Source organism: Rana temporaria, chromosome 3 (assembly GCF_905171775.1).
Source record: "Rana temporaria chromosome 3, aRanTem1.1, whole genome shotgun sequence".
In the NCBI taxonomy this organism is placed as follows: Eukaryota; Metazoa; Chordata; class Amphibia; order Anura; family Ranidae; genus Rana; species Rana temporaria.
Window position 1 is genome coordinate 201,147,856 of NC_053491.1, and position 144,179 is coordinate 201,292,034.

Sequence of the window (144,179 nt, forward strand, 5' to 3'; positions counted from 1 at the left end):
TAACATGATTTTAGGTTTTGTTTACTCCAGGAGTGTATAATGAGTTCTAAAAATTCTAGAAAAATGCTTAAATAAATGTACTACAATTTAAACACGTTTTATTTTAGTCGACTAAAATGGATTTTAGTCCACTAAATATGAATAAACTTAAAACAATTGCAGATGACTAAAATGCGACTAAAACTAAAATGGCAATTTAGTCATAAGATTAAAATATGACCAAAACGAAATCGAAATGTACTGCCAAAATTCACACTGCAAAAAAAATAAAAAATGAATTCAATTCAAATAAGGCTTGATCAATGCTACGTCTTCACGCCTTGGATGGCTAGTTGCTGACTGCTGGGATATATTTAAGTAAGGCTGTTATGTTCTTTCACAGCATTTCTGGTGAGTAATATTGGTGCCTTCAACAAAGGATGATGCAAAGAGGAAAAAACTTAACTCTGGATCACTACAAATCTGATTTGCTTCACTTCCTCACTATAAAGCTGGCAATGCATTATACAATTTTCTTATTCCATTTTCTTTAGATTTACCTTCATCTATGTAGTGCAAGGTCCTGCCTGATTGCATACAAATTGAAAGTGTTTAGGTCTGATCTCATATTATATGGTTTTGGTAAATCTAAAGGACAATTGTACAAGAAAATTGTATAATATAATAGAATTAAGACCCTTTCTAGCCTTCGTAGATAACCAAGTTTATGATTCATGTATTCAGTCTGCACAGCACTTTCCTAGCTGAAGATATAATATGATGCAACATTACACTTTTAGCGTTTGTTAAACGCAATATTAGAAAATACATTTGAAAAAGTTGGTTTAAAAACATCATGGTCAAACACTGTAGGCTTTTTCTGTTAATCAGAATTTCATATATTACAAACAATGTACAAATAAAATATTTACAAAAAAAAAAAGCTGTAAACAAAACAATTAATTTAGGCATCCTATACACAACACACTATTAAATTTCAGCTGACTCTGCAGGGTAGCAAAATACTGAAGATCTGTTTGTCTCATAAGCTTCGGTGTAACAGGAAATGGCAGTTTCTATTTGTGAGATCCATTGCTTCTGTAAAATATATAGAATATGGTAATATTAGACATGGAATTTATCCAGACTTGTTCTGTTTTGTTAAGAGTTGTGGATATGCAGTTTCTAGTTCAACTTTAGCTCTGGCCCATCCCCCCTCCCACTAGGGCTGGGGAAAAAATCGATTTGAATCTTAAATCGAGTTGCACGTTCAAATCGATTCAGATTTTCAGGAAATGGATTTTTTCGATTCTTTTTTTTTTTTGATGGACATGGCGCGGTTCCTGAGGAGCTGCGGGCAGGAGTTTTTAGGAGAGCCTGCAAGGCCGGACGCCGATGCCGTAGCCTTGCCTAAATACTCCTGCCTGCAGCTCCCCAGGGCCGGCACTGACACCACGCCGGTCCTGAGGAGCTTCGGGCCGGAGTTTTTTGGCTTCGGCCACGGTTTCAGCCTAGTCCACGAGGCCAAACGCCACGGGATCGGCGCGGTGTCCAAAAAAATAAAAAATAGATTTGAATTGTGAATAGAGTTTTTTTTTTTTTTATTCGCTCTACCTCCCACACTACCTATTAACCTGGCACTGTGATGTCTGCCCCTTACTTACCAGTAGTAAGGCATGGGAGGTGATAGGGCAACACTTGGCTTTACTAGTAATCATATTCAGCAAGTTTAAAAGGTACATCTAGAAGCCTGTATTTATTCAGGTAACCAGCTTTGTAGATTTCATGATGTGTCAGGCTAATTTCAAAAGCAAATGTATAAACACATATCTTAAAGTGGTTGTGAAGGCAGAAGGTTTTTTTATCTTAAAACATTCTATGCATCAAGATAAAAAGCCTTCTGTGTGCAGCAGCCCCCCTAATACTTACCTGAGCCCATCTCGATCCATCGATGTTGCACGAGAGTCTCTGCTATCTGGGACTCTCCCTCCTCATTGGCTGAGACAGCGGCGAAGCACCATTGGCTCTTGCTGCCGTCAATCAAGGTCAGTGAGCCAATAAGAGAGAGGGGGTGGGGCAGAGCCAGGCAGCGGCTCCGTGTCTGAATGGACACACTGAGCTGTGACTCGGCTCAGGTGCCCCCATAACAAGCTGCTTGCTGTGGGGGCACTCAACAGGAGGGAGGGGCCAGGAGAGCCTAAGAGGGACCTGAGAAGAAGAGGGCCGGGGTTGCTCTGTGCAAAACCACTACACAAAAGCAGGCAAGTATAACAGGTTTGTTATTTAAACCATGTCAAAAAACGTTGTAGTGGGATCGTGGCAGCCTGCCTGCTCCACCTGATGGAGAGACCCATCCAGAAATACAAGTTTTTTTTTACTATACACTTAGTGAATGTGGCCAAGGCTTATATTCTGGTTCTCTGGAAGCAAACACAACCTCCAACTAGGTCACTGTGGTATTTCAAAGTTAATGATCTTCTTCATATGGAAGACTGAACAGCTACTCTTTACAACACTGTGAACGTGGTTAGAGAAAAGTGGAGTCCCTGGAGATACTTTACCTACACTGATAATTATCTTTGGGAAAGGTCCCAATCTGACCCTAAACTATCTTAGGCATTTGGCTGAGTGCATATGTTCCTGTTGAAACCGATCTGGAGACACCCCTGGAGAGTAAACCTCTCTCCCCCCCCTTTTTTTTTTTTTACGCCACCAACAACCTTTCTCCCCTTTTCTCTTTTCTTTCCCACTTCCCACAATCCCTGTTCATCCTTACCCAATTCGTAACAGAGTAATTTTCCTAACTGGTTCTGGCTGCTGCTTTTTTATACCCAGCAACTGTTCTTATGGTCTTTTGGGGAATTTCTCCCGGAAGGCCAGCTCAGGCAGCCAAATACACATCAACCTTTGTTTTACGTTAAAATGTATAATTTCTTAAACAACTACATTTGTCAGCCTCAAGAAGTTACGTTTCTTGGTTCTATGTAATGCAATTCTTATGCTCATACATGTACATATGTTGAGAGAGTAGAAATATGATGCATTTCCTAACACTCTGATCTGGACTTCATTGTAGATGTTACAAGTCATTCTCTGTAAGAAGCTTTTCTATTGATAACATTTAAAAATAAAACCACTTTCTAGGCATAATGCTCCATAGAATTTCTAAATTATATTTACCGTATAAACTTGAGTATAAGCAGACCCGAATATAAGCCGAGGCACCTAATTTTACCACAAAAAAAATGGGAAAACTTATTGATTGAGTATAAGCCTAGGGTGTCCATCTGCATGCCTCACTGTGCCCATGCCTCACTGTGTCCATGACTAGACTTACGTTTAACATGGGAATATATAGAAGGGGTGCCCGACTTTAAAAAATAGGTGCTTCCCGGCCATAGGTCCCCTGGACAAAAAACTTTGCACGCTTGTAGAGGAAGATTGGGGCGATTTGTGTGTTAAGTACCGGTACCGGGTCCCGAAAGTCTGGGAGATCAGGTGCAAAAAGGTGACTCAAGTATAAGCCGAGGGGGGCATTTTCAGCACCAAAAAATGTGCTGAAAAACTTGGCTTGTACTCGAGTATATACTTCCTGCCCCAGCCAATTCTGACACTTTTCACATACATGTAAAAATCTGCATTTTTTGTTCACCCAATTACCCCAAATATATCTTCTGAAAGCAAAGGCACTTGAGAAAAAAAAATGTTGGTTGCAATTATTTGTACCACAAGATAATTGCACAGCGGTTTTTCCTACGCAATTTCTTTTTTTTGGGGAAACACAAAAACTTTAAACTCTTCCCATCCAATGTATGTACAATATATATATATTCTTTGATGGGAGTGGTGGTATCAATTATTGTTGTGTCAATGACCGACATATTTTTTTTTTTTTTAAGGCCAGCAACTCCCTACAAGGTAGAATTGTTTTTTTTTTTTTTGGTTTTGTTTTTTTAGTCCAAGAGATCTGGCAATCACATAGTAACCAGATGTGTTTGGGTCCTGATTAGATTAACACACAGGAGCCTTTAGACGTACTGGATGTTTTGATTAGTGTTTTTTTTTTGTAACAGTATCACTATCCATTATGGTACATCACACTACAAAATAGGAGAGCTTGACAAACCTTTTCAGATTCTGTTTGCGCTTGCATAATGAAGGCAGCGATAGACTGCTGATAACGATTCTCATGCTGGATTAGGAAAGCATTCCTCATTCCGTATACTATTGAAGACAGAAAGAGTCAGTAAATGAAGCCAATATAAACCAGTTTACAGCTATATGTTCTTTAAGTATGGGTATTCTTCAGCATGACAGCAAAAAAAAAACGTTTTTCACGCCAAAACACTTTTATCCTTTAAGATACCGTGCACATTCATACTTGTGTACCTGTAACGTGGAAGGCATCAATACTTTTTATGCTTAGCCTGTCTAGTGGAATAGGCTGGTCTAAGACTTTGCAGTAACCGCCTTCTTTCACTATGCTCTGCAGCTCTGGGTGTAAAGACGGGTACAGTGTACAAGCCTCTATATTTGATGTTTTCTGCAAAAAATAAAAGGAGACAAGACAATTAAAGTAAAAAAAAACACCCTTCTCACTGCCTATCCTTGCGATAGGCCCCACAACTGCAACATTAAAGCAGAACTGCATCCAAATAATGTTTTGAATAGAGTAAGGAAGGACTAGAACCAGATTTATTTGCTGTCTGGGTCCCAATTGAAATTTCCTATACATTTTGCCCTGGTGACCACAAAAGAACTGGGGGGAAATCCTCCAAATAGGGCAGAGGGGTCAATAAACACCTGATAGAGAATCTAAACATTTCCCATTGGCTGGAATTCCACGTTAACAAAACCAAAGACAAGTGTCAATAATTTTCTTGATTCCATGCTCACAATTCTAATCCATCTAGAAAACAATGATCTTGTCTGATTACTCTGAGCACTCTCACTTTGCATGAAAATGCATTTAAATGTAGATATTACAATCATTACTATGTGGTTAGTTTACTATGCTGCAGCCTAATGGGATTTTAAAATATAGGACATGCTTCATTTTGAGCATGCTTTAATGTTAAGCAAGTCCACTGTGAACAGTAAAACAAACATGCATGTATCGTGCAATTGTGTGCATTTTCTTTAACACATCTGCACCAAAGAAAAGCTGTGCTCTAAAGGTTTCCCTCGTAGGAAGTATGGCCGGTCCTAGACGGTGCAAATTTCTTTTACTGCAGCCACGGGACGAAAATACTAATACATTTACTGTTTTTCTATGTCAAAAAACTGATACTCATGCACTGGAAGTCTCAGGCCCCACCCTCCTTACCCCTATGGCTTAATATTGTTAACCAAGCTATACCTAGTGTATGTATGTTATGTCCTGAGTGGGGACCTTCTTTTTTTGGTCCCTCTTACACCATCTGGTATTTTAATGCATGAATAATCCCATATGAACCATATGTCCCGCATGAACCATCACGGATCATGGTAAAGGGCTGCTGACAGCGGCCGTTTACCATGTGATCGCTCTGTATGGGTTTGGCCCTCGACTGTGGATACGGCTACTATACACATATCCGCTTGCCCCGACTGAGAATCAACTCTTAGGTCACTGAGCCCTTTCTGATTACTAGAGGCACCAGGCAGGGTTGTCCCTTATCATCCCTCCTGTTTGCTTTGGCTATGGAGCCCCTTGTAATAAGGATCCGTAGCTCTCCGATTATTAACCACTTCCCTACCCGCCCATAGTCAAATGACGTCCACAGATGGGATCTCCCATCCTGGGTGGATATCATATGATGTCGTGGGCTTCCTGGCCGTCTAGGGGGCGCGTTTGGCATCGCTCGGAACCCGATGTTCGCCGGGTGCCCGGGATTACAGCAGGACCGTGGATCTGTGTGTTTAAACACACAGATCCACATCTTGTCAAAGGTGAGGAGACCGATGTGTGTTCCCAGTAAGGAGGAACACAGATTGATCTTCTCCCCTTGTGAGTCCCCTCCCCCTACAGTTAGAATCACTCCCTAGGGAACATATTTAACCCCTTCAGTGCCCCCTAGTGTTAACCCCTTACCTGCCAGTCACATTTACACAGTAATCAGTGCAGTTTTATAGCACTAATCGCTGTATAAATGTGAATGGTCCCAAAAATGTGTCAAAAGTGTCCGATATTGTCTGTCGCAATGTCACGGTCACAATAAAAATCGCACATCACCGCCATTACTAGTAAAAAAAAAAAAAATGCAATAAATCTATCCCCTATTTTGGAGATGCTATAACTTTTGCGCAAACCAATCAATATACGCTTATTGCATTTTTTTTTTTACCAAAAAAAAGTAGAAGAATACACATCGGCCAAAACTGAGGAAAAAAATGATATTTATTAAATCAAAAAGTAAAAAATTGTGTTTTTTTTCAAAATTGTCGCTCTTCTTTTGTTTATAGAGCAAAAAATAAAAACTGCAGAGGTGATCAAATACCACCAAACAAAAGCTCTGTTTGTGGGGAAAAAAAGAACATCAATTTTGTTTGGGAGCCACGTCACACGTCCGCGCAATTGTCATTCATAGTGCGACAGCGCTGAAAACTTAAAATTGGTCTGGGCAGGAAGGGGGTGAAAATGCCCTGTATTTAAGTGGGTAAGGGTCTTCCTATAAATTACATTGAAGACCGTTTATCTCTCTATGCTGTCGATACTCTAGTCCATGGGTGCTCAACCTGTGGCTCTCCAGCTGTTGCAAAACTACAATTCCCATAATGCCTCAGCCTTTGGGAGACATGCTTGTACCTGTCAGCAGCTTGCAATGCCTCATGGGAATTGTAGTTCCGCAACAGCTGGAGAGCCACAGGTTGAGCACCCATGCTCTAGTCTATCTAGCAGACCCTCATACATCTCTTGATAATCCCTTGTCTGAAGTTAACACGTTTGATGACTTTTCCGGGTGAACTGGGATAAATCTATATTTCCACTAGATCAAACTGTACTGCTGACTCACTTGTACTCTAAACTACAAGTCGCTACCTCTTTTAGATATCTAGGGATTATAGTTCGGTTACCACTATCCTTGTATATTGCCAATAATCTACGCCCCCTACTGCTACAACTACAGACACAGACCAAACAGTGGAAATATCTGCCCCTGGATCTCATGGGGAGAGCCAATGCCCTTAAAATGATTTACTTACCTAAACTACTGTATGTTATGGCTACTTCACCTTGCAAAATTCCCAAATCCATTTGTAAAAGCATTGACTCCATCTGTTTTGCGTTCCTTTGGAATGGGCAGTCCCCTAGGGTTGTGCTAGAAACTCTCCGCCTCCCCTCACATATGGCAGGTTTGGCATTCCCTAAATTCTACCTTTACTACCTAGCATCCCAGATGGTTAACATTCATGATTGGCTCCACCCTAACTCTGATAATGCCTGCACCACTACTGAGGTAGCCATAGTTTCCTCATTTGAGACACTCCACATTTTCTATAGGGGATGCACATCACCTGGACCAGGCATGTCGATAATCCAAACCTCCCTCTCCCTATTCCGAACAGTAGTTGTGAAAATGTCCACCAATCAATGGCAGACCTCCCCCAACTGTCCCTTGTCAGATGGACATTAAAGGGAGTGAAATTCCTATGTTATCTATATATACCCCCCCAGGGTTTTAAATCATTTTCTCAACTACAGACAGACTTTGACATCCCATCAATATACCTATTTTACTATTTCCAACACAGACTTGCTATACACACTCAGTTTGGTTCTCTGCTCATTCCTATCAAGACACCTGACCTGGAAAAACTTCTGAGAGACCCGGACCAGACGAAAATTATATCCACGTATTACTCCACTCTCATGACAGGCATTAACCCTAGGTTTCGGAGGGCTCAAGAGAGGTGGGCCTCTCTATCACAGAAGAGGATTGGTCTGAGTTCTGTGATACGTTCAAAACCTCTGTTATCTCGAGGGACAGGGTGATTCAACTAATACATTTTTATCATTCACACCTCACCCCTGCTAGACTGTATAAAATGGGACTATCCCCCTCTGCTGACTGCTTCTGCGGACAAACTGCTGATGGACTCGTCCACTGGTACATGACTTCTGGGTTGACATATGCTCTTTCATATCTTCTGCATTGGATTTGCCAAATATATTGCACCCAAAAAATGGTCTGCTGAGCATATTTGGTGACCTCGCTAATCAGCCTCAGTCTAAGAGACTACTTTGCATCCTCTATTTCTATGCAAGGAAGTCCCTCCCACTGACGTGGAAAGGGTCAGAAACCCCACGCGGAATATGTGGCTGAAACTTGTCAATGATTACCTGCCTCTATATAAACTCACCTTTGACATCCATACGAGGACTGAAGCATTCCACAAAACATAGGGCAGATGGCTGGCTAGCCCACTGACCCTCTCCCCTGTACTACCATGACAGGGGTTCACCTTGTGAGTGTTGTATTAAAAAGGAACTTCTGTTATGCCCAGGATGTTTAAAAACCATATCGCTTACTCCTCTGTTGATGTTTATATCCACTGGTAGATGTAATATCTAGTTTAGTATTGCACACTGCCCAGATTTTCATGATCTGCTAGATTAGGAGAATCCTGTTATCTGTGTTGTAGTTTTTGTTTAATGTCTGTATGTCATAAAACTGCAATAAAAAAATCATAAAAAAAAATAAAAAATAAAAAAAATGTTGAACATGAAAGGGAAACCCAAAACACCTCTTGCAATTGAAGGAATTTTGCATGGAAAATTGGTCACAAATTTACTGAGTCAATGTCAGACATTGGTGAACAGTTAGGCAAAATGCCTTCAAGAAGTAATTTCTGCTTTAGGGGCCAATATCACCTTCTAAAGTGTGTACCTACTTTTTCCACATATATCATTACATCTACTGATATTTTTGTTGAATAAACTGCAAATGCAATTTTTACTTCTGTTTATTCTAAGTACCGTATTTATCGGCGTATAACACGCACTTTTTTTCCCTTAAAATCAGGAAAAAAAATCGTGTGTGCGTGTTATACGCCGATCTGTGCTGTCTGAGTGAGCCAGCGCCGCTGAATTACATAGAGCCATGATCTCCTTCCTGTGTATCCGGCACTCCGTCACGCACAACCAAGCCTCCTGGCCCCGCATTGGACCACTGTACTGTCTATCATATGAGCAGGGGCAGGAGGCGTGGCTGTGAGTGACGGAGCGTCGGGTACACAGGAAGGAGATCACGGCTCTATGTAATTCAGTGGCGCTTGCTCCCCCTCTTCCCTCGGAAACAGCAGGGATGATCTGATAAAAGGTAAGACTGCAGATGGGCACTGAACAGGCAGGGCATTTTGATAAACGTATAGGCTGCAGATGGGCACTAATCAGGCTGCAGTGAGGAGCAATGTTGCAGATGGGCACAGATCAGGCTGCACTAAAGCTACAGATGGACACAGATCTGGCTGCATTGAGACTGCAGATGGGCCCAGATCCGGCTGCATTGATGCTCAGATACCATCATTTTGCTTCAAAGTGGTTTATTAAAAAAAAAAAAAAAAAATTTCCTGAAACTTCCCTCTTAAATTGGGGTGCGTGTTATACGCCGGCGTGTGTTATACGCCGGCGTGTGTTATACGCCGATAAATACGGTATATTGTTTTCTGTAGGCACTGTTTAAATGAAGATCTAATGTTTGCCTGTTCAAAAATGTAAAAGTTAAGAATTTCCATGGCGTGCACTTACCTTTTCAAAACATATGTATGTAATGTGAAAAAGTATGTAAACAGCATAGATTTTAGAATACTGAATCTATACAAAAGAAATGTAATTACCCTTTTGTTGCGCTTAAGTTTTGTTATCAGCAGCAAGTCATCAAAGAGGAGCAGGTATACATCGAGAAGACGTGTGCTTTCTAAAAAGAATAGAATCATATGCAGTGAGATGTATATTTTAATACTGTATCAGTTATGTATAAGGCACTCCAACTGGACATTGTAATTCACAAAAGGCTACATTCACACTAGGCTTCCTCATTTGGTTTATTTAAACACAGGAGAAATGAGCTGGGAAGTATAAATAGACTTTAAGTCCCAGATCAAGATCGTCTGCGTTTAATCGTACTTGTGTTTACATGCATTTAGACACTTTCAGAGTACCTATTCTAATCAGCCCCTGGGCGCACAGAATTTATTTTTCTCTAAACACAGCTCAACCGAATACACCTGAATGCAAGTAAACGCACAGTGCGATTCTTATCAATTAAGTTTAACTTTACTTTTAAGGTCGGCCATACACTGAGCAAATTTCTTTTGTGCAACCTCAGGTTACAAGAAAGCAATTTGCTCGATTTCCCCAACACCACAGACAGTGTTGATGCAGGAATCCCTCCTGCCTGGGCCATTGTCTTCTCCCGGCGGGGGAAGAGAAGACAGTGATTATCGCTAGCAGCTATAGCTGCCGCTTGCGATGATCTCAGAAGAATCCAGCAGGCTGGTTTTACCCAAGTTGTTAGATCGTTGAACTTGGTACATTCAGCCTGCCCATTAACGGTTCGAATCTTGGCCGGTTCCTGCTGAACTAGCTGAGATTTGAACCCTGTATGGCTGGCCTAAGTGTTGTTTTGAACATGCTTAGCATATATACACTAATGCTGATCTTGAGATAATAGTAAAGGTTCATTTCAATACAAATCTAAATAAGCGTATATGGGAAAGACATTAAGAATTACCCTCATTCCCCTTCAGGATTTGGCTCCAAGAAATGAGAAAAGTATATTTTCCATAAATAGATACTCCTACAAATCTGGCTATACATGGTTAAAATATGAGCCAGTTCAGCAGATTCAAGCCATGAATGGGAAGATTGAATATACCCCGACAATCGCTCAGCAGTGGGGATTTCCATGTCAGCATTGTCTGTGTTGATGAAGGAATCGTGAAAATTTGCATCATGTATGGCCTTGCCTTAGCTCAGCAATAGAAAAAATAACAACCGGAGTGCATGTAAAACCTCCACTGCTGGGAACATATGATATACAGTGCATCCGGAAAGCATTCTCAGCATTTCACTTTTTCCACATTTTGTTGTGTTGCAGCCTTATTCCAAAATTAATTAGATTCATTATTTTGTTCTACAAACAATACCCCATAATGACAATGTGAAAGAAGTTTTTTTGAAATCTTTGCAAATTTATAAAAAAAAAAAAAAAACATGTACATAAGTATTCACAGCCTTTTCTCAAAATTTAACTCGGGTGCATCCTGTTTCCACTGATCATCCTTAAGGCTGGGTTCACACTACTACACTACTTTCATCCTACTTTGCTCTGTGTTCAATGTTTCCCTATGAGAGCGTCTTGTAGCGTCCTACACAAGTCGGTCCGACTTTGAAAATGCTCCCTGTACTACTTTTGGTCCTACATTGATCCTACTTCAGGCCCATTGAATATCATTGAAGTCGGACCAAAGTAGTATCCTGTTCATGAAAGTAGGATGGATGTGGGACCAATGTAGGATAAATGTAGGACCAATGTAGCAGAGCAAAGTAGGATGAAAGTAGTGTAGTAGTGTGAACCCAGCCTTAGATGTTTCTACAACTTGATTGGAGTCCACCAATGGTAAATTCAGTTGATTGGACATGATTTGCAAAGGCACACACCTGTCTATATAAGGTCCTGCAGTTAACAGTGTATGTCAGAGCACAAACCAAGCCAGGAAGTCCAAGGAATTGTCTGTAGACCTCCGAGGCAGGATTGTATCAAGGCACAGATCTGGGGAAGGGTACAGAAATATTTCTGCAGCATTGAAGGTCTCAATGATCACAGTGGCCTCCATCATCCATTAATGGAAAAAGTTTGGAACCACCAGGACTCTTCCTAGAGCGGGCTACCCAAACTGAGTGATCAGGGGAAAAGTGCCTTAGTCTAAAAACCCGATGGTCTCTCTGACAGAGCTACAGAGTTTCTCTGTGGAGAGAGGAGAACCTTCCAGAAGAACAACCATCTCTACAGCACTCTACCAATCAGGCCTGTATGGTATAGTGGCCAGACAAAAGCCACTTCTTAGTAAAAGGCACATGACAGCCCATCTGGAGTTTGAACTCTTTGGCCTGAATGGCAAGCGTCATATCTGGAGGAAGCCAGGCACTGCTCATCATCTGGCCAATACCATCCTTAAAGTGAAGCATGATGGTGGCAGCATCACGCTGTGGGGATGTTTTACAGCGGCAAGAACTGGGAGACTAGTCAGGATTGGGGGAAAGATGAATGCAGCAATGTAGAGAGACATCTTTGATGAAAACCTGCTCCAGAGCGCTCTGGACATCAGACTGGGTTGAAGGGTTCATCTTCCAACAAGGCAACGACCCTAAGCACACAGCCAAGATAACAAAGGAGTGGCTACGAGACAACTCTATGAATGTCCTTGAGTGGCCCAGCCAGAGCCCAGACTTGGACATCTCTGGAGAGATCTGAAAATGTCTGTGCATCAATGCTCCCCATCCAACCTGATGGAGCCTGAGAGGTCCTGCATGGAAGAATGGCAGAAACTGCCCAAAAATAGGCGTGCCAAGCTTGTAGCATCATACTCAAAAAGACTTGAGGCTGTAATTGGTGCCAAAAGGTGCTTCAACAAAGTATTGAGATAAAGCTGTGAATACTTATGTACATGGGATTTTTTAATTTATTTTTAATATATTTGCAAAGATTTTAAACAAACTTATTTCACGTTGTCATTATGGGGTATTGTTTGTAGAATTTTGAGGAAAATAATGAATTTAATCTATTTTAGAATAAAGCTGTAACATAACAAAATGTGGGAAAAGGGAAGCGCTGTGAATACTTTCTGGATGCACTGTAAGGAAACGGAGGTATGCCTGGAGATAACCAATTCCTTCTTTGAGGTGCAAAGAAATACCAGAAGCCCTGCACAACACAGTGGCAGTTGAAGGCCCCCAGCATGTCTCAGCAATCAATACCTAGCATTTAAGGCAAGGTGTATACTTGTGAGCCAGACACTGTATAAATGTCCCAAAAGTGCATAGCATGAATATATTGGGAATGCTGGTGACAATCACTGCCAAAGTAATACAAATACTTGTGTCCCATTGCAGAGATCTCCCTACACTTCCTATCCGACAGCCAAACAGGAAGTGAGAGGAAATCTAAATAAATTACAGGAATATTTTGGGGGACCCCCAGGTCACCATAACTAGTGTCCCTATTGGAAGTTTCCTCCTCTCTAAAAGTGTTACCTGTAGTTATACTTTAAGTCTACAGGACAGGAAGTGAAAAGAAATCCTCAAAGTCTAACTAAAGGCAACATTTTTATTTATTTTTGGAGTGGAGAGGCATTAGAATGTATGTTTGTATTGCTCTGTGTCCCTGTTAGGGAGATTCTCCCTCTCTATTTTCCTGCTTATCATCATCATTGAAAGTAAAAGAAATCCCACATTTTGGGTTGTGCCCAGGAAAGTAATAGAGGGATAATCTTCCAATGGGGACACTGGTTCTGGTGCCCCAAGGGAGTCCCTAAATGTTCAGGGGTTTCCTCTTACTTCTTGTTTGGCTATGGGACAGGAAGTGAAGGGAAATCTCTGCAATGGGACATGGATGGCAAAAAGAAAAAAAACTGACAGGGGTTTATAACCCTTGCATACGCTATCCAAAATAAAAACAAAAAGGTTTTGCCTATAGTTCTACTTTAATGAAGCACAGATAGCAAAACAAAAAACTACACCGGTTTTACTCTCCCCTACGCTTTTTAAAATTAAAAATGATAAAGTCTTGACTTTAGATATACTTAAAGTGGTCGTTAAAGCGGAGGTCCGCCTAAAAAAAAAAAAAAATAGTATTAAAAGTCAGCAGCTACAAATACTTCAGCTGCTGACTTTTAATATTAGGACACTTACCTGTCCAGAGTGCCCGCAATGTCGGCACCCAAAGCCGATCTGTCGCTCGGCTCTCGGCTGCTCGCGCCGCCATCCTCGGTAAGGAGTTTCGGTAAGGAGTTTCACAACTCGCATTCGGCTCTCTATAAGCATTTTCTCCAATCCAATCCAATCCGGCTTCACTTCCTGGTTCCCTACTGCGCATTCTTGAGTCACGCAGCGCGTCCTCACTGTTCCCTGCTGTCTTCTGGGACCTGTGTGTCTCCAAAAAGAAGACAGCGGGGGAGGACAGAATAGGCGGTGGAAGTGGTGTAGGTCCAAAAAGTGGAAGTTCCATTTTTGGGTGGAACTCTACTTTAAGCCACTATGTGAGGTTTATACCATCCCCTCTGTTAGAGAAGAACATGTGTCCTAGTGTCTTTGCTTTATATTAAAAAAAAAGCAGATTTCTACCTGATTTCCCAGTGCTCACATGACTCTTTGGCTCTCTCCTCTTCCCCATCTGACAGCTCCAGCAGGATGGGCCGAGAACTCACGCCAAAGTCAGCCGTAAGGAGAGAGCCGAGGAGTCACATGAGTGTCGGGAGACGCTCTGATATAAGGTAGAAATCTGCATGGTATAAACATCACATAGTTTTGTAGCAGCGGGGAAGAGATCAGATCAGCACTAGTGAGAGCTGACAGGCAGGAAGGGGAGGAGAAAGGAGGACAGAGGGAGACAGAGAAGAGTTGCGGATAGCAGTGTATGATGGAGGCACGTAAACTGACCACAGTATCAGGGCTCAGCAGTCATAACCCTTGGTCAGCTTACAGGGGGGGGGGGGCAGAACCAGGAAGGATCAGCCAGGTATTTCAGGCGATAGAGAGGGCCAAATTACACAGCACAAGCTCTGTGCTGTATAAAATGCTTTAAGGGAACAGGATCTTTTTTTGTTTTGTTTGTAGGTAACAAACTCCTTAGATTTTTGCATAGGGAACAAACAACCATTTTATGGCTCTTTACTCAAACCTGGAGGACAGGTTTTTAAATTATGTTCATTTACACACCTGTAAGGGTAAGCCTTCCTTCATAAAGAAGCTGTCTGTTTGGTGAAGATAACATCGTCTCCACATTTGACTCTTTGAAATAATTTTTAAGACCCTAAAAAGAAAAAAAAAAGCAATGAAACCAGTTTTACAGATTTTAGATCAACTGAAATATTCACAGTAAAAGAAGACTCACACATATTAGATGACTGGGTTATATATAAAACATTATTTTTTTCATAATGATACAAAAAAAATCAAGCTCCTTTTCCTGACCAATACCAGACCTACAGTACCTGGGGAATTAAATAAGTTCACTTTTTTCCTTATTTCTTTCTCCAAAAAAGTGAACTTATTTCATTCCCCAGGTACTGTAGGTCTGGTATTGGTCAGGAAAAGGAGCTTGCATTTTTTTGTATCATTATGAAAAAAAATGTTCCTAAATTCCAGTTTTTCTATGTACCAATATAGCATTAATGTACTTCTTTTGCAAAAATAAAACAGCTTTCCTTTTATTCTACACATGCTTACCTCACTGTCTTTATGGCTTTTTCAAAACAATGCTTAATTACTTCTGCCTTACTTCCTAGACAGACTTTGGGTCATGACACAGGAAGGAGTTGACAAGCTGATTTCATTAGCACACATCCTGCATTAACTACCCTTAGCTGGTCAACAGCACAGCTCAGACTGGAAAAAGGAAGCAGCGGGAGGAACAAAGCAATTGTGCTTTATTGTAAGGAAGAAGCTTATTGGAGGAGAGCAGAGTGACAGCCAGCTCACCAGTCTGCCTGTGAGTGTGCTGAGCTGCAGCAAAGAAAAATAAAGTCTTCTCCCCTGCCTTGCAGTGCAGTGCTGTGTGGCAGAGTTGTGTAAATCTCAGGATTGGATGAAATACAAATAAATACTTTAGCATGTCAAACAGTTCCCAAGTCTGTATATCATCTATGTATTTGGCCATTTGCCTGGAGTTTGACTTAAATATGACTATTTAGTGTTTAACACATAAACATCTATAAAATACCTCAGGAATAAAAAATCTTTTATCTCTCTCCCACAAGCAGGGCCACACAATCACTTCCTGGAGTTGCTTGAATTTCTGTGTCTTGTCCAGCAATTTCACTTTTCCTTCAAGATCTCCTATAATACAAAAGGTACATCGCTGTATTACCTTACACAAAGCAGTCTTTCCAAACTCTATGCCATACCAGTATTTCATAAGTGATATAGGCAAACCTTCATCAATCTTGAAATGGCCACAGCAGAAGGTGTGTATGGCTAGCAAGAAGTCTGCGGGGACTTTAAAAGGCCCATTAGACCCCTTTCACACTGAGGGCGTTTTGCAGGCGCTAGTGTTAAAAATAGCGCCTGCAATCTGCAAAGCCAGAGGGCTTTCACACTGGAGCGGTGCGCTGGCAAAGTGTCAGAAAAAGTCCTGCCAGCAGCTTCTTTGGAGCGCATTAGCGCTCCTGCCCATTGAAATCAATGGGCAGTACTGCCTTACAGCCGGCAATACGCCGCTGTAGCGGCGCATTGCCGGCGGTATTAACCCTTTCTCAGCTGCTAGCAGGGGTTAAAAGCGTTAAAAGCGCCCCGCTAGCGGCCGAAATGCACCGCAAACCCGAGGGTAAAATAGCGGTGTTTTACCATCAGTTGTTCAAATAGCAATTTTTGACCAGTTCAGATGCATGATTAATCTAAAGTGAAACTCTAGCCAAGGTGTTTGGATTTTGGTTGTGTGTCAAAGAGGAAAACTTCTGATATTCATTTATGTCCATTTCCCTGCTGCTGAGATTTTTCTTCTATTCCTGTATGGGTGACAGGCACAAGGGGGGTGGGGTGGAGGACACTGCAACATGAACATTTTAAAGTGTTATTAAAGTCAGATTTTTTTTAAAAATTAAAATAACAAATATGTTATACTCACTTGCTCAGTGCAGTAGTTTTGCACAGAGCGGCCCCGATCCTCCTCATCTTGAGTCCCCAGCGGCGTTCTTGGCTCCTCCTCTTCTTTATGTGTCCCTATAGCAAGCCATTAATACACGGTGCCTGCTCGCTCTTAACCAGTATGTCTATGGAGCCGTGCTCACCTGTAGGTACTAGGAATATCTTCTAAACATGCACTGTTTAGGAGATATTCACTGTTTCTCCAGCCGGTAACATCACCGACACATGTGCTCTGAGGGGACGGCATAACCATGCTCTGTGCCGTGAGCTCATCGCGGCTCTGCCAAATAGCCGGAGCCTGCAAACCCGGAAGACCGGGTGAAGATGAAAACCCCATCAGTGGTGACAGCATGCCACTGGAGGGCTTCGTTTTAAGGTAGGTCTCTCAAAATGTGCTAGTATGCGATGCATACCAGCACATTATGCGCTTAACGTGCATATTTTTTAAATATTCATGAGTTTTACAACTTTAAGTTCCACTTCAACAAAGCTACTGACTACCGCTGTACAAGGTAAATAATTAGTAAAACGATATTCAATTAACCTTTAGTTCTGTGTTCTACAGAAAGTTCAGGCAGAATGTCTGTTATAACCAGGCCTGATAAGAGACATGAATCATACCACAGAACAGGGTTGCTTGGCAGACTCAAACACTGCTTTGTTTTTGATCCTATGGTAAGAACTCCACTCCTGGAGATGGCATTGTTCATAAATGAAGGTGTGGATTATAGTCTAGATCTTTTCTACTAGAGGCTATTACACAATGGGGCATAAAACGATCCAGTACAGATTTAACCCTAAAGCCCAGGCAGAATGTCGAGAGACAGTTGCCGATAAAAAAAAAAAAAAAACGGTTGACATTCTGCTCTTGTGTGTGTCAGTCTGTCCGACAGCATCCGACCGAATTCCCGATTAGCGCTCTCAGCCAATGGCAGAGCGCGCTGATCAGAATATTCTGTCTGGGAGGCTGTCCTCCTGTCAGAACACAACAGCTCAGCGGGAGAGATCACTAAACTAACCTTGCATGGTTAGTACAGTGCTTCCAACAGGAACTGGCAGTGTGTGCCCAGCTTAACTCATATATGCAGATCTTATATTCAGTATTTTAACTACATCTTATCTCTTTGCTCTTGTTATCAGGATATACTGTATGTTCATTGTTTTTCTTTTAAATATGTTTGGGGCTGTTTCACATTACTTACTGATTGAGCTTTCCACCTTTTCCTTCATTGAATAGATCGATACTTTTTCTTCTGCATCACCACTTCTTTTCCATATATTCTTAAGGAGCAGGGGATATCGGGTCAGCCGATGTAGTGGAGCCACCAGCAAATCAGTGAGATGAAGTCGTTTACACTGCTCCTGTTGCTCACACCACTGTAAAAGCCATTATCACCATTAGATGTAGATAGAATTTAGATTTTCTAGCAGTTTTCAGTACAGAGAGTGATCCCCCTAACCCAAGACCCTTTACATTGATCAGATTAATCAAATTGTACAGTATATGGTGAGCTTTACAGACTTCCAAGGGCACACTTCTCCTGTTTTCAATTCTATAGCTCTCATCCACATGGGTCATTATGTGATTGCTCAGCTCCTGCACACTCTGCCAAATGAGTGATCAATGCAAGAAGAAGGTACAAAACAATACGTCAGCAGAGGAAGATCCTGGCTGTTTATTCAGTGAGAATGGTGTTCACTGATTCTATGTACAGACGTGGGCAGACACAATCTCCTGGAGTGGGAGGGCAGGTGCGGGGTGTGTGTTAATGAGGTCAGCTGCTGAACTCCTGCCTATGTGTTAAAATTTTTCCCATCCCAAGTGATGGATACCAGGATGTAATGGTGGACCACACTGAAGGCTGAGGTAAATTCTGGCCTAGAAGACAGGGAAAGTGTTTTCTTTTTCTCAACAGAGGTACATTAAATGGTACAGTGGAACTTCAGAATGCGAGTAATGCGCCCTTTCCGAGTGTTTACGAGGTTCTCCGGCGCCCCCCGCCTCTGGCCGCATGCAGGATTGCATGCCATTGAAGTCAATACAGAATATATTATTCTCGTTTCCAATTACTTCAATGGGGAAACTCACATTGATATGCAAGTATTTTGGATTATGAGCATTCTCCTGGAAAGGATTTATTATCGTAATCCAAGGTTCCACTGTATATTGGTACATAGGGAAGCTGGAATTTTAGAAAAAAAAGGAAAAAATAAATAAGTGAACTTGCCATTTAAAGCGGGAGTTCACCCATTTCTAAAAAAAATGTTTTTCTTCCCCTAGATTCCTGCTCGTTCGGTCTAGGGGAATCGGCTATTTGTATTAAAATATGATCAGTACTTACCCGTTTTCGAGCTGCATCTTCTTCCGTCGCTTCCGGGTATGGGTCTTCGGGAGCGGGCGTTCCTTCTTGATTGACATTCTTCCGAGAGGCTTCCGACGGTCGCATCCATCGCGTCACTCGTAGCCGAAAGAAGCCGAACGTCGGTGCGGCTCTATACTGCGCCTGCGCACCGACGTTCGGCTTCTTTCGGAAAATCGTGACGCGATGGATGCGACCGTCGGAAGCCTCTCGGAAGACTGTCACTCAAGAAGGAACGCCCATTCCCGAAGCCCATACCCGGAAGCGACGGAAGAAGATGCAGCTCGAAAACGGGTAAGTACTGCACATATTTTAATACAAATAGCCGATTCCCCTAGAGAAAACGAGCAGGAAGCTAAGGGGAAAAAGTGCCCTCTAAGGGTGAACCCCCGCTTTAACTTGTGATTAGATTTCCTCTTAGCAAACGGTTTAGCAACCATACCATCTGTCACTATGGGAACCATCTACAAAATTGTATAAGCTCACCCGTTTTTTAGGAAACAGTACACACAGAGAGGAATTGTATACTTAGTGAAAATGAACAATACTTTATCTTTAAGATCAGATGGTAATCACTAAGAGCACTTTCCGACTACCAGCACCTGGGCGTCGGCGGTAAAGCGCCACTAGTTTTAGCATTGCTTTACCATAGTTTTTGCGGTGCTTTTCGAGTGGCAGTCGGGTGCTTTTAACCCCCGCTAGTGGCTGAATAAAAGGTTAAAAGACGCTTTGGCGGCACTGCCCACTGATTTCAATGGACAGGGGAGCTTTAGGAGCAGTCAAAGAAGCTGCTTGAAGGACTCTTTTTGACGTCCTGCCAGTGCAGCGCCCCTGTGTGAAAGCACTCAGGCTTTCACACTGGGATTGCAGATGAGGCTTTTTTCCGGCGCTATTTTTACCGCTAAAGTGCCTGAAAAATGCCTCCCGTGTGAAAGGGGTCTTGTGTAAACTGGAGCAAAGCAACAGCTGGATTTTATCTTTCACTTTTTAAGAACAATTATAAATGTCAGTCACCCTAATCATTGCTAGGCAGCATGCTACATATTAAAAAAGTGGGTCACATAACCAATATAGAGAACAGTATGAGCATTTTTAGGCCATTTCATTCAATTGTCTGCATTTCATTGTAATTTCCTCCTCAGCCTTAGAACTGCTAAAAGGAGTAACAAAACCTGTTCATAATTATGGAAATGTTGTATCGGGGTAAGCATAGAAATGTCTAGTAGGTACATTATGTGCAATGGAAAGAAATACTTTACTTTTATATATGCTGCAAAATCTTCCCTTTGCTTCAGGGTCTCCAGATAGATGACAGCAGATGTGTAATTGAGGCAGTAGATCTGATGACTTAAGCAGAGATTATCCTTGAAGTACTGCAACATCAAATGAAAAATCTAGCTTTAGTCAAAATCACCAACGTATCTGACATATTGCAAGCTGTACTTTATGTATACACATCATACACTCCTGACATGATTCCTAAATCACAAGACAAAAAAAAGAAGACAATAAATACATCACTGTAATAGTAGCAATGCATTTGTTTTATTAACCGCTTCCGGACCGTCCACTGCATTTACTGCGGCAGGGCGGCCTGGCTGCGCAAAACAACATACCTGTACAATGTCTCTCCTTCTGGGTCTGGGTAATTGGACACAGCGGGAGCCAATCAGTGGGTTCGGCGGACACAACCACAAAAATCCATTGTGGTTGTGTATAGAGCCAAAATAATTGTGCCGATGTCCCAATATTTATGGACCTGATTGTACTGTATTTAATTTGCGTTACATCATATTTTAAGCAAGAATAACTAACTAGTTTTCGGGATTTTCAAGGTGACTTCATATCCAACCTCAGGAATGAGGTTGCAAAAATGAGGTATGGGTGCTGTAGTCAGAGCCTAGATGGCAAAATGCGCTGGGATACAGAACTAGTACCTCATTTTTTAAATGCACCTCGAAGGATGGCCATGGCTTGGATTCTTCTTGTTTAATAATATGTATTATGACCTGTTGAGAGGAGGGTGAGCATGGTGCCGGTTATAGACACTGCAGTTTTGTTACCAATCTTTATTATTAGGACCATATTACATTTTAACAAATATGATATTGAATAAAAATCATGAATTTTAATTGACTGTGTGAATTTCTTCCTGAGGTTTTGATATGAAAGCACCTTGAAAATCCCGCATACCATTTATTCTTGCTCAGATTTACTTTTTGAAAATGGTTATACCCAGTTTCAAATTGGTATACACCATATTTTGCAAGGCCTCTTTTTATAGCACACATGTACTGGTATGCTGCATCATCTCTATGTACTCCTATGTCTTCGTTATTATACAGGATTTATATAGCGCCAACAGTTTTTGCAGACCTTTACAAAATGAAGGCAGACAGTGCAGTTACAATACAGGAGGAATCAGAGGGCCCTGCTCATTAGCGCTTACAATGTAAAAGGGAGGGTCAAGTGATAAAAAACGTAATAAGTGTAGGGGAAGAGCTGATGGAGAAAATAAAAGTACACTTGTTAGGTAGAGGCAGGATAGGCTTCTCTAAAGAAAGGGGTTTTCAAAAAGGAAGCAAGGAGATGGGTCTTAGGGTATAAGGATTGGTCCAGCGAGGGCTTTTTAAGTATGGGGGTGACCAGTACCTGTTTTAGTGGGTCAAAGAAGATGCCAGTAGAAAGGGAGAGAATAAAGATGCAAGTTAGAGCCTGTAGGATAGAGCAAGAGGGTGGCTGTAGTATTTGTATTTGTGAGGATACAGGTGGTTTGGTCCAGGAACAGGTAGTTTGGTGTGCAATAGAATTTTTTTTTATCAAACTCCTCTATAGTAGCAGGGTTAACTGAGAGATGTAAGTATTGAGTGTGGTATGAGACCGACCTTTGTTAGCAAATCTGCCAGTGATAATGGGAAAGGAGTCGGTAATTCCAGTTCCTTGCTTTCGATCATATTATAAAGGCTGGTGGCAAAATTCAGGCTCTCCTAGGGAATAAAAAAAAATATATATATAAATATACCTCAATTAGGAGTGTTCAGTAAATGTACAAAGTAAAGATTCCCAGCATCTAACTTTAGTAACTGAAATCTTTTTTTGGATGTGGGATTCTGCACATTGCATATCATGCTTTCACTTTACAACACTTTCCTTATAAACATACACTAACAGGCAAATTAACTTTAATGGCGTCTTAAGCCTCGTACACACGGCCGAGGAACTCGACGTGCCAAACACATCGAGTTCCTCGGCCAGTTCAGCCCTGAAGCCGCCGAGGAGCTCGGCGGGACGAGAGCTCCCATAGAACAACGAGGAAATAGAGAACATGTTCTCTATTTCCTCGCCGAGCTCCTCGTCGGCTTCCTCGGCCGAAAGTGTACACACGGCCAGTTTCCTCGGCAGAATACAGCCAGAAACTCGGTCGGAAGCTGAATTCTGCCGAGGAAACTGGTCGTGTGTACGGGGCCTCAGTCCGTAGGGTAATGATTAAGCACATTTCTGTTGTCTGAAAATCGTCTACCTTGACCAATGCTGTTGTCCTCTGGTGTAATTTTGGATATTTTGATATTGCAATAAACTTTACTTGGAGCTCACATGAGGTGCAGTCGTTCCCTATTTTGACAGGTTCAATATTGAGTTGGCCCACTCTTTGCAGCTATAAAAGCTTCAACTCTTCTGGGAAGGCTGTCCACAAAGTTTAGGAGTGTGTCTATGGGAATGTTTGACCATTATTCCAATAGCGCATTCATGAGGTCAGGCACTGATGTGGATAAGAAGGCTTTGCTCGCAGTCTCTGCTCTAATTCATCCTAATGGCAGGTCAGACAAGTTCCTCCACCCCAAACTCGCTCATCCATGTCTTTATGGACCTTGTTTGTGTACTGGTGAGCAGTTATGTTGGAACAGGAAGGGGCCATCTCCAAACTGTTCCCACAAAGTTGGGAGCATGAAATTGTCAAAAATGTCTTGGTATGCTAACGCCTTAAATGTTCCCTTCACAGGAACTAAGGGGCCAAGCCCAAAGCCTGTAAAAAAAAAAAAAAAAACACAGCCCCCCTTCACCAAATGATTTGGACTAGTGCAAAAGCAATGTCCATAAAAACATGGATGAGCCACTTTGGGGTAGAGGAACATGACTGGCCTGCACACAGTCCTGACCTTAACCCGATAGAACACCTTAGGGAAGAATAAAAGCGGTAACTGCGAGCCAGGCCTTCTTGGGCACATTAGTGCCTGACCTCACAAATGTGCTTCTGGAAGAATGGTTAAACATTCCCATAGACACACCCCTAAACCTTGTGGACAGCCTTTCCAAAGGAGTTGAAGCTGTTATAGCTGCAAAGGGTGGGCCATCTCAATATTGAACCCTACGGACTAAGACTGGGAGGCCATTAAAGTTCATGTGTGTGTAAAGTCAGGCTTCCCAAAACTTTTGGTAATATAGTGTATGTAAGTTTTGACCTTTTAACACAAGAATGCAAATTACATTTTTAAGATTTGCCGAACCAAGTATAATCTACTTTTTAATTACAATTAAAAAAATTACAAGATTAGAAGAAATCTCTAAGTTTGAATTGTGTTTATAACATCTAAGGAAGGCTGCACAGGGATGATGTCACTTTAATAAAGTTTATTTTTCCAGACTGGACTAGACCAGACCAGCATTGCTGATGTATTTCAACCCTAATAGACTTAATCATAAACATCTACGATTAAGTCCAATATCAATAAAACATGTCAGAGAGGACTACCAGTACGTCAGTTTGATCGAATAAACATTAATAGAGCAATGCCACCAGTGTGCAGCCTTTTCTTTGATAACTGTGGATTTATGTGTGGGATAGGCTTTAAAGGCCAAGCATCTGGCTCACAGCAGACTAGAGAAGCATGCTTGGGTTTAAAGCAGCACAGCTCTTTGGGACCCTGAATTTTGCACTGCATAATAGCACATCATGATTGACTTACCCTTAAAAGGTATCCCTGTAGCAGCATGCGGTCGCCACCGACAGGGCATCCATCTTCACCTGGTCTTCCTTCCAGGTTTGTAGGCTTTGGCCGTTTGACCGGCTGAGCCACTATGATGTCCCGCGTGGGAGTGGATTGACAGCACATTCAGTGTGCCCTCACTTCAGAGCACAGTGCGCAGGCTCCAAGAACATCACCGGCTAAGGAAATTGTGAATATCACCTAAGCGGTACATGTTTAGGAGATATTCTTTGTACCTAGAGGTAAGCTTTATTAGAAGCTTACCTCTAGGTACAAGTGACCGAGTGGTAGTAAACTATTGTCTTAATATAGTAAACACACAACACAGAATGAAGCAGACTAGCGCAGTTTTGGTTCAGGTTGGGTTCAGTTTAAGTTGAATTTTAAAAGATTAGCCCGTACACATGTATTGTCAGATTTTAGAGAACCGGTCCTTCAACAACATTACCAGACGTCAGCTGTGTAGAGGACAAAAGACATTCTGGACAATCAAGGAACAACTACATGCACCAATCCAGTCATCTCAGGATCAGATTTGGGCAGAGGAGTAGGTTTTCCCTACATATAATCCCATGCAGTTAGATCTAAAGCAACCTAATAAAAACAAAATTACTACCTGTCAACCAATCCTAATTATACAAAGAGCATGCCGGTAAGGTGTCTTACCATCTCAGCAGCAGCAGTTTTCTATATGTAAATAAATGATATTTATTAAGGAAACATGGCAGGAAACATATTTACCTGGTTCAAATCCTCCAGATTAGCAAACAACCTAACCGGATCCACATCCAACAGAAGATCATTGTTCTGTAAGTGCTTTAGTGCATGAGAAAATATCTATAGTATAAAAAAAGAAAAAGCATAAGTGCAGTGTTGTCATAAATGATATACAATATTTGTCTTTAGCCGATAATAGAAGATGAATACAATAATACCTGAAAATATTTAAGCATGAAATAGTCCATTGCATAGGTCTCAGACCAATGAAACCTGAGTTCCAATTCATATTGCTTGTTGTGCATGTATAAAGCTGGCCATACACTAGTAGATTTTTGTATGAACACTCATACGAAAATTCTCAATACATTTGCTAACTTGAAGAACGTTGTTTGAAGAACTTCAAATTTTCTTTTACTATTCGATTTTGGAGTGAATGGACTTTCCCAAATGAAAACCACATTCATTTTAAGAAATTTGTTAGTTAAAAGAAAAAAAATATTCCATCTCGCTCTTTCAAATTTCTTTGTCAATATATGAACATTGATTTTACCCCACTAATGGTTAAAGTGGACTGTTGGCTGAGTGTTCAACTGGCCATAGCCAAGATAGTGTTGAAATCAGTTGAACTGGGCAACCATCATCTATCAGTATCATCATTCAGTTGGGGAAACATTATAGCAGATTTCAAAGGGATTCTAATAGTATGTCATCACCAACATAACAAAAAGAAAGATCGCTGTCTGAATACTCAGGGATGATCAAAAACAAACCCTCTCTAGCCAAAATCAACAACAAGGAAAGCTGCCCATTTCCAGACCAGTCTGTTATTGAAGAACTACTAATTAAGTCATTTAATTATTAGTATACAGTACAACAGCAATTTAGCTCTGTATTGTACTAATAGCTCTGCAGTTTCTTATTTCTTTTTGGCAAGATGTGGCTGAGTGGAGGGAGGAGCAGGACACCAAAGTGTGAATGACAGACACCCTATTGTGGGTTTTATGTTGGCCTGCCAGTAGATCCAAGATCTTTCTCAGATGCAAATCTAATGCAGCGTACACACAGTCGTTTTTCGGCATGAAAAAAAATTTCATTGTTTTCATCATGAAAAAAAATGTCTTTTTTCATCATGAAAAAAAATTTCATTTTTTTCATCATGAAAAAAAAACGAAGTTTTTCTAACTTCATCATTAAAAACGATGTTGCCCACACACCATTGTTTTGGACAAAATGATGAACAAAGCGCGGTGACGTAAAACATGTACGACGGCACTCTGAAGGGGAAGTTCTATTCGCCTTTGGGCTGCTTTTAGCTGATTCCTTGTTAGCAAAAGACGATTCGCGCTTTTTTGTCTGTTACAGCGTGATGAATGTGCTTTCTCCATTATGAATGGTAGTTTTACCAGAACGAGTGCTCCCATCTCATAACTTGCTTCTGGGCATGCGCGGGTTTAAAAACGTTGTTTTTGCCCACACACGATCATTTTTTACATCACGAAAAACGACATTTTTAAAAAGCGACATTTTTTTTGTCGTTTTTCAGAAGATGAAAAACGATCATTTTAAATGACGTTTTTAAAAACGTCGGTTTTTTTTTCATGCCGAAAAATGATCGCATGTACGCGGCATAATATTCTCAGCCTTGTGAATTCAGACAGTATTTTCCTTTCTACTGTAGTTCAGAGTAAAATAGCAGTCATTTGAAATGACAGATAATATATTGATTGCATGGCTTCATGAGTTCCAAACTTCCAGAGTTCAAATGGAGCTGAATGGCCAGAAATGCAAATATGATTGCTATGTATTTGAAGCTCCTGGACATTTGCTTCTGTTGTCCTCCCCACACTTCCAGAATTTTTATCATAGGTGTATTTTAAATGATGGAGACAGAATATCAACCAAAAAGCCAGAATGTTAGTTTACTTGCTGAACTGCAACTCAATTTATAAGTATTTGATTCTCAAGAAAAACATGGCTTGGTACTTGGTGGAGAACCCCTTGTTGGCAAGCAGAGAGGTCAAAGGTTTCTTGTATTTAGTGTCCAGGTTTTCACACATCTCAGGAGGGATTTTGGTTCACTCTTCTTTACAAATGTTCTCTAAATCCTTAAGGTTTCTTGGCTGTCTCTTGGCAACTCAAAGTTTCAGCTCCCTCCTTTAATAAAGGCCACACCATGAGCTTAATGAGATTCTTCTTGAGACAATCCTTTGTTGTACGTTTTGGGTCATTGTCAAGCTGGAAGACCCATCCACAACCTATCTTCAATGTTCTGGCTGAGGCAAGAAGGTTCTCATCCAAGATTTTACAATACATGGCCCCATCCATTGGCCACTCAATGCGGCAAAGTCAGCCTATGCCTTTAGTAGGGAAACAGCCCAAAAGCATAATGTTTCCACCTGCGTGCTTGACTGTATGGATGGTGTTCTTAGAGTAGTAGCATTTTTCTTCCTCCAAATGCGGCGAGTCCAGTTAATTGCTAAAGGAGCTCAATTTTGGTCTCCTCTGACCACGGCACATTCTCCCAATCCTTCTCTGAATAATTTAGATGTTCATTGGCAAGCTTCAGATGGGTCTGTACATGTGCCTTCTTGAGGAGGGAGACCTTGTGGGCGTTGCAGGATTTCAATCCATGGTGGCGTATTGTGTTACCAATGGTTTGTTTGGCAACTGTGGTCACAACTGTCTTGAGATTATTCTCAAGCTCCTCCTGTGTAGTTCTGGGCTTATCCCTCACTTTTCTCATGATCATCCTAACCCCATGTGGCAAAATCGTGCATGGAGCTCCAGACTGAGGGCGAGTGATGGTTATTTTGTATTTCTTCCATTTGTGAATAATCACTCCAACATTCATCTCCTTCTCACCAAGCTTCTAGCTCATTCCAGCCTTGTGCAGGTCTACAATCTTGTTCCTAACGTCCTTTGAAAGCTATTTGATATTGCCCATGATAGTGAGGTTTAAATGGAAGAAAGATTCTGTGGACAGGCTCATTTTTTACACATAACGGGTTGTTGTTAGGAGTACCTTCTTAAATTGACAGAACTAATCTGTGTACCACATGAGCATATCCTGTCTCTATCATTTAAAATATATCTATGACAAAAAATTATAGACCCTTAATTTCTTTGTAAATGGGCAATCTTACAAAATCTGCAGGAGATCAAATATTTTTTTCCCCCACTGTACATGGCTATACGATACAGCAGAGAATGTTTATAGGTGTGCTGGGATCATATGGAAGATAAATTGTTCAATATAGATCTGACACCATTTAATAGTTATAAGCACAGTCTAGAACACATTCCCAAACCCTATACACTTGAAAAACTACTTTAAAAATTCAAATATTAAAAGCACATTCAATTAAGAAAAAAATGTGTAACTAAACTCACCATTTTCAGAACTAGTAAATGCTCCAAAAAATAAGTGCATTCAGAAGTAAAAAGCTCCCATACAGACTGTTGTCTTTTCCTTTTTACTGCACTAGGAATCCCCTTAGGTTCAATACGATGCATGTTTCTGAATTCTTCCCAAGTTTTATCCTGTATTTGGAAGAAAGGCATAATAAACTATCTACGTTGATCTAACGAATAAATTGAAAATGTTTTACAAATTATTGACATCTGAACAAGGATACACTAAAATTAGTTAGATGTGAAAACTACCAAACAGAATTATTCTGTCAGGATTTAAATCTAGCCATGGCTCTAGATATGCACACAAATAACATGTATGTTGCTTACAATCATACATGAACTTAAAGTGTATTTGTGGTCAAAATGTAAAATCATATATTCATTTCCACGTTGCATTTTAATTATTACTAGCCTACTCCTAATAATTTGACATTTATAAACTTACTTTGTGATGTTCTCTACACATTTACTTACCTGAATTCTGTGACACCTATTTACTATACAACTACTGCTAGGTCACAGAAATCCCAGAAACTGCTTTCTGAACTACAGAGGTTCTGAAAAGAGCAATTGCAGGAGGCAGAGACAGTACAGGAATTACTGTTTGCAGGCAGCAGGTATCATGTGATTTGTAATCCTTAGGAATTGGAATATGAATTGAAAGTAAACAGCAGAAGAGAAGCTTAAAAAAACATGAGGGGAGTCCAGAAAGTTGTGGAAAGAAATGACCAGCTGACAAGCAGAAATCACAACATGAAAGATTTTTCAAGTAAACTTGGATAGAGGAGGAAAAGTTTAGAGCTTCTGTTTGTGGCCTTTTGGGAGATTCTCCTTCACTGCCCATTCATGTGATTGTTAGATAAACATAAAGTGAAGGAAAATCTGCATACAAACCACATGAAACCTCTAGCCAAAACAAAAAAACATTTTTTGTCTGGAGTTGGACTTTAACCACTTAAGGACTGCCTCCTGCACATTTTCGTCGGCAAAATGGCACGGCTGGGCACAGGCACGTACCTGTACGTCCCCTTTAAGTGCCCAGCGCGCCCGCGACCCGGTCCGAAGCTCCGTGACCGCGGGACCCGCAGACCCGATCGCCGCCGGTGTCCCGCGATCGGTCACAGGAGCTAAAGAACGAGGAGAGGTGTGTGTGTGTAAACACACCTTCCCCGTTCTTCACAGTGGCAATGTCACTGATCGTCTGTTCCCCGATATAGGGAAAGGCGATCAGTGACGTCACACGTCCAGCCCCACCCCCCTACAGTTAGAGACACATACGAGGTCACACATAACCACTACAGCGCCCCCTAGTGGTTAACTCCTAAACTGCAATTGTCATTTTCACAGTAAACAATGCATTTTTATGGCATTTTTTGCTGTGAAAATGACACTGGTCCCAAAAATGTGTCAACATTGTCCGATGTGTCCGCCATAATGTCGCAGTCATGAAAAAAAATCGCTGATCGCTGCCATTAGTAGTAAAAAAAAAACATTAATAAAAATGCCATAAAACTATCCCCTATTTTGTAAAAGCTATACATTTTGGGCAAACCAATCGTTAAATGCTTATTACGATTTTTTTTACCAGAAATAGGTAGAATAATATGTATCAGCCTAAACTGAGAAAAAAACAAATTTATATCTTTTTTGGGGGTATTTATTATAGCAAAAAGTAAAAAATTTTGATTTGTTTTCAAAATTGTCGCTCTATTTTTGTTTATAGCGCAAAAAATAAAAACCGCAGAGGTGATCAAATACCACCAAAAGAAAGATCTATTTGTGTGGGAAAAAAGGACGCCAATTTTGTTTGGGAGCCACATCGCACGACCGTGAAATTGTCAGTTAAAGCGAAGCAGTGCCGAATCGCAAAAACTGGCCAGGTCCTTTACCTGCATAATGGTCCGGGTCTTAAGTGGTTAATAAAACTCTGAATTTCCAAATATATTTGACATTTAAATATTACAGTATATTATTAGCCACTTAGGCTTTGCAACAATACCTTGACATTGTAAAAATTGTATTCACTGAAATCTGGTATCTTGAAAGAAGACAGGCAGTTTTCCAAATCTGAAATCTGTTTCTGTTTCCCCTTGATAAACTGAATAGAAAATAAGCAACAGGCATGACATTTTTACAGTACAATTACCTGCTGACATACAGTATAGTTTATTTTAATCTAGTTGATAACCAACTATGAATTAACAAATCAACCAACCAGATTTGAGCCTAATGCTGCTTTGACACGGATGCGGTGTGGTTTGACCATACTGCAGGAGCAGCACAGTGTACCGGCGAGTTAGCTGCGTTTTCCCATAGAGTTCTATTAGGTCCTACGTTTTTGAAAGCTCACCAAAACCGTCGGACCTAAAAGAACTCTATAGGAAAAAGCAGACAACCTGCACCAAACCCATGGGTACACATCTCTAAGATAACTGTAAATAATTCCTGGCTGTTGGACCCCCTGTACGACCCTGAAAAAAAACAAAAAAAGGCAAAAAAATAAAAAAGCCCCATAAAGGCTAGCAGTGTCGATCCACGAAGGTACGCGCGGCCGTCGCATTCTCTTACGTCGTCGCTAGTCGGCTTTTCCCAGCGTATAGTTAAAGCTGCTATTTCGTGGCGTATAGATAGACTTGCCATGTTAAAGTATGGCCGTCGTTCCTGCGTCAAATTTTGAATTATTTTTTTTTGCGTAAGTCGTCCGTGAATAGGAAAGGACGTAACTCACGTCTACGTTCAAAAAATGACGTCGGTGCGACGTAATTTCGCGCAAAGCACGGCGGGAATTTTTGAAACGGAGCATGCGCATTTCAATCGGCGCGGAGACGCGCTTCATTTAAATGAATCACGCCCCTTACCCGCCCAATTTGAAATACGCACCGAGAAATACACTACGCCGCCGTAACTTACGGCGCAAAATCTTCCTGGATTCGAAATTCCGCCAGGTAAGATACGACGGCGTATCGTATCTCTGATACGCTGCGCCAGGGCAATTCTTTGTGAATCTGGCCCAAGGACTGCAAATATGCACAGACTGGTCTATGCGGATATCACCCCGTATGCCCTTTAATCCTGGCAGTGCTTGAAACTGGAAGCCCAAAAATTCCCTAAACTTAAGAAAAAAACAGCCCATTGATTTTTGAACGAATAAACTTTCATGGTAGAGGGTAGTAGGATTTTTACTTTAAATATCATGCAAGCATGCATGCCCATTTATCTCCAAGTAGCAATAAAGACCATTGTTAAAACAAAAACATAAAAATAAAATGAAATACTCACTGATGTTTTCTTAGAGAAAGGCCATTTTGGTTTCTTAGCATCTACATAAAAATATTGTTATTAATGCCTTAATTTTCACCATTGACAGTACTCGTTTTATACTTAATAAAAATAGTAATACTGCGCCATTTATTATAAATTGTGAATCAGCTGGAATGCACAAAAAACACATAGTGAGATATTGTGAATCAATGGTACTATATATACACAGGACACCAATAAACGGAAAATTATAAAAAAATATGTTGAAAAAGTTTGCTAAATATATACGTATATATATATATATATATATATATATATATATATATATTAATATATATATATATATATATATATATATATATATAGAGAGAGAGAGATAGAGAGATAGATAGATAGATAGATAGATAGATAGATAGATAGATAGATAGATAGATAGATAGATAGATAGATAGATAGATAGATAGATAGATAGATAGATAGAAGTCCACATGCAATCCAAGGTTATTATGCAGATTCTTCTGGGCTAACCGTAAATTATTTCACTCCGGGATCCATGGCTCACAATAATATTACAAGTGTGTGATTTGAAAAAAAGATTAACACAGCCACCTCTAGTAATGTGGAACTATAGAACACACACACAACTTTTTTTGTCTGTTAAAAATAATTACAAAAACAGAAACTTCTTATCCCCAATTAGAAAAAGATGACTCTCATAGACCTCCATGTGTGTGTTTACTGTTTACTGAACCAATAGGCCAGTCTCGACAGACATAAGACAAGCTAAACATTAACAATAAAGCAAACTTGTAAAATCATTACCAAGTCAAAAGAAGCGTATCAAGAAAAAATATTCCATGTGGACATGTGACAAGCTCTGTCAAATAGAAAAGTGCTTACAATCGTTGTGATATGTGAGTGCTGTTCTGTGATGCAATACACTGTTAGCACAGGTTGTATGATGATAAGCCCAGGGATGCGTCAATGACAGCCTAGGTTTACAGGAAAAATTTGTCTGACTCTGTATCTTTCAACCAGGTGTGGTGGCAACCAGTGGCAGAGGAGATCACAGTATTTTTCAAATCTAGAGGGCAAAATCATGCTGGGGTTGAGCTTTAATGAGTATGTATAGTTTTACTTTTTATTTTGGATAGAGCAGGAAATAATTAGAACCCCTGGTCATGTTATTGCCATCTGTGTCCCCAGTAAATTCACCCTCTGAAACTATCTACTGATTACCGTCACAGAGATAGAAAGTGATGGGAAATCCAAAAGTTTACAGTTTTCCTAGAATCTGAACTAAGGGGAAATCTTCCTATTGAGACATTTGTTCCATTGATAACTGCTTTTCTCTATCTCCCTGTTCCTGAGACAAGACCAGAAGCCAAGGGAAATCTCCCTAACATGACATAAAACAAAAAAAAAAAAAAATCACCCTATCGAGAAAAAAAAAAAAAAAGGAGTTTTGGCTATACATAGGGTTTAGGTGAAAACTTGGGGGGGGGGGGGGGGAGGTGGGGTTACAATAACTGGTGCACATAGAATCTCTCCACAAATTCAAACTTCTATCCTACAAGGGGCCCAAGGATATCTTCTGTGCCCTATAAAAAGCTTGATTGGGCCCATTGCCTCTAAAACTTGTAGGTACTGGCTGACAATCATCAATTGTGTATGTTAATATGCTTGTAGGATAACAAAATTAAGTGCATAAAACTTTTATGGGATTTAATTGCATCTTATACAGTATGGCTAGATGGGACTATACCCCAGCCAAACTCCACTCAAAGGCAGACTATTTTAGCAAGCTTATTTGGCACTTTGCAAACTTACCTGCATTAGGCAACCATGAAGCATTGTACATATAATCAGAGGCACCATCTGATACCAGAAGATCTCCTGGAAACACCTCCAGACCAGGTATGCTTAGCACTACTGAACTGCGTCGCCTTTCACCCCGTCTTTAAAACAAAATAATATTATAGTGGTTACAGTTAAAGTGCAAGTCATTTGAGATCCTTTAGGGCAGTGTTTCCCAACTCCAGTCCTCAAGGCACACCAACAGGTCATGTTTTCAGGATTTCCCTCAGATGAAACGGCTGTGGTAATTACTAAGGCAGTGAAACTGATCAAATCACCTGTGCAAAATAATGGAAAGCCTGAAAACATGACCTAAATAAACAAAAAGCCGCGCCAAGTAAGTATGAATGAAAAAACCTCTCCTTTTAGAAAGAGAGGTTAACAGAAAGTCCAAAAAAGAGTCCTTATATTGATAAGCATAAGCTCCCAATATAACATCCAACAAATGTAATTCCTTAGAGGTTGCTCGTGTTATAATACTGGATCTTTCAATCACCCGGTGACATATCATACAAATCGTGAGATCCCTCCACCGAGAATAATGAGCCTCTTACCAGATGGCAAGTAATCAGAGCAATTGGCTATAGCCCAGCCACGGCCTTTGGATTTCCCAGAAGTCACAGGACAGGACCAATAGCGACACGACCTTGGCTAAATCGATTATCCTTGGGGGAAATATCAGCTTACCACGATTGTTTATCGAATGTAGCTGATTGCACGTCCTAAGCTGGGTGAGGAGATGTCTAGTGCCAGAGATATCCCCTTCCCCTTTATGTTTTATTGGGTTTTTTTCTGCTTTGATCGAATCCGTAGATTTTGATCGGCGGACAATTGGGTAACTAACGAATTAAAGTTGCTAAGTTTTTAATACGATTGGCCCCTTTTTTCTTATTGTTGCTAATTTTTCCAGAGGCGTTGCGCCGCGCTTCCTGGTTTGGGCAAACACCCATATTGCAAATGGCGTTTTCTGCATCCACTGAGCTGCTTTTCATATTGAGTGGCAGGTATATAAAGGTGTCTCACTGCCGAAAGCCCCACCCCCATTGAGAACGTCCCCTTGTGACGAAAACGCGTTTGGGAGGCTACGCCAGTGACGTCACCACGCTCGGGAGGAGGGCTCCTGCATGCCGGCCGGCATTTATATTTTAAACACACGCTGTTTTTATTACCGATTGCTGTAAGTACAATACTTTTTTAATAAAATCTGTTACCCAGCGGTATTACGCTATATGCGTCCTTTCTTTTACATACTCCCTGTATTGGAGCGATCGATTTAGCCAAGGTCGTGTCGCTATTGGTCCTGTCCTGTGACTTCTGGGAAATCCAAAGGCCGTGGCTGGGCTATAGCCAATTGCTCTGATTACTTGCCATCTGGTAAGAGGCTCATTATTCTCGGTGGAGGGATCTCACGATTTGTATGATATGTCACCGGGTGATTGAAAGATCCAGTATTATAACACGAGCAACCTCTAAGGAATTACATTTGTTGGATGTTATATTGGGAGCTTATGCTTATCAATATAAGGACTCTTTTTTGGACTTTCTGTTAACCTCTCTTTCTAAAAGGAGAGGTTTTTTCATTCATACTTACTTGGCGCGGCTTTTTGTTTATTTATGTTGATTGTGTATTTCGCACGATAGCTGCTGCCTTGAAATCATTGTGTTGTAGCGCAGTTTTTGTGTTTTTTCTGAAAACATGACCTGTTGGTGTGCCTTGAGGACAGGAGTTGGGAAACACTGCTTTAGGGTACATGCTATAGTCATTACTGTTTACTAATTTCCATCATTTCCAGCTTCTTTAGTTTATACATCTATATACTTTTATAACAGATTGGTTTTTGGACTATCTGCCTTATGTTTATTCTCATATTACACATAATAAGTATATACAAATCTCTATTAATATATTGGACCATAGGCTTTCATCAAGGTCTGGTCACAGTGCTGGGGCGGTTTACAAACCAAATTTGTGAAAGTTCAAAGGTCCCCGCAGACGCTTATTTTAGCTAATACTCTGACTGACAAGTGTTAATTAACTTTAACAAAAGTAGTTGTGGGCCTTTCTCTGATTATTTGCCCAACTGCTTTGATGAAAGATGATTACTACTTATCTTTATTAAAATTCCAGTATAATTGAAAAAAGTAGAATGTCTCCATAACTAGAAAATGTTGTAATGGTGGCTTTTACATTTCTGGCAAGAATTCAGTGGGACTTGTCATGCAATCTCCTTCTGCATCACAGTAATAGACAAACACAATATTTCTAATCTAATAATATACAAACAGTAGTCTCTTATGTCTTTATTAAAGCAGAGGCCCACCCTAAAAATAAATTTCACATTATTAGCTTCCTTTTAATGTAAAAAAAAAAATCATTTTGCAAAAAAAATGTTTTTACTTGCCTCAAAGGCCCTGTTACTAGGCAGACTTCTTAATCTGCCTACTTCCTATTCTACGGTGGCCCTACTCCTTTTCAAGACTCGCCTGGCCTCCTGGGAAAGGAGTGTCATCATTTCCCAGGAGTCTGTGGGCATTACTGTGTATCGGCGTAACAAGCGCCGTTTAACAGCGCATGCGTGAGATCGAGAGGTGCATGCTGCTTTACCCAGCATGCACCTCTCTCAGGAAAAGCAGGAAGAGAAATCAACTGGGCTTCACATGCTCACAGCTAAGATGGAAACGGCCACAAGATCGTTGACAAGATATTCTGTAAGTTTTTTATTTGATAACTGAACAAAATCGGGAAGTATTGATATCTTTTACAGCATATATATTATACTAATTTTGAGATTGTAAAAAAATAAATAAAAATTATGGACGGAACACCACTTTAAATGGAATTAAAATGGTTTGGGTAAATCTATTTTATTTTAAAGCTTATACTTTAAGTAGATTTTCATATCTTGTGTTTAGTCTTTGTAGAAAATCTTTATTTTACAAATGGGTGCTTTCTAAATAGAGACCACAAAAAAAGCTGCATTTAAACTCTTTGAACTATGCGGGACCCCTTGGTAAAAGGTTCACACTTATACGGGATCGGGAATAAGTGTAAATTGCAGCTGCAGACAAACAAATAAGAAAGGTTGCTCTTTAGCAGACGCTCTGGGGTGCCAGTAATTCTTATCGGCACCCCCATGCATCTGAAAACACAGCATGCTTTCAGGTTTGGCAAACCATGTGGTGCAAAAGCACCGTGAGGTTTCCACGCCAATGTGATTTTAGAAAGGTGCAGGGACCTTTTTCCTGCAGGTACAGAAGCCCATTAAAGGTAATAAACTGCTGTGATCGTGCAAACGTGGCACACAAGAATTACATATATGTGAAAATAGCAAACCAGGCAAAACAACATGTTTTTTCTTCCATAAACAGTCTTTATGTAGTTCATGGTACAAGTCCTTAAAGTGGACCTTCAGTCATTTTTTCAACTTTTTATCTATTAAATCTTCTGCCCTTGTTGTTTTAACTTTGGATAGTAAAACGTTTTTTTTTTCTGCCAGTAAATACCTTATACAGCCCAAATTCCTCTTTCCTGTCTTGTCATTAGCCTAGGCTTGACATCATGCACATCTCTCTCTCTAACCCTCATGAGAGTTTGCCAGGCAGGGAGGGGGGGGATGAGTCATAAGAGAGCAAATGAGAGCTGCAGGCGTGCCTCTGTGTCTGTGTAAATCCAGAAAGTGAACAGGCGGCAGCTTCAGCTGCCCACAGTTAACATTTATGCAGCCAAACTCAGGGGAGGGAGATTTCCTGCAGCATATTTGGCAAGTACAGAATCACAGTATATATAAAATAATATGCAAAGTGGTTGGAGGGAAGCTTCAAAATGGCAAAGATGTTTTTATTACAAATTATGTGAGCAGACTGCAGTTCCTCTTAAAAATGAACAGGTGCTTTTCACATGCAAGGCAAAGCAAATGTTTAACTCAAAGTAAAACTGTAGGTTCACTGTCCTTTTACATCATGCGTATGACTTGTACATTATGGTGAACTCAACTTTTGGTTTGCTCTTTTCCAGTACCAACAGTTTAGAGCTGCCCCTTGCCAATCTTTATGCCTCCACTTTCAGGTTTTCATTGTTCTTCCTTGGCCATTGATGATGTAATTTTTCTGACACTTGGCTGAGAGTGTAAAGTGCACTGCACATGTGCAGCAGGCAGCGTACAGTACGGAAAAAAAAATCTAGGAGCAGGACGTTTTTGGCAGAAGAGACGAAAATAAATAGTTTTTTTTTTTAATAAGTAAAGTAATGCAACAATTGCCGCCCTACCCAGCTTTGCATAGTTTCCATTCCTACACAGCTCTAGTCAGTGGGCAGCAGCAAAAAGTACACAGTACTTCTGAGTACTACTGAGTCCCTGTTCCTCAGTAACAAGGCTGGTGCTTGATTGCTCTAGCACCCAGCACTGTCACATGGTGGCTGGGAGTAAAGCTGTGTACAAACGTATCAAAATTAGGCGGTTTCAGCAGGAATAAGACGATCATTGCTTCATGAATAATCATGTAACCTTAAAGGTAATAATGCAGCATTCTGCACATGCCACTGCGCGCCAATGACAAATGTAGAAAACAATCTGGAGTTGAGCACATTTATGAACTGTTAGGTGAAATTTTATTTGTGTTTACAAGACTTCATGTGTTCATGTGTAAAGCAGTCATATGTGATGGAAGAGTCACATAGATGAGGCCGATTCAGATCATTGCTGTAGCAAGCTTGTGAAAGTTTAAAGTTTTTGTATTCACGAATACGCTCAGAATGACAAGTGTTTATTAAACTTTAACACAGGAAGTTGCCGACCTCTCTCTTATTATTTTGCCCATTTTCTTTCATAAAAAGGAAGAGTACTACTTATTTTTTTTTTATCTTGAATTTATCTGTACAGTATTTAATGTTTTCAACAATAAAGTGGAGAAGTTTGACCTAAAGCCCTGTACACATGTGCCAAATGTCAGGCGGCATCCACCGGTTCAATAGAAATCATCTGAGATTCGTCCCGTATGTACTGCAGCTGGTTCAACAAGGGCAAATAAAAAAAAAGGGGGGGGGGGGGGGGTCTGCCGACCGACTCCCGATCAGCGCTCACAGACAATTTTTTTTCGTTCAGCTCGCTGGGTTGAATATAGAAGTGTGTATGAGGCTTTAAACATCGAACTTAGAAGTCAAAACAATACAATGGACAAGGGTTTGCGGACTAGTAAATAATGAACATGATGTGTATTGTATTGCATTATTATTTTAAATGATATGTATAATGAAATACACATGAATATTGGATATAGGAAATCAGGTGGATACGGATATACAGTTTTTTCTGGGTTAATTCTCTTTTAGATATAATGTACAAGTTAAAGAGATTAGCTTGACGTTAATTATTAACAGTGTATATTGATGGCCATACACAAAACAATGAACAGATGAACAATGACAAAATCAATAGTTTAAACAGTCTTTATCTTGAAAGGGCTGTTTGACACAATCCAATAAAAAATTGATTTGGTCAAATTCAACCACATGTATTCGTCACTACTATGTGGGATCACTATCATACCCTTCACACCCTTTTCCTGCACACTCTGGGTGCTGTCATTCCTACCACACTGCTTCTTTTACATATACATCCCACGGTATACCCTTCCTTTCTCCTATCCTTCACATATTGGCCACCATCATACAATCCAACACTTCTCTCACGCGCATACTGCCTGCTGTCATACCTTTTGCACATACTGTACCTTCCCATACCCAGCATCCTACCTCACATACTTCCTTCTTTCATACCCTCTGTACTTTTTTCTGCCCATATTGCTCATCTCATACCCTCCGTATTCCTCTCCTGCTCACACTGCTCCATTTCCTACCCTTCGGCAACCTACTTCTGCATATGCAGGCCACCATCGTACCCTTCGGCACTTCTGTCCTGCACATACTCCCTGCTGTAAACCACTCCATCCTCCTCTCCTGCACATACTGCCCCTTCTTATACCCTCCGGCAATCCCCTTCTGCACATATGGGCTGCCATCATACCCTCCAGGACTCCTCACCTACACATACTGCCCCCCCCTTCCCTTTATACTCTGGGCACTCCTTTCCTGGACATACCACTCCCTCTCAAACTCCAGCAATCCTATCCTGCACATAGTGCCCCCTTTTATATCCCTTTGCACTTCTCTCCTACACACATTGGATGCTTTGCTACTCTCTGCAATCCTCAACTTTACGGAATTTTAACTTTATTAAAACTGTTTTGCAGGATAGATTATAAAACTACTACTTCTTTTAGCTCAGTCCCTCTACCACATTTTATTGTTTTTGTTTCCCAGCAGCACTTGGCATCTAATGTGGGCATTTAAAGCAGGAGTTCACCCAAAAATCTACTTTCTGCAGTTAGATCCAGCATACTGCTGACATCTGCAGTATGCTGGTCTTTTTTTATTTTATTTTGGTACTTATCGTTATAGCAGTTTTTTTTCTATGGCTCCGAGCGGGGATTACTTCCTGGTATAGGCGTTCCCGAAGACAAGCAAGTTGATTGACAGCCTTCGATAGCGCGCCACGGCTTCCGAAAATCCACACGAGTGACACTCGGCAATTTACGGCGCCTGCGCAGTCAGCTCTACATGGCAGGCGCAGGCGCCGTAAACAGCCAAGTGTCACCTCGGCTGTTTTCGGAAGCCATGACGCGCTATCGAAGGCCGTCAATCAACTTGCTTGCTTTCGGGAACGCCCATTCCCCGAAGGATTCCCCGCTCGGAGCCATAGAAGAAATACCGCTATAACCATAAGTACCAAAATAAAATAAAAAAGACCAGCATACTGCAGATGTCAGCAGTATGCTGGATCTAACTGCAGAAAGTTGATTTTTGGGTGAACTCCCGCTTTAAGGCAGATCAGTGTGGAATGTGTTCATTCAACAGACACACCTCACTGATCAGGATGTTACCTCTCACAGCTTTACATGTTTCAGATAAAATCTTGGTCATAATGCATCACATTTACTGCACAGCTTTCTTTACTTACATGCATTGCAGTATTAGCCATTCTACATTGTTGGAAAATAGCAATTATACAGCAGGATGTAATTAGCTAATGTAATATATTGTTAGTTATGACATGACAGTAACCACCCCAACAAAAAAAATAATTGGGGAGAGAATGGTTGTGGTAAGTGGTTGGGCATGATATGATGGTACAAAATACAATCTAAACTGGCTCTGTAACAGAATCAAACATGTTACCAAAGGCACAAACACCAATATGAACTTTATTGACTTGAAAAGTTATGTACATCATAATCTGGATATATCCATGCTCCATTTACATTTATCTCAGAGCAGAACCTGTACTGCAAGTAAGGTCCATTGAAGCCTGGGTGAAACTCCTGTGGAGTGTAGAAGAACCAAATATGGGTTACCAGAGGGTTTGGCTGAGCAGAAAGCCATTCATTTCTCTTAGAGGGGGTGTGTGTGCGCTTTTATACCTGGAAAAAGATTAATGTGTTCTTAGACATGAAATAAATATTTGCAAAATCTGCTTCTTTGTGTTTGGATAGAGTGGGAATTGGAAACTGTGCAACCTATGCAGACATCCCCTAGCTGATCTCTGCTTGGTTGGATTTTAATCAGATAATTGCTATTTTACCAAGAAAAGGTCAGGCTGGATTCCTACTCGGTGTCTAAACAACCAATACAAGCATGCATGTTTATTCTGCGATTATAGTAAGGAACAAATATTAATGAATAACTTCATCTCAAGTCTAATAAGACCCTATGCACACAGGGCATTTGCCCAGCTCTCCTAAACGCCTTTCCTCCTGGCAGCAGCGTTTGGGCAGAACACTTGACAACTGGAAATAGTTTTGGGTGCCTCAAGCACTTAGGTGTTAATTGAATTGGCCAGAATAATCATTTATTCTAACTATTGAAATTAAATAGTGCTTAATGCACCTAGCGTTAACACAGGTTTAGATGTGTTAATACGCGTCAAGCAATTGTTCTGCCAAAACACAGCTGCTCCTGAACACGCTGGCAGCTGGGGTGCCGCTAAACGCCCATGTGTGCATGGACACATACACTATATTGTTAAAAGTATTGGGACGCCTGCCTTTACACGCAAATGTACTTTACTGGCATCCCAGTCTTAGTCCATTGGGTTCAATATTGAGTTGGCCCACCCTTTGCAGCTATAACAGCTTCAACTCTTCTGGGAAGGCTGTCCACAAGGTTTAGGAGTGTGTCTATGGGAATGTTTGACCATTCTTCCAGAAGAACATTTGTGAGGTCAGGCACTGATGTTAGACAAGAAGGCCTGGCTCGCAGTCTCAATTCCAATTCATCCCAAAGGTGTTCTATTGGGTTGAGGTCAGGACTCCGTGCAGGCCAGTCAAGATCTTCCACCCGCCACTCTAATTCATCCCAAAGGCTGGTCCAAATCATTTGGTGGAGGGGGAATTAGGGTGTGGGATTGTTTTTCAGGAGTTTGGCTTGGCCCCTTAGTTCCTGTCAGCATACCAAGACATTTTGGACAATTTCATGCTCCCAACTTTGTGGGAACATTTTGTGGCTGGCCCCTTCCCAATACATGACTGCTCACCAGTGCACAAAGCAAGTTTTATAAAGACATGGATGAGAGAGTTTGGGGTGGAGGAACTTGACTGGCCTGCACGGAGCCCTGACCTCACCCCAATAGAACACCTTTGGGATTAATTAGAGCAGAGACTGAGAGAGCCAGGCCTTCTTGTCCACATCAGTGCCTGACCTCACAAATGAGCTTCTGGAAGAATGGTCAAACATTCCCATAGACACACTCCTAAACCTTGTGGACAGCCTTCCCAGAAAAGTTGAAGCTGTTAGTGCTCATTTACACTTGCTTTGGCTTCAACACACTTTAAAGCGCCTACTGCTCCAACATGCTTTTATTATGTGTTTTTGGTGCTTCAGCGGAGTGTCTGAGATGCTCTTTAGAAGCTTTTTTGAAGCTTGACAGATGCCCTGCATGTGTGTGGATATCTCATACCTGCAATTTCTCCAAAGCGAAATTAAAGCCTCTCAAAAGCTGCAGGTGCTTCAAGCAAGCTTTGTCATAGAGTTCTATGGAGGCTTTGAAGATGATTTAAAGCACTACTAAAGCTTGTCTGAAGCAATGTTTTGAAGTAAGTGTAAACTAGCCCTTAGGGCCAATTTAGAAATCTATGGCAAAGCTCGCTTGAAGCACCTGCAGCTTTTGAGCAGCTTTAATTCAACTTTAGCTTCCCTTTGTTTTGGATAAATTGTAGGCATGAGATATCTACACACACACACACAGGGGGCATCTGCCATAAACACATTTACAGATCCAAATAGGAGTTTTTTGGGATTTTAAAGGTGCAAATTTACAACAGGATTTATAGAAAAATAATATTCATTGTAACATTTTAAAAGTACACATCCAAAGATGAATATATGATCATACAGTACATTTAACAGGTGCAGGCTGATTAAGTCACTAGATGTTTCGCCACCAATAGTGGCTTCTTCAGGAGAATTTATTATCAGGCACTGTATACGCTGGAAATAGAGAAAGATTATTTTAAGAAAAAAAAACTATTTGGATCTGTAAATGCTCTAATCAGGGGATTTGGTGCTGGATAAATATCAGATGAGCAATAATTCTTCTCCACATCATAAAAGCATGTTTAAGCGGTAGGCGCTTTAACTGCTTGCCGACCAGCTGCCGCAGTTATACGGCGGCAGGTCGGCTCTGCTGGGCGAGATCACGTAGGTATACGTCATCTCGGCGTTCAGACAATAGGGGCGCGCTCGCTCCCCGCTCGCCCCTGATGCCGACTAGCGTGCCTGGCGGGGGGGCGATCACCACCGGGCACCCGCGATCGCTCGTTACAGAGCGAGAACCGGGAGCTGTGTGTGTAAACACACAGCTCCCGGTCCTGTCAGGGGGAGAAATGACGGATCGTCTGTTCATACAATGTATGAACAGCGATCAGTCATTTCCCCTAGTCAGTCCCACCCCCCTTCAGTTAGAACACACCCAGGGAACATACTTAACCCCTTCCTCGCCCCCTAGTGTTGACCCCTTCCCTGCCAGTGGCATTTTTATAGTAATCAATGCATTTTTATAGCACTGATCGCTATAAAAATGCCAATGGTCCCAAAATTGTGTCCGAAGTGTCCGCCATAATGTTGCAGTACCGATAAAATCGCTGATCACCGCCATTACTAGTAAAAAAAAATATTAATAAAAATGCCATAAAACTATCCCCTATTTTGTAAACGCTATAACTTTTGCGCAAACCAATCAATAAACGCTTAGTGCGTTTTTTTTTTTTTTTTTATGAAAAATATGTAGAAGAATACGTATCGGCCTAAACTGAGGAAAAATTTTTTTTATTATATATATTTTTGGGGGATACTTATTACAGCAAAAAGTAAAAAATATTTTTTTTTTCAAAATTGTCGCTCTATTTTTGTTTATAGCGCAAAAACTAAAAACCGCAGAGGTGATCAAATACCACCAAAAGAAAGCTCTATTTGTGGGGAAAAAAAGACGCCAATTTTGTTTGGGAGCCACGTTGCACGACAGTTAAAGCGATGCAATTGTCAGTTAAAGCGATGCAGTGCCAAATCGCAAAAAGTGGCCCGGTCATTGACCAGCAATATGGTTCGGGGCTTAAGTGGTTAATGTGTGTTGAAGCTGAAGCAAGTGTAAAATGAGCCCTAATAGTTGCACAGGGTGGGCCAACTCAATATTGAACCCAACAAACTAAGACTGAAATGCCATTAAATTTCATGCGAGTGTAAAGGCAGTTTGACAATATAGTGTAGGCTAACAGGGAGAGACGTTTAGAGGCAGAAAAAAAATGACAGATGCCCTTAAAAGCAGTGTTTTTAACGTTCAGTGTGCATGAGGCCCAATACATGTTGCAGATACATCAGGGGAGAAGGGGAAATCTCTAAATCTAGCATTTTATATGCTGTCTATACATTGCAATATTTATTTTTGTCAGGTTTATTCACTTCTAATGAAAGTCTTCAATTTCCCCAAAGTACATAGTATAACAAATAATTTCATGCAAGATAGGCAAATTTAAACTGAATGGGACTCTCATTGCCAATGCGTGCAGGCAATTATAGAAAACCAGATGTCTTCCCAAAGACAATGGGCAGGGAAACAGACCAGTAGACCCCAAGCTGCTTCTTATATAGTGCACCTGACAGCCTAAGTTCATGTAATGCCGCGTACACACCATCACTTTATGTGATGAAAAAAAAACAACGTTTTAAATCATGAAATAAAACTACGTTTTTGAAACTTCATTTTCAAAAACGACGTTGCCTACACACCATAGTTTTTTCAAAATGCTCTAGCAAAGCGCGGTTACGTTCAGCACTCTTTTCCATTGAAGCTCGCTTCATAACTTGCTTCTGAGCATGCGCAGGTTTAAAAACTTCCTTTTTCCCACACACTATCATTTTAATTGACACAAAAAACGACGTTTTGAAAAACGACACAAAAAATTGAAGCATGCTTCAATTTTTTTTTGTCTTTTTTCACAAGACATAAAACAACGTTTTCCCCCACACACGGTCATTTTAATTGACGTTTTTCAAAACGACATTTTTTTTCATCACATAAAGTGATGATGTGTACGCGGCATTAGTGTTGTAACACCATTACAATCTTTCCTTAGGAGCCCCATATGAGAACATTAATTATGTAAATTTCAAATGCCAGGTCACACATGAGTAGCAGGTGGAAACATTTAATTCTGGCATACCTCATTTAATTCTGGCACACCTCATCTTGCATCACAATCTTGAAAAAGCCACCATTGACACCTGAGCATTTTGTAGCCTGAAGCTCCTAAATGTTAAACATCCAAAATACCTATGTACAGTATTTCAATGGTGTTCACATATGAGCACTGTACAATATGTGAGCTACTTTTGAGGCAGAACTGGGCTTTCTGTCCCCATAAATTTGAATAGGAACACCTGAAAACATGTAAATCAAGCTTTTTCCTACACGTTTTTCAGGCCCTTTTAGTCGGTAAGAAGCGGTCTCCTCTTCTCAGTACTTTCCATATGCTAAAACGAAAACACCTGAGCTTGAATACATGTGTAAAATGTTTAAATGACTCTTCTAAAACACTTGTGTATGTGTGCAAAACTCTCAAAAAATTCTGATTTCAGTGTCTTCTGTTGTGAATTTCAGAGACATATTTCTCCACAATGCCTAAAGCTACAGAGCTGAATACGGTCTTGTGCAAAAGGTAATTTTAATGCTTGTTCAGAATATGTAAATTATGTAATGTTCAAAGCCTGAGCAAAACTTACTGGGCCAGATTCTCTAAGATCCTGCGGCGGCGTCGCGTAAGCTATTTACACTACGCCGCCCCAACTTACAGGAGCAAGTGCTGTATTCCCCAAACACTTGCTCCGTAGTTTGCGGCGGCGTAGTGTAGAAGGCCCTGCGTATCCCCGCGTAATTCAAAGGGGCAGCTTGTATTTAAATTAAGCGCGCCCCCGTGCCGATCGAACTGCGCATGCGCCGGGCTTAAAATAGCCCAGTGCGCATGCTCCAGTTCTCGACGGAAAACGTCAATGACGCCGACGTGTGCGTCATTGACGTAAAGTCGTACTCAAGAACGACTTAGGAAAACGACGTACCCGACGGGAAAAGATGACGCGGACCCGACGCCATACTTAACATGGCATACGGCGGACTGGCGTAAGGTTACCCCTCATATAGCAGGGGTAACCTTACGCTTACGCAAATGACGGCTACGCGACGCAAATTCGTTTGGGAATCGGCGTATCAGGCTCATTTGCATAAACAAATGAGACCTGAACGTAAACGCCACCTAGCGGCCGGCGGCGAATTACATTTAAGATCCGACAGTGTAAGTCACTTACACCTGTCGGATCTTGGCCGTATGTATGCGAAAATTATTCTAGGAATCACTCGCATAGATACCCGGGCCAAAAAACAGAGATACGACGGTGTTTCCTGAGTTACACCGTCGTAATTCTGCTGAGAATCTGGCCCACTCACTTGGAACTTTACCCGGAAACCACAATCATTGGCCAGCTCATTTTTAAAGCACCTGTTGCACACATTACCAGTGGTCGTGATGAAGGATGCTCCTTGGTATGCTCTTGCTTGACTCAGCTTGTATTTTTTTTTGTGGATTACTATGTATGACCTGGCTTGCTCTGACCCTGCTCTCTCTCTTCACTGTGATTCTGTACCATTTTGAACGGATCTACTTATGTGTGACCTGGCGCATCTAGGACTACACTTCTGCCTGAAAATCCTGCGTTATAAAAACTCCCTGTTACCGTACTTCTTGGTCTGCTCTGACCTGCTCCATCTATGCACCAGTCCTTGCTGCCCAGCTGACATCTGTAGTGGCGGGACAATAAATATCAGGAGTGCGTCATGTTCGGAGTTCAGGGATGTGCTATGTAGAGAGTGCAGAGTTCAGAGGTGCACTACATACAAAGTGCAGAGTTCCGGGGTGAGCAGAGTATAGAGAACAGGGTTGAAAAGTGAACTACAGAGTAAATGGTTAAGGGGTGTGCTATGCACAGCGTACAGGGTACAGGTCTCTTTCACATGCTGTCCACATTTCACTTCCACCCCCTCCTCAGCTTCAACCTCTGCATCACTCTCTCCCATCCCACACTGAAATTGCACCTGCATCTACCTTGTACCTGCCACGAGTGCAGGGCAGGCAGGGATCTGTGAGAGCCCCAATAAAAAAAGGTATTACTTGTAAACACAGAAGGCTTGTTTGTTTTTAGAAGTGACAGTGGCGAGTGGGGAGCGGATGGCAAAAGCTGAAAGTGCTATAACAAAATTCTGCCACGTGCCGACTGAAAAAAAGCCCTGGGTGCAAGGGCCACATGAAATGGCCTGGTGGGCCAAATTTGGCCCTAGGGCCTTGTGTTTTACACATGTGCCTTAGCGAGTTAAATTGAAGGTTCACAAGTTTACTTTAAGTTATAAGCTTTTGTTAGTCATGCTTGTTCCCTTTTCTCTTTAATGAAAACAACACTACACCTATTGTGTATTTGACTTACAATGCAGGAGCTTTTCTTGATATGAATAAATATGTACTAGCATAGTACAAGACAAGCATATACCTGCTTAGAACAAACCGAAGTTTGTTTTCTAGCAAGACTACATTAACACAACTAACACAAGCCTTTGTTATGAAAAAAAGCCTAACCCTCTTTTGATAAATATTAAATACAAACTGGGACAACTGGAAAACTATGATGTATTGCTTTTGGCAACTGGTCAATAAAGGAAACTGAGTATAAGAAAAACACATGGTTTAGTTTGACACAATCTCAAACAGGAGTTAAATATATTGACACATATGTGTGCTGCATCTGATTGGTGGCCATACAGTTTTTTTCCAGGTGACTGGTGAATAATGTTGAACACATGTATTCCCCACATGTGCATGTTTATGTACTTTGCACAGAATTTAGAGAAACTCCTAACTTAAAACCTAAATTTAGAGAAACAAGAGTGAGTGGTTTCCTGATATTTAAAGACATGACAGACATGGGGAAAAGGCCACATTAAGTTCCTAAACAGCTTTAGCATTTACATGCACGTATAGACAAAAAAAAGGATTCTACCTTCAGGTGATTAAACACTGGCAAAGCTTTAGGGATAGAAACCCCTTGGGCGCCTCCCCTATAAAGTGCCTAAATTGTGAATGGTAAAATGTGCGTTCAAAAAATGTGTCTAAAAACAGTGTGCCATCCTGCAATTTGTGCAATTAATGGATGATGAAAGGATGTGCATAAAATGTGAATTAAATAAATAAATAAATTAGATATAAATAATAATTGGGTACAAAGTGCTCAAGTATTAATACATATGCTGAATGTCCATAATCAATAGGTGAATTGCTGTGCTCTCTGTGTCACAATTCAAAAGTGCTTATGCCAAGTGAACTTCTGTTCCAATGTTCCACTCAGTGACCACCTCAAACAGTGCTCTTATGTGGCCCGCACTCACCAGATACTTCACCGCCTCCTGGGGTTTAAAGCGTTTACAGTGTGTGCGGCTGTGCAACACTCTGGCAGTTAGCCGTCCTACTATAATCCTGGAGGTGCTTCCAATGATTACCCCATATGCAGGAGAGAAAATGTCCCAATGTAGTTTGATACTGTATGTACAAATTGTTTTTATTAAGTAAAAAAGGGTACACACATTTGGGCAATAAAAACGAGCATTTCATGCAAAACGGAAGTGTTGTGACGTTCTGTCAAAACGCTCGACCGGTTTCGTGGACCTGAGGTCCTATCGCTCCAGAGGACGTCAGGTCGACGAAACCGGTCAATCGCTTTGACAGAACGTCACAACACTTCCGTTTTGCATGGAATTTATTTATTTAATTAATTAACATTTTATGCACATCTTTTCATCATCCATTCATTGCACAAATTGCAGGATGGCACACTGTTTTTAGACACAAAAGGGCATAATTTTTTGAATGCACATTTTACTATTCACTATTTAGGCACTCTAAAGGTAGCGCCACTCCTACCCTATTCAATCTATTACTCCATCCAGGTGGAGGCAACCCCACTTGAACTTAATACTACCTTGTCATTGTGCAGGGTGAGGGACTGCTCCTTACAAGAGAGAGCTGCAAACTCAGAGACACATCTGACAGATGGCATAGCTACCAAAAAGATCACTTTGCAGGAAAGGTCATCTAAGGGGATATCCTCAATATGTTTAAAGAGTGGTTTCTGCAGGGCACAGAGAACCAAATTAAGAATCCAAGGAAGCATAATGTGTTGCAAGGGAGACTGGATACACATTGAATAAAAGTTTTAAACAAGGGAGAGCAAATTGAGGCTTTTGAAAAAGAATGGACAAGGGCAAAGAAACCTGTCCTTTCAGAGTGCTTAAAGGAGTTGTAAAGGAAAAAAATGTTTTGCCTAAAATTTATGTCTGCAAGGTAGACAGACAGAATAGTGTAATGATTCTGTTAAAAAACGAGTAAATACCTATTAAATTCCTTCATCTATATCACCTCCGGCATTCTAGTTTCTGTTCTCTCATTCACTTCCTGGTTTGTGGCGCTCGTTCGTGTAAGAACTACATTTCCCAGTATGCATTGCGGCACGCCCAGTAATTCACACCTCCTTGAAGCCTCTAACACGTAGACAGCGTCCTGCCACACAGATGTAGTTCCCAGGAGGGGGGGGGAGCACGTCACTGACCACTGCAGTAAAGCCTCCCTTCACGGTGGTGAGTAACAATCAGACAAGCAGGAAGTGAACAGAACAGAGAAGAAATAGAGCAACTTCTGAGCAAAAACGAACAATGAGGAAGTGAAAAGAGGAATGTCTGCAGGTAAAGGATGCTTATTATGATTTTTTTTTTTCCCCCTTTACAACCCCTTTAAAGTAAAGTTCTGGTCAAGACCTGACTGCAGGAAAGCCAGAATGCGAGACACAGAGTAATATCTTCCCAGAAGGAGTACACAGTAACCTGGGTGTACAGTAAAACATCCTGTAGCAAAGTCTTTGTGGCGAAGGGGTGGGAGAAAACGTGTGGCACCCTATAAAGGACTCTAGGGGAAAGTGGCGGTAAAGTTTGGGACCAGTGGTGTGATGTAACACCTGGTCATCCACATGAGGCTAAGCGCTGAGTGTCAGAGTTTTAGTACCAAGTTTGAAAAGTTTACATTACAAAGTGAATACATGCTAAACATAGCACCAGTTTTTACAGTAACAGTCTGAGATATAGGGATTATCTGTCTTAAAGTGGAGGTTCACCCAAAAACTTTTTTTTTAACATTAGATTGAGGCTCGTTTTGTCAAGGGGAATCGGGTGTTTTTTTTTACAATCAAAGCAGTACTTACCATTTTAGAGATACATCTTCTCCGCCGCTTCCGGGTATGGGCTGCAGGACTGGGCATTCCTATTTGATTGACAGGCTTCCAACGGTCGCATACATCGCGGGACGATTTTCCGAAAGTAGCCGAACGTCGGTGCGCAGGCGCTGTATAGAGCCGCACCGACGTTCGGCTTCTTTCGGCTACTTGTGACGCGATGTATGCGACCTTCGGAAGCCTGTCAATCAAATAGGAATGCCCAGTCCCGAAGACCATACCCGGAAGCGGCGGAGAAGATCTATCTCTAAAACGGTAAGTACTGCTTCGATTTAAAAAAAAACACCCGATTCCCCTTGACAAAACGAGCCTCAATCTAATGTTAAAAAAAAAATTTCGGGTGAACTCCCGCTTTAAATGCTAAACTATAAATAGAGCTCAGGCTTTGACCATCTTGGTGGGCATACCCCTGAATGGGTCTTTGGGGTCTAGGCTGCATGCATAATTCCCTACCTAGACCTTTGCTGCATTATCTTTTAGGCCTCGTACAGACGAGCGGACCTGTCCGATGAAAACGGTCCGCGGACCGTTTTCATCGGACATGTCCGCTGGGATCATTTGGTCTGAAGGCTGTACACACCATCAGACCAAATTTCCTGCGGACAGACGACGCGGTTACGATGCAGTGACGTGGCGGCGACGTGCGCGAACCCGGAAGTTCAATGCTTCCACGCATGCTTCGAATTACTTCGACGTCATGCGCGGGTTCTCGGGCCAGCGGACATGTCCGATGAGTAATACGGACCATCGGACATGTCCGGCGGACATGGTTCCAGCGGACATGTTTCTTAGCATGCTAAGAAACATTTGTCCGCTGGAAACCTGTCCGGTCGTCCGGAAAATTGTCCGGTCGGCCCTACACACGACCGAACATGTCCGTGGAAACTGGTCCGCCGGACCAGTTTCAACGGAAATGTTCGGTCATGTGTACGAGGCCTTAAAGGAAAGTAAATTGGTTAAATACGGTAACTTTTTCCCAAATATAATATAAGAAAGGAATAACTGCATCCAGCCCCACGAATATTAAAGTGATACTAAACGCAGTAATATGAAAATAGTTTCTCTGCCCCCCCCGCCACAGTGCCCACAGCTTATAAAATCTTCTTTTTACATTAAAATACTGCCACTATATACATTTTTGGCTGATCTGTATACAGTGGTTACGTGATAAACTGCAGTTTGTCCAGAGCTGTGTTCAGGTAGGAGGAGATTTCCACTATATCCTGTATACACGCCCACATGTGTGATGCCAATATCATGTGGCCTGGCTATCTCTGAGAACAAGGGAATGTTCTCTCCAGCATAAAAGACACAACTGAGAATGTGCAGGTTGCCTACCCTGCCTGTGTTAGCTGGCCTACCCCAGATAGACAGTGCAGGAGGGAAGGGTCTATGCATACATGATCAAAGAGCCTTTTTACACAATGCAGAGGATTAACCCCTTAAGTTCCACAGTGAATATAACAAGCATGCTATTCTGCATATACAGACTTATTTTACTGTTGTGGGTTTAGTAACAGAGATCTAAAAAATAGTTTGCGGTAAGTTAACGTGGAAGAAAGGTGACCATACCAGAGCAGATTAAAAACAGGCAGCTACACACATCTTTTTTAGAGGTTCGATAGGATAAGCAGTAGTAGGAAAGAGAGAAACATTTTAAGGATCGTTATTAGGGTTGCACCGATACCACTTTTTTAAGACAGAGTACCCATACTTTTTTTTTTTTTTTTTAAGTACCCGCCGATACCGATAACCAATACTTTTTTTTTCATGTCATGTGACAGTGGAATGTGTCAGTGTGATTGATTATTTATTTTTATTTATTTTAATTACAGTTTACAAATGTTTTTTCTGTTATTTTTTTTACAATGTTTTATTTTTTGGGGGGTGGACGGTGGCAGTTTTTTTTTTTAATTTTACCTTTTAAATATTTATTACAATCTTCATTTTTTTAATCATCAGACCTGTTTCAGAGCTTTTGCAAGATATCAGGGGGTCTAAACAGACCTCTGACATCTCCCCTTTAAGACAGAGAAAGAGACTGAGGACACAGATTCACCAGTCCCTTTCTCAGCAGTCTCAGCTGCACTGAAGATGAATGGACAGGCTCCTTCCTCTGCTCTTCATCCTGACAGATCGGGGACGGGACCGGAGGCACACGGAGGGGGCTCGGAGGACAGAGGATGTGGCGGTGGACCAAAGGAGCATGGAGGACACAGAGGGGGACTAGAGGATCACAGAGGGGGACCGGAAAAGCACAGCGAGGGGTACCGATGGAGAATAGAGAGGAGGACATGAAGAAGAACACAGGGGACAGTCAGGGGGGATCGGTGTGGCGGTGGGGGGGAGTTACAAGCACCAATCTCCCTGTATAGATTTCATATATATACAGGGAGATCAGTGCTTTCAACTCCCCCCCCACTGATCACCCCTGACTGCACAGGTATCAGGTCAAGCATAGGAGCATTTGCACGAGTACAAGTACTTGTGCAAATGCTCAGTATCGGTATAACCCTAATCGTTAGACTTGGGCTTTTCTCCTATGCTTGATGAACAGGTCCGTTACTCATGCTTTAGGAAAGTAATGAATATGGGTATCTGCAATATAAGCAAGGGGAGTTGTTGCAGTGAGAGAGGAATTAGAATTTGCACAATGGTGAAAGTAATCAGCAATCTCTCATTATCACCTATAGAATATATTATATTAGTTTCATTTTCTTCAAGCGTACCAAACCCCTTAAAAAAAAAAAAAAAAAATTGAAAAGCAAATGTTGGAGATAAAGTTCTCCACCTCTGTTCTTGTGAAATGATTTAAAAAAAGTTAATCAAAAACGTACCAGAAAATACGATTCTGGAAGATTCATCATGTTAATAAATTCACAATGCAGCAAGTCGGGGCGAGTAATTTAATTCCCTGAAACTACTGTAACTTCTGCCAGAGAACCATCTATCTCTACGCTGTTCATTTTGTGAGTGTGGACCATCACTGGATTCCTGCCCTGTTCCTCCTGAAACAACAGGCCAGTGCTAAAATGCATATTGCAGGGACTGCACTCTCATCTACTTCCTTGCTAAAAGTGTACCAATTTACATACCTGGTGAACCAGAACAGTATCTCTGTAAAATGGTGGGTTTTCTCATATGCTTTTTATTAAGAGGAAAATGTGCAGATGCCAACCCACCAGACTGGGCAGATGCCAGTGGAGTGGATTTTAAGGTTTTCGTATCTGTGAAAAAAAAATCCTGCACTATGCACATCATCATTGCTTTTTTCTGTACTGTAAACTGCACTGAACATATTAAAGCGGTAGTAAAGCCGCTGAACTTGTTTTTTTTTTTTAACTCTGTAAACCAAAAGGCATAATGAGCTAGTATGCACCGCATACTAGCTCATTATGAAATACCTTAGAACGAGGCATCAGCAACTTACCTGGTCCACGCCGAGGGAGATGACATCTTGCCTCGCCGTGTCTTCCGGGGTATCATGGCTCCAGCACTCGGAGTGGCTGGAGCCGTGATATCGTCACGCATGCGCGGGAGACTTCTTTCCGGCAAGGTCCAGCGGCTGCCGGCCCTTAAGCCGAAAATCCCCTGTGCGCATGCGCCGCTGCATTCAGCGGCTCATTGCGAGGGGAATATCTCCTGAACCCTAAAGGTTTAGGAGATATTTTTTTTTACCTACAGGTAAGCCTTATTATAGGCTTACCTGTAGGTAAAAGTAAAACAAAAACAACTATACAACCACTTTAAGAGTTTCAAATACATTCAATGCAATGTTTTCCACTTTCTGATTCAAAGGTAGTGTATCAAATTAGAACCCAAACTTTTCTTAGAAATGGTTAGCAGATCTGTCCTCCTTACCGTGACTGGTGGAATTCCTTCATCTGCAAGAGAAGAAAAAGGTGAACTGCTTACTTTTCTTGTCATACTTGAGATTAGCTTATGCTATATATATAGTACAATGGCATACACATTATACATAGATACACACACAAAACATTAAGCTTTAAAGATTAAGGCTTACCTGTAGGTCCAAGAAATATCTCCTTAACCTACACGGTTAAGGAGATATTTCCAAAAAAGGCAGCACCGATGTCTTAGGCGCATGTGCCGTAGACTGGGCGTGCCGCTACTAACGGCATCAGGCCGTTAGTGGCGGCTCCCGCACATGCGTCGGAGTGACGGCATCGCTGCTCCGGTCAGTATCATGGCGGCGACGGAGGACATGTCCGAGGACCGCTGCGGGAGCTTCGTTCTCAGGTAAGTAATTCATAATGAGCTAGTATGCTATGCACTTGAAGAAAGATGGGCTGAATGGTCGAGTCGCCAGATGAAAGCCACTACTTCACAAATGCCACAATGTATCCAGATTACAATACACCAAACAGCACAGAGACAAGCCTCAAACCTTCTGGCACAAATCATTTGGAGTGATGAGACCAAAATTTTGCTTTTTGACCACAACCATAAATTCTACATTTGGAGAGGAGTCAACAAGGCCTATGACGAATGGTACGGAGGTGGTTCGCTGATGTCTTGGGGATGTGTGAGCTACAAAGGCACAGGAAATTTGGTCAAAATTGATGGCAAGATGAATGCAGTATGTTATCAAAAAATACTGGAGGAACATTTGCATTCATCAGCCAGGAAGCTGCGCATGGGACGTACTTGGACATTCCAGCATGACAATGATCCAAAACACAAAGCCAAGTCGACCTTTCTTGGCTACAGCAGAATAAAATAAAGGTTCTGGAGTGGCCATCTCAGTCTCCTGACCTCAATATCATTGAGCCACTCTGGGGAGATCTAAAAAGCACGGATGCAAGACATCCCAAGAATTTACGGGAACTGGAAGCTTTTTGCCAAGAGAAATGGGCAGCTTTACCATCTGAGAAGATCAAGAGCCTCATCCACAAATGCCACAAAAGATTTCAAGCTGTCATTGATGTTAAAGGTACACGGTATTAATAATTGGGGTATGTAAACTTTTGATCAGGGTCATTTGGGTTGTTTCTTTTGTCATTATGATCTAAAAAGAGTAAACATAGTCGATAATAGATGGCTTCTGCCAAACACTAACCATGTGTGAAAGAAAAGTTTTTGTGTTATCATTCCTATTCTCTGAAAAAAGGTCAAGAAATCAAATTCTGCCAGGGTACGTAAACTTATAAGCACAACTGTATAATACACATATATATATATATATATATATATACATATATACATATATATATATATATATATACATATATATATATATATATATATATATATATATATATATATATATATATATATATATATAAATAATTTTGAATAGTAACTCAATTCAAAACTGTGGCAGACACAATTAGCCCACGCATCTGCCATAGGTTCAAAAGTTACAAAAGGGACAACAAAAAACTAGATGGTCAATGGTAACAAGTTAAAGCGGAGGTTTACCCAAACTAACAACATTCTTTTAAAAAGTCTCCTTGCACAACGCACATACTGAATTGCCATAACATTTAAAAAAAAATTAAATAAATACCGTAGTATAGCCATGTAAACTACGACTTCCGGGATTCCCCTCCCGCGAAAGTAGGCATATCTTATCCTTTCCCTGGCGCCGCAATGCATTGTGGGACCTGTCTGCTATGTTTTTCTAGGAGCACAATGTGAATCTCGTGAGATTTCACACACGAAGTGACGCGTGACGTCGGTCACGTGACGACGGCGTCTCTAATTGTGCCATTTTATAAACTGGCATGCCTGTAAATATTGCCATTAAGTACCAGAACACTGTAAACAGTGCGCAGGCGCGAGAATGAGCAGTGAATGCTGAGAGATCAGCATTCACCGCTTCCAGGAAGTGATTGCTTGTGGGCTTCACAATGCTCACAAGCAAAATGCAAAGTCCCTCGGACAGATTTTATAAATCCTTCTTTGCAGAGAAAATGTAAAGCGGATATGTGCAGCGACCAAAGTAGTGAGTATACCTTTGCAATGTTATACCCCAGTGAATGCTGAAAAAAAACCCTGCTTATACTGAACTAAGAAAAAGTAAATAAAAGCTAAAATAAAATAATGGTGCAAGCACAGAAATAAGGATGGTAAACAGGATCATCAATACTCATCTGGAACCTCACATCACCCACAAACAATTAATTAAGAATGCAATGGAGTGGCTGTCAAGGAGTTATCCAACCAGCAGGACCAAACTTTTTAAAACGTATTATTAGGACAACTTCTATTACGGCAAGTATCCTTAGGCCCCTTTAACACTGGGGCGGTTTGCAGGCGCTATTGCGCTAAAAACAGCGCCTGCAAACCAACCCTAAACAGCGGATGCTGTTTCTCCAGTGTGAAAGCCCTCAGGCTTTCACACTGGAGTGGTGCGCTAGCAGGACCGCTCCAAAAGTCTGCTACATTGTAGCAAAGTGTCATTTATTCAGTGTTGTCACATGAAAAGGTATAATAAAATATTTACAAAAATGTGAGGGGTGTACTCACTTTTGTGAGATACTGTATGTTAGAGGTGATTTATTCTTCCATAGCAAATACACTTTTGCACACTGGTAGGTACCGATTAGTAGGGCTGGGAAAATTAAAGATTAATTCCTTGATTAATCTTTAATTTTTTTGATTGATCAAAATTCTTGACGTCACTCGACAGCCTGGACAGTGAGACTTTCCCTGCTGGATGCGAGCAAACTGCACCCATTGGATTAAGGTACCTTTGCATCTGTGGAGCAGGAGGATGCATCAGGCTCCATCAGGGGAAGGGGGCAAAAATAACCATTGTTTTCCTGTCCTAAGCAGTTTTGTGCAGACAATTCTTTGTATCGGCAACATCCGTTTCGTGCGAAAGACTGTTCAGTTCTTCAGGGTATATTGTCAATAAAATGCGATCATGTCTGCTTCCAGAAAATGTAAGCACTCTGGTATGTCTGCGTGACTGGCTAAAGTGATGCCTACTTGCCTACATAAAGTGACTGACAGGCAATATACTAGATACGTTTTATAATTAAAGCTAAACTAACTTTCAACACGAACATTTTAATCAGTAACAGCCCTACTTATTAGTATTCCATGTTTCTCTTCTCCCTCAGTTTCTCTCCGTCAGTCAGCTAATGTAACCCCAGTGCCGATGGAGAGGGGCAGGGGAAGGTCACACAAGGATGCTGTGTAGGTGACCAACATCCTCTTTACCAACTGATGACATCATTGGTTGTTAGGATGCCGGCAGCTTAAAGGTTTTAATGATGCATGATGAAAACCCGTGGCTTAGTGTAACTAAAAGGCAGGCTGGATCCACTCACTGGCTTGTATGCAATTTTTGTTGCATTTTGCCAGGGCAGCCCTGAAGAAACCTCTAGGCACCCGGGTTGAAAAAGGCTGGTTTAGATACACTTTAAACTGTATGTGTATATCAGTGCCAATAATGAATTTCCCATTAGGGGTAAAAGCCCCAAATTACTAGCTATCCAAATTATTTCAGGCTAGATGAGCATCATTTTGTTGCCTGTCCTAAAACAAGGAAATAAACCTTTTCAGTCTGAAGGAAATTACAGATATATGTATGGGTGGTGGCTTGTTTCCAATACTGGTAATAGCTGTATTATAAACCAGTAATTACCACACAGTTTGCTTTCATGTGTCATTAAATGTCAGTAAACGCATTAAGCGCAGATAAATAAGTGTATCATATTCATAGCTGGTAGAATTTCATTAGAAGTCTGCGTTTCCATTCTTCTTGTGTAACATAATATTTGATTGCTTTGATGCCAGTGTGACTTTGTTTAACAATGAACCTAATATGAATTGAACATAGTGCCAGGAATTACTAGATTTAAGGACCTCTACTGTATAACCACAAGCTGACTCATTAAACACTCATGACAGTTAATGAGAGAATGATACAGTGCCAGCATTTCCAAGCGCTTGTTGCTATGAATATTGACAGTTGGAAATGCGATTTCATTCTTCTTTCAGCCCGCAAACATGACCCAGTTCAGCAGGGACACAATGTTCTGCTCCTGTGTTCCCATTCATTTCCCAAATGGAATTAGGATAGGCTGAATGTAATAACGGCTGTTTGTTAAGACCCTCGCTGACACTGTTGGACGCTGTAACTAAGCAAAGATCTAATGAGCACACATAGTTGAAATTCCGATTTCACCTGCTCCTACACACAGCTAGTCTACATTAAAATCTGAACATTAGGCAGCTATGAAAAACTCTATTCATTCCATGTATGATGTTTAAATGGACCCTTTCACCACCTTGTAGTCCCTAATGAAAAACTTACAAAACCTTTGCCCGTTGCAGTGATGAGCCCTGGATCAGCAATGATAGCTGTAATGCAACAACAAATTTGACACTGCTGAGAGTGTTGGCATGAGAGCCATTCCAATTCAGTTATATCGGCTGATCTGGAACACATCGCTTCAGCAGGCAGGGTATTCCAAATACTCTTAATGAGGGTTTTCTGCCAGTCTTTAGTTCAAGACACTGGTGCTCAGCTTGCAGTCCTTTGGTACTTGCAGTGCAGCCCTTTAAAGACCCCAGCAGCCAGTACTGGAAGTATTCATTTGTATAAAAGGCTATATTGGCAATAATCCCTAGTAGTATCATATAGCATGCCCCCAGTCTCTCATTATCCCCTGTGGTGTGTCTTACAACCACCCCTGTTTCAGGTCTCCAATCTTCTCCTCTCGTATGTCTGGAATATCTGACAGTATTCCGTCATATACTGTAATTTTTATATATAAGTAAGTAATGTATAATGTGCAGCCCCTTTGGAGCTGTCCGGGCCATAGTTGAGACCCCTACGCCTTGCAAATTGATGACCACTGATATAAGGAATAGCAGGTGGTGACAGGATCCCGATGTACTAGTATAAGTACCACCCTCTCCATAATCCCCGTTTACAGCAGCACTCGCGCTGAGAGGGAGGCTTAGCACTCTTAGGCCAGTCATAGATGGTTTGAATCTCAGCCTGTTCAGCAGGGACCGGCCAAGATTTGAACCGTGTATGGGCAGGCTGATCGTGCCCAAGTTGATATATCGATTAACCTGGGTACAACCAGCCTGTCAGATTTGACATGCAATTATTGCTAGTAGCTATTATAGCTGCTAGCAGTAATCACTGAGTTGTTCCAGCTGTAATGCCCCTCCCCCCCACCGGGAGAACATAATGGCTCAGCAAGAGGGATTCCTCCTATAAATACCGACTTTGTTGATTGGGGGGAGGGGGGGGGGGGGAAATCAAACAATCTTCTACCCTGTAACCCATGGTTATAGTAAAAAAACGCTCCATTCGTGGCTGGCTTTATTCGAATAGACCTGTATCTCTTGCTTAATATTCCCAGTCTATGTGAACATACTTAGACCTCATTCACACAGGATGTACTATCCATATACCCACGGCCATGTTACCTGCATGGGAATGCACAGGTGTACAGCCACTGTATCCCAATACAACATTTGTGCGGGTGCGTATTCCTGAACCCACCGTGTGTGCATATACACTATATTGGCAAAAGTATTGTGAAGCCTGCCTTTACACACACATAAACTTTAATGGCATCCCAGTCTTAGTCCGCAGGGTTCAATATTGAGTTGGCTAATCCTTTGCAGCTATAACAGCTTCAACTCTTCTGGGAAGGCTGTCTACAAGGTTTAGGAGTGTCTATGGGAATGTTTGACCATTCTTCCAGAAGCACATTTCTGAGGTCAGGCACTGATGTTGGACAAGAAGGCCTGGCTCGCAGTCTCCACTCTAATTCATCCCAAAGGTGTTCTAATGGGTTGAGGTCAGGACTCTGTGCAGACCAGTCAAGCTCCTCCACCCCAAACCCGCTCACCCATATCTTTATGGACCTTGCTTTGTGCACTGGTGCGCAATCATGTTGGAACAGCAAGGGACCACAAAGTTCCCACAAAGTTGGAGCATGAAATTGTCCAAAATGTCTTGGTACGCTGAACCCTTAAGAGTTCCCTTCACTGGAACTAAGGGGCCCAGACCAAACCCTGAAAATCAACCCCACACCATAATCCCACTCCACCAATTGATTTGGACCAGTACACAAAGCAAGGTCCATAAAGACATGGATGAGCGAGTTTGGGGTGGTGGAACTTGACTGCCTGCACCCGACAGAACACCTTTGGGATGAATTAGAGTGGAGCCTACGAGCCAGGCCTTCTCATCCAACATCAATGCCTGACCTGACAAATGAGCTTCTGGAAGAATGAATCAAAACAGACACACTCCTAAACCTTGTGGACAGCCTTCCCAGAAGAGTTGAAGCTGTTATAGCTGCAAAGGATTGGCCAACTAAATATTGAACCTTACGGACTAAGACTGGGATGCCATTAAGGTTTATGTGCGAGTAAAGGCAGGCGTCCCAAGACTCTTGGCAATATAGTGCACGTTCTTTGTCAAAAATTATTTTGTTTGTAGAACAGGGTTTGACAAATTTGCTTGGAATCTAGGAGCCAGCTAAAAAAGTTAGAAGCCAGAAAACGCACCCCGTCCCTCCAAGCTCGCGTGCAGAAGCGAACACATAGCGTCCGCGAGTAGCGCCCGCATATGTAAATGGTATTCAAACCACACATGTGAGGTATCGCCGCGATCGTTAGAGCGAGAGCAATAATTCTAGCTATAGACCTCCTCTGTAACTCAAAACATGCAACCTGTAGAATTTTTTAAACGTCGCCTTTGGAGATTTTAAAGGGTAAAAGTTTGTCGACATTCCACGAGCGGACGCAATTTTGAAGCATGACATGTTGGGTATCAATTTACTCGGCGTAACATTATCTTTCACAATATAAAAAAAAAAATTGGGATAACTTTACTGTTGTTTTATTTTTTAATTAAAAAAAGTGTATTTTTCCCCCAAAAAAGTGCGCTTGTAAGACCGCTGCGCAAATACGGTGTGACAAAGTATTGGAACGATCGCCATTTTATTCTCTAGGGTGTTAGAATAAAAAAAATATATAATGTTTGGGGGTTCTAATTAGAGGGAAGGAGATGGCAGTGAAAACAGTGAAAAAACACTTTAAGAACTGCTGTTTTACTTGTAATGCCAACGGCCACCACCAGATGGGGCCAGGTCACAGAAGGAAGCTTTAGCCTTCACAAGGCTGCAAAGCCGCGGCCTCAATTACCGGCCGTCGTGGGCCCACCGCGATCGTGCGGTGGGGGAGGTGGGAGCGCACGGAGACACACGGGCCCGCGACGGCCGGTAATTGAGGCCGCGGCTTTGTGGCCTTGTAGGCCGCAAAGCCACAGCCTCAATTACCGGCGGGCGCCTGGTCACAATTTCTTGTCGCAATTGCGACCGGGTGCCTGGATTTTGTCGAGCCCTGTTGTAGAATATTTGCAAACTAGTCGAAAGAAAATACATCTATCAGAAATCTATTTAATGCCATATTTCTGTTTAAAGTAGAACTATGGGCAAAACTTTTTATTTTGGATAGAGTAAGGGAGAGCTTTAACCCCTGTCAGATTTTTGTTGCCATCTCTATCCCATTGCAGAGATTTCCCTTTACTTCCTATCTCATAGCCAAACAGGAAGTGAGAGGAAACCCTTGCAAATTAAGGAAATTTCTTGGGGATCCCCAGGTCACCAGAACTAGTGTCCCCATTGGAAAATTTCCCCTCTACTACTTTTCTGGAGACAACTTTTACTTTCAATGATAATGGTAAACAGAAAGAGGGAGAAGCTCCCTAACAGGGGTACAGACAGCAATAAAAACCTGACAGGTGTTCCAATTCCTATACACCATAGGTGTCAAACACAAGGCCCGCGGGCCAAATCCGGCCCTCCAGGCCATTTTTATGTGGCCCTCGCACCTCCAGCCCTCCTCTGGTCCTCCTCCAGACCCTTACTTTCTGCTTTTAAGCAATGCATCCAGCTTCTTCCCAGCAGCAGCATAAGGTAAGGGGGGTGCACTGTGATGTAAGGGAGAGTGGGGGACTCAACTTCTGATGGTGGGGTGGCTCTTGACATCTAATGTGAGGGGAGGGGATGCGCTGGACATCTAATCTTACAGATACAACCGGCCCTTTTTAGGGCAATCATAATGCTGATGCGGCCCACAATGAAATTGAGTTTCACATCCCTGCTCTACACTCTGTCTAAAACAAAACAAACAAAAAAAAGATTTTCCTTTAGTTATACATTAAATCTTTAAAATAATAAACATAGCTTACCTCTGAACAGCTGTGTAGCCCTTCAGTATCCTCTTTTGTTTCAGATGCTCCATTGTAGCCTGGATTTGGTGACTTTTCATCATCGGTATAATCAGACTGGAGACCAGGTTTGCCCAAGGGATCATTGGTGTGGTTTAAACGTTGAGATACACAAGAGCCATTGTCCTGAGAAGAAAACACTGGCGTACTTTTACAGCCAGATTCTGCTATAGAAGCTGCATTTTTCTCCAAGTGCTCTGATGAACTTACCGAGACAGATTCCTCTTTGTGAGTTGGAAACTTGGAGGCATCAAAATAGTCTTGCAAAGACATGAAGTTTCCAACAGTGTGCTTCCTCAGCCTCCTCAGAGTGGGCGAGGTGGATATCCTCGCAGGTGCTTGTCTGTCAAATTGGAATGGCGTACTGTAGCTTACATCAGTCTCTTTTGAAGGCAACGTAATAATAAGTGAAGGAATAAGATGACCCTTCTTGCAAATGTTTTTTTCGGGGGCTTTGTCTTCTAGAATGAACTTGGAATCCATTAAAGTGGATTCACCGTCTTCATTTTTCATATTCATTTCATCCATTGTAATATTTGAATTGGTAGGTGGGCAGAGACTGAAGTTAAATACGTCATTGTGATCTTCTATGGAATAGTCCATAATTGAAATGTACGCCTCTTCATCCATGGCTGGGAAAAACACCTAAACGGGTTCCAGCATATTTCAGGCACACATCCTGTTCCTAAAGGAGGAAGGAGAACAACGTTACGAATACATCATATATTGCAAAGAGGAAACTACATCCTAGCTGCTCACACCACTGGCAGTGAGGACACTGAATCATTATGCCATTGTTATATTACTCACTGATGATACACACTAATAACATGTATATTCCTGAAAATATGGTTTGATGTTTTTGGAACGTGAGCATAAACACTTAAAACAATGATTAAGCTATGATCTTCAAGAGGAATCTCATTACATACAGTAAGAACAGCTGTTTCTACACTGACAAATGCATTTTCTTATGACTGTGATTTACGGCTTGAAAACATTACAGAATGGTTGCTTTTATTCCAGAGGTGACACTTCTTTTCCCCATCTGTTATGAGGACCAGCTGGATGATTTATGACAGCAAGCATGCCAGCATAGCAAATCGAAGTTTTCCTGGACCTTCCTTTTTCTCTACTAGATTTATTAATCACTGGCACCTTCCATGGTATATGCCTCATTACTCACTAATGGAAATGATACCTTTACGGCCTATAGAGTGCAAAACAAAACATCCACATAGCTCATTTGTTCCATAGAATATCGGAGCAATTGTTTCTGTGCACGCAGTATTCATCAAATGCATACATCTCAAGTAAGGATAGACCTGTGAAATGGTCACTGTAGGTTCACTTTTATGCTAAGACCTAAAAATATATATATATATCTATCTAGTGAGGATGGGACCCTGTGCTGGGTGAAATGGCTGCTTTATGCCAAATTCTGTAGAGAAACACACGTTAATGGGTCAGCTGTGTTTTGGGCATTAAGTCTGACCTGAACAGCATTCAGGGCCCCACCCTACAGACAGGAGGTCTGTTCCTGGGAGCCAGGTGAGCTCCCATATCTCTGAGAGAGGCTGCATGGGTTGCAGCTAGAAGCTGTGTGCTTCAAGAGGATAAAACGCTGTGTGCGGACAAGTCGCTGTGTGCGAATCAAACGCTGTGTGCGAAACAGACGCTGTGTGCGACTGATGATTTTTTGCAAGATACAGGAATGATGAAACCCCCCTGCGAGGGCTGCTTTTGTATCTGTGAACTTTGATGTTTTTAAATAAAAGTGGGCTACCAGGCCCTTAAAAACTCAGTATTGGACTGGCGTACTCACTGAAAAACGCACCTACCATTGGAGTCTGATCCCCCAATCTTACAATATATATATATATATATATATATATATATATATACACACACACACATATACATACACACACACACACACACACACACACACTTTTTTTTCTTTTTAGATAGAGTGGGGAAAGATTTGAAACCCCAAGCAGCAATGGGAATTCCAAAATGTTACAGTTGTTTCCTGAGCAGGACTTATGGGGAAATACTGCATACGTACTGCAGTCAGGTGGCCCTCACAGACAAAGCGACGCACCCGTGCATCGGCACCTACTTCCGAGTTATAGACATGTGCGTCCCTCGACCGGTGCCCACTGTCAGCAAGTCCTGGCCAAGGATGTATGGCCAGCTGTGTCTGATCACACTCCAGAGCTCTGTGTGCTGTATCACTGTATTAATGTCACTCGGTCAGTGGCAGTTAGTTCCTCCCCCAGAGTCTGATTTCCTGCCGCACTATCGCAGTCCTATTATAAAAGTCGCTGATCATTGCCATTAGTAGTATAAAATAAATTAAGTATATATACCGTAGTTTGTAGGTGCTATAACTTTCACGCAAACCAATCAATATACACTTATTGGGATTTTTTTTTTCATCGACATGTAGCAGAATACATTTTGACAAAAATTTCAGAAAATCTTGATTTTTGTCTTTGAATATGTTTTGTAGCAGAAAGTAAAATATATTGTTTGTTTGTTTTTTTCTCAAAATTGTTGGTATTTTTTCGTTTATAGCCCAAAAAAAAAAACAACCCAGGAGGTGATCAAATACCACCAAAAGAAAACTCTATTTGTGTGAGAAAAATGATATCAATTTTGTTTTGGTACATGGTACATGGTTACATGACCGAGCAATTACCAGTTAAAACAGCGCAATGCTAAATAGCAAGAAATGGTTCACACTCTTGCAAACACAGACATCGCATGAGATTTTCACCAACATTGCGGTGCCAATCACATGCAATGTCTGTGCAATGCTGATGGCTGAACTCACATTGGATTCGCACAAAAAAGGTGCAGGGACTTTTTTTGCCATACTGGAATCGGATCGCATGTTCACACCCATGAGATCTGATTCTTGTCCAAATCCACAATTCGCACTGCGATTTGTGAACCGATCTGGGGGTGTCATTAACATTGCAGGAGAGATGTGATGCAATAACCGACACTGGAATCGTGCTGGTTCCCGCATCGCTATAGTGTGAACCCAGGCGAAGGGGGAAAAACCTTCCGGAGCTGGTTAAACTATAAGCAACCCCTCATCAAAATTTATCTGAAAGGCATTATAAAATTAAAACCATAAAAAAAATATATATATATATTAACCTTGAAAACCCCCGCACTGTGCATGGCATTGCTCCGATTCACTGCATGTTTATTGGTGCAAGGCCCTTCTAAATCTCCGAAAAATTACATATTTCCAAGCAAGAGCTATTTTGTTTACTTGGGTTGTAAAAAAGCCAATAACTGCAAAAAGAATCTACGAACACCAACAATGTGAGGGCACTACACTTCAAGAACCACTGTCCATACAGGGGGTTGTGGGCTGTGTCAGAAAAAGGTTTGTCCCTTTGGCACCCCACACTGTAAACTAACAAATTGATGTGCTTAAAACTGTGGGGGATATTTACTAAAACTGGCGCAGCTGTGCATAGTAAACAATCCGCTTCTAGTTTTTTTTGTCAAAGCTTAAGGTGGTTCTAAAGGCAGAAGTGTTTTTATCCTTATGCATCAAGATAAAAAAAAAACTTCTGTGTGCAGCAGCCCCCCTCATATTTACCCGAGCCCCATCTCAATCCAGCGATGTTGCACAAGAGCCTTGGCTGCCTGAGACTCTCAGTCCTGATTGGCTGAGACACAGCAGCGGGCGCCATTGGCTCCCTCTGCTGTCAAAGGCAGAGAGCCAATGAGGAGAGAGAGGGGATGGGGCAGAGTCGTGGCTTTGTGTCTGAATGGACACACACAGCAGGGGCTCGGCTCAGGTGCCCCCATAGCAAGCTGCTTGCTGTGGGGGCAAGAGGGAGGGGCCAGGAGCGCCAGCGAGGGACCCGAGAAAAGGAGGATCTGGGCTGCTCTGTTAAAAACCACTACACAGAGCAGGTAAGTAAAACATGTTTGTTATTTTTAAACCAAAAAAAACAAGGACTTAAATATCACTTTAATTGAACAAGCTGAAGTTAGAAGTGGATTGGTTACTATGCACAGCTGCACCAGATTCTGTTTTCGCCAGTTTTAGCAAACCTCCCACTGCGTGTCAGCACATCAGCTTGTCATAAAGCAGGAGCATGCATTCCAAGAGCAGCAACCCTGCTGCTGTCTAAGCTGGTCATACAATGCTGAAACTTCAGCCAATTCTTGAGAATCAGCTGAAATTCAAGTCATAGATGATCCGGCGGGGAGAGTTCCTCCATCCACCTTGCTTATACGGACGGAGGAATCAGATTTTTTTTTTGGCCATACTTCTCTTCTGAGTTAAAGAAGTGCACTATTTCTTATGCAGAGTCAGGCCAGGCTCTGGAAGGATCCTGACTTTAAAAAACAAATGGGCACTGATCAAATTAAAGCAGTACTTCTCCCGTCAAGTTAATGTCAATGTCCTAGTATGCATGACATACTAGAACAATATGAAAGCTTTACCTTAAGGCCGGGTTCACACCTATGTGAATTGAGTGCGGCTTAAACCGCATCCAATACGCAGAACATTTCTAAATACATTGTTTTTAATAAGGCTGGTTCACATATGTGCGATGCATTGGCACTGCGCACTGCCGAAAAAACCTGTGCGTATTTAAGGCCTTGCGGTGCGGCTCAGGTGCGAATTCAGGCCCATTATCTTCTATGAGTGCGCAGCTGATTCGCTGATTTCTCTCATTCAGCTTAATACACTTCCCCCCTCCCCCTCCCCTCTCCCAGGTCTCCAAATTCGCAGCTAATCTGCAGCTAAAACGCAGGGGATCTGCTGAACAGTTCTCTTATCTCTCTGCAGAGATAAGAGAGCTGAAATTTGCACCGCACTAGTGTGAATCCGGCCTAAATTAAGGCTCTCCAGCAGTATGCTGTCACCACTGACAGGGCTATCATCTTCACCTGGTCTTCCCTTTGGGTTTGTGGACTCCAGCCGCTTGAATGGCTGAGCCACGATGACGTCACTCCTACACATGCACACAGGAGTCACAGCCGCAGCCCAAAGCTCTGAAAATTTGGCATGAGTACACCATCCCTGCAGTGCACATGCACAGGTGGTGTCAATGGCTGCAGAACCAGTGAATATCTCCTAAATGGTGCACATTTAGGAGCTATTTCTTGTACCTATATGAAAGCTTTATTATAAGCTTACCTGTAGGTCCAAGTGTCCAAGCAGTGTTTACAATCGCTTTAAAGCGGTTGTATGCCCTGGAAGAAGAAAAAAAAAACTGTAAGGCAGAGGCATATTGAGCATACTAGCTCATTATGAAATACCTTAGAATGAAGTGCCCACAACACCTTCTGGTCACCGCTGAGGGAGCCAACATGTTCCTTTGTCATTTCTTCCACGTTCGTGGCCTTTGTGCTGCGAGTTACCATAGCTGCATGGGAGTCCCCGTTCGAGCAAGGAGCTCTGAATTTCTGGCAGCATCCACCGTCAGCAGCTGCACTCAGGGTGAATATCTCCTAAACCGTACACGTTTAGGAGATATTCATTTTATCTACAGGTAAGCCTTATTATTAATATCCTCCTAATCCTATTATAGGCTTACCTGTAGGTAAACATGTGTAGGTGGGGTATACAACCACTTTAAAGCTGATCCCTATGGATTAACAACAAATAAACTATTTATTTCACTAACATATGCAGTAGCTGTCAGAGCTGTATGAAGTGTATGTAGCCTTAGCTATATACAGTATACAGCACAGTGTTCCTTCAGCAGTATGGGAACTTCCCACCCAACTCTTGTAACAAAGTAGAGTCCAGCAGAGCACTGCTCAGCCTTTCACTGGAGGCCTTGCATTCTATGAATGCATACAAAACTTCCTCTGATTCGCTGAGGTAGAGAGGTGGGCAAATGACGTCAAGATCTCCAAATCAGAGAAAGCATTGTTTTTCACAGAATACAGATCTCCTTATGAATGGCTGAGCAGCACTCAGCCTGACTCGAATATTGTTCCAGGAGCGGAACAGAAGTTCCCATACCTCTGCTGGAACACAGGGCTGTATATTGTATATAGCTGAGGCTACATACAGTGCACACAGCTGCTGCAACTGTTAGTGAAAAACCTGCTTGGCCACTAAAACTTGGAGTTTAACTTTAAGTGATTGTAATTTGGGCAGGATCAAACAAAGCATCAACAGTGCGTCACCATTAAGGAAAATGTTCTAAAATATGATTGAAAACTCTAATTCAATCTCAAAATTAAATTAAAAGAAGATGCAAATTGGATGCATATGGCTATGCATAACAGTAAAGTTTGTTTTCTGCTAATGTTCATTCTTAGCCTAGTATGGTTTCCTGAAATAAAGGAAATCAAATTAAACATTGCGTACTATCCCAGTTAACAAATAAGCAATTGTACTGAGCAAATGGTGTTTTATGTATGTGCTAGAGCTGAAGTCGTGTTCGACACGTAGCTATATTTCTGGGCCGCAAGTTACTTCCGAACTCCTGCGAGGCACAAACAGCCAGATGCCATCATCGTGAACTGGTCCAAACTTATTAATTTTGACTAAACAAGCTCTTGCCAAATCCTGGAAATCCCTGACTCAAATTTCTACAAAGTCAAAAGCCATATCAAGAAGACCCTAGGGAGAGTCAGAGGAGCTGGACCAGCACAGAGTGTATTTAAACACTCCCAGAAGAGGAGAGGGTTATGCCATGAAAAGGGTAGCTGGGCCACAGAACAGACTCTTCCTGAATGGTCAAATTTTTCAGCAAGTTCAAAAGCATATTGCAAATGAAAAAATAAATAATAGAAAATAAAAACATGGAAAGTAAGCATAACAATTTCATTTTTCTATTACTTTACCAGAATGTTTTAAAGTTGAAGTGATATGATCTCCATTTTATGCTTTTTATCTGTGTTTAGCAGTTTGGCTGAAGTTCAGCTTTAAAAAAAAAATACAACCATTTTTCAATCAAATTAATAAACAAAAAAATCTGGAGCTGTCAGAAATAATGCAAGTGAAATCTCCCAACATCTTATATGTGAATAATATGCGTGTGAAATGTTAGCTGCATACAAGTGCTTTTCATAGGCCGCAGTAAGCAGATCTATGGTATTACTGCCAGTGGATTAAACATCGCCCTTTTCCTGTATTCACATATTTGTTTTGACATTTCTCAGACATGCCCTGCACAGAAATGTAGAAGAATTAGTGTTCATTTGTGACATTGCACTATCAATACAGCTGAAATATGTGCTGGGTAATGCATTGTCAGCCATAAGGAAAGAGAAATACTTTAAATAACACCCAGGTCAAAGTCACAGCCCTTAACACAATCTCTCTGCCATCACTGTAATAGAGCACTAGTAATAGGAACTGGTAAGTCCTAAAGCTCTGACCAGCTCACAGAATATTACAGTAGATCCAATGAGCCATTCAATAACAATGATGGAATTAACTTAACCATGTTGTTAAAGATACCATGCAGGTAGTTAAACTGACAGCCAATAAATGCCTGTAACCTACATGTGATGATCTGCATAGAGAAAAAGAACTATCCCATCCAACAATAACAGCCAGCTGTCGGAACACAGACTGGTTACCGGTGTTAATTTTGACAGCACATTTTGATTTAGCAGTCATAGTCTTTTGGCGTTTTAGTCGTATTTTAGTCAACTAAAATCTAATGAGTTTAGTAAATGGTAATGTATTATTTAAAGGACAAGTTCACTTTTTTGTTGAGCCTGTAAAGCATTGCACCAGCAATCCGTAGATCACTGGTGACATGCAGGTCTCCTCCAGATCCGTACGGGCAAGCAGATACAATCTGACAAGAGGAGAGGATGAAATACAATGTTGCTCCACAGTAGGGATGAGCCGAACACCCCCCCCCCCCCGTTCGGTTCGCGCAAACATTTAGAACCCTATTGACGTCTATGGGACTCAAACGTTCAAATTCAAAAGTGCTAATTTTAAAGCCCAATATACAAGTTATTGTCTTAAAACGTCTTTGAGAACCCGGGTCTTGCCCCAGGGAACATGTATCAATGGAAAAAAAGTTTTAAAAAAAAACGGTAGTTTTTTTCAGGACTCCTGAAAAAACGGCTGTTTTTAAAAGTTTTTTTCCATTGATACATGTTCCCTGGGGCAAGACCCGGGTTCTCAAAGACGTTTTCACAGGCATACTATAGACACCCAGCAGGTACAATATTTAAAGGAATTTTTCATTTATTTTTTTATTTTTTATTTAAGCATCATTGAAATCACTGCTCCTGAATAAATTCCTTTAAATATCGTACCTGCTGGGTGTCTATAGTAGTGGCACGTGTTTAGAACTGTCCCTGCACAAAACGAGATTACTATAAGAAAAAAGTAATTTAAAACTGCTTGCGGCTTTAATGTAATGTCAGGTCCCTGCAATATGGATGAAAATCATTGCGAAAAATAGCACAGACACAGACAGTACATACACCAGGTAGCTTTAGGTGCAAACTACAGAGCACACGGCCAGTACACACCAAGTAGCTTTAGGTGCAAACTACAGAGGACACAGGCAAGAAACCATGTAAGAATACTGCAGCTAGCACAATCACCTGCCTGCCAGTAAATTAGGAAGAACTGATCTAGCTATACTATATTTATACACTATACAGTGTATAAATATATGTACAACACCTGGGATGTATATATATCCTCTACACACTGTAACATTAACTGACTAGCCTGCCTGCCTGCTCTATCTACCTGCAAAAAATGACACTCTCTCTGTTCTCTCTTAACCACCGCAACACACTACACAAGGCTGACCTGCAGGCGGCCTTTTATAGTGTGGGGCGTGTACTAAACCCCCTTAGCCATAATTGGCCAAAGCCACCCTGGCTTTGGCCAATTATGGCTCTCTGTTTTTTGCAAGCTGTGATTGGCCAAGCATGCGGGTCATAGTGCATGCATGGCCAATCATCAGCCAGCGATGCCGCAGTGAATTATGGTCTGTAAAACGTAACTCGAATTTGGCGCAAACGACCCAAAACGTTCGTAATTCGACAAACGATCGAACATACGATGTTCGAGTCGAACATGAGTTCGACTCGATTACGAAGCTCATCCCTACGCCACAGTACCGCTGTGGTTCATTGAAAACTACAAGCCTACAACCACAAAGGCTATCAAAACCTTGTCATTTTTCCATTTACAGAACACTGTGAATGGATGACAGAGTTGGGTGGCGGAGTCCCTGCCTGGTGGCCGCACTTGTTGCACAGTGTGACAGCTAGCAGGGGGGGGGGGGGGGGGGAGATAGAGTGTGGACCAGTGCATCTGAAATATGTTACACCCTGAATATGCATTTCTCCTTTAAGCATGTCTCTAAAATTTCCAAACGCATTATATACTCCTGGAGTAAAGATCTAATAGCATGTTATAAATTATGGTAGTAAAATAATCTTGCCCGTGGCACACAGCTCTGAATGAATGGCATGGCATTAGAGAAAGAAAACAAATGCAGTCATCACATGTAATGATTGGTAAACTGTGATGCATTAAATTTTTGTTTTTGAGTTTAATACAGCTTTAAAGATGCAAGATTCAGGGTATTTATCCTGGCCTGGTGTCCTTGCCTTCCTAAAACCACTTGGTCCGAATCGGCAGCACTCAACAAAATGGGAACACCCCTTGGAAACTTGGAAAGGAGGGACAACAAAGAATTGAGAATCCATGTTTACAAATTCTAATGAACATCATTTAAAGTGGTTGTAATAAAAAAAATGTTATACTTACCTACTCTGTGTAATGGTTTGCACAGAGCAGCCCCAAATCTCTTCATTTTGGGTCCCCCACCAGCACTTCTGGCTTCACCCCCCTGCCAAGTGCCCCCAATAGCAAGCCTCTCACTCCTGAACCATGCTCCTGTGAATGAACAGTGTCCATCCACACACCGAGCATGGCTCCACACTCTGCTCTCTCCTCATTGGCTCATTGCTGCTGTGCGGGGCCACTGAGGAGAGAGAGAGAGAGAGACTCAGAAGAGGCTCTAATGTACATCACTGGATCGAGATGGGGCTCAGGCAAGTAAAAGCTGCCTTTGGAACCACTGTAATGATTAAATTAGTTTACAGTAGGAGGGCACAGAATAGCCAATACACTTCAGGGGTAGAACCCCCCCCCCCCCTTTCGGGGCTACAAGAAAATATATCAAGGACATAAAAATTAGTACATAAGTAAAATCTATATCAATCCAGTTCACAATAAAAAGCACCAACCAACTGATAACAGTTATTTTGTATACAATATATTGTATCATTAAATATATTTATCAGTTGATGTTTTTCATTATGCAATCCATGGATAAAATGGATTTATGCATGGGTGAGAACTGATGGGAATTGGTATTGTATTTTGTTCCCATGTGATGCCGACTTTTACAATACTGATCTGGGAAAGCAGAAAACCCTCAAGGCCCTTGCATGACATACAATGTAACTGATTATCTAAGTTAGAATCACAATGACATACTCATCCCTTGTATTATTCTTATGATGTTCAAACATGTTCTCAGGTCTGACTCTTGGATAATGACCTAATGAATCAGTTAGTGTCTGTTTACCATATTTTAGCCTAGGACCATTTGTCTCCAAACTCTACTTGTCTCTCCAGTGTCCGATTGCCTTCCATTGTATATTCCCCTTAAGCCATGTATTTCTGTCTGTCTGCTGAGATAACATCATAACCTGTACTTTGTATTACATAACATGACTCACAGCACATATATCTTCTGGACAATGAATGTAAACCAATCCATAAATCATTGTGAAACTCTGGTGCCATCTTCCTACAAGGTCAGAAAACAGAAAGCCAACATTGTTTTACATAAACTCAGTATTACATTTAAACTTTGCTGCCTTCTGTTATGCTGGGTACCAGCTATACAAATTTTGCTCGTAGCCCTGTCAGGCAGAAAATTACACAGCAGCGGCATCCAATCAGATGCAGACACTGGGCCAAATCCACAAATACCCGGCGTAACGGCGAAATTCTAATTTAAGTTACACTGCCTTAAAATTTCTACCTAAGTGCCCGATCCACAAAGCACTTACCTAGAAATTTCTGGCTGTGTAACTTAAATTACGCCGGCGCAAGGCGTTCCTCATTTCATGGGGGCGATTCCCATTTAAATGAGGCGCGCTCCCACGCCGGCCGTACTGCGCATGCTCGTGACGTCATTTTCCCGACGTGCATAGCGCGAAATTACGTTACGCCGGGCTTTGTGGATTGCGACGGGTCAATAAAGTTGCGTCGGAAAAAAAAAAAAAGATACGGCGCGAAAAAAAAAATTCAAATTCGAAAAAAAAACGCGTCGCTAGACAGAAGGGTCTGCTTTTACATGGTGTACTAACTTTACACCATGTAAAAGCAGCCCTAATTTTGTGTATGCAACTTAATACTTACGGAGAAAGAACAAAGCAGAAAAGCTTCGTGGATCTCCGTAAGTGCTAATTTGCATACCCGAGGCGGATGCGGTACTGCATCCTAAGATCCGGCAGTGTAATTCAATTACACATGCCGGATCTTCTCCCTAACTATGGAAAACTGATTCTGTGGATCAGTTCCATAGTTAGGACCAGGGATACGACGGAGTAACAGCAGTTACTCCGTCGTATCTCTTGAGGATTTGGCCCACTGTTTGGGCCAGGCACCGGCTGCGGCAGTCAAAATTAAACAGCCGTAGCAGAAGAGTTCCCCAACCCACGCTGTATATCAAGGATGAGGGAATCTGTTCCACAGGGTGAACAAAAAAGAATCTATGCGTGTATAGTCAGCTTTAGCTGGAAGGAGCACAAGGAAAGTATGCAAAGCTTCTGAAAAAATATACTGTATATCTTCTAGGTAATCAATACAACTTTATTGGAACTGAAACAAAAATAGGATGGTTTGCTATGTTATAGATGGCTTGCTGATACATTGTATGCCATACAAGGGGGGGGCGGGGGGGTGCGGGGTTAAGCTGCTCCCCATGGGTGAAGACAGTGATTATTGCTAGTGACTATAGCAGCCGTTAGTGATAATCGCAAGTCAAATCCGGCAGGCTGGTTGTACCCAAGTTGATGGCCCGATCAACTTGGTACATTCAGCCATTTAGCCTGCCCATACACAGTTCGAATCTCGACCGGTACCTGCTGAACTGACCAAGATTTGAACGGTCTATGGCCAGCCTAAGGCAGACCATACATACATTTTTTATTTATTTTCTCCATTTTACCAGCGGGTTGAATGAAAGTAAATGAGCCAATTCTCAGATCCACATATTTGAGGTGAATGAGAGAATCCTTCCTGCTAGGCCATTGTATTCTGCTGGTGGGGAGCCTTCCCCACTGGCAGAATAAAATGATCAGTGTTGCCAGCGGCACTGATCATTTGGGAAAACCCAGACAGTCTGATTGTACACAAGTTGATCGATAGATCGACTTGTGCACTACCAGCTAGGCTTTACATAGATCGAACTTTGAGTTTTGATACATGTATGTGTATGGCCAGCTAAGGCTGGATTCACACCTATGCAGGTTGCAGTTTGCATATTCCAGGTGCATTTTGCATTTTTTTTTATATACATTTTTGATCCATTGAAGTCTACGGAACCAAAAACCAGAAAAAAGTCCCTGGCCCTTCCCATAAAATGCACTGATGTGAATGTGACCCATAGGAAACCATGGTAAATGGACTGTAGTGTGTTTCTTCAAAACGGAAAATGCACTAAAAAATGCATAGGTGTGACCCAGGCCTTAAGTGGTACTCTAATGCCGCGTTCACACCATCACTTTATGTGATGAAAAAAAATGACATTTTTTGTGAAGTAAAAAACGACGTTTTTGAAACTTCAATTTTCAAAAACGGCGTTGCCTACACACCATCGTTTTTTCACAATGCTCTAGCAAAGCGAGGTTACGTTCAGCACTTTTTTCCATTGAAGCTTGCTTCATAACTAGCTTCTGGGCATGCTCGGGTTTAAAAACGTTGTTTTAAACGTTGTGTGAAACAAAAAACGACGTTTTGAAAAACGACACAAAAAATTGAAGCATGCTTCAATTTTTTTTGTCGTTTTTCACAAGACATAAAACAACGTTTTCCCCCACACACAGTAATTTAAATTGACGTTTTAAAAAACTTTGTTTTTCATCACATAAAGTGATGGTGTGTACGCGGCATAAGGCCCCATGCACACGAGAAGCAAATGCAAACACATGTAAACTCAAGTTTTCAAAGGCAAAAAACGGCGTTTAAAACACCCGTTTTTGCCGCGAATTTCGCTGTGTTTTGCCGCGTTTTACGGCTATCAGCTTTTACAACAAAGACATTGTAGACCCTCCCAAAGCTTTGAAATGCAAAAACTTTTGCGTCTGAACCCAAAATTTTGCTTCTGAAAAAACGAGCCTAAACCCAACTGCTTTAAAACGCAAAAAAACATGGACACATAGGATAACATTAAATGTGTTCAGGGGCAGTTGAAAAAAATGCCCAAATGCCTCTGAACTCGAGTTTACCAGCGTCTCGTGTGCATGGGGCATAAAGATCTACCTTTTTTCTGGTGTTCCTCTAGAAAAAGATTAGTATATTCCCTGCTATGCGAATGTGCCTACAGCCTTCATAGCTGTATAACTGCAGCATGAGACCTAAGGCCCAATTCACACCTATGCAGGTTGCATTTTTCATTACAGCTTTTGATCCACTGAAGTCCATGGAACCAAGAACCAAAAAAAAAAGTCCCTGGCCATTTCCATAAATTTCAGAGATTTGAACTATATCCATAGGAAACCATGTTAAATGGACTGTAGTGTGTTGCTGCAAAACTGAAAAATGCACTAAAAAATGCATAGGTGTGAACCAGGCCTAAGACACTACTAGTCTCAGGAGATTTGCAGTGAGATTTTGTGATCCAAACTATGTTGCTCGCCATTGTTTTTTCTCCGCCTCTACCAAGATGGCCATCCCCACACACAGACACAAGGTGTAGAACAAAGTATGCCAAGTCAGTAATAGGGAAAACATCAGCTGTAGAGAGACCACAGGAAATACTGTTGACTAGTCCTTTGCCCTCTAAATCTGCTAGCACACTGAACTTTGCCCTCTCCTCAGACTGACAATGCTGCTGTCCAAAGGCGTTTTAGTTGCTCGTCCATCCCATCGAGGAAGTGTGTTACTGGCCAGATCAACAGGTAAAAATAAAGGGAAAAATCCTAGGCAGATAAATCTAATCCAGCCACCACATTTAGGAAATGGAAAGATGCAAAATATTACATTTCTGATTTTGGGTTTAATACCGCTTTAACCACTTAAGGACCGCCGCACATTGATAAACGTCGGCAGAATGGCATGGCTGGGCACATAGACGTATATATACGTCCCCTTTAAGAGCCCAGCCATGGGTCGCGACCCAGTCCGAAGCTCCGTGACCGCGGGACCCGATCGCCACGTGTGTTCCGCTATCGGGTCATAGGAGCTGAAGAACGGGAGAGACAAGTGTAAACAAACCTTCCCCGTTCTTCTCTGTGGCAATGTCAGTGATCGTCTGTTCCCCGATATAAGGAATGACGATCACCGACGTCACACATCCAGGCCCGCCCCCATACAGTTAGAAACACACATGAGGTCACACTTAACCCCTACAGCGCCCCCTAGTGATTAACCCCTTCACTGTCATTGTAATTTTCACAGTAATCAGTGCATATTACAGCACTTTTCGCTGTGAAAATTACAATGGTCCCAAAAATTTGTCAAAAGTGTCCGATTTGTCCGCATAATGTCGCAGTCACAAGTAGTAAAAAAAAATTATTACTAAAAATGCCATAAAACTATCCCCTATTTTGTAAACACTATAAATTTTGCACAAACCAAACCAATCGATAAACGCTTATTGCGATTTTTTTTTTACCAAAAGTAGGTAGAAGAATATGTATTGCCCTAAACTGAGGAAAAAATCATGTTTTTTTTTTTTTTATATTTTTTTTGTGGATATTTATTATAGCAAAAAGTAAAAAAGATTGAATTTTTTTCAAAATTGTCACTCTATTTTTGTTTATAGCGCAAAAAATAAAAAACGCAGAGGTTATCAAATACCACCAAAAGAAAGCTCTATTTGTGGGGGGAAAAAAGGACGCCAATTTTGTTTGGGAGCCACGTCGCAGGACCGCGCAATTGTCAGTTAAACCGAATGCAGTGCCGGTCCTAAACAAGCATATTGGTCCGGGTCTTAACTGGTTAAAGGCAGCAATGCCAACTTGGCCTCATACCATAGCATTTTCGCTTAACTCTTTTTCATGTCAATGCATACATTAAAATTCATGTCAATATGTGTCATGAATATGTGTCCAACACAACACATGCTGGATTATGGTACATGTTGACATTCAATACAAAATGCATTGCAATGCGCATTCGAAATGCACAACACACATTGACATGCACTTTGATGCTTTCCAATTGATTTCAATATAAAAAAGGATTAGCTCCGCTAATCACAGGCAGGGAGACATTTGCCGATCTCTGCAGCCGTGCATCGGGACAATGTCCCATTGAGTAAATATCCTAAATCTGGACATTGGTATTGTGTTCTTTGAAACACAGCTTTCTACTGAGATTAGTTTGACAATTACTTTATAAGTAAAAATACTACTACACTGCACAGAGAGCAATTTTCTCTGATATTCTACAAAATATAAAAAAGTAACACTATTAGCTAGATTCAGTAAGAGTTAGGCCGGCGTATCAGTAGATTGCGCCGTCCGTATCAGTAGATTGCGCCGTCCTATCTTAGGCAATATTTAGGCTGGCCGCTAGGTGGCGTTTCCATTGCGGTCGGCGTAGAATATGTAAATCACTAGATACGCCTATTCACGAACGTACGCCCGGCCGACGCAGTACAGATACGCCGTTTACATAACGCTTTATCAGGCCTAAAGTTATTCCATCTTATAGATGGAATAGTAATGTTAAAGTATGGCCACCGTTCCCGCTTCGAAATTCGATAATTTTACGTTGTTTGCGTTAGTCGTCCGTGAATAGGGATTTACGTTGTTTACGTCCACGTCAAAATCAATAGGCCCGTGCGGCAGACTTAGCTGTAATGCACACTGGGAAATGTAGGCGCACGGCACATGCGCAGTTGCAAAAAAAACGTCAATCACGTCGGGTCAAGCCTAATTATCATAAAACACGCCCCCTCAGCCAAATTTGAATTAGGCGCCCTTACGCCCGCCCGCTTAAGGCTACGCCGCCCTAACTTAGCAGGCAAGTACATTGTGAATCATGTACTTGCCTCGCTAACTTACGGCGGCGTAGCCTAAATGCCTTAAGCTACGCCACCGCAAGTATGCGCTCGCCATCCTGAATCTAGCTATACATGACTATATTGCAGATAATTTACAGGTAGGATCGTAGTTTCGCGACGCAAGCAAGATCATCTAAGCGAGGTGCTGGTGCAGTGTATTGTATTATTTCCACCTATAAAGTAAATGTCAAACTAATCTCAGTAGAAAGCTGTGTTTCAAAGAACACAATTAACAATGTCCAGATTTAAGATGTTTACTCAATTGTTCATAAAAATAAAACGTTTGTCCATATAAAAAAAAAAGTTCAGATAGCTTTGGAAAAAAAAAAAAAAATAGTTCCTAGGCAGCTGTACAGAGCAAAAAAAAAAAAACTCTACAGACATAACCAGAGCGACTTGCACGGTAACCATCCAAACAACACCCAGCCTAATCTTTTTTTCTTTACAACTAGGAGAGGCTCTTACAGACCATTAAAACACTTATTTACTAGTTTTATAAGGCCATAGATACCATTATCCAAATGACTAATCACATACCGTTCATAGTTTACTTTTGTTATTATCTGTAACTGAAGTATGATGCAGAATAATAGAATATTAGACTAGACACAGTTTGTTTACATCCATGATACTGGAATTATAGAAGATTTATTTGGATTGTTGGCAAGGCTGAAGCGGACCATATACTAGTAGATTTTCAACTGAGTGTTTGCAGGAAAATTCTCAGTACATTCGATGACCTGACAAATGTCATTCAAGAGCACTTCACAACTTCAATTGCTTTTAACATATTTTTAAATGTTATTTGATTTTGGAGTGAATGGACTTTTCCAAACGAAAACTACTTTCACTGTAAGAAATGAGTTTGTTCATGGAAAATTTTACTAACCCTACTCCTTCAAATGTTCTCATCACTGCAGTTAAAAACAAACATTGGTTTGACCCCATTAGTCTTAATATTAAAACATTTTTTACCTAAATTCTAGTAGTGTATGGCCAGCATTAGTTGCCCCCATGTTGTCTATAAAAGATAGCAAGGGGCCCAGTGGTACCTCGTGGAGAACCATTGGCTGAAACATCTAACCCATTGGAGTGATTTATTCTGACATTTATGATACATAATAATATTGGTTACTTCCGTTAATACAATATTTACTAACCAATGTTGTCTTTATCATGCTGCCAAAGGCGTTAGTTATTAAGATGCATTTTGTATAGGCGTCACCATCTATCATTACCCATGATATGATTTAACCACTTAAGGACCGGACCAATATGCTACTAAATGACCCAAGGGGTTTTTACAATTTGGCACTGCGTCGCTTTAACAGACAATTGCGCGGTCGTGCGACGTGGCTCCCAAACAAAATTGGCGTCCTTTTTTCCCCACAAATAGAGCTTTCTTTTGGTGGTATTTGATCACCTCTGCGGTTTTTATTTTTTGCGCTATAAACAAAAATAGAGTGACAATTTTGAAAAAAATGCAACATTTTTTACTTTTTGCTATAATAAATATCCCCCAAAAACATATAAAAAAATATTTTTTTCCTCAGTTTAGGCCGATACATATTCTTCTACCTATTTTTGGTAAAAACAAAAATCGCAATAAGCGTTTATCGATTGGTTTGCGCAAAATTTATAGCGTTTACAAAATAGGGGATAGTTTTATTATTATTTTTTTTTTTACTACTAATGGCGGCGATCAGTGATTTTTTTCGTGACTGTGACATTATGGCGGACACTTCGGACAATTTTGACACATTTTTGGGACCATTGTCATTTTCACAGCAAAAAAATGCATTTAAATTACATTGTTTATTGTGAAAATGACAGTTGCAGTTTGGGAGTTAACCACAGGGGGCGCTGTAGGAGTTAGGGTTCACCTAGTGTGTGTTTACAACTGTAGGGGGGTGTGGCTGTAGGACTGACGTCATCGATCGAGTCTCCCTATAAAAGGGATCACTCGATCGATGCAGCCGCCACAGTGAAGCACTGGGAAGCCGTGTTTACATAGGCTCTCCCCGTTCTTCAGCTCCAGGGAGCGATCACGATGGGGCGGCTATAAACTAATAGCCGCGCCGTCGTCCCGGATCGCTCCCCGCGGGAATCCAACTGCCGCATGTAGCGGGAGGGGTCCCGATCGGACCCCCGACCCACGTCTAGGCAGGGACGTACAGGTACGCCAATGTGCCTGTACGTGCCATTCTGCCGACGTACATATACATGCGGCGGTCTGGAAGTGGTTAAAGTGAAAACTAAAACCAAAATGCGCCATTTAAAGCCAGCCTGTACTAATAAGAGTCAACCCAAGGAAAAGGTGTTCCAATTCGCATACCACGGTGGACCTCTGGGTGAGGTGCTTGTTGTTTCTCGGGGATATTCACCACTTCACCCTGTTATGTGAATCTGAGCACCTTTTCTCCTGGGTTAAATCTGATGTGTATAGGACAGACACTCAATGTTGGCAACACCTATTGAGATTGCTTAAAAGAGAAGTACGTTTTGTTTTTTGTATTCCCTATTCATACTTACCTCGGAGAATGCAGCATCAGACTGATGCTGCATCTGTCCCCCGCCGTCTCTGCACTGAGAACCGAGATACCGAACACCAGCGATGGCTCGGTTCTCACTCCTCCCCGAGCAGAGCGATGCTGACTGTCAGTCAGCATAGCTTCTGCTCTACTTCTCAGCGCTCATTGGAGTGCTGAGCAGTGGAGGGGCGGGGAGAGGCTGTCGCAGCGGCTCGCTGAGCCTGCCATCAATCAAGGCAGCTGGTGGATCCAGACATTGAAGTCGCGGTGACACAATGCCCCGACTGATAGCAGCAACGTCAGCAGAGAGCGGACTTTAGACCACTCTCCACTGAAAACAGGTCAGAGGAGTGCAAAACTAATTGCACGCATGTGACCTGAGCTTAAAAATCTCAGGCTGGACTTCTCCTTTAAGGGCTAGTTCACACTTGCTTTAAAACATGGCTTCGGACTCGCTTTGTTAAAGCTCTCTGAACACGAGTCAAAGCCCCTGTCACTAAAATAGTTAGCTTACAGTCCTGTTAACACCCGCTTTTGCTTGGTGCTTTGATGAGGCTTTGTGGGGCTTTGGTAAGGCTTCGTGGGACTTTGATGGGGCTTCAAGCGAGCTTTGCCAAAGGACTTCTATGGAGGCTTTGAAGAGGATTTGAAGCACCACTGAAGCTACATGGGGTATCATTTTTGAAGCAAAACGGAAGCAAAGCAAAAGCAAGGTGTAAACAGGACTGTAAGCAAACCATTTTATTTAGGGACAGGAGCTTTGACTAGCATTCAGAGAGCTTTAACAAAGCCTGTCTGAAGCCATGTTGAAGCCAAAGCAAGTGTAAATGAGCCCTAAAGCAGTGGTTCTCAACTCCTGTCCTCAGGACCTACTAACAGGCCAGATTTTAAGTATTACCTCGGAGAGACGCAGACTAGAATACTGCAATCACTGAGCACCAAATTATAATCACCTGTGATGTATTTCAGTTCTTGCAAAACTGGCCTGTTAGTGGGTCCTGAGGACAGGGGTTGAGAACCACTGGCTTAAAGCAATGTAAACCCTACATTTCATATTCCTGATATGTGCCTGCTGTACCATGTATGTAAAAGTATCCTGTTCTCCATGTATTGCTTTCCTTGTGTGAAATCCCCGGTGTTCCAGTTAGTCTCTGTGCTTTCCTATTAAAAACTCAGCACATTAGACTTGAGAGCACCGTGCGGCCAGTTCTCTAGCTGTGCTCGGCCCGCTCTTCTCCAATGATCACACTTGTCCTTCACTTTGCCATAGACTTCTATTATATGCGGCAGAGGTTGTGCACTTTCTGAAAGTAAAAGTCAAATAAAATAGAAGTCTATGGCTAAACACAGCAAACCCACAGGAAAGTTGCAGGTACACTGCACCTGTGGTGTAGGTAAACCGCAGCACATCAGTGTGAAAGCAGCCCTATACTATTATGCCGAGTGTATTGCTTCACACTGACCTGAAGATCTCTTTCCTGCTGCTGGAACCACTCTGGAGACCTACAGGTTGCTGGCCCCGGATCTAAAAGAACCAAATGATACATTGCATCTCTTCTCTATCTCTCAGCGCTGACCAATGTTGATAAACATTTGCCAGCATTTTTTTTTTTAGCTCTGAGCAGAGAAAGAGCACTACACTGTTTACCAAGAATCGTGGAAATGCTGGATTGTAAAGTCTAGTTTTTCTTTCATTTAAATAACAAACATGTTATACTTACCTCCTCTGTGCAGTAAGTTTGCATGGGGTAGCCCAGATCCTCCTCTTCTCTGGCCCCTCTTCGCTGTCGAGTGCCCCCACAGTAAGCAGCTTGCTATGGGGGCACCTGAGCCAAGCTGCAGCTTAGTGTGTGCATTCAGACAAAGATCTTCCGTTCGGCCTCAGCCCCTCTTTCCCCTGATTGGCTAACTGAGTTCAATTGACAGCCGTGGGAGCCAATGTCGCCGCTGCCGTGTCTCAGCCAATCAGGAGGAGAGTCCCGGATGGCCAAGGGACTAGTGGACATCGATGGGGCTCAGGTAAGTATTGGGGGGTGCAGGGGAGGCTGCTACACAAAGAAGGCTTTTTATTTTAATGCATTCTATGCCTTCTGCCTTTACAACTCCCTTTAGATCGTGGGGGAGTCGAGATCGCAATTTTTTTATCGATTAATCGTGCAACTCTACTCTTCACCATATTCACCAACGAAGCCCTTACAAGTCAGCTAATATTATTTGAACACATATGCCACCATACGCCTCTCTCCCCCAAGTTAATCTCTATGCTCTACTCTCAATTGAATAATTCCAATCACCATACTGATCACACTTACGTTTCCAAGTGGGAGACAGACCAGGGATAGAGCAGACTGGTCGAAAATCTGGGCTACAATCACCTCCTGCTCTATTAAAGTGAATACTATCAAGTCTGCATTTAAAACAATTACAGGTACCTGGTCCCATCACGTGTAGCACATCTTCAGCCTTCCCTTGCTGGCCTATGCTTTCGTAGATGCATAACACCAGGTGAGGTGTTACATATCTGGTGGATATGTCCCATGCCCACACGGTTTTGGACAAAGGTCTTGAAGCTCATACATTCTTTGTTCAATCGCCCTTTCCCCAGAGATCCTAGGTATGTTTTATTACACCCTAAAGCCCCCCCCCCCCAATTCAAATTGGTGACTTACATTTTGTTAGAAACAATTTGCTTCCTTTGAGGAAGTTAGTCAGCGGATCGATGGGTTGTTTATGAGGCTCGGTTCACACTGAGGAATAGAGCGTCTCACAGTGGGAGTCAATTCATTGTTTCAGGTCCGATTTCAGCCTGAATTTTTGGCTGAATTCGGACCTGAAACGGACCATAAAACGCACAGGACTCCTGTGCAATTCGCACCGGAGCCGCTCCGGAGATCTGTGAACCAGCTCCATAGAGAGCCGGTCACAATCTCCTGTCATATGAACTGGTGTGAACCCAGCCTCAATGAGAAACTGACCAGTATCCTTCTGGACAAGCAAATTTAATTTTCCAAGATTTGGACCCTGTGGATACAAATATGTACATCGGTCACGGTCAATGGAAAGCTATACCTCATTATAATAGTCCAGCTTTGGGATGCTGGTTTGGGCATTCCTAGTGCTCACTCCCCTCCCCATTACCTTCTCTTTCCCATCTCCCTACTGTGAACACCTTTCCTTAATCTTTCCTGCTTTCTTTTCTCCTTATTGCAGATTTCGCTGTTTATTCAGACTTGATGCTTCGACCTACTTCCGGTCTGCAACAAATTTCCCAGACTCATTGATACCTACTTAACTTGCAAGCGATATGTTTGGTTTATTACTATGCTATTTAAAGTGTTAGATGTTTTAACATTCTTGGCAGCTACATTCCAGCTGTATAATATTTCTTTGGCAATCACAAAAGTCCTTTTATGCTATGTTTTGTACTTACATTTTTCAATAAAAATCTATTGAAAGTAAAAATGTTACTCAACCACCTACTTCTAAACCCCCCCCCCCCCCAGCTGCCTGTGTGAGTGAGCTCTTAAACAGTTAAAAAAAATTGTCCCCCTTTAAAGGTATTTCCACTTTTCCTGTTTTGTTGACAACCAATATTACGATTTTAGATATCTCCTCAACTATGGTCCCAGTGACAATGGTCACCAGGATAAACAGAGAGAATGAATCTCTCCAATAGGGAAACAAAAAGGTAAGAAAACCTAATTTAATCCAACTCTAGAGACCCATTTACACCAATAACATGGCTTCCAACACATTTAAAGCGGATGTCCGCTGAAAAAAACAAAACAAAAAAAATTATAAAATCCAGCAGCTACAAATACGGCAACTGCTGACTTTTAATATCGGCACACTTACCTTTCCTGGAGTCCAGCGCTGTCCGCAGCAGAAGACGAGCGACCGCTCGTCACTCTGTTGCCCCCCGCCATCCTCGGTGAGGGAACCAGGAAGTGAAGAGCTCCCGGTTCCCTACGGCGCATGCGCGAGTCACAATGTGCCGTGCTGACTGGCTCCCGCTGTGTTCTGGCAGCCGAGTGTTTCCCAGAACACAACGGGGGGGACGGGAGGTACCGTCCTGCCCGCAGTCTATCCGCAGACTGTGTGGCCGGAAGTGGGTGCAAATACCTGTCTTTAGACAGGTATCTGCACCCCCCTCCCCCCTGAAAGGTGTCAAATGTGACACTGGAGGGGGGGGATACTTCCGATTCGTGGGAGTGGAGGTGGAGGGTGGAGCTCCGCTTTAAGCTTTATGTCCTTAGGCCTGGTTCACACTATTGCGGGTTTGCACAGGCTTGGAAGCCCATTCATGCAGAAAAGGTTCCTGTAGCATTTTAAAAAAATGCAGTGGCCGGGAACAATTCAATTTCCCTGCAGTTCCCGCAGCTGCAAATAAGCTGCGTGGCAGTGCCATTAAGAATGAAATGCTTTTAAGCACTGTGTTTTGACTTAGGCCCCATGTATACTGCTGCTGCTAAATGGACGTTCAGAGGCAGTTGGACACTTTTTTCAACTGTCCCTGAATTCATTCAATGTTATCCTATGTGACCATGTACTCAGTCTCGTTTATTGCCGTTTTTAAGCAGTTGCGTTTAACAGCGTTTCTTTCAGATGCAGATTTCCAATTTTCAGACGGCTAAACGCGGTAATCTGCTTTTAGTAGCGTTTCGTTTGTCTGTGTTTTTCCATTTTTGGGCATTTAAAAAAAAAAAAAAAAAGTTTTAAACGTGGGTTACTTATATGTCAAGTTAAATCGTTCAGGAGCAGTTGTAAAAACGTCCCGTGTACATGGAGCCTTAGGCTGGTTGTGGGTACAGCAATAACTGATTCCCACACCAGCAATAGTGTGAACCAGTCTTTATTAGTTCACACAACTTCTGTGGTGGTATGCACTGAAAAAGTAGAACGTGCTCTACTCCTTTTGAGCACAGTGGAATGCAAAGTGGTACACCACATCCTGGTGTAGCACTGTGCACCAACTTGTGCTGCTGGGGTGGATGGGCACCAATACCAAAGGCAGCACACCGTCATCTTTCCATTGGACCAGTGGTCTCCAAATTGCAGCCCTTTGGTTGCCTTTTCCAGCCCTTGGGGCACTTTTCCTCCCACTAACAATGGGGTACTTCCTGGTACCAACATCAACAGTAGATTACTATTTCTCCCATTGATGCAAACCATGGGGCATGCGTCCTCCCACTGACACCAATGATGGGGCACGATTCCTCCCACTGACACCAATGATGGGGCACCATTCCTCCCACTGACACCAATGATGGGGCACCATTCCTCCCACTGACACCAATGATGGGACTCCATTCCTCCCACTGACACCAATGATGGGGCACCATTCCTCCCACTGACACCAATGATGGGACTCCATTCCTCCCACTGACATCAATGATGGGACTCCATTCCTCCCACTGACACCATAAATTATATAAATATAAAATGACTACTCAGTCCATATCGTGATTGAAGTAAAAAATATATCCAGTGAAACCAAAAAGCCAACAGCAACCACCGCCACCAATAAATTAATTGGCTGCTCACCTCAGGGAATGACCATAAATGTCAAAGCTTTAAAACTCAATGAATAGCTGCTAGGGTCCCCCGCTGCAAAAGCTCCAACATACCTGCTTAAAAAATCCGGTAACATGCCTCTTGGTCGATAATCACTCAGAGAGAACAAAAATACCCATAGCGCAATATTGCCAGTAAAGTATAACACATTTATTCAATAGCTGCCTACATTAAAGTTTGGTACGATCCGCAGTACAAATATGGAGAAAAACCATTGCCTCCTCACCACACTCCTGTACACTGTAGACACTGCAAGTGACATCATAAGGCTCCACCTGATGCGTTGTGTCGCTGGTCATGTGACTTCCTCAGGGATCTGAGGTAATTCCCTGAGGTGAGCGGTCAATTCAATCATGGGTGGCGGTGGTTGTAGTTTGCTTTTTGGTTTCGCTGGATATGTGTTTTACTTCAATCACAATATGGACTGAGCAGTCATTTATATTCTTTGCACTTGGACTTTATATATTTTCACTCATTTTATTTTAATATTTGTATTTGAATTCATTATGTTTTGCAATTTATGTTTATCCTTATGAATTTGTTAATTTCCAGCTAATTGAGCAAGCGCACCATTCTATACACATTACTAATTTCAAGCTAGTGTTGGAGTGCACTTTTAAATGGTTGCAGCTGTTCGTTTCATTTGATATATTGCTAGCACATTCTCAAGTTTACATAGCAGCACGCAATTCACAAAGAATATATTGAGAAATTTAATACTGTTCCATTTGACTATAAACACGCAGTCTTGTGACTTTCCTCAGAATACTCTGCCCCGTTGTTACCTACATTACATAGTATGACAACAATAATTCAGTGAGGTGATGAAGGGCACATTAAGTGACTCACATCACACTCAGTGAGCATTGCAGATGTGTGGCCTGCAGAGGCTGGGAAGCTCTTTGTTTTCTACCCGATTCACATTGGATAACAAGGCACAAAATCCTCAGCTTCTGCCCTGAACGAGTAAATTACAATGAAGGATCAACCATACAAAATAATATGACATGGAGGGGAGATTATATATATTATATATATATATATATATATATATATATATATATATATATATGCAGGGCTCAAAATTTCAAGTCCTGAGCTACTAGCCAGGCCTCAAGAGTTACTCGCCACCAGTTGCCCCACCTAATTCATACACTGCCCTGCGCCTAATTGCACCCATAAACACACCCTCGTAGATTATCTCATGGAATGACAATGTTTTATGCAGAATCAATTTACAAAATTAAATATTACCAACAACAACTTTAACAAAATGGGACAGGGCACTGGGGGCAGACCAGAGGGACAGGGCACTGGGGGCAGACCAGAGGGACAGGGCACTGGGGGCAGACCAGAGGGACAGGGCACTAGAACTGGGTCTCTTCCCCATTCTCTTGCTGTCTCCTCTGCAACTCCCATCCATCCTCTCTCTCTCATTCATCTCATCATCAAGAGCCTGTGTGTGCGGCTCCACGCTTGCATGTCCCCACTTCCCCCTTTTATTCAGGCTGGCAGAGAGGAGAGGAGCTGCAGCACAGCGGGAGGGAGTACAATCCAGCGCTGAGATCCACACAACTGCACAGCCATTGACACCATAGCACAGCGCACAGCACACATTGAGACCAGTCTGTTCACAGTGCTCAGGCTAAACTGTTGGACACTTACATAGAGCACAAGGAGAAGAAATCGGCACAAACTAGAAGGCTGCCGCTCTCATGTCAGGGCAACTTTCAGTGAGCGCTGCACCGGAGTGGTAATTTTTGCAATCCTCCACCTCACTCATTACTTTCTGCTCTCCAGCTACATTGGTCGGGGGCCCGGGGGAGGGGGGCAGGCTCAGAGAGGTCATACTGTTAGGTACCATGGCTTAATGAGAATTGTAAGGAGAGCACCTGTGTACTGCTCTGCCTGTGCGCGGCTCAACAGACTACTTTTCCCGAGCATGCACCTTTCCTCTTCGGCCGCCAATCTCATCGGGACTCTAAGTGTAGGCACAGATTGGAGGGAGATTGGTCATGCAGCCCTGTCATCACTCGCCCCCAGCTTAAATCCACTCGCCAAATGCTAGTAGGCGAGTGGAAATTTTGAGGGCTGTGTGTGTGTGTATATATATATATATATATATATATATATATATATATATATATATATATATATATATATATATATATATATATACACACACATACACACACACACACACGCACACACACACAGGTAGTGCAGAATTATTAGGCAAGTTGTATTTTTGAAGATTTATTTTATTATTGAACAACAAACATGTTCTCAATGAACCCAAAAAACTCATTAATGTCAAAGCTGAATATTTTTGGAAGTAGTTTTTTTTTTTTTTTTTTTATTCTAGCTATTTTAGGGGGATATCTGTGTGTGCAGGTGACTACTATTACTGTGCATAATTATTAGGCAACTTAACAAAAAAAAAATATATACCCATTTAAATTATTTATTTTTACCAGTGAAACCAATATAACATCTCAACATTCACAAATATAAATTTCTGACATTCAAAAACAAAACAAAAACAAATCAGTGACCAATATAGCCACCTTTCTTTGCAAGGACACTGAAAAGCCTGCCATCCATGGATTCTGTCAGTGTTTTGATCTGTTCACCATCAACATTGCGTGCAGCAGCAACCGCAGCCTCCCAGACACTGTTCAGAGAGGTGTACTGTTTTCCCTCCTTGTAAATCTCACATTTGATGATGGACCACAGGTTCTCAATGGGGTTCAGATCAGGTGAACAAGGAGGCCATGTCATTAGTTTTTCTTCTTTTATACCCTTTCTTGCCAGCCACGCTGTGGAGTACTTGGACGCGTGTGATGGAGCATTGTCCTGCATGAAAATCATGTTTTTCTTGAAGGATGCAGACTTCTTCCTGTACCACTGCTTGAAGAAGGTGTCTTCCAGAAACTGGCAGTAGGACTGGGAGTTGAGCTTGACTCCATCCTCAACCCGAAAAGGCCCCACAAGCTCATCTTTGATGATACCAGCCCAAACCAGTACTCCACCACCACCTTGCTGGCGTCTGAGTCGGACTGGAGCTCTCTGCCCTTTACCAATCCAGCCACGGGCCCATCCATCTGGCCCATCAAGACTCACTCTCATTTCAGCAGTCCATAAAACCTTAGAAAAATCAGTCTTGAGATATTTCTTGGCCCAGTCTTGACGTTTCAGCTTGTGTGTCTTGTTCAGTGGTGGTCGTCTTTCAGCCTTTCTTACCTTGGCCATGTCTCTGAGTATTGCACAACTTGTGCTTTTGGGCACTCCAGTGATGTTGCAGCTCTGAAATATGGCCAAACTGGTGGCAAGTGGCATCTTGGCAGCTGCACGCTTGACTTTTCTCAGTTCATGGGCAGTTATTTTGCGCCTTGGTTTTTATAAAAGGTTCTTGCGACCCTGTTGACTATTTTGAATGAAACGCTTGATTGTTCGATGATCACGCTTCAGAAGCTTTGCAATTTTAAGAGTGCTGCATCCCTCTGCAAGATATCCTGTCAAGTCCTTCTTTTGACCCATTTTGCCAAAGGAAAGGAAGTTGACTAATAATTCTGCACACCTGATATAGGGTGTTGATGTCATTAGACCACACCCCTTCTCATTACAGAGATGCACATCACCTAATATGCTTAATTGGTAGTAGGCTTTCGAGCCTATACAGCTTGGAGTAAGACAACATGCATAAAGAGGATGATGTGGTCAAAATACTAATTTGCCTAATAATTCTGCACTCCCTGTATATACACACATATATACACACACACACACACACATATTGACAAAACATAAAATCTATTTGGTTATATCACACGATAGAATAATGGCACATATTTACACTAAAATTCTTGTTCTATTTATTTCTCCTCTTAGCAGAGACCCTAAATGTAGAGTTTTGCACTAGCATAACTAGAAATAATTTTAGTCTTTAGACTCCTTTCACACAGAACAGTTTTGAGGCATTTTAGCGATAAAAATAGCGCCTGAAAACGGCCTCCCATTCACTCCAATGAGTGCTTTCACACTCGGGCAGTGCACTTGTGGGACAATAGGAAAAGACCTGCAGCAGCATCTTTGGGGCGGTTTGGGAGCGCTGTATACACTTTAATGAAACATATGGCAATCAAACCCCTACCTGCCTGAGTGGAATGTTTCTGAAATAATCATTTTAATTTTTTTAACAAATGCAGTTGTAATACAATGAATCTTTTCCCCTCTCTCCTGGCAGTGAAAGGGCTAGAAAATATCAGACTTGCAGCCAACAGTAAAGCCTCGTACACACGATCAGTCCATCCGATGAGAACGGTCTGAAGGACTGTTGTCATAGGTTAACCAATGAAGCTGACTGATGGTCCGTCCTGCCTACACACCATCAGTTAAAAAAAACGATCGTGTCAGAACGCGGTGACGTAAAACACAATAACGTGCTGAAAAAAACGAAGTTCAATGCTTCCAAGCATGCATTGACTTCTGAGCATGTTACGGAATTTAATTACAGTCAATAACAGTCTCTCGGCATGGAGAACTTAATGGGGGTCGTTCTGCATGCACAAAATTACCTCAGGCAGTCATTCATAAATGACGGCATATCCAGATTTCCTATTGGCCACAGCAATGGCAGTGGCCAATAGGGAATCTGCATGCTATGTGCATGTTAAAGTTAACACAATTGTTTACATTCGTACAGTATAAAATACGGCAGAAATTGTCCTTTTCCTTTTAGCTGAAATACAGAGTGGAACATTTGCCATGCTGTACATGGCTGTGTGAAAAGGTCCACAGACCAGTATACAAAACTATACATCAGTGTGAATGAACCCCTAATTTCTTTGGACCCCAAAATACACGTTAACATAGTAAAATTCTTACAGGCTGCGGCCTGTATAAAAGCAGACCTTCATCCTGCTCTGTTACTTCCCTCCACTGCACTCCTCCTTCCATCCTCTGTAGGTATCATGCCGTTTTATTAGATTCGATTTTTAGGTAAAAAATGTCCGGGTCCCACCTCCCTATGCACAGCAATCGCCTTAGACCCAGGTGCTTTGATGGGGGGTCCGAGTTACCCCGCCACGTTGCCCCCTTTTCCTGCCAGGCTGCATGCTCGGATAAGGGTCTGTTATAGATTTTGGGGGGGGGGGGGTCCCATGCCAATTTTTTTTTTTTTTTTTTTGGCGTGGGGGTTCCCCTCAAAATCCATACAAGACCCAAGGAGTTCTGGTATGGATTGGAATGGGCCTGGTATGGATTAGGGGGACCCCATGCCGTTTTGATCACAATTTTTTATTGCCAGCAATGTTTTTCTTTTACATTCAGTTGTCAGCGGGAAACCCCGCTGACAGCTGATGAGTCATCCAGTGTTAAGGACGCGGTGGCCGGCTTCCCAGCCTGCTCCTCAAAGTGGAGGTTCACCCTAAATCTAAAGTACTGCATAATCAGACCAGCTTAGTCTGTTTGTAAACAGTTTGCTATCCATACTTTTCAATACGATTGCAATACCTTTGATCGGGAGTCTATAGCCGGCACTTCCTGGTTTTCCTCCCGGGGGAGTGTCGCTTCATCTCCCAGCGCCCCAGTGTTTGCTTGAACTAATTAGCAATGTCTCCTGGGAGCACAGCGGCACGCTTCCCAGGAGACGATCTAGAAGCTGATCTAGAAGAACCTGTGCATACCGTCACAACAGGGCGTGCACTTTTCATTAGGCCGCCGTTGTGATGGCAACCGAGTGTTGACGGCGCTGCTCGCTGTCAACACTGCACATGCGCGGGATAGAGCGGTGAATGCTGGGATATCAGCATTCACCGATTCCCAGAAGCATTTACTTGTGGGCTTCATAATGCCCACAAGCAAGATGGAACTGCACTGCACGATTTTTTATAAATATTATATTATCGCCAAATATAACTGCGGATGCCTACTAAATCCAGAGACGCGAGTACAAGCTTAACTGTGTTTAAAGCAGTAGATGCACATTTTAAAAAAAACGATTTCCCACTGAACCCCCGCTTTAAGGCCTGATTCACACCTAAGCATTGTTAGTGCATTTTGACGATTTGTACTACAGAACCTGTTCCATAGGAAACCATGTTAAATGGACTATAGCGCAAATCTGCAAAAAGCACTAAAAATGCATAGGTGTGAATCAGGCCTAACAACCAACTATTGTTAAAGACACCGGTGGCTGCTGTCTCAAAATATTTGCATCTGAACCGCATCTAAAATTGCACCTGAACAGCTTCTTTGGAAATTTGCAGTGAAAACAGAGGGAATATTCGCACCGGACATGTGTGAACCTAGCCTTAAGGTAAGTGGAGGTGGGGGAAAAAAAACAGGCCGGGCGGCTGCAGATCCACTTTAAAATGTCTCTCTAGGCAAATCATCTTTTCTAGTTTTGTATAGAGTTGGGAGATTCACTCCTTTATTTGTACTGGTGACCATTGTCCATGAGAAAAAAAAAAAAAAGAGAGAGGAAATCCAGCATTTTTGAATTGTCCCTGAAAAAGATGTGATGGGAAATTTTCCAATGAGGTCACATGTTCTGAGGACAACTGTCTGAGAGTGGGAGATTTTCTCAATTTTCTCCTGTTGCATCTCTAGGACAGGAAGTGAAGAGAAATTTACCTCAAATTGCTCAGAGTACTACATTTCCCAGTATGAATTGCGGCACGCCCAGTAATTCACACCTCCTTGAAGTCTCTAACACGTAGAGAGTGTCCTGCCGCACAGATGTAGTTCCCAGGAGGGGGTGAGCACGTTACTGACCACCGCAGTAAAGCCTCCCTTCACGGTGGTGAGTAACAATCAGACAAGCAGGAAGTGAACAGAACAGAGAAGAAATAGAGCAACTTCTGAGCAAAAACAAACAATGAGGTAGTGAAAAGAGGAATGTCTGCAGGTAAAGGATGCTTATTATGAAAAAAAAAAAAAATCCTTTACAACCCCTTTAAAAAAACGGTTGTAAGGTGGGGGAACAGTAGGCTTCTCTGAAGAGAAGGGTTTTCAGGGATCATCTAAAAACGCAAGCAGAGTAAAAGACAGCCATACAGTTAGGGGTAGGGAGAGCCATGGGATGGAAGAGGCTCGGGAAAAGTCCTGTAGGCGCACATGGGAGTAGGTGATGGAGGGAGCTAGGGAGCAGGAGGTCTTGGGAGGAACGAAGAGAAATATTTGCTTGGTATTTTAAAACTATGTTAGTGATGTAGCTGGGGGCTGAGTTGTGGATGGCTTTGTATTCTTTTGGCTTTGTAAATTCCTTTATTTCCAAACTGAGTGGGCCTCTGTGCCCAGTTACCATGACTGAACACTGGTTTCTTGAGTTTGCTCATCAGTTGGCTTCCTTGGCTGTCCCAAGCTGGTATCCATGTCCATGTCCATCTCCTGCATCATATCTGCTGGAGGTGCACAGCATGGAAATTTTGCGAATACTATTAGCAATGTGTTATATAAAGTCATTTTCGGTATCGGTTTTCGGCCTAGTGTATTTTTCATTTTCGGTATCGGTTTCAGCACCAAAAACCCCTTCGGTATACCCCTATTGTTTTCCGTTTTTGTTTTTTTTAACCAGACTACACAGACGCTGATAAGAAGGATGTTGTTGCACACTAATGCCATAAATGAGAAATCCCCCCAAGCACGATACATGTTTTTCCCCTTGTAATTACTCTGTATTGCCATATTTCTTTCACTGCGTTAGGTCAAACTGTAAAATTAGCTGGGAATTGATCTTAAGTCAATACGTCAGACGTGAGTATGTTTATAAAAGAAAAAAAAAACCCTGGTTGCAAAATGTGTGCTATGTCCTGGATTTTTTCTACTGCAAAGTAGATCATACCATTGAGTCATATGAAATGACAACAGAGCGGATTTTCATAAGTTCGCTCATCGTTAGTGTATTAATACTTAGGGCAGATTCCTAAATCCATTTTCATTAGAATGACTGCCCTACAAATCCTGAAAGCTAAAATCTGATTAAATGCCATGCGTAACAGCACATAGCAGGTATCTGCTTTAAAATGGGGGGAAAAAAACAAATAGTGTAAATGTTTCATCTCATGTAAAGAAAATCTAACTCAAAATACCCATCTCAGAAGCAGCTTCCGTACTCCAACAATTACAGCTATTCGAGGGCCGTGTCTGTGTACCATGGGGCCCCCCCTTTCTCTCTAACTGCCATGCAGAGGGTAAGTTGTGATACACAAAACAAATTGTTCCCATATAAAATAAATACTGATTTTATGTAAGTGTGTTGCTTATTGTTCTTGCTTCCTACGTAAAGACAGCACTGGGCCCCATTGCAGACATGCAGTCTACTGTGACTATACATAGTTACACCTTTGAACCTTTCCTCATACTGCCATACTAAATGCTAGCTCTAGGCATTGAAAACAAAAGTCAACTTTACTGTGATATCCAAAAATATGCTGCCTGACAATGTCAGAACAACTACTAGATGATGCAAGCTTATTTAAAACTACATTTCACTCCCCCACCCAACAATTCATTAAGCCACTCTTACCTATTAAACTGGGCTATCTTAAAAAAAAAAAAAAAAAAAAAAAACAGTAGTTCGGATTGCGAGTAACGCGGTTTACAAACATTTCGCAATAAAAGCCATTTAAAAAAAAAAAATCTTGCAAGCGTCGTGTCGCAAGACGAGCAGGATTCAAGCTTCTGTGATGTGCAGTATTGCATGTGGCCAGAGGTGGGGGGGTTCCGGAGATACTCGATGACCACTCAGAGATGCTTGGAGACACTCTGTTCCTGAGTGTCTCCGAGCATCTCTGAGTCGTCTTCCCCCCCCCACCTCTGGCCCCATGGGGTACTGCATATACTAGCAGTGACACTGGAACAAATTATCTGAGTTTCCATTGATTCCTATGGGGAAACTCCCTTTGATATACAAGTGCTTTGTATTACAAGCATGCTTCTGGAACGAATTTTGCTCGTAATCCAAGACACTACCGTATATACATTCACATGCCTGATGAACCCAACTTTTTTATGATCTGCAGTTCCACACTGTACACTAGAGCTGCAGGATTAATCGCGGAGAGAATCGCGATCTCAATTCTACCCGCCCGCGATCTCCCCGCGGGATGACCCGCGATTTTCGGGTGCGGCCATAAATTATTCTCACCTGTCCCATGTGTCCTGGAAGTCGCTCACATTCCCCATCACCAGCATCCTCCAATCCGCAGCAGGAACGTCATCATCCGCCGCCCGCTGCTGCGCCGCATGGTATGCCGGGATATGTAGTCCCGCCTCTGTTAATGAAGGGGGAGGTCTCCTTGTAGAACTACCAATCCCAGGATTCCTAGCGTGCCTGGTTCCAGACAGGGAGTGGAGCAGAGAATGCTGACCGGAGCCGGGGAGATGAGGGCAGGTGCTGGGGGAGACCGGCGGGAGCTTTACCGCTGGAGGAGGCAGAAGACGGGGGGGGCACCAAGGTGAGGGCCGGCGGAGGGGTTCCGTGTAATCTGGAGCCTGAGAGAGAGAACCATTGTACTACCTGGGGGCCTGAGCGAGAGTATACATATATGGATAGGGGTGACAACATGAGTAGAGGTGAAAACATGAGTAGAGGTGAAAACATGGGCAATATTGACAAGAACGGGGTTTACTACCACTTTAAATAAAAAAATAAAAAAGAGAGAATCGTGATCTTCATTCTATGCAAAAGAATCGCGATTCTCATTTTTCCCAGAATCGTGCAGCTCTACTGTACACTGGGTCCCATGCAACCCCAACTCTTCTTGGTTTGGGCAGTCGGCCCCCTGATGGCACTCGGCATACCCAGAAGAGCATCAACGCTTGGCATGAGATTTCCATGTCATTCTATTGTGCCCTTCATATCTGAACAATGTGCTGTCTCTCAACAAAATCACAGGAGTTGTCTCAAAAAAATAAATAAATGCTGGAACTTCTCTGGAGCTCCGATTACATGTTTTTGGCCCCAATAGACTTTAATAAAAACACCTAAAAAAAAAAAATTAATTGTGCTTTTTTCACACCCATGTACCTAGCAACTGTCTCCTCTTAATACCTAGCTTTATATTGGCTAAAACAGATTTGAGCAAGTCTGGAAATGTCTAAAAAAAAATGCTCCAAAAGTATATGAAGATGTTCAATTGTGAATCCACACTAAGGCAACAGTTTTAAAGTTGTTATTTGAATGTTCAATGTCTTTTGTACTGTAGTATTGTGAAGTTGCCTGGTGGGTTATGTTGTGCCCCACAAAACCGTACCACGATCTCTGTACCATGCTCCCAGTACTCCTATATAGATCTTTAGTGACACCTCATTTAGAATACTGTCCAGTTCTGGAGACCTCACTCAAAAAAGATATTGATAAGATAGAATAATTCCAGAGATGGGTAACAAAAATGGTGAAATGTCTGGAGGTTAAAACATATCAAGGTAGACTTCAGAGCCTGAAAGTGGATGTAAACCTTAATTCATTAAATTTGACCTAAGCGCATATATATCTGTAGTGTTTTCTTGTCTCTCTCCAAAGCCCTGAGTCCCATGTCTTTCTGCTGTTTCGTTGCTCTATTATTAGCATGATAACTTCTGACAAGTTCTCTGTCAACCAAGATAAACCCAACTGAAATTTGTTTTGTGGGAGGTTGCTATAAATAGATTAGCAGAGAGCTTGTCTGGTCACAGCACAGCTCTGCACATTCCTTCCTTCCTTTGCCTATGTGAAGTGAGGGTGTGTGTTTCCTCCAATCAGCTGTCTTGGCTATATGCCAAGAATCCTCTCCCAGTGCTGAACAGGAAGAGAAAATCTCTAACATGATGTGCACATTTTAAAGAATATAGCGTGCTGAACATGGCAGATATACATGTAAAACTTATGTAGAAAGATTTGTTTCATCCCTGTGTATTATCTGAGGCTGTTCACTTTACTGGGTATATGTGAGGGTTTACATCCACTTTAAATATGTACAGTCTGGAGGAAAAAATGGAAAGCAGAGACATGGATGAAAGAGCGTGAATATAGATCAGGAGGGCAATATTTTCAATATGAAGCTAAGGTTAAAAGGGGATTGTAAAGGTTCGTTTTTTATTTTCTAAATAGGTTTCTTTAAGCTAGTGCATTGTTGGTTCACTTACCTTTTCCTTCAATTTCCCTTCTAAATGTTTTTTTTTCCCTTTGTCTGCATTTCTCACTTCCTGTTATTTGTCTGCATTTCTCCCTTCTTGTTCCTTCTCAGTAAGCTGTTTTGGCTGACTAACCCCCAGCCAGAAAGGCTCAGATGATGGGGGCAAGCTTACTGAGGAGAAACAGGAAGTGAGAAATTCAGACAAAGAAAAAAAACATTTAGAAGGGAAAGCGAAGAAAAAGGTAAGTGAACCAACAAACAATGCACTAGCTTTAAAGGAGCCTATTTAGTCATTGAGTCGTGACTAATATCTCGGCACCCCGACCCCAGTACCACAATCTCAGCACCCCAACCCCAGTACCACAATCTCAGCACCCCGACCCCAGTACCACAATCTCAGCACCCCGACCCCAGTACCACAATCTCAGCACCCCGACCCCAGTACAGTACCACAATCTCAGTGCCCCGAACCCAGTACAGTACCACGATCTTAGCACCCCGACTCCTGTACCACGATCTCAGTGCCCCGAACCCCAGTACAGTACCATGAGCTCAGCACCCCGACCCCAGTACCATGAGCTCAGCACCCCGACCCCAGTTCCATGAGCTCAGCACCCCGACCCCAGTTCCATGAGCTCAGCACCCCGACCCCAGTACCATGAGCTCAGCACCCTGACCCCAGTACCATGATCTCAGCACCCCGACCCCAGTACCACAATCTCAGCACCCCGACCCCAGTACCACAATCTCAGCACCCCGACCCCAGTACCACAATCTCAGCACCCCGACCCCAGTACCACAATCTCAGCACCCCGACCCCAGTACAGTACCACAATCTCAGTGCCCCGAACCCAGTACAGTACCACGATCTTAGCACCCCGACTCCAGTACCACGATCTCAGTGCCCCGAACCCCAGTACAGTACCATGAGCTCAGCACCCCGACCCCAGTACCATGAGCTCAGCACCCCGACCCCAGTACCATGAGCTCAGCACCCCGACCCCAGTACCATGAGCTCAGCAACCCGACCCCAGTACCATGAGCTCAGCAACCCGACCCCAGTACCATGAGCTCAGCAACCCGACCCCAGTACCATGAGCTCAGCAACCCGACCCCAGTACCATGAGCTCAGCAACCCGACCCCAGTACCATGATCTCAGCAACCCGACCCCAGTACCATGATCTCAGCAACCCGACCCCAGTACCATGATCTCAGCAACCCGACCCCAGTACCATGATCTCAGCAACCCGACCCCAGTACTATGACCTCAGCAACCCGACCCCAGTACTATGACCTCAGCAACCCGACCCCAGTACTATGATCTCAGCGACCCGACCCCAGTACTATGATCTCAGCGACCCGACCCCAGTACTATGATCTCTGTGATGAACCGGAGAAAAGACTGGACAGCCGCATTTCTACGAAATTCTTAAAAAGTTGCTTTTAATGGTAACAAATGGAAACAGCACTACAAGTCACAGCAGACTGTGGGGTGGATAGCTGACGCGTTTCGCACTGGGGTATCAGCGCTTAGTCATAGCTAACTAGCTATGGCTAAGCGCTGATACCCTAGTGCGAAACGCGAGGCTATCCACCCCACTGTCTCCTGTGACTTGTAGTGCTGTTTCCATTTTTTACCATTAAAAGCAACTTTTTAAGAATTTCGTGGAAGTGTGGCTATCCAGTCTTTTCTCTGGTCTTCGCTTTGTGCATTGCGAGCACACACGCTTCTGAGAGGACACTGATTGCACTCACCTAGAGTGGCAGTTTCCCTTTTCTCCACTATGATCTCAGTACCGTGATGACAGGTGCATCACAGGTGCATCACAGTACCGTGATGACAGGTGCAATGAGTTATGTAAATAGAATGGGGACATTTCAAAACTAATCCTGGTATTTTACCAAAAGTAGCTAATGCTTGGAATAGATTTCAAGCAGAGGTAGTAAGTTAGTCAACAGTAAATGGATTCAAACATGCTTGGGACAGACATAGAGCTATACTCTGAGTATTTTTTTCTGCTGTCACTCTTCTATTTTTCTAGTATCACACAACCACAATCCTAGTACTCTGATCACAGTACCACAATCTCAGCACCCCGACCCCAGTACCAAGATCTCAGCACCCCAACCTCAGTACCATGATCTCAGCTCCCCGACCCCAGTACCATGATCTCAGCAACCCGACCCCAGTACCATGATCTCAGCACCCCGACCCCAATTCTATTATCTCAGCACCCCGACCCCAATTCTATTATCTCAGCACCCCGACCCCAATTCTATTATCTCAGCACCCCGACCCCAGTACCGTGATCTCAGCACCCCGACCCCAGTACCATGATCTCAGCACCCCGACCCCAGTACCATGATCTCAGCACCCCGACCCCAGTACCATGATCTCAGCACCCCGACCCCAGTACCATGATCTCAGCAACCCGACCCCAGTACCATGATCTCAGCAACCCGACCCCAGTACCATGAGCTCAGCACCCCAACCCCAGTACCATGAGCTCAGCACCCCGACCCCAGTACCATGATCTCAGCAACCCGACCCCAGTACCATGATCTCAGCAACCCGACCCCAGTACCATGATCTCAGCAACCCGACCCCAGTACCATGATCTCAGCACCCCGACCCCAATTCTATTATCTCAGCACCCCGACCCCAATTCTATTATCTCAGCACCCCGACCCCAGTACCGTGATCTCAGCACCCCGACCCCAGTACCATGATCTCAGCACCCTGACCCCAGTACCATGATCTCAGCACCCCGACCCCAGTACCATGATCTCAGCACCCCGACCCCAGTACCATGATCTCAGCAACCCGACCCCAGTACCATGATCTCAGCAACCCGACCCCAGTACCATGAGCTCAGCACCCCAACCCCAGTACCATGAGCTCAGCACCCCGACCCCAGTACCATGATCTCAGCAACCCGACCCCAGTACCATGATCTCAGCAACCCGACCCCAGTACCATGATCTCAGCAACCCGACCCCAGTACCATGATCTCAGCAACCCGACCCCAGTACCATGATCTCAGCAACCCGACCCCAGTACCATGATCTCAGCAACCCGACCCCAGTACCATGATCTCAGCAACCCGACCCCAGTACCATGATCTCAGCAACCCAACCCCAGTACTATGATCTCAGTGAAGACCGGAAAAAAGACTGGACAGACGCACTTCCACGAAATTCTTAAAAAGTTGCTTTAAATGGTAAAAAATGGAAACATCACTACAAGTAACAGCAGACAGTGGGGTGGATAGCTGACGCGTTTCGCACTGGGGTATCAGCGCTTAGTCATAGCTAGCTAGCTACCATGATCTCAATACAATGACCCCAGTACCATGATCTCAATACAATGACCCCAGTACCATGATCTCAGCACCCCAACCCCAGTACCATGATCTCAGCACCCCAACCCCAGTACCATGATCTCAGCACCCCAACACCATGATCTCAGCACCCCAACCCCAGTACCATGATCTCAATACAATGACCCCAGTACCCTGATCTCAATACAATGACCCCAGTACCCTGAACTCAATACAATGACCCCAGTACCCTGATCTCAATACAATAACCCCAGTACCATGATCGCAATACAATGACCCCCAGTACGATGATCGCAATACAATGACCCCCAGTACCATGATCACAATACAATGACCCCCAGTACCATGATCGCAATACAATGACCCCAGTACTACGACGACAGGTGCAGAGCCTCAGGAAGAAGGTGAAAATGAGTTGTGTAAATGGAATCAGCTGACGAGCAAGTGCAATGAGCTGATGAAGGAGAAGTCGGCAGGTGCTGTAGTTCAGTAACACACACATTACAGGCATACTATTCGGTAAGTCCCGGTAGAACAGTAGCAATGACAACCTGAGGAGCTCCCCATTCCCACACTTACATGTTGAGTGTCCCGAACATTCCATCCCGCAGTGTGCCTGTGTTCTGTCAGGACACCGGTCCCAGCACTCCCTCCTCCTGATATCACAGGCGGCACATGTCTTCCCTCAGTACTTTACACAGCGTTGTCCCCGGGCGGTCACATGACGCGGTGTGCAGTATACATCCACAAAGCACTGGTGGTGGAGGAGGCTTCTATCTGCTCAGCTGGTTTCTCTACTCATAGTGACAGAACTGGTCGTTGTTCTTAGGAAAGCACAGCCTTTTGTTTTGCACACCCAACCATAGCCTGGGGACCAGGGCTGCCTCATGCCTGAAGAGGGAACATTTTCTAGCATGTTCTATAGAAATGAAAGGGCATGAGACCAGAATAGTTGTGTGTAAACCTTCTGCCACTTGTCACCTGTCATTTTATTCAAAAACAGAGGTTTTCTGCTCTCCCTCCCTTCATTTCCACATGTCACGCCTAGGTGATTATGACGTAGTATGGAACGCATGTCCATTGCCTGCAGACTCCTGGGATATGAGTGTTGTCTATCCCACAAGTCTTCAGGCTAACCGAGAACAATGGGAGCGTGTGTGTGCCGCCAATCGCACCCAGCGCTAGCCAAGGAATTATATTGGTTATAGATTTTGTGGCAATATGTAAACAAATCGATCCCCAGTGGGAGTAAATTGCTGTAGCAGAAAATTGTGCATGGCCGCAAGACACTATAGTACCCAAAATTGGCCTCTGGCTACACTTCAAAAGCTTTTACAGCTCATCAATTTAGGCCGGTAATACATGGTTTAAATCTTGGCTGAATCAGCAGGAATCGGTCAAGATCGAAACCGTTAATGGGCAGGCTGAATGTACCAAGCTGGTCGATCAACTTGGGTACAACCAGCCTGCCGGATTCGCTTGCAATTATCACAAGCGGCTGCTATAGCCGCTAGCGATAGTCACTATCTTCTCCAAGGCGGGAACAGCTTCCCCCACCCTCCACTCGGGAGAAGGCAATGGCTGATTCCTTTGTCAGCACTGTCTGTGTTGATGGGGGAATAGTGCAAATTTCTTTCCTGCAACCCACGATCGGAATTTCCGATGAAAAAAGTCAGATGGATTTTTTTCATGGGATATTCCAACCGTGTGTGGGCCCCATCAGACTTTTTTCCGTCGGAGCTTAGAAATAGAACATGTTTTATTTTTTTCCGATTTTTTTTTTTCTCAAATCGTCTGTGTGGAACTCCAACGGAGAAGAAACCATGCATGCTCAGAATCAAGTCGACGCATGCTCGGAAGCATTAAAGTTCATTTTTCTTGGCTCGTCGTAATGCTTTACGTCACCGCGTTTTGGAGGGTCGGCATTTGGTCTGACAGTGTGTATGCAAGACAGCTTGAACAAAATTCCAACGGAAAATTCCATCGGATTTTATCCCATCGGAAATTCCGATCGTGTGTACAGGGCATTAGAGTTAAAGTGGAGGTTCACCCTTTAAAAAAAATTCTGACATCACACGGAGTCACGCCATCCTACCGACAGAATGCCGGTGTGTTTTTTTTTTTCTCAGCACATACCTCTTAATCCCGATTTTCACCTCACGGCAATCCTGCGGGAGTGGGCGTTCCCAAGCACTGCCTGTGATTGACAGGCTTCTGAACGGCACATGCTGCGCGTCACAGGTTGGCGACAGAACCCGAACGTCGGTGCGCAGACGCCGTATAGAGCCGCACCGACGTTCCGGTTTTTTCGGCAACCTGTGACGCGCAGTATGCGCCGTTCGGAAGCCTGTCAATCACAGGCAGTGCTTGGGAACGCCCACTCCCGCGGGATTGCCGTGAGGTGAAAATCGGGATTAAGAGGTATGTGCTGAGAAAAAAAAAAAAACCACGGCATTCTGTCGGTAGGATGGCGCGACTCCGTGTGATGTCAGAATTTTTTTTGAGGGTGAACCTCCACTTTAACAATGAATAATGGTCCTAAAGGTATTGCTCTGATTTTGGAAAATGTGGTCATACCTAATATGTGTGACTCACTTATTGTAGTAGTCTGACCATTGTCAGCCGCCCCATACAGGGTGCAGGGGTGCCACCCTCCTAATCCATGCACCCGGACCCTAATCAACCTGCAGGACGTATTGGCCAGGCAGGGGAGAGGATGTACAGGAAGGCCATCCAGAGCGATCTCTCAGTGCTCTGCATCAGCGCCGATTAAGAGCATGACCACGTGAGTTCCACCCGTGGGGTGGGGGGTCGGGTGGTTTGTTTGTCAAAAGAAGCCGAGCACCATGCTGCACCCAAAGTGGTAACTAAATTACATACATGCTGAATGGTTGGTGGGGATACAGGTGTAGCGCCTGTGTACTTTATGGTACCGGTGCTAGTTAAATTTAGAGGGAGATTGAGTGCAAAACGGGGTCTCTGTCTCAGCTTGGCTGTTCTGTTGTACTGGGGTGTTCCTCCAACCCCGGTGCTGCAGGTGGCAGCAGTGGAGTCAAGGTTTGGGTACTTTTTCCCAGAAGCCAATCAGGAGGGTTTGACCTCGCTGTGCATGCTGTGGAGGGGTAATTATGAGGCAGACGCCATTGGTTCTGGGTCTTCTTCGAGGGTGGCACCCACCTTTAGGATGACCACATGACGGCGCCCTGGCGTTATAACCTACCTAGCCGGGGCGTGCGTGCCACGTGGTGTTCCTGGTTCCGGGACCATGTTGGCCCAGAGCATCTGAACAACGACGGGGACCCAGTGAGCGACTGGCTTCCCACCTTTGAGGATCCCAAGCTGTATTGCTGTTCGGTGGGGAGTCCGTCTGAGGAGCGCCATTGAGAGGCTGGCAATCTGAAAGGGCCTCGACAAACAATCCTCGGACAATGACATTGGACATTATTTTTTTGGACACAGTTAGGATTTGCGTTGCAGTGCGGGGAACCGACTCTGAGGGTGCCTGCCCCCCCTTTCCCCCAATCCCTGAAGGAATTGGTTGCTTGGTCTGGAATGCCCAGGCCTATTGTTTGTTCGAACCTGGTGGGTGGTCTTGCCTCTGTTCCCCCCCTCCTTTAGCTTTCTGCAGGAAACCTGTAATGGGTGGGGTTTCCTGGGCCCCTCCCACAGCTCAAACAGCACAATGATGATGTCACTGCTACTTTGACAAGTATTAACTGGGTTTGTAACTGCATTTGGTGCACACAATTTGGATTTATATTATTTCTGCTATTCAGGAATTTGAATGAAAGCTTGGGACAAGTCCCTTTAATGGTTGCCATACACGCTTTATTAAATGTTTTTTTGATCAGTGTACGGGCCCCGCCCCCCTCATCCATGTGTCCGGCCCCCTGATCTACATACAGGGCACCTGACTATGGATTCCAATAGGGAGGGGGGGGTTTTTTTTTGAAGCATGAGATTAGAGTAATGCCACGTACACACGATCGGTTCATCCGATGAAAACGGACCGATGGATTTTTTCATCAGATATCTGATAAAGCTGACTTTCATCAGTCTTGCCTACACACACCATCAGTTAAAAATCCATTTGTGTCAGAACGTGGTGACGTAAAACACTCAGACGTGCTGAGAAAAATTAAGTTCAATGCTTCTGAGCATGCGTCGACTTGATTCTGAGCATGCGTGGATTTTTAACCGATGGACTTGCCCACAGACGATTGTTTTTTTCTATCGGTTTTTTAACCATTAGATCATTTTAAAACAGGTTCTAAGTTTTTTCACCAATGGGAAAAAAAACGATGGGGCCCACACACGATCGGTTCGTCCGATGAAAACGGTCCATCGGATCGTGTGTACGCGGCATTAGAGGCTCTAATAGGCTTCAAAAAAGGGTGTGCTCGGGGTCCAGCGCACTGAGCCCCAATCCCACCCAGTTGTGTGATGATAGCGAATTAATATTCATTATTTTCAGACTAAATCTCTTCCTAAGACCTGTTTCCCGATTGGCCAAAACGTCAGGCGATCCTTGTGGACACCTAGCGCCTAGGAGGAGGACAAAGGAGACACACGGCTGTGCTGGAGGAGACCTAGATGGGGTAAGTGCAGACAGTCACCCCCCCCCCCAAAAAAAAACACCAGCCGCCACTGATCTGTAGTCAGCAACCAAATTGATATGCCAAACACAGGGAAGTGGATTTTAGTTTAATAAATTACAATAATAATAATAATAATAATAATAATAAGTTACAATAGTAAGTTCTTCATCGCATCTCTGTTTCCATCGTGTAATCTCATAATCTGATCAATTGACATATGATCAGATTCATGACCAAAACATCTCAGTGATGCTAATCATTGCCAAAGGAACAATAATTTTACACCCAGACTGATCGACTATGTTTGAACAAATCCAAACCAAATTAGATTCAAGTTTCAATCGATCAGAAAGGAAGGTATGGCTTTTTAATTAGTTGCCAATTCGATCATTTTGTACATTGATTGATCGGATAATAAAATCGAAGCGTCTATGGTCAGCATACAAAAACCTGCAGTGCAAAGTATATCCCACAGTATTACAGGTTATGGAAATGACTTTTTATCTTATGTGGCAATAATCATATATTGTATTAGTTATAAAACTTTATATTATGGCATGTCATATGATACCTTGTTTTTTTAAATCTCTTTTGTACGTCATTTCCCTGAAGGCATACATGATTTATTTGCTGAAGTTGTAGGTCCGAAACCAGTTAAACCGTATAGACTATTTTTAAACTATTTTCCTCTGGGAAGTTGTATTCATAATTACACAATTAAGAGAACTTGATGAGGACAATACCATATAATAGGAGGCTATCATTATTACACTGCTTTTATGTAGAACTTCACATGGAACAAAATCTTTACCTATTCTGCTGCCTGAAGCTATGGCTGAATGGACTACTTTTCATGCATTGCACCGCCTACCATAAATATTTCTTTCATTTAGAATGTATAGCATTTTTGTTTTTGGATATTTTCTTTGTAAAGAGCTTTTTCAAGAAAGCATCTTCATAGTTAAAGGGGAGGTTCACCCTAAAACTACTTTCTAGTATTACAATGTCCCGACACATTACAATACAATAATGCCAATTTTTTTTTTTTTATGCTGTACATACCTCGGTACAGCTAATTCACCCGCGGCTTCCGGGTTGCGAATCCCGCAGGAGTGGGCGTTCCTAACTTGCTGGTGATTGATGTGATGACCAAAAACGAGCTCCCCCCATCGCATAAGCTGCGTACGATTGCCGAAGGAAGCCGAACGGCCAGTCGGCGCTATTCTGCGCCTGCGCACCGCCGTTCGGCTCCTTTCGGCAATCGTGACGCAGCTTACGCGACGGGGGGGAGCTCGTTTTTGGTCATCACGTCAATCACCAGCAAGTTAGGAACGCCCACTCCCGTGGGATTCGCAACCCGGGTGAATTGGCTGTACCGAGGTATGCACAGCATAAAAAAAAAAAAAAATAGGCATAATTGTATTGTAATGTGTCGGGACATTGTAATACTAGAAAGTAGTTTTAGGGTGAACCTCCCTTTTAACAATAAGTGAAACCCCATATTGCTGCTTATCCTACTTGGAATTACAGAGCCATACCCCTTGAAATTCGCAATATTTTGTTACAACCAAAAACGGAAATGGATTTTTATTGGGATCTTATGTGATTGGCCAACACAAATTTTAATATAATTGTGAAGTCAAAGGAAAATGATAAATGGTTTTTCAAATTTATAAATAAATATGTGAAAACTGTGGCGTGCATTTGTATTCAGTTCCCCTGAGTCAACCACCTTTTGCTACAATTAGAGCTACAAGACTTTTTTGGGGATGACTCTACCAGCTTTGCACAGCTAGAGAGTAACATTTTTGCTCATTCTTCTTTGCAAAATAGCTCAAGCTCTGTCAGATTGGCTGGACAGCGTCTGTGAACGGCAATTTTCCAGTATTGCCACAGTTTCTCAACTGAATTTAGGTCTGGAATTTGACTGGGCCATTCTAACACATGAATATGCTTTCCTCTAACATGGGTCTCCAAACTTTCTAGGCAAAGGGCCAGTTTACTGTCCTTCAGGCTTTAGGGGGGCCAGACGGTGGCCAGTGGGAGTAGAAAATACCCCGGGATCAGTGTCTCATCATTCGTTTTGATGGAAGGAATAGTGCCCCATTGTTGATATATCAATAAGAAGAGGAGTCAGTAGGTGGAACAGTGCTCCATCTTTGGTGTCAGTGAAAATAGTCCCCCAAGGGCCATATAAAGGCAAGCAGAGGGCTACATCTGGCCCCCGGGCCTCAGTTTGGAGACCACTACTTTAAACCATTCCATTGTAGCTCTGGCTGTATATTGAGGGTTGTTAGGTGAACCTTCGCCCCAGTCTCAAGTCTTTTGCAGACTCTTATGCCATGTACACACGAAATTCCATTTTTTAAATTGGTCATGAAAAATGGTCGTGTGTATGCTCCAGAGCATTTTTCTCGACAAGAAAAATGCCTGTTAAAAATTTAGAACCTGCTTTATTTTTTCTCGTCATTTTTCATGTCGTTAAAAAAGAGTTGTGTGTTCGCTTCAATAAGGGGGAAAAAAACGCGCAAGCTCAGAAGCAAATTATGAGACGGGAGCTCTCGTTCTGGTAAAACTAGCGTTTGTAATGGAGATAGCACATTTGTCACGCTGTAACAGACTGAAAAGCACGAAGAATGAAATGTGCGAATCGTCTCACCAAACTTTTACTAATACGCGGTAACACGAAATCAGCAAAAGCAGCCCAAAGGGTGGCGCCATTCAAATGGAACTTCCCCTTTATAGTGCCGTTGTACGTGTTGTCGTACGTGTTGTACGTTACGTGCTTTGCTCAAGCATTTTTTTCACGAATGTGTGTATGCAAGGCAGGCTTGAGAGGAATCACGTTGAGAAAAACGTTGTTTGTATGCGGCATAACTCTAATGCCGCATACACACGATCGGACATTCCGACAACAAAACCGTGGATTTTTTTTCGATGGATGTTGGTTCAAACTTGTCTTGCATACAAACGGTCGCACAAATATTCATGGAAATTCCGATCGCCAAGAACGCGGTCATGTACAACACATACGACGGCACTATAAAAGGGAAGTTCAATACCAAGTGTGCCACCCTTTGGGCTCCTTCTGCTAATCTTGTGTTAGTAGAAGTTTGGTGAGAGATGATTCGTGATTTTCAGCCACGTGATTTTCAGTCCGTTACTGCTCTTCAGAAATAATAAAGAAATCAGTTTGTCAGAACTTTGTGTGAATATCAGCAGCAAAACAACTTCATTATTCTAGCATTATAAAGAAGAAGAGAATTTCTTGTTTTCTTGATAAAGAAGAAGAGAATGCGCTGCATTAAAAAATTGCAGCGTGAAGATTGTGCTATCTCCATTATGAACACTAGTTTTACCAGACCGAGCGCTTCCGTCTCGTACTTGATTCAGAGCATGCGTGGAATTTTGTGCATCAGAATTGTCTACACACGCTCGGAATTTACGAGAACAGATTTTGTTGTCGGAAAATTTGAGATCCAGCTCTCAAATTTCTATCGGAAATTCCGACAGCAAATGTCCAATGGAGCCTACACACGCTTAGAATTTCCGACAACAAGCTCCCATCGACCATCTGTTGTCGGAAATTCCGAGCGTGTGTACGCGGCATAACAGGTTTTCTTCTTATGCCGCGTACACACCATCACTTTATGTGATGAAAAAAAACGACATTTTAAATGACCGTGTGTGGGGAAAACGTTGTTTTATGTCTTCTGAAAAACGACAAAAAAAAAATTCGAGCATGCTTTAATTTTTTGTGTCGTTTTTTGTGTCACAAAAAATCACCGCGTGTAGCTAAAACTACAATTTTAAACCCGCGCATGCTCAGAAGCAAGTTATGAAGCGAGCTTCAATGGAAAAGAGTGCTGAACGTAACCTCGCTTTGCTAGAGCATTTTGAAAAAACGATGGTGTGTAGGCAACGTCGTTTTTGAAAATGAAGTTTTAAAAACGTTGTTTTTTTACTTCACAAAAAATGACGTTTTTTCTTCACATAAAGTGATGGTGTGTACGCAGCATAAGATTGCCCTCTATCCATCTTCCCATCACCTCTGACCAGAGCACCTTCTTCCACGTGTTTGCTGTGTTCCCCACATGCAAACTGCAAATGGAACTTCTTATGGCTTTCTTTTAACAATGGCTTTCTTCTTGCCACTCTTCCATAAAGGCCAGATTTGTGGAGTGCATGACTAATAATTGTTCTGTGAACAGAGTCTCCCACATGAGCTGTGAATCTCTGCAGCTTCTCCTTGCCCGGCCTGTCAGTTTAGGTGGACGGCCATGTCTTGGTAAGTTTGCAGTTGTGCCATACTCTTTCTATTTTCGGATGATGGATTGAACAATACTCCATGAGATGTTTAAAGCTTGGGATATTTTTTTTATAACCTAACCCTGCTTTAACCTTCTCCACAACTTTATCACTGACCTGTCTGGTGTGTTCCTTGGCTTTCAAGATGCTGTTTGTTCACTAAGGTTCTCTAACAAACTCTTGAGGGCTTCACTGAACAGCTTTATTTATACTGAGATTAAATTACACACACAGGTTGCACAGGTTACACAGAGCTTCACAGGTTGCCGCTGGAGTCCTCTTCCAGTCCTCCATGATGACATCACAGAGCTGGTGAATGTTAGAGACCTTGCGCTCCTCCACCTTCCGTTTGAGGATGCCCCACAGATGCTTAATAGGGTTTAGGTCTGGAGACATGCTTGGCCAGTCCATCACCTTTACTCTCAGCTTCTTTAGCAAGGCTAGTGGTCTTGAAGGTGTGCTTTGGGTCGTTATCATGTTGAAATGCTGCCCTGCGGCCCAGTCTCCAAAGGGAGGGGATCATGCTCTGCTTCAGTATATCACAGTACATGCTGGCATTAATGGTTCCCTCAATGAACTGTAGCTCCCCATTGCCAGGAACCCATGAGTATGCAGCCCCAGACCATGACACCCCCACCATGCTTGACTGTAGGTAAGAACACTTGTCTTTGTACTCCTCACCTGGTTGCTACCACACACGCTTGACACCATCTGAACCTAATAAGTTAATATAGATCTCCTCAGACCACAGGACATGGTTCCAGTAATCCATGTCCTTAGTTTGCTTGTTGTGACATTGGGGGTTGTTAACTCTCGTGGTAGATGCATTTTTGTGTAGTGAGTCCACACCAAACAGGCATATATTGTTAAGGTCCTGGTAGCCCACGTTTATTAAATAAGGAAAAACAAACAAAACAAAAGTCCACTCAGGAGTCCCACGCAGGGGTTTAAACGTTATTCAGAAAGTAACTGAAAATACTAGCCCACCTGGCTACTCTTCAACAGCACTGGTACCTTAAACCACCAGATCTTCCAGTCCAACAGTCTTGGATGCGTACAGTCTTTGGGCTCCTTAAACGCACACAGCTTCAAGCCCCTCAATGCACACAGCTTTTGGCTTCTTGGTCGCACACAGCTTAAAGCCCTTCAACGCACACAGCTTTGAGCTTCTTGGACGCACACAGCATCTATCTTCACACAGAGGCGCTCACAAGCAGCCACTGCTCCAACTCCACCTTCCTCTCCCCAGCCCTTCATTATATGAGCTGTGTGCACCTGGGCACACAGCTTGCAGGCTGTCTCTAAAACCCAGACACAGGGTTGGAGATTCCGTCCCACCCATATCTCTGAGGAATCTCCAAGCCACAGAGCCCCTTGTAGAGATAAATAAATCTGAGAAAACTGCCAGAGCAGTTCCCGGTTTTAAAATTTAAGCTCTGCAGCTCTGCACTCAGCCGATATGCAGACTCTGTGTCCACTTCAATACCATTTTCATTGGGACAGAGCCTCGCTCTGCCACATTGTCTTCAGCAAACTGTTTGCAGGCTTTCTTGTGCATCATCTTTAGAAGAGGCTTCCTTCTGGGACGACAACCATGCAGACCAATTTGATGCAGTGTGCGGCGTATGGTCTGAGCACTGACAGGCTGACCCCCCCCCCCTTCAACCTCTGCAGTAATGCTGGGAGCACTCATAAGTCTTTGGTTAACCATGGCAAGGCCTGTTCTGAGTGGAACCTGTCCTGTTAAACCACTGTATGGTCTTGCTCACGTGCTGCAGCTCAGTTTCAGGGTCTTGGCAATATTCTTATAGCCAGGCCATCTTTATGTAGCGCAACAATTCTTTTTTTCAGATGTTTAGAGAGTTCTTTGCCATGAGGTGGCATGTTGAAATTCCAGCGACCAGTATGAGAGAGTGAGAGCAATAACACCAAATTTAACACACCTGCTCCCCATTCACACCTGAGACCTTGTAACACTAACGGGTCACATGACACCGGGGAGGCAAAATGGCTAACTGGGACCAAATTGGACATTTTCACTTAGTGGTGTACTCACTCTTGTTGCCAGCGGTTTAGACATTAAAGAGGTTGTAAACCTCCATTGGTAAGTTGTACCTATAGGTAAGCCGATAGTAAGGCTTACCTATAGGTGTTGTATATATTGACTAATTGTGCGTAGTTTAGGCAATATTTGCTGTACACTGCTCCCATGATGTCATTGGCGCATGTGCTGTGAAGAAGTGGCCACCCGTGCCGACTTTTCAATAGCGAGAGCCGTGACCGGCGGCTCCTGCGCACATGCGCAGGAGTGACGTCACGCGGAGTCCATGGCCCCAGAAGGAAAAGGGTCGAACATGGATGCAGCCTGCAGCGGGGACAGCGTGGGATTCGATTGCAGGTAAGTGTCACATAATGTGCTAGTAGCAAGGCCACCTTGAGTGCATTAGTGAGCTGTAGTAAAGTTTAATATACCGTGTTCTCTCTGTATCTCAGTAAAGGGAGAGAAGAATAAAAGGCAGTGGGGGTGATTTACTAAAGGCAAATCCACTGTGCACTACAAGTGGACTTGGAAGTGCAGTCACTGTAGATCTGAGGGGAAGCTCTGCTGATTTCTATCATCCAATCATGTGCAAGCAAAAATGCTAGGTTTTATTTTCCTTGCACGTCCCCCTCAGATCTACGGTAGCTGCACTTCCAAGTGCGCTTACGGTGCACTTGTAATGCACAGTCTCCTTCTCCAAATTGCTGTAGCCCAGCACCTAGCTTCATAACGCAGTAGGAGAAGCCCACCAATCCTCAACAAGAACTGAAAACAGTGCAAGATTTTTTACGCAAATACAAATGCAGAAGTCTTGATCTCTTTCTAAACAACCCTTTCAAGGAATCCCAGGCTACCATGATTCGTTTCATTAATTTTTAATTATTGGTTACTGTTTTATGCACATTACAACTAGTCTCTGGTTACTCCTGCTATATGTATCTTGCTGAATAAGCCTGTTAGCCTGGCTTCACTCATATGCATCATTATCCTGCGTTTTTTAAATATTTTGGGCATGTGCATTGTCATGTGTTTACATGCATTGTCATTCCATTGATGAATAAAAAACGCCATGAACTTTTCTAGCCTCTGCACTTTATAGCACCGCCCAGATTTGGATTAGCCTAATTACAAACATTGGCAAACCTATACACAAGTCAACATACATTAAATGGGCCTATAATTTTCAATGCTACATACTTCTGCTATCTACGAGTTAACATCAACTACAGACAATTATGACAATTTATCCATAGACTGGCAAACAAACTAATGAGCAAATTAGCTCAGAAAGAATATCTCTAGCCAAGGTCTGTAAAACATTTCTACAAAATTAACCACTTGCCGTCGCCGCACCGCCGAAATACGTCCACAAGGTGGCTCTCCTAGGCGAGACCACGTAAATGGACGTCCTGCCTATTAGCCGCCACTAGGGGCGCACGCGCGCCCCCCGCTCGCCCCCGACTCCCGTGCGTGTGCCCGGCGGGCGCGATCGCCGCCGGGCACACGCGATCGCTCGGTACAGAGCGGGGAACGGGAGCTGTGTGTGTAAACACACAGCTCTCGTTCCTGTCAGCAGGGGAAATGCTGATTTTCTGTTCATACAATGTATGAACAGAAGATCAGTGTTTCCCCTAGTGAGGCCACCCCACCCCCCCCACAGTAAGAACACACCCAGGCATACTTAACCCCTTCCCCGCCCCCTAGTGTTAACCCCTTCACTGCCAGTGGCATTTTTATAGTAATCTAATGCATTTTTATAGCACTGATCGCTATAAAAATGCCAATGGTCCCAAAAATGTGTAAAAAATGTCCGAAGTGTCCGCCATAATGTCGCAATACCGAAAAAAAAATCGCTGATCGCCGCCATTACTAGTAAAAAAAATATAATAAAAATGCCATAAAAATACCCCCTATTTTGTAAACGCTATAACTTTTGCGCAAACCAATCAATAAACGCTTATTGCGATTTTTTTTTACGAAAAATATGTAGAAGAATACGTATCGGCCTAAACTGAGGAAAAAAAATGTTTTTCTATATATTTTTGGGGGATATTTATTACAGCAAAAAGTAAAAAATATTCATTTTTTTCAAAATTGTCGTTCTATTTTTGTTTATAGCGCAAAAAATAAAAAACGCAGAGGTGATCAAATACCACCAAAAGAAAGCTCTATTTGTGGGAAAAAAAGGACGCCAATTTTGTTTGGGAGCCACGTCGCACGACCGCGCAATTGTCTGTTAAAGCGTCGCAGTCCCGAATCGCAAAAAGTACTCTGGTCTTTGGGCAGCAATATGGTCCGGGGGGTAAGTGGTTAACAGGAACTATTCTATAAAATTGTATATTTAATATTTAAATATTTAAGCTCTTTTTTTCCCACAAGCTGTTTATTAACATTTGCCGTCATGATTCCCCATGCCAGGGACGCAGTAAAAAATGTTTCCCTTCTAGTGTGAATGGAGGCAGGTGACTCTCAATTCTGCCTGCCACTGACAGCTCTAGGTCCTTATAGATGATCATAAACAAGTCAGAGTGGTTCCTGTATATATGATCAGTATCAGCCTGCAGATGAACACTGCCATCATCAGGCTGCAATGCCGCAATTTTACAAACCTTTTTTTATATTTTCAAATATTTGTCAGCCTATAATAAAAAAACAGGGTTGTTATTAACCACTTCACCCCCGGAGGATTAGGCTGCTGCATGACCAGACCACTTTTTACAATTTGACACTACGCTGCTTTAACTGGTAATTGCGCGGTCATGCAATGTTGTACCCAAACAAAATTTGCGTCCTTTTTTTCCCCACAAATAGAGCTTTCTTTTGATGGTATTTGATTGCCTCTGCGTTTTTCCATAAACGGAAAAAGACCGAAAATGTTCTACTTTTTGTTATAAGACAAATACAATAAACTCAATTTTAGTCATACATTTAGGCCAAAATGTATTCAGCCACATGTCTTTAATAAAAAAAATGTCAAAAATGCCCCCACCCCAAAATGACCCCATTTTGGAAAGTAGACGCCCCAAGCTATTTGCTGAGTGGCATATTGCAGGAAAATTACAAACTTTTTTTTTGCACAAAGTTGTCACTAAATTATATATTGCTCAAACATGCCTTAGGCATATGTGGAATTACACTCCAAAATACATTCTGCTGCTTCTCCTGAGTATGGGGATACCACATGTGTGGGACTTTTTGGGAGCCCAGCCGCGTAAGGGGGCCCCGAAAACCAATCACCACCTTCAGGATTTCTAAGGGCATAAATCTTTAATTTCATTCCTCACTCCTAGCCTCTCAGCAAATAGCTTGGGGTGTCTACTTTCCAAAATGGGGTCATTGGGGGGGGGGGATTTGGGGGGATTTGAACTGTCCTTGCATTTTATGCACAACAGCCTCATGTCACACATCACCCACGCTTCTAACCACTTACTTTGAACCCCGAAACATTATATATTTTTTTAAAGCAAAGGCCCTAAGCCTCGTACACACGCTCGGTTTTCTCGGCAAGAACCAGCAAGAAACCTGCTGGCAGAGCAAAATTGAGCGTGTGTATGAGGCTTTTAGGTTTCTAGTCTGGAAATCTGGCCAGAATCTCAACGAGAAAAATAGAAATCCTGTTCTCTATTTTCTCGTCAAGATTCTTGTTGGCCTGTTTCCTGACGAGAAACCCGAGAGTGTGTATACTTTCCTGTCGCAGTGGAAACCCGCGCATGCTCGAAATGACTTTGACGCATGCGCGGTAGCTTCCACGGCATAGGTAGGGTGAAGCAAGATGGTGCCGACGGCATCGAATGTGACGAGCGCATGCGATGACGTCACCGCTTCTAATGTAGGTCCCAGCACTGTAGCTCCTAAAATCTTGCAGAACAGCAGCCCATTCCTTTAGCTGCCTAAGAGGCAACAGCCTCCGCCCTCCCCCCAGGCTTGGAACTCTCCTTCTGGGAAAAAGACCATCTCTTCAGGGCTTCAGACTATTTATCTGCTGCCCAGCCATCATCTGGGCACACCTCCCCAGGGATTGGCTAGGCCCTGATCTGGTTATGTGAATACTAACTCCCTTTAGCTCTAGAAGCTTCTTCTAGAGGCAAGGGGATGCAATCAAATTCCCAGCATGTGAAATCCTGAACAGACCAAACCAAACAATCTCTTGTGAAGAAAAAGTGTTACTGCGCTGATCTAATTGTCCAAAGAATACAATCCCTGGAGGTGTTATATAAACTGTGAACTAATTTAGTGCACAAACAACCATATATAAAGTGTTATATCAAGTACAACAACATACTTAAATATACTGTGTGGATAAACATACGTGAATCAATCAATCTTATACAAAAAATAAATAAGTAAAAAAAAAATATATATATATATATATATATATATATATATATATATATATATATATATATATATATTGCATGGATAGTGCGGTGAACGCAATACTAGAAATGTGACCAGAGATTAGTTATTAGCATAAACATCAATGCCCATAATACTCCTGTGAAGAAAAATTGCCACTAATGATGCTCTAAACAAACAAAAAACAAAAACAAAACAGAGAGTCCCAAATGTAAAATGCGCAAGCAGCACTTAAAAAGTCCAACACTGGAACAGCAGACAATATTGCTATTGCACAATAGATTCCAATGAAGTGAGGGGGAGGGGGTTCAATGCTGGTAGTGCTGGTTACATATAAAAGGTGCAACTGTCTCTTCCACCCGACAAAGATGTGCCACCATCACCAATGGTTAAACTGAACACTCACCAGACCCCAGATAATAAAAGGCCCCAAAATGGTATTTTTCTCTGTCCGCCACTGGGTGTTTCCTCCTTCTCCCTCTATCAAGATGTCCTTATTTCCTCAAAAACAAGGGGCTCATCATAGTGTAGTATGTAAAAAAAATATTTATTAAAATAATAAAAACAGTGCACTTACAAGAAAAAGTGCCTCTGACCGACACTGAGATCTCTGGCAGTGTCAAACGTTATAGCCGCTGACCAGCGTTTGTGTTGTATCTCGGAAGGTGTGCATACCCCGCTCCTGTTCTCATGTATTGCTACAAATGGTCTTAGCGCGCTGGTGTTCCGTGTGCGTCCAGACAGCTTCTACGCGTTTCACAATACTTGCGTCATCAGGAACGCGTAGAAGCTGTCTGGACGCACACGGAAGGGGAAGCACATTATTTTAATAAATATTTTTTTTACATACTACACTATGATGAGCCCCTTGTCTTTGAGGAAATAAGGACATCTTGATAGAGGGAGAAGGAGGAAACACCCAGTGGCGGACAGAGAAAAATACCATTTTGGGGCCTTTTATTATCTGGGGTCTGGTGAGTGTTCAGTTTCAACATTGGTGATGGTGGCACATCTTTGTCGGGTGGAAGAGACAGTTGCACCTTTTATATGTAACCAGCACTACCAGCATTAAACCCCCTCCCCCTCACTTCATTGGAATCTATTGTGCAATAGCAATATTGTCTGCTGTTCCAGTGTTGGACTTTTTAAGTGCTGCTTGTGCATTTTACATTTGGGACTCTCTGTTTTTGTTTTTTTAGAGCATCATTAGTGGCATTTTTTCTTCACAGGATTATTATGGGCATTGATGTTTATGCTGATAACTAATCTCTGGTCACATTTCTAGTATTGCGTTCACCGCACTATCCATGCAATATATATATATATATTTTTTACTTATTTATTTTTTGTATAAGATTGATTGATTCACGTATGTTTATCCACACAGTATATTTAAGTATGTTGTTGTACTTGATATAACACTTTATATATGGTTGTTTGTGCACTAAATTAGTTCACAGTTTATATAACACCTCCAGGGATTGTATTCTTTGGACAATTAGATCAGCGCAGTAACACTTTTTCTTCATATGCACATTTAACCCTCTATTGAGGGTCTACACAGTATTGCAGCAGATCACGTATAATATATAATTTTAATATATTTCTTTTGCGCCGGTGACACTTATAATAACCGTTATCAAACAATCTCTTGTACCTTGATTACAGAAGGAGCCCAGAAAATAATTTACCTATCAACCTAACAAGACGGGTGCTACAGCACCAAAACCACCAAATTTAAAAGAAATCTATGGGAAAGCGTTGGTAATCAGCACAAAAACCGCGGGTACACTGCCCTGCCAAAGCGCAGCAGATCAGTGTGAAACCCTTACGCTTGGAATAACAAGGCCAAATAATAATGCTAGACTCCTAAATTGACTCTTCATAATGTTAAATAAACATTAAGAGAATTCAAAACTGATAGAGTGAAATATTTGTTAAAGCCTTTCGGGAGGAAGTGCAAACAAAAGCTGTCACAGAAGGCAGTTGGACAATTAATTATGGTTATATACACTTATAATTACATTTCCTCCTGCTTACTCAGTTGAACAGACTTCTTTAATTTAATCTTCAGACTTTTGCTGGGTGTTTTAAGATGGCCATTGTTGGTCAAATGATTCATTGTTAAAGGTTCATTAGTTCGACTAAGCACAGGGTTGCATGCAGGTGGCTTAACAATCACAAATGAAATACCGTGAACTTAATTCCGCAGGACAGATTTTGTACACACCTATTTATTATGGACATACATTTGATTATGCTGTAATTCATACCTACAATCTCAAGCCAGGCTCTCTCAATAACGTAGAAAAGCATTACAGCACAGTGTAAATTATGATATTTTTTTCTTAACGAGGACAAATTACAAATGAACATTTGCAAGATTTTAAATGTTCAGCCTTAAAATAATGTAGCTGTGCAAGCTGATGCAGTCATTCTATTTTTCAACTCATTTAGCCGTACTTAAAGCGGTGGTTCCCCCTTAAAAACAAATTTTTTTTTATTCCACTGCCCCCCCACATTCCATCACGATTAATGCTCTTAATATTTTTTTCCTGCTGTACATACCTTAGTACAGCATCTTCACCCGTGCATCCGGGTTGTGAGTCCCGCGGGAGTGGGCGTTCCTCACAGGCTGTTGATTGACGTTTTCCCCAAAAACGAGCTCTCCCCCCGTCGCGTAAGCCGCGTCACGGTTGGCGAAAGGAGCCGAACGGCGAGTCGGCGCTATACTGCGCATGCGCATCGCCGTTCGGCTCCTTTCGCCAATCGTGACGCGGCTTACGCGACGGGGGGAGAGCTCGTTTTTGGGGAAAACATCAATCAACAGCCTGTGAGGAACGCCCACTCCCGCGGGACTCGCAACCCGGATGGACGGGTGAATATGCTGAACCCAGGTATGTACAGCAGGAAAAAAATATTAAGAGCATTAATCGTGATGGAATGTGGGGGAGCAGTGGAATAAAAAAATTTTGTTTTTAAGGGGGAACCACCGCTTTAACTTTTCTTAGTCTGACTGTGAATAAAAAAAAATATCAACCTGCTTATTTTTTTTTGTGCATTGAGATGCATTGAAGCCCATTCATTTTGAATGAGTTGCCTAAAGCAGTGTAATGCAATGTGACTCGATGTAGGAAAACATTTGCATTGCAGTGCACCATATTGTGGCCTACCTCCCAACGTTGGGCCAACCACACACGGTTCGAATCTTGGCCGGTTCAACAGGAACCGGACAAGATTCGAAACATTAGTGTGCAGGCTGAATGTACCACGCTAGCAATTGTAGCGCCCTGCTCCTGATGACCAGGCACTATGTTTAAACTTAGTGGGTGTCTGAGCTGGTAGTTAGCTCAGATTCTCATGATTAAGGCTAAATCAGCCTCTGTTCCGGCTATGGCTGTGCTTGGAGGGTTTTCCTATTGTTTGCCTGTAGGTGGCGTTACCACCACAGGCAAATGTTGGAACACAGGCAAGCCAGAATGTATTGGTTGTCTTTCCCTGGGAACAGCCCAGTGGGAGTGGTCTCCCCGCTGGGCATGCTGGGGAAGGATACTTAAGGGGCAGACGCCATTTTCTTGGGCCCTTTTTCCTCGTGGCCCTCCTGGCTCGAGGTATGTGATGGGTCATTTTCAGCCCCGGGACCACTTTGGCCCGAGGCTGCAATTCCGCCAGGTAGGCCCAGTCATCTTGACTGGGGCCTGCACTTTGAAGGTGATCCTGTGCTGTCTGTCCTGTGGGAAGCCACTTAATGGAGGAAACCAGGGGAGGACCTGTCCTGGGGAAGACCAGGCGGAAGGCTGGTATCTCGGGAGAGGCCTGGTAACTTTATTGGAGGATGCACCGTATTCTATGATGCCTTACAGTGTTGTCGGGTCGGCTTAAAGGTTCTAAACTGTATGGCTGGAGATCTGGTTACTAAATCCTGTGGCATAGGATTCTGGAACACTTTATTTCTACTCTGAAAGAAAGGTCTGTGGCAGAGACTGTATTATTTTTGTCCGTGCATCATCCCAGCTGCTAGGCCAGTGAGAGAGGCCTATCCGGGTGAGCAATACCCACTCTGAGAAAAGTGGTGAGTTGACTTTTGAAACCATAGAAGTTCCCCAGTGATCTGCATTGTGTGTCTGAACCTTCCCCTAACCCTCCGTCCCTCTACCTATACAAGTTTGTGTGAAAATAAAATCCTGACAGAAAAGGGATTTACAACTTGTGTGGACATTGAAGTTTCTTAGACTCTCATCTCATCCTCTAGACAACGAAGAGCGAGGTAACGCGCAAGGCCCAAATTTAAACGAGCAGCTCATACGGGGGTAGTGCTACACAATAATCACTGTCTCCTCCCATCGTGGATGGCTTCCCCCACCCAAAACCACACTCTGACAATTTCTTAGCAGGAGGGATTCCCCTGTTAGCACTGTGTGTGGGGAATTGTGGTTGCAGGAAAAACAATTGCACAGTCTATGGCCTACCTTAGACTTTCACAATGAGGGACAGGCTGGAGAAAGGACAATGGGGAAAAGTGGGCGAGGCTACAAAGTGCTAAATATTAGGTGTGCTTTAAAGGGGTGTGGTGAAGTGGAGCAGGAGTCTATGCACGATATACACTATTGTCAAAAATATTGGGATGCCTGCCTTTACACGCACATGAACTTAAACAGCATCCTAGTCTTAGTCCGTAGGATTTAATTTTGAGTTGGCCCGCCCTTTACAGCTATAACAGCTTCCAGGCTGTCCACAAGGTTTAGAAGTGTGTCTATGGGAATGTTTGACCATTCTTCCAGTAGTGCATTTTTAAGGACAGGCACTGATGTTGGATGAGAAGGCCTGGCTCACAGTCTCAGCTCAAATTCATCCTAAGGGTGTTCTATCATGTTGAGGTCAGGACTCTGTGCAGGCCAGTCAAGTTCTTCCACCCCAAACTCACTCATCCACGTCTTTATGGATTTTGCTTTGTGCACTGGTCCAAATCATTTGGTGGAGTGGAGATTATAGTAAGGGGTTGTTTTTCAGGGGTTGGGCTTGGCCCCCTTAGTTCCAGTGAAGGTAACTTTTAAGGCTTTAGCATACCAAGACATTTTGGACAATTTCATGCTCTGGGGAACAGTTGGTGATGGCCCCTTCCTGTTCTTACGTGACAGCGCACCAGTGCACCAGTGCACAAAGTAAGGTCCATAAAGACATGGATGAGTGAGTTTGGAGCAGTAACTTGACTGACCTCAACCCGATAGAACGCCTTTAAAGCCGCCTACACACGATCAGTCCATCCGATGAGAACAGTCTGATGGACCGTTGTCATCGGTTAACCGATGAAGCTGACTGATGGTCCGTCACGCCTACACGCCATCGGTTAGTTCAATGCTTCCAAGAATGCGTCGACTTGAGTCTGAGCATGCGTGGATTTTAGGTTGTGCCTACTAACGATCGTTTTTTTTTAGGAATCCATCGGTTAAATTTAAAACAAGATTGCTTTTTTTTTAACCTATGGATAAATAACCGATGGGGCCCACACACGATCGGTTTTGACCGTTGAAAACGGTCCATCAGACCGTTGTCCTCTGTTTAACCTATCGTGTGTACGAGGCCTAAGATGAATTAGAGCGGGGATTGGCTTCTCGTTTAACGGTGCCTGACCTCACAAATGTGCTTATGGAACAATTGGCAAACATTCCCAAAGACACACTCCTAAACCTTGCGGACAGCCCTGAAGAGCTGAAGCTGTTATAGCTACAAAGGGTGGGCCAACTCAATAAACCCTACAGACTACGACTGGGATGCCATTAAAGTTCATGTGTGTGTAAAGGCAGGTGTCCCAATACATTGGACAATATAGCATAAATTGCACTTTGGTCAGGAGTATGTAACATCATTCCCCCCCCCCCTTTTAATAATTGTTTTCTCCCAATCAGCCCCTCCTCAGATCTCTGATCTTAAACTCTTTTTAGATTCTTGATCTGTCCATCTTCAGATCTTAGATCAGCCCCTTTTAAACTACTTTTTAGACACCCGATTAGCTCCTCTTCAGACTTTACACGATCCTCCTTTAAATTATTTTTCAGACCTCTGATCAGCCTCTCTTTAGATCTCAGATCTCAGATAGCAGACCCCAACCATAGAAAACAGTATAAAAATAACAGAAACCGTCAAATATCTGTTAGGATGGAGAAGGCCAAAACCTCGACCGGTTTCACGGTGTTAACGCTTCTTCAGGAGGATTTGTGTAACATACAATAAGATTTACAAAAATAGCAACAATATATAAATAATTTTATATATTGTTGCTATTTTTGTAAATCTTGTTGTATGTTACACAGATCCTCCTGAAGAAGCGGTAACACCGCGAAACCGGTCTAGGTTTTGGCCTTCTCCATCCTAACAGATATTTGACGGTTTCCGTTATTTTTATACTGTTTTCTATGGTTGGGGTCTGCTCAAATGTTTTTTAACCTTGTACAATTTTTATGTCAATAAATATTTATTATGTTAATTAAACTCTTTTGTCATATTATCAGTGCCTAGAAAAGTCCTAGTCAACCTTTCTCTGGCGGGTGTTCATTTATGGGTCAGATGGTACTAGCAGCCTTCTCCCTATGTTAATCTAGTCTAATTTTTTTAACAACTGTGTGATGCTATCACGTCAATATGGACCAACGTCAAAAAATGCACAGGATATCCAAGCTCAACTTACCAACGAATCAGCAATCAACCGGATTCACCTGTCTAGTTTTAGTTGCACGCATTTGCAAATACATGCGTAAGCTGCAGGCCCCGTCAAGGCTCCCGGTGTACTGCAGTCCTAACTCTAAAATGTAAAGGGGCAGATCCTCAAAGAAATTACGCCGGCGTATCTCTTGATATGCCGCGTAATTTCAAATTTGGCGCGTCGTATCTTTGTTTTGGTATCCACAAAACAAGATACGACGGCATCTGTGTTAGATCCGACAGGCGTACGTCTTCGTACGCCGTCGGATCTTAGATGCAATTTTTCAGCTTCCGCTAGGTGGCGTTCCCGTCGTAATCCGTGGCGAGTATGCAAATTAGCTATTTCCGACGATCCACGAACGTACAACCGGCCGTCGCATTTTTTTACGTCGTTTCCGTTCGGCTTTTTCCGGCGTATAGTTAAAGCTGCTATATGGTGGCGTACTCAATGTTAAGTATGGCCGTCGTTCCCGCGTCTAATTTTCAAAATTTTACGTTATTTGTGTAAGTCGTCCGTGAATGGGGCTGGACGTCATTTACGTTCACGTTGAAAACAATGACGTCCTTGCGATGTCATTTGGAGCAATGCACCCTGGGAGTTTTTACAGATGGCGCATGCGCAGTTCGTTCGGCGCGGGGACGCGCTTCATTTAAATGAAACACGCCCCCTACCCGCCCAATTTGAATTCCGCCGCGAGAGATACACTACGCCGCCGTAACTTACGGCGCAAATTCGTTGTGGATTCAAACCAACTCAAAGTAAGTTACAGCGGCGTAGCGTATTTGACATCTGCGCCGGATGCAGCGTATGTATGTGGATCTGCCCCAAAGTCTCCTCAGTGGAAGCACATGTATGCTGATGGATAGATGAAGGGCAGAGGGACTAACATCTCAGAGGAATGTTTCCAACACCTTTTTGAATCTGTCATGAAGAATTAAGGCAGTTCTAAAAGCAAAAGGGAGTCCAACACGATACTAGCAAGGTGTACCTAATAAAGTGACCTGTGAGTGTATAACGAGACAAAAGCTCACAGTTATTTTTTTTAATTTTTTTTCGTTTAAGATATTTTATTGAAATTTCCATACAAATAACAGAAACATTTAAGGCAACTGGTTCTGGTATATAACAATCAGGTATAGCAGTTAAACATTTACATACAAATCTCAATCAAAGTAATGGACAGTAGTCATACAAATAATCAAATGAAACATACATGAACAGTATAGTAAAATCCCTGTTTACCTCATTGGGTTCTAGCTGTAAACAGGCTCTAGCTAAAATAATGATCACAGTTATAATATTGCTTTTGTTACAAACACATATCTTTTCCCAGTAGTAACTGTAACATCTACATTGATTGATATGTTTAATCAGCTGTAGCTGAAGCAATCACAAACACAAAAAAAATGACATAAAAACATACCTTGCTATTGTCTGCTGATTTTATTACGTACCTTCTTTGTGAAATATAACTTGTACTATTTTGCCTTTTCTTTTCCACCTTTATTTAGTGTCAGCAATCATTTTATGTCAATAAAAGCAAACATATTTTCCAAACAGTCTAATCTATGAACATGGCTATGCAATCCTGCTCTCGGGAAATATAAACGCGGAAAAAATAATTTCTTGGCAGTAAAGACAAACATATAAAACTGGATAATAAAAAGTATTTTGAACTGTCCAATATTTTAAGACAAATTTGTTCACTTGTGTTGGTGTAAATGGGAAATATGATACAACATGATTTGAAGTGCTCAAAACATAAAATAGTTGTTTTTATAAGGAAACTATTCTGAATCTGTGTACAAAAGTAGGACAAATCAGAGTCATACTATTCCCTAGTATTTCAGTGACATCGGGCCAGATTCACGTAGAATTGCGGCGGCGTAACTTATCCTAGATAAGTTACACCGCCGCAATTTTTCATCGCAAGTGCCTGATTCACCAAGCACTTGCGATGAAAACTACGCCCGCGGCCTCCGGCGTAAGGCGGGCCAATTTAAATGGGCGTGTGCCATTTAAATTAGGCGCGCTCCCGCGCCGGACCTACCGCGCATGCTCCGTTTCCGAACTCCCGCCGCGCTTTGCACGCCGTGACGTAATTTTTTTTCAACAGCGACGCGCGTAGCGTACTTCCGTATTCCCGGACGGCTTACGCAAACGACGTTGATTTTTAAATTTCGACGCGGGAACGACTGCCATACTTTAGACAGCAATACACTTGCTGACGGGAAACTTGACTAGCGGCGACGTAGCGAACGCGAAAAAACCGTCGTGGATCCGCCGTAACTCCTAATTTGCATACCCGACGCTGGTTTACGACGCAAACTCCCCCCAGCGGCGGCCGCGGTACTGCATCCTAAGATCCGACAGTGTAAAACAATTACACATGTCGGATCTTAGGGATATCTATGCGTAACTGAGTCTATGAATCAGTCGCATAGATAGAAACAGAGATACGACGGCGTATCAGGAGAAACGCCGTCGTATCTCATTTGTGAATCTGGCCCTATGTATGCACTTATTAAATCCATTGTAAAAAACAAAGTTCAATGCCTGAAAAAATATGTTACATGTATTCAAATAAAGTGCTTTGATTTCATGGCCTGGTTGCTCTTACAAAATATGAAACAGTTGTTTGTACACTGTTGTTTGAATTAAAGTGGACTTATTCAGTAGCTGGAGGAAGCCAAGTTTTCTATAAATTTTGCTGGTTTTAGTAAAATACCTTGTTTTGTAGCAATGAGCTGTTTTTCTTGTTCAATTTCCTTTAGATATACCTCCAACCAATGGCGGCTGGTGCTGAAAATTTTTGGGGGGGCGCAAACAAACTGAAAAATTCTGGTAAAAAAAAAATCAGTTGCAGCCACTGTACCAAACGCAGCCACTGTGCCCATCAAACGCAGCCACTGTGCCCATCACTCGCAGAACACTGTGCCCATCACTCACAGCACACTGTGCCCATCAAATGCAGCCACTGTGCCCATCAAATGCAGCCACTGTGCCCCATGTGCTGCCACTGTGCCCCAAATATTGCCACTGTGCCCCAGGTGCTGCCACTGTGCCCCAAATGCTGCCACTGTGCCCCATGTGCTGCCACTATGCCCCCGTCATCTGCCCGGCACCTACCTTGTCTCGGGTGGGCAGCGGGTGACGGCGGCAGGCGGCAAGCAGTGTCCGGTGTCCGTGTCCTGCATCTTCCCTGACCCAGATTGCTTCTCCCGCCCGCTCCTCTTCTTATCCTGTGATGTGATGTGATTGGACGCCTGATAGGTGTCCAATCACAGCGCCTGTCACGTCCGCCAATCAGGTGACGGGTAACACAGACCCGGTGCACCTGATTGGCTAAGAGGCGGTTCAATGTTAGGAAAGCGGATTCCTTTGCTTTCCTAACATACAACTGAGTGAGAAGCAAATGCACAGCATTGCGCCCGCTTCTCACAGCATTGCGCCCGCTTCTCAGATGCATATGTCAGCAGCGACCATAGATAGAATTATGCAATGCATGAATTTATCTATGGTAATTAGAAAGTGACGGGGGGGAGGGGGGGGCGTCGCTCCAGCACCCGTTATGGACGCACCGCCGCTGCCTTCAACTATGCAGTGCAAGGGCCTGTCTGATTGCATTTTGAAAGTGTTTAAGCTGGCTACTCACTATGTAACTGTTATACAATTTTCCTTTACAACTGTCCTTTAGATTTACCAAAACCATATAATACGAGGTCAAACCTCAACACACAAATTGTATGCAATCAGGCAGGCCCTTGCACTACATACAAAAAAAGTATGCATACCCCTTGAAATTTTCCACATTTTGTCATGTTACTACAAAAAAAGTAAATGTATTTTATTGGGATTTTATGTGATAGACCAACACAAAGTCGCATATAATTGTGAAGTGGAAGGAAAATGATAAATGGTTTTCCAAATATGTGAAAAGTGTGGTGTGCATTATTGACTCCCTGAGTCAAAAATTTGTAGAACCACCTTCCGCTGCAATTACAGCTGAAAGTCTTTTTGGGGATGTCTCTATCAGCTTTGCAGATAGAGAGTGATATTTTTGCCCATTCTTCTTTGCAAAATAGCTCAAGCTCTGTCAGATTGGATGGAGAGCGTCGGAACTGCAATTTTCAAATCTTGACACAGATTCTCGATTGGATTTAAGTCTGGACTTTGGGCCAATCTAATACCTGAACATGCTTTGATCTAAAATAAGAAAGGGGTTTTTGGGACTTTGAGTGAGGCACAAGACACGTGGTAGGAGAAATTCTAAATTAATAAATTGAATTTTTGAACAAAGCATACCTCATAAACATATGATACATGGTTGAACATGAGTATTTTTATCTATATACAAGGCAATGGCATACAGAAAAGAAGGATTCATATATATGTATATACACATGCACGCATCTGAAATCGAATAGTATCCCATGGAAGTAATTAATGTAAAAAGCCAAATGCTTATTGAGTAATGGATACATATGGGTTATAAGATACAAATGAATCACAGTTGAGGTCAAGCTATGTGTTGGAAACATGATGACATTAATAGGCACCACGCATTTCGTGGTATCATGCTCCTCATTTAAAGACCCAAAACTCCCTTTTGCTTTCCATGCTTTGATCTAAACCAGGGGTCTTGAATTAAAATTCAAGGAGGTCCAGTCACTAAAAATTTCTTTGGGCTGAGGTCCGAATCTCAAGTCCCCATTTGTCCCCATCAGAGTCCCCCATTATATAAGGTTGCCCATCACAGTGCCCCCTTACATAGGGTGTCCTCGTCAGAGTGCCCCCTTAGAGTAGTTGTCATTATAAGAGTGGCTCCTTACATCAGGTGTCCCCACATCAGGTGTGCCCATCAGACTGCCCCTTTACATCAGTTGTCCCTATCACAGTGCCACCTTACATCAAGCATTCCTGTCAGTGTCCCCTTACATCAGATGTCCCCATATGTTTCCCCCTTAACATAAATTGTGCCCTTCAGCTTGCCCCTTAACATAAAATGTGCCCATCAGAGTGGCCCTTGACATAAAACAAGGGGCATGGTGATGGGCACATTTATTGTTAAGGGGCACTCTGATGGGCACAACAAAATGTGCTCTTCTGCGTGCCTCTAACCATAAAATATACCCATCAGTGTTGCTCTTAAAATAAAATATGGCCACCAGAGTGCCCCTTAACATAAAACGTGCCCATCAGCATGCTTCTTATTTTATGTTAAAATATGCCCATCAGTGTGACTCTTAACATAAAATAAGTAGCATTTTGATGGGCATATTTTATGTTAAGGGGCACTCTGATGGGCATATTTTATTTTAAGAGCAACACTGATGGGCATATTTTGTTGTGCCCATCAGAGTGTCCCTTAACATAAAATATGCCCATCAGCGTGATCCTTAACATAAAATAGGCTTGTATGCTGATGGGCACATTTTATGTTAAAGGACACTCTGATGGGCACAACAAAATATGGAAAAAACAAAATATGCCCATCTGCTTTTATCCCTTTACATAAAATGCGCCCATCAGAGTTTCTATTAAAATAAAATATGTCCATCAGAGTGCCCTTTACATAAAATGTGCCCATCAGAATGCTACTTATTTTATGTTAAGGGTCAGGCTGATGGGCATATTTTATGTTAAGGGGCACTCTAATGGGCATAACAAAATGTGCCCATCCATGTGCTCGTTAGCATAAAATGTGCCCATTAGTGTTGCTCTTAAAATAAAATCTGTCCATCAGAGTGCCAATTAACATAAAATAAGTAGCATGCTGATGGGCACATTTTATGTTAAGGGGCACTCTGGTGGGCACAAAAAACTATGCCCAACAGTGTGCCCCTTAACAAAATATGGCCATCAGAGTGACTCTTAACAAATTATGCCCATCAGTGTGCAGTTTAGGAAACATGTGCCCCACATACCTTGAGCTCAGGAGTAGTCAGCACAAGCTGCAGTGGGGTCGGAAAGCGGAGAGATATAACTCGCAAGTGAGAGTCAGGAGCCAGGAGCAGAAGGGTGGGGCGGAGTGCGCACGTGATGTCACACTCGGCTGGGCCCTCTTGTAACAGAAAACTGGGAGCCGCGAGTAGCAGGGGGTGGGGCGGAGCATGCACGTGACGTCTCACCCAGCCAGGCGCTCTTGTGACAGAAGACTGGGAGTGAGAGCCACAGTTAGGAGGCAGGGTGCACACACGCAAAGTCACTGGTTGCTGGGAAGCCTTCTGTCACAGCAAGCCAGTGACTGCTACTACACTGGTGGCCTGGCCTTCCGGGCAAGAGCATCGCTCCGTCCGTGCACGCGGGCCACCATTTAATGACTGCTGATCTAAACCATTCCATTGTATCTCTTGCTTGTATGTTTAGGGTCATTGTCCTGCTGGAAGGTGAACATCTACCCCAGGTTTTTTTCTAAGATTTCCCTGTATTTGGCTTCATCCATCTTCCCATCAACTCTGATCAGCTTCCCTGTCCCTGCTGAAGAAAAAAATCCCCACAACACGATGCTGCCACCATCATGTTTCATGGTGGGGATGGTGTGTTCAGGGTGTTGTGCAGTGTTTGTTTTCCAGCCACACGTAGCGTTTTGCTTTTAGGCCAAAAAGTTAAATTTTGGTCTCATCTGACCAGAACACCTTCTTCCACGTGTTTGCTGTGTCCCCCGCTTGGCTTCTCGCAAACTGAAAATGGGATTTCTCATGGCTTTCTTTTAACAAAGGCTTTCTTCTTGCCACTCTTCCATAAAGAGTGGAGTGCATGACTAATAGTTCTCATGTGGACAGATTCTCCCACCTGAGCTGTGGATCTCTGCAGTTCCTCCAGATCATGGGCCTCTTGGCTGCTTCTCTGATTAATGCTCTCCTTGCCTGGCCTGTCAGTTTAGGTAGACGGCCATGTCTTGGTAAGTTTGCAGTTGTACTATACTCTTTCCATTTTTGGATGATGGATTGAACAGTGCTCTGTGAGATGTTTAAAGCTTGGGATATTTTTTTATACCCTATTCCTGCTTTAAACTTATCCACAACTTTATCCCTGACCTGTCTGATGTGTTTCTTGGCCTTCATGGTGCTGTTTGTTCATTAAGGTTCTTTAAGAAACCTCTGAGGGCTTCACAGAACAGCTTTATTTATACTTAGATAAAATTACACACAGGTAGACTCTATTTACTAATTAGGTGACTTCTGAATGCAATTGGTTCCACTAGATTTTGGTTAGGGGTATTAGATTTAGGGGGCTAAATACAAATGCATGCCACACTTTTCAGATATTTATTTGTAAAAAATGTTAAAGACCATTTATCATTTTCCTTCCACTTTACAATTATGTGCCTCTTTGTGTTGGTCTATCATAAAAAAAACTTGAGGGATCAGGGTTTCACCATTGCACTAGGTGCAAAGCCGGTAAGACCATTAGACAAGCAGGCGATCCTAAAAAAGTCACACAATTTAAATCTAATGTCACTGGGGAACAATTTAAAATCAAACCTCTAATAACATGCCACTCTGACCACGTCACTTATATCTTGGAGTGCCCATGTTCACTCCAATATGTAGGGAGAACTACACGCCAACTCAAAACTAGGATCAATGAACATTTGGCCAACATTAAAAAAAGTTTCCCTAATCATAGTGTGTCCCGACACTTTACGAGTCACCATACCAGTGATCCCAGATTATGCACGTTTTATGTGATCGATAAAATTTCCAGGCATTGAGAGGCACCCATATGACTAGGAGTGTTTCTCAAAATGAGACCAAGTGGGTGCATAGATTGGGGACAATGCAGCCACATGGCCTAAATATAGAATTTGATCATAACTAGAGTTGAGCGGACACCTGGATGTTCGGGTTCGACGGGTTCGAGGCCCGAACTTGACCCAAATTTGACCCCGAACCCCATTGAAGTCAATGGGGACCCGGACTTTTGACTACTGAAATGTCTCTAAAAAACGAATGGAAAGGGCTAGAGGGCTGCAAATGGCAGCAAAATGTCGGGAAGAGCATGGCAAGTACTCTACAAATAAATGTGGATCGGGAAATAACTTAAAATAACATAAAAAAAATCTTGACCTAGGAGGACGAGGTCCATATGGAGTAGGAGGTTGAGGGTTAGGGTTAGGGGGTTAGGGTTAGGGTTAGGGGGTTAGGGTCAGGGTTGGCTAGAGAGCTGCAAATGGCAGCAAAATTACGTGAAGAGCATGGCAAGTACTCTGCAAATAAATGTGGATCGGGAAATAACTTAAAATAACATAAAAAATAAAAATAAAAATAACATACAAAAATTAAAAATAAATAATCTTGACCTAGGAGGACATGGTCCATATGGAGTAGGAGGTTGAGGTGGCGGTGGATGTGGCGGTGTAGGTGGAAGCGGCGGTGGAGGAGGACGAGGTAGCCAACACAGCAGGTTTTGTTTTTTAATTGATTTATTTTTTAAATTAGGGTACACCCCAAAAGAGTGAGAAAGATCTAGGGTTGCCACCTCGTCCCTTTAAACCTGAACACATAGTAATTACACAGGTTCTGGGGCTAATTTAATGTCGATAAGGCACCAAGGAACCTATGCAGTGCTGCTGTAATATGCAGAGTATCTCATAGGAACCTACTCAGTGCTGCTGTAATATGCAGAGTATCTCACAGGAACCTATGCAGTGCTGCTGTAATATGCAGAGTATCTAACAGGAACCTACTCAGTGCTGCTGTAATATGCAGAGTATCTCACAGGAACATACTCAGTGCTGCTGTAATATGCAGAGTATCTCACAGGAACCTACTCAGTGCTGCTGTAATATGCAGAGTATCTCACAGGAACCTATGCAGTGCTACTGTAATATGCAGAGTATCTCACAGGAACCTACTCAGTGCTGCTGTAATATGCAGAGTATCTCACAGGAACCTACGCAGTGCTGCTGTAATATGCAGAGTATCTCACAGGAACATATGCAGTGCTGCTGTAATATGCAGAGTATCTCACAGGAACCTACTCAGTGCTGCTGTAATATGCAGAGTATCTAACAGGAACCTACTCAGTGCTGGTGCAATATGCAGAGTATCTCCTATATAATTCTCTCCCTATCAGAACAAGCAGGAACCTTGCCCTAAACTGTCTAATGCAGAGTATCTCACAGGAACCTATGCAGTGCTGGTGCAATATGCAGAGTATCTCCTATATAATTCTCTCCCTATCAGAACAAGCAGGAACCTTGCCCTAAACTGTCTAATGCAGAGTATCTCACAGGAACAGATGCAGTGCTGGTGCAATATGCAGAGTATCTCCTATATAATTCTCTCCCTATCAGAACAAGCAGGAACCTTGCCCTAAACTGTCTAATGTAGAGTATCTCACATGAACCTATGCAGTGCTGGTGCAATATGCAGAGTATCTTCTATATAATTCTCTCCCTATCAGAACAAGCAGGAACCTTGCCCTAAACTGTCTAATGCAGAGTATCTCACAGGAACAGATGCAGTGCTGGTGTTTATTTCTGAAGCAGGATAGTCTTATCTCAATCTCTCCCTCAGATCAGCAGCAGTCTTTCCCTACCCTAGCTAAAGCAGAGTGGCGAGCTGTGCTGTGTGCCTCTAGCTTATATAGAGGCTGGGTCACATGCTGGGTCACATGCTGGGTCACATGCTGCACTGGCCCTGCAGCCCGCCGTAACATTCCCGAACACCGGACCCGAACCCAAACTTTCAGCAAAATGTCCGGGTACAAAAAATCCCAAAGTCTGTACCGAACTTGAACTTTACAGTTTGTGTTCGCTCAACCCTAATCATAACTGTTTCTTAGCAAACGATTGAGAACAATTATAATTTGAGATAACAAACTCCCTTGCTTCATTTTATCATATATTTTTTTCATTTTTTCATTTATTCATTTCCAATCGGGGTTTATATTAAGAGGGTGGCACAGTGCCAAGTATGAGAAGGGTATGCAGTGCCAATCCTGACCTCCCTGGGGCCCTAAGCAAAATGACATGTCACATTAAAGTTGAGAAGCGGGGGGCGCTGCCAACAGTGACATGTGACATTAAAGATTAAAGTTGAGAAGTGGGGGAGGGGGTGTTCTGCTGTTGGAAATTACATCTTACATTAAAGCGGGGAGTGCTGACTTCTTACCTCTTCTCCCATGCAGCCAGCGAGTTGAGAAGCGGGGTGAGGGGTCGAAAATTACTTCTCCCCAGGCAGGGCCTCTAGTAATTTTGGGGCCCTCTGCAGCGTTGCGGGGCCCTAAGTGGCTTACGTAGTGAGCCTATAGGGCAGATTGGCCCTGAGGGTATGAGATGCATACGAGAGCATGGGATCTTATGGGGTCATATCATGTATCGTGGGGGTGTATATAGGTCCTCTCCCAAGTATTAAAAGGGGGGAGGATATTTTGCATGTATAGGATTTAAAACATCCATTACTAACAAGCACGAGAGGGGGGGAGGAAATGTAGTTCCCCGCAAAATCATTTGTATTTCTGCTAGGTGGCTGAAAATAGGACTACTGGCTATATTTACCAGCGTAGCCTATGAGTAAGGGTTAACCACAGTAATATGGCTCCTATTAAATTTAGTTTTCATGAGAGTCTATATATTAATTAGTTCAAATAAATCTGAGATGATGGGAACTAGTAGAGATATATAATCATCATGAGATATAAGCTATTGTATTTTTAAAATGCAGTTTATGTGATTGTTCAGCTGATCGGTACTGCGGCTGCAATTTAATTGGCTATCACTTCCCCGTCTGAAGTCTAACAAGACTCTCAGACAGACTACAAATACCGTGATCCTCAGTGACCAGGTACGCCCCCTGAAGACGTAAACTTACGAAACGTACGTCGGCGGTGGTACCTGGTCACGTGTCTGCCTACGCTATCGCCGGTGCTTGAGGAGCGAGCAGAGCTGTGTGGAACGCACGCCGCCATGGGAGTGAGAGCGAGCGGGACCCCAAAGAAACACATTGTTATATCTGCACCCTGGGGGCCTAAGCAAAATGACATGTCACATTAAAGTTGAGAAGCGGGGGGCGCTGCCAACAGTGACATGTGACATTAAAGATTAAAGTTGAGAAGTGGGGGGAGGGGGTGTTCTGCTGTTGGAAATTACATCTTACATTAAAGCGGGGAGTGCTGACTTCTTACCTCTTCTCCCATGCAGCCAGCGAGTTGAGAAGCGGGGTGAGGGGTCGAAAATTACTTCTCCCCAGGCAGGGCCTCTAGTAATTTTGGGGCCCTCTGCAGCGTTGCGGGGCCCTAAGTGGCTTACGTAGTGAGCCTATAGGGCGGATTGGCCCTGAGGGTATGAGATGCATACGAGAGCATGGGATCTTATGGGGTCATATCATGTATCGTGGGGGTGTATATAGGTCCTCTCCCAAGTATTAAAAGGGGGGAGGATATTTTGCGTGTATAGGATTTAAAACATCCATTACTAACAAGCACGAGAGGGGGGGAGGAAATGTAGTTCCCCGCAAAATCATTTGTATTTCTGCTAGGTGGCTGAAAATAGGACTACTGGCTATATTTACCAGCGTAGCCTATGTGTAAGGGTTAACCACAGTAATATGGCTCCTATTAAATTTAGGTTTCATGAGAGTCTATATATTAATTAGTTCAAATAAATCTGAGATGATGGGAACTAGTAGAGATATATAATCATCATGAGATATAAGCTATTGTATTTTTAAAATGCAGTTTATGTGATTGTTCAGCTGATCGGTACTGCGGCTGCAATTTAATTGGCTATCATTTCCCCGTCTGAAGTCTAACAAGACTCTCAGACAGACTACAAATACCGTGATCCTCAGTGACCAGGTACGCCCCCTGAAGACGTAAACGTACGTCGGCGGTGGTACCTGGTCACGTATCTGCATACGCTATCGCCGGTGCTTGAGGAGCGAGCAGAGCTGTGTGGAACGCACGCCGCCATGGGAGTGAGAGCGAGCGGGACCCCAAAGAAACACATTGTTATATCTGCACCCTGGGGGCCTAAGCAAAATGACATGTCACATTAAAGTTGAGAAGCGGGGGGCGCTGCCAACAGTGACATGTGACATTAAAGATTAAAGTTGAGAAGTGGGGGGAGGGGGTGTTCTGCTGTTGGAAATTACATCTTACATTAAAGCGGGGAGTGCTGACTTCTTACCTCTTCTCCCATGCAGCCAGCGAGTTGAGAAGCGGGGTGAGGGGTCGAAAATTACTTCTCCCCAGGCAGGGCCTCTAGTAATTTTGGGGCCCTCTGCAGCGTTGCGGGGCCCTAAGTGGCTTACGTAGTGAGCCTATAGGGCGGATTGGCCCTGAGGGTATGAGATGCATACGAGAGCATGGGATCTTATGGGGTCATATCATGTATCGTGGGGGTGTATATAGGTCCTCTCCCAAGTATTAAAAGGGGGGAGGATATTTTGCGTGTATAGGATTTAAAACATCCATTACTAACAAGCACGAGAGGGGGGGAGGAAATGTAGTTCCCCGCAAAATCATTTGTATTTCTGCTAGGTGGCTGAAAATAGGACTACTGGCTATATTTACCAGCGTAGCCTATGTGTAAGGGTTAACCACAGTAATATGGCTCCTATTAAATTTAGGTTTCATGAGAGTCTATATATTAATTAGTTCAAATAAATCTGAGATGATGGGAACTAGTAGAGATATATAATCATCATGAGATATAAGCTATTGTATTTTTAAAATGCAGTTTATGTGATTGTTCAGCTGATCGGTACTGCGGCTGCAATTTAATTGGCTATCATTTCCCCGTCTGAAGTCTAACAAGACTCTCAGACAGACTACAAATACCGTGATCCTCAGTGACCAGGTACGCCCCCTGAAGACGTAAACGTACGTCGGCGGTGGTACCTGGTCACGTATCTGCATACGCTATCGCCGGTGCTTGAGGAGCGAGCAGAGCTGTGTGGAACGCACGCCGCCATGGGAGTGAGAGCGAGCGGGACCCCAAAGAAACACATTGTTATATCTGCAGCCCCAGTGCCGGGAGGCACATTTTAATGTAAGAAGCCAATTGGCATCCTTTTTTATATTCTTTTTAAATAAAACAGTATTACGCTATGGGTATTTCTGGGAGTGAGGCACAAAATCTTATCCAGTCAATCCAGCATGCGTGCAGGCACAATCCTGTCTACGCTATATTTGACTTTCTTTTTCATTAAAGAAGTCAAATATTTTTGGTAAGCACATCTTACTTCTGAGCACTTCGGGTGAAGACAAATTAATATGTTTGGTGAAGGATCACATATATCACCTTAAGCTAGGATAGATACAAAGGTGCTAAAGAAGACCTGTCATTGGATTTTTTTCACAACACAATATTGGGACATTTTCTTATTAATTAGTCACCATTGTACAATTAGCACTAGTGGATAGTGCATCACTGTTATTGTTTTTTGTATAATATTATATTTATTTTGTTTGGCATGTATTTGGCTATTCAACATATATCACAATTATAGGATGGTATGTGGGAGTTATACCCTATAGTTAAGCGCCCTCCACCTTCACATTTCCACTAATCTTAGTATATAATACTTCACTGAGAAGCAGCTTATAATATTAATTTAATTTTATTCATAATTTTTTTGGCACTGAATTCACCTTTTTCATATAAAATCCCAATCAAATACATTTAAGTTTTTGGTTGTAACGTAACAAAATGTGGAACATTTCAAGGGGTATGAATACTTTTTCAAGGCACTGTAGTTGAAGGTAAACCAAAAGGAAATTGAACAACAAAAGTTGTATAATGTGTTTCATGCTTTAAAAGGTTTAACTTCAGATTATATGGCTTTGGTAAATCTAAAGGAAAGGTGTAAAAGGAAATTGTATAATGTGTAACCAGCTTTAACCACTTGAGCTTTGGAAGGTTTTACCGTCTTCATGACCAGAATTTCTTGCTATTCAACACTGTCTTATTGTAACTGTAACTGCGTGGTCATGCAACACTGTACCCAATTGAAATGCATATAATATTTTGTCACACAAATAGAGCTTTCATTTGGTGGTATTTGGTCTCCACTGGGTGTTTTTATTTTTTGCAATATAATTGAAAAAAAAAAAAAACCCTGATATTTTCTACTTTCTCTTATAAAACATACACTATATTGTCAAAAGTATTGGGACACCTGCCTTTACACGCACATAAACTTTAGTGGCATCCCAGTCTTAGTCCATTGGGTTCAATATTGAGTTGTCCCACCGTTTACAGTTATAACAGCTTCAACTCTTCTGGGAAGGCTTTCCACAAGGTTTAGGAGTGTGTCTATGTGAATTCTTGACCATTCTTCTAGAAGCGCATTTGTGAGGTCAGGCACTGATGTGAACGAGATGGCCTGGCTCGCAGACTCCGCTCTAATTCATCCGAAAAGTCTTCTATGGGTTTGAGGTCAGGACTCTGTGCAGGCCAGTGAAGTTCCTCCATCCCAAATTCACTCATCCATGTCTTTATGGACCTTGTTTGTGCACTGGTGCGCAGTCATGTTGGAACAGGAAGGGGCCGTCCCCAAACAGTTCACACAAAGTTATGAGCATGAAATTGTCCAAAATGTCTTGGTATGCTGACACCTTAAGCTGACAGTATAACAGCTAAAATTGTCAGTCTTTCCTTTTCCTAGGGCACTAATGACCTGCAGACAGGGACGATCCGCCCTATAGGCTCACTATGCAAGCCGCTTAGGGTCCCGCAAAGCTGCGAAGGGCCCCCCAAATTACTAGAGGCCCCGCCTGGTGAGAAGTCATTTTCGCCCCCTCACCCCGCTTCTCAACTCGCTGGCTGTATTGGAGAAGAGGTAAGAAGTCAGCACTCCCTGCTTCTCAATTTAATGTAAGATGTCATTTCCAACAGCAGAACACCCCCTCCCCCCGCTTCTCAACTTTCTTTAATGTGACATGTCACCGTAGTCAGCGCCCCCCGCTTCTCATTTTTAATGTGCCATGTCATTTTGCTTAGGGCCCCAGGGAGGTCAGGATCGGCACTGCCTGCAGAGGGTGGTCACTTTCCTGAAAAGAGTTGGAAAAACTGTACAGCAGCATTAACCGCTTTTCCTCAGGAACTACCAACCCAGCATGTCAACATTTATACAGTGTAACAATTTGCAACATAGTTGACCTGGTTAACGCCAGAGCATAAACACAGTAGAAGAAAACATTTAAAACTTTAGAACCCTTTTGAAAGCACCTACTTATAAGCACCTACTATATGTAGGGCCAGATTCAGAAAGGACTTACGACGGCGCAGCGCCATGTACGCCGTTGTAAGTCCAAACCGGGCCGTCGTATCTATGCGACTGATTCTTAGAATCAGTTACGCATAGATATCCTTTAGATCCAACAGGCGTAAGTCTCTTACGCCGTCGGATCTAAACTGCAATTTTTTTTCCCCGCTAGGTGGCGCTTCTGTCGATTTCCGCGTTGAGTATGCAAATTAGCTAGATAAGCGAATTCACGAACGTACGCGCGGCCGACGCAGTAAAGTTACGACGTTTACGTTAGGCTTTTTCCTGGCGTATAGTTGCCCCTGCTATATGAGGCGCAGCCAATGTTAAGTATGGCCGTCGTTCCCACGTCGAAATTTTAAAAAGTTACGTTGTTTGCGTAAGTCGTCCGTGAATGGGGCTGGACGTCGAAACCAATGACGTCCTTGCGACGTCATTTGGAGCAATGCACACTGGGATATTTTAGGGACGGCGCATGCGCAGTTTGTTCGGCGCGGGGACGCGCTTCATTTAAATGATACACGCCCCCTACCCGCCGAATTTGAATTCCGCCGGGTGATTTACGCTATGCCGCCGCAACTTTACAGGCAAGTGCTTTGTGAATAAAGCACTTGCCTGAAAAACTTGCGGCGGCGTAACGTAAATCGGATACGTTACGCCGCCGCACAAATACGCCAGCTGTACCTGAATCTGGCCCACAGTCTTCACCCAATAGTGTATTAACAGAAGGCCACATAAGCTGCAGAAGGGGGGCGTGGCCAACAACCGGGATGTGAGGACATGCTTTGCCTGAGCTCCGTCCGTGCTGCACACATCCTGCCTCAATCCTGCTGAACCGATCGCCACCCGAGGATTCCACCGGTCCCCACAGCCTCCAGGGAGCCTTGTGCCCATCTGGAGATGGTCAAATACGGCCCGCCGATGGAGGAAGCCTCAGGATTCGTCCCGCAGCCGCCGCCATGTAAAACAGGGCAAGATGGCGCCGGTCACCATGCTGCAGGCACACGCAGCCAGCCATCCTCCTCCTCCATGGCTACACCGAGGCAAAAACCAGCAGGGAAGGGTGAGTCACACTGTTCCCCCCCTATCCTGAGCCCAGAAGACCCCTTCCTCATATCACCAGCCGGGGACTCTGACCATGAGAATACTGACATGGATGCTGCTGATGCAGGCCCCTCAGAGCCATCCCTATCTCAGATTAGGAGCAGCCATCCAGAATAGCCATGCGTGCCTGACCACTCAAGTGGACTCTATTAAAACTGAATTATCCTTTTTGAAGCAGGATGTCCACAACCTCAGCCATAGAGTGTCTAATGCTGAGCAACGCATCAGTACACTAGAGGATGAGACCCGTCCATTGCAGGGCTCTGTCAGAGTAATTTCAAAATAAAAATTTACCTTTAAAAAAAAAGCTGCAGAAATGTCAGATGAAGATACTGGAGGTGAAGGCATAGAAGTACACTTATGGCGCTCTGAGTCAGCAATCATAGCTGCGATTTTGTCCATAAGATCAAACATAGCTGTAGAAAACTCTTCCCTGGATGAGGTAGAGGAGGGTACTACACCTAATGGATCTAAGGAGACTCCAAGCAGTGTGTGGGTTAAAGTGGGGGTCAACAATCCAGGTTGCTCTTTTTGCAGAAACTGTTGGAACAGAGAGTAATGGTGATTCTTAACAGTACCAGTAATGAAGTGGTTCCCAATACTCAGACACATGATACAGGAGTCCTGGAGAGTGCTCTGCTGCTAAATAACACACAGGGATCCGAAAAGCACCACAAGCAGAACACAGTGCCTGAGGTCACTTTGCAGGTTAACTTCTTCCCATCAATGAACATACTCAAAAAGCGAGTCTTCAGAGACTGGATAACACAAGAGGTTTTGACGTGGCTCTAGAACTGAAGATTGCTCTGCAGTTAAGGTCTGGAAAGCACCACAAGGTCACATTGCAGACTAGACCCACACTTTTCAGTCCACCTGGGTGCAGGTAGAGCTTTCCAAGCTATTGCTGAGAAAACTCCATCTTGGATATTTGTAAAAAGAGCTGAGCTCAACAGCATGCAAATGAAGAATTGCTTGAAGTAAAAAGATCTTAAAGCAGCACTAATCTCTGCTTTAGGACTTTTACCTACAGGTAAGCTTATGATTAAACCAGCACCAACATATACAGCTTGACTCAGTAGTGTATTTAGGTTTTGTGCTGCCCTAGGCCTAACTAAACTCATGCACCCCCTAATTTAAATATGACCCACCCCTTCCTGTCAAGGCCACACCCCTTTCTGAAATTTCCAAGTGGGGACACTAGTTCTGAGGGCCTGGGGGGGGGGGGCAATGGATTCCCTTAATTTGCAAAGATTTCCTCTCACTTCCTGTTTGGCTATGGGGCAGGACGTGAAGGGAAATCTCTGCAATGGGACAGTGATAGTAAAAAATGAACTGACAGGGGCTATAACCCTCCCTTACAAAATGAAAAAAAAAAGTGTTGCTTATACAGTAGTTCTACTTTAAGCACACATTTCTGATAATTTTATGGAGAGGACTAAGAAGATATAACCATGCCAATGGTGCAGCAGAAAAATATAGCTCAGCGAGGAAGGTTTGTGGTCCAGGATGATGGGACAGTCAAAATTAGAAGCAGCACCACCTACCCCCCCCCCCCCACACACACAGTTGCAGAATGCCAGCTGCCCACATACTGGAAGCAGTGCGACCAGTTTATGGGGGTGCTAGACTAATTTGCCACTTAGCCCTGTCCGCCCCATAAGACTGGCACTACACTAACAGTGTAGCGTAAGCCGGCGGGGACTCTTTCCGTGCTGCCCCCCTGCAAAGTGCTGCCCTAGGCCTGGGTCTTGTTGGCCTAGGACAGGATACAGCGTTGGCTTGACTGCTTGTAGGGAGAAATCCCACACCGCAGCTCGCGATCCCAGAGCCGGCATGTGTTCCACGGACCCGGAAATGACATTGGGAACAGCCCTGGAAGTGGCATCAACAGCTCGAACCTCAATGCATTTTGAGCATGCGCGTGTCATCATACGTCATTTCCGGGTTCATGGAACGCACGCCACCTCTGGGATCGCAAGCGGCAGTGTGGGACCTCTCCCTACAAGCAGTCAAGCTGTATATGTCGGTGCCGGTTTACTTTTATGTACATGTGAGTGTACACAGTTTTTATTCTATTTCTTATGCTCAATAAAACGTTCTACACTATATGTCCCCTCCTGCTTTTTTGGCTCACTTAATCATGACGATTCAGAGCGCTTAGGAGAAGATTCTGTTCCAATCCCCCCATGGTTTGGATCTGGGTTTTGCATAACCAGATGGTCACTTTGCTGTGTTCTGGTGAGTGTATATGGACGTGGCGGAACACTATAAAAGAAGATTTGGGCACTTAGCACTTTGAAAAACATGGTGTTTGGCAATTAACTATCAGTTGTTTGGACTTTAAAAAAAAATATATATTTTTTTTAAAAGATGTTAAAAATGTTATACATTTGTATATGTTTTTTATATGAATTGTGTGGCGTCAAGGTAGCGCCTACTTTCACTATTTATTTATTTATAGATATGTGAAATGCATGCAGGGAGCAGCAACAGGGTGATTAACTTTAACAATGTTGTCATAGGTTGTAATAAATTAGAAAATAATTTTTGTTTTAGGAATGCATCTAAAAAACGACATTAGAAGAAAGAAATGATATAGTGTATATGCACAATGAATAACAACTACATTCTTTTACAAAGCTATTGCTTTTATTTCAGGTTCATTAAGATTGCTTACATTTTCTTAGCCCATTAGTTTAAGGCCTTACATGTTTATTTTTAATGAGAAGTCAAAAAAGTGACCTTTTATAATGCACATTGCTTTGGGCCTTATCCCATTGTGAGAAATTGGAGCTGTTGATTTCTCCTGTCAACAGTCCAGGTGACGCAGCTCAGGTCTATCATTGGCCTTCACTTCGGGAAAGCTGGTTAGAGCAGGTGCTTTCAAAGGCTTTTCACTGTTCTGGGTTAAGCCGTAAACATAACCAACTTTTAACCTTTGTGCAGCAGACCTACTTTAAAGGAAACCTATACTTTCAGTACAATTATCTTTCACATTTTTTTTAAATAAGGTGATCCCCGCGCTACAATGAATTTTGTGCTTTAGACTGCTGCTGATAAAAAGGAATGTGTGTTCCTTTAAGGTGTAAAAGTATATATAACCAGCTCTATCTCTAAAAAAAATAACTATATTTGTTGGGACAGCGCTGGTTATATATACTTATACATCTTTTAAAAATTGCCCCCCATTTTGCCAGCAACTCCCCAAATCTCAAACATACCAGTCTACATTCTACGGAAATCATACCTGTGTGGCTACTGGGAATCTCACAGCCTATCCACAAAAAGTCTCTCAGGCCTTGCTCGTCTTTTACACAAGTACCTCCATTCATTCCTATTCATTTCACATAGAAATAAACTGGAGATTCTTCCATGCATGCATGGAAGAGGCAGAAGCAAGGTGCTTTGTACATTCTATACATGGCTGTATGGTTTACAGTAGCTACACATTCTTCAAATGTGCAAGGCTATGTGGGGAAAAAATTATATATATTTTTTTTATTTTGCATAAACTAAGAAACCCCTGGATTGGACTTGTTAATAAGGAATGGAGTCTGACCATATATTTATGTTTTTTAATTTTTTACTTTAGAGCAACTAAACAAGACAGAGGAGCATACAAATCCCTTGCACTAGATTTCCTGAAGTGTAACATTTACATTCCTAATCATAGTTGGATAGAATCCTTCGGGACATAAATATGGGAGCTGCCATTGTTGACTTGCTGCCATTCTTCTTCTTGGCGTGTCACTGACCTGGCACAGGTACAGTATGTACATGACCAGGCTAAATGAACATTCTATTGCTTTTTAAATAGGTAAAGAAAAAATCGAACACATTTGAAAAATATATAAAGGCAAAAGAAGTAATAAAGAAGTCTTATTCTGCGTACACACGATCGTTTTTTCTGTCAGAAAAATCTTGGATGTTTTTTCCGATGGAATTCCGCATAAGCTATTCTTGCATACACACGGTCACCAAATTCCGCCCGTCAAGAACGCATTGACGTACAACACGTACGACGAGCCGAGATCAATGAAGTTCAATAGGCAGTTCGACTCTTCTGCTTGGTTCTGAGCATGCATGTTTTTTTGCGCTTCGGAATTCCATACAGGCGAACAATTTTTCCGCTAGGAATTTTTTCCATTGGGAAAATAGAGAACCTGCTCTCTAACTTTTGCTGGTGGAAATTCCGACAGAAAAAGTCAGATGGAGCATACACACGGTCGGAATTCCCGTCCAAAAGCTCACATCTGACTTTTTCCGACGGGAAAACCGATCGTGTGTACGCGGCATTAGCCACGTTACGCTATTTCTAGGCCTGTTGTTGCCAATTCCACAGATTTTAAACAGAATGCATTTCGGTTGCATATGTGGGATTCGGGTTACGCATCAATTTCCA

General features: G+C 42.7%; 1 protein-coding gene across 2 annotated transcripts; it reads right to left on the reverse strand.

The window, feature by feature from the left end:
* Positions 1-585: 585 nt before the first annotated feature.
* Positions 586-102,349, reverse strand: PLEKHG7 (pleckstrin homology and RhoGEF domain containing G7). Of its 2 annotated transcripts, XM_040344137.1 has the most exons (18): positions 102,032-102,348; positions 62,795-63,269; positions 62,546-62,710; positions 54,208-54,230; positions 33,396-33,523; positions 31,584-31,624; positions 30,304-30,402; positions 28,281-28,430; positions 24,912-25,007; positions 22,071-22,172; positions 20,445-20,558; positions 18,028-18,202; positions 15,903-16,018; positions 14,900-14,993; positions 9,799-9,878; positions 4,369-4,522; positions 4,106-4,203; positions 586-1,077 (listed from the first exon to the last, which is right to left on the reverse strand). In XM_040344137.1, exons 2-18 carry the CDS (start codon positions 63,212-63,214, stop codon positions 970-972), a joined length of 2,163 nt encoding a protein of 720 aa, XP_040200071.1. In that variant the 5' UTR covers positions 63,215-63,269; positions 102,032-102,348; the 3' UTR covers positions 586-969. The 2 variants fall into 2 exon arrangements, with proteins under 2 accessions (XP_040200071.1, XP_040200070.1); XM_040344136.1 differs by having other exon boundaries at positions 62,546-63,269; positions 102,032-102,349.
* Between the last annotated feature and the right edge of the window lie 41,830 nt (positions 102,350-144,179).

Bases quoted from the DNA above. Each gene is read 5' to 3' on its own strand.
- PLEKHG7 (XM_040344136.1), bottom strand. From the start codon at position 63,214: ATGGATGAAGAGGCGTACATTTCAATTATGGACTATTCCATAGAAGAT. The intron at 33,524-54,207 runs GTAAGGAGGACA...TTTGTTTTAAAG, and splicing joins AAGGAATTCCACCAGTCACG to ACGGGGTGAAAGGCGACGCA. The intron at 9,879-14,899 runs GTGTGTAAATGA...TATTCTTTTTAG, and splicing joins AGGAAGGCTTACCCTTACAG to AAAGCACACGTCTTCTCGAT.